This window comes from Plodia interpunctella, chromosome 8 (assembly GCF_027563975.2).
Source record: "Plodia interpunctella isolate USDA-ARS_2022_Savannah chromosome 8, ilPloInte3.2, whole genome shotgun sequence".
In the NCBI taxonomy this organism is placed as follows: domain Eukaryota; kingdom Metazoa; phylum Arthropoda; class Insecta; order Lepidoptera; family Pyralidae; genus Plodia; species Plodia interpunctella.
Genome location: NC_071301.1, coordinates 8,827,583 through 8,971,761, shown reverse-complemented (window position 1 = coordinate 8,971,761; position 144,179 = coordinate 8,827,583). Strand labels below are relative to the sequence as shown.

The 144,179-nt window shown below is 34.4% G+C and overlaps 7 protein-coding genes and 2 long non-coding RNA genes across 9 annotated transcripts; 3 read left to right on the top strand and 6 right to left on the bottom strand.

Moving 5' to 3' along the window:
* Nucleotides 1–44,404: 44,404 nt before the first annotated feature.
* Mms19 lies at nucleotides 44,405–52,147 on the bottom strand. The gene is made up of 7 exons (XM_053749046.1): nucleotides 51,671–52,147; nucleotides 50,837–51,220; nucleotides 50,234–50,583; nucleotides 47,738–49,192; nucleotides 47,221–47,484; nucleotides 46,331–46,498; nucleotides 44,405–45,506 (listed from the first exon to the last, which is right to left on the bottom strand). Exons 1-7 carry the CDS (start codon nucleotides 51,756–51,758, stop codon nucleotides 45,303–45,305), a joined length of 2,913 nt encoding a protein of 970 aa, XP_053605021.1. The 5' UTR covers nucleotides 51,759–52,147; the 3' UTR covers nucleotides 44,405–45,302.
* Nucleotides 52,148–52,256: 109 nt separating this feature from the next.
* LOC128672123 (DNL-type zinc finger protein-like) lies at nucleotides 52,257–53,387 on the top strand. The gene has a single exon (XM_053749051.2). It carries the CDS (start codon nucleotides 52,456–52,458, stop codon nucleotides 52,996–52,998), a length of 543 nt encoding a protein of 180 aa, XP_053605026.1. The 5' UTR covers nucleotides 52,257–52,455; the 3' UTR covers nucleotides 52,999–53,387.
* On the bottom strand, nucleotides 53,361–56,358 carry Dok (Downstream of kinase). The gene is made up of 2 exons (XM_053749049.1): nucleotides 56,047–56,358; nucleotides 53,361–55,781 (listed from the first exon to the last, which is right to left on the bottom strand). Exons 1-2 carry the CDS (start codon nucleotides 56,125–56,127, stop codon nucleotides 54,237–54,239), a joined length of 1,626 nt encoding a protein of 541 aa, XP_053605024.1. The 5' UTR covers nucleotides 56,128–56,358; the 3' UTR covers nucleotides 53,361–54,236.
* A 756-nt stretch (nucleotides 56,359–57,114) lies between these two features.
* On the top strand, nucleotides 57,115–58,670 carry LSm1 (Like Sm 1). Its single transcript, XM_053749052.2, has 3 exons — nucleotides 57,115–57,321; nucleotides 57,405–57,589; nucleotides 57,716–58,670. Exons 1-3 carry the CDS (start codon nucleotides 57,264–57,266, stop codon nucleotides 57,887–57,889), a joined length of 417 nt encoding a protein of 138 aa, XP_053605027.1. The 5' UTR covers nucleotides 57,115–57,263; the 3' UTR covers nucleotides 57,890–58,670.
* A 762-nt stretch (nucleotides 58,671–59,432) lies between these two features.
* Nucleotides 59,433–67,677, top strand: RhoGAP54D (Rho GTPase activating protein at 54D). The gene is made up of 10 exons (XM_053749047.2): nucleotides 59,433–59,785; nucleotides 59,871–60,055; nucleotides 60,552–60,761; nucleotides 61,359–61,567; nucleotides 62,065–62,255; nucleotides 62,931–63,103; nucleotides 63,715–63,860; nucleotides 64,597–65,226; nucleotides 65,792–65,976; nucleotides 66,358–67,677. Exons 1-10 carry the CDS (start codon nucleotides 59,673–59,675, stop codon nucleotides 66,908–66,910), a joined length of 2,595 nt encoding a protein of 864 aa, XP_053605022.1. The 5' UTR covers nucleotides 59,433–59,672; the 3' UTR covers nucleotides 66,911–67,677.
* A 354-nt stretch (nucleotides 67,678–68,031) lies between these two features.
* On the bottom strand, nucleotides 68,032–92,759 carry LOC128672122 (uncharacterized). The gene is made up of 4 exons (XM_053749050.2): nucleotides 92,686–92,759; nucleotides 81,351–81,381; nucleotides 69,505–70,107; nucleotides 68,032–68,531 (listed from the first exon to the last, which is right to left on the bottom strand). Exons 2-4 carry the CDS (start codon nucleotides 81,353–81,355, stop codon nucleotides 68,411–68,413), a joined length of 729 nt encoding a protein of 242 aa, XP_053605025.1. The 5' UTR covers nucleotides 81,356–81,381; nucleotides 92,686–92,759; the 3' UTR covers nucleotides 68,032–68,410.
* A 4,385-nt stretch (nucleotides 92,760–97,144) lies between these two features.
* On the bottom strand, nucleotides 97,145–98,834 carry LOC128671853 (uncharacterized). The gene is made up of 2 exons (XR_010369963.1): nucleotides 98,353–98,834; nucleotides 97,145–97,963 (listed from the first exon to the last, which is right to left on the bottom strand). It is a non-coding gene; the product is annotated as an uncharacterized LOC128671853 (long non-coding RNA).
* Nucleotides 98,835–118,878: 20,044 nt separating this feature from the next.
* Nucleotides 118,879–141,241, bottom strand: LOC128671696 (uncharacterized). The gene is made up of 3 exons (XR_010369959.1): nucleotides 141,122–141,241; nucleotides 124,817–124,998; nucleotides 118,879–119,177 (listed from the first exon to the last, which is right to left on the bottom strand). It is a non-coding gene; the product is annotated as an uncharacterized LOC128671696 (long non-coding RNA).
* A 231-nt stretch (nucleotides 141,242–141,472) lies between these two features.
* Nucleotides 141,473–141,856, bottom strand: LOC128671695 (microsomal glutathione S-transferase 1-like). The gene has a single exon (XM_053748395.2). The coding sequence runs from the start codon at nucleotides 141,854–141,856 to the stop codon at nucleotides 141,473–141,475; it is 384 nt and encodes a 127-aa protein (XP_053604370.1).
* Between the last annotated feature and the right edge of the window lie 2,323 nt (nucleotides 141,857–144,179).

The following is a 144,179-nucleotide window of genomic DNA, read 5'->3' as shown; positions in this document are numbered from 1 at the left end:
ACAAAGTGGACACCACAGGCTATTAAATTGACTGAGGCATAAGCTTAAACTTTAATGCTACTTAAAATATATATTTTTTGTGTGAACGAGTTTATGCATACAGCCAAATGTACCATTTAACATAACTTAAAGAAGAATTATCCCACACAAACCGCAAACAAACACTCGATTCGAATGCGCATGGTTGCGCGGCTTACTCGAATTATGATTCTCTATTCAGCGCGGGCAACATAGATCACGTTTTCATGGATTTTCTGTTCCAGATGTTCATTACACTCAAACAGCTTTTTCCGAAGTTTTAGGACGTAGATTGAGTGATGGCTTGATGTCGTTATAGTTATAAATGATATCCGTGCCAATGGGATGCCAAATATCATGCGAAGTGGAGAAGGAAAGAATATGAAAACTGCAAGAAAAATAGCAAGAAATCGCTCAGATGAGAAAGATAGATGAGATATAAGAAATGCTTAAACAAATCTCCCTATTCATTTCTATCCGAGAGATCAAAATAAATATGAGTTAGCGGTAAATAATAACTCTGCATTATTCCCTACAGCAAATCAATTCCGTCGTTCCCACGACACAGACGGATAAATAAGCGAAGGACAGAGACAGTAACCGATTAGATCAAGCCACTACAGGCACGTACTATATTGGATAAACGTCAAACTTGACGTATGGCTGCGTACAATACTCTGTCTTCCTATATACATCCCGTGTGGTACAAAACATAAGAGTTATCACAGCAGCTAACTTACTACTAATAGGTTGTTACTAATAGTGTGTGGTCTGAGGGTCATGTCTTGAAATTGTATGAACATAACACTAATGCAGCGACTCTAAGTGGATCTTGGCCTCAGACACTTTGAACGGTTATTCATTTCGACGGTTGGTTAATTTCTACCAGTTCTCACCACTAGTGGTATAAACGCTCCGTAAATATAAATAATTGAAGCAGATTCTACTTCTTCAAACTACTAAACAAACTTCTAAACAATAATGGTAAGCCGATTTGGCATGACACTGTTAAACTGAGTTTCTTTCGGCATTTCTTCTCAGCAGTGGTCGTTCCGAAATGACAGTAATTTCTAGCTTGTGAGAAATAACTATAAATATAAAAATTGACGAGAAAAAGTGTCTGTGAAGGTCTAATTTCTGAATAAATAATGATTTGAATTTGAATTTCGAATTTTGAATTTGAATTTGAATCTTCTACTCTATTACCATTTTATTGTGCACATACATTATTAGATTCTCGAATATCTAACAGTAGCAATATATAGTATAATTTTAGCAAATTTTTCAGCTTCTGCGTCTGTTGACTGGGCATTATTTTCGACTATGATGTTATCTTAATATCATCATAGTTAGCCTTAAATTACATAGTTATTGCAGAGATAAATCTAAGCTAATAATAATTTTCTATCAATATTTCCCTCGGAATTTTTTTTAGTACTGCTACTACTGCTGCTACTCGTTTCTCTTCATAGTCGTATTCTCCTTCCGGTCATTACGTGGAATGAAATACACAAACCAACTTTCTAGGCATTATTAATGGAGTGGTTTGCCATTGCCTTCTCCATTTTACACACAAGTTAATAATAATCAACCAGTGTGCAGGTTTCGTCACAATGTTTTCCTTCACCGGAAGCAAGTGGTGGTCGATGAAAATTATATGAGTCAGATTTGTATACAAACTCATGTGGCCCGAGTAGGATTCGAACCTGGGACCTTTCGATCCACAGGCGGGCGGGGTCTAAACCATTACACCAACGCCGCTTCTTGTTTACTGTCTATATATCAAAAACTATACAATTCTCACCGCGTATAACTTGTCCCATGAACTTTCCTATCTCCGCAGCACAATTTACGTGATACGGATTCCTATCGTGATCATATTACCTAACGTTAATTCAAACAACTCATTTGGCATTGTAGACTGTCTTAGGGTGAGTTTCACCGTCAACTTTGACGTTGACTTTAACCTGCGCGCCGCTGACGTTTAGACAAAATGGCGTGCTTTGCGTTTTTCTGCACATGTTAAAGTTAACGTCAATGTTGATGGTGCAACTCACCCTTAGTCTGCTTGATTGTTGCATTGTGGCTTGTTAAGATTTGTGGTTGGTTAAGATTTTATCATGTACTTTCTAAACACCAGCCAATTTTCTGACTTTCTTTCTCCAAGAATCTTGCAACTTGATTTTGAAGCAGATATCTTCAACCGATTGAGCTGAAATTTTGTGCACAGGTTTAGTTTAGATGATAATATTATTATGATATAATCATGACGTGATGGCGCACTTAGAGTCGGCTTCTACCGAGAGAACTCCTCAACGGTATACTGTTGTTTCTGTCCCGTGGATTCAATCCCACTCTATATAAAAACAAACATTTGTAACTGCAGTCTGAAAACGTTAATGTGAACCGCTACGAGTTGCAGCGGTTCCCAAACAGTCTGCGAAAACACATCTCATAGTTAAGTTTGAGCTCGACTTTTTGGGACGAAACTGGCCAAATACTAGACGCAAATCCATCTATGGCTGTGACCCAGTAACTAAAGTTTAGGCGTAATTAAATTCAGCACAGCATACCACCGAGAGGAAATTTTGTTCCTACTTTATTCGAATGTAGTTGCGAGTAACGCTTACGACCAAAATTATGCTGATGTTTATCTAACTGTGCCAATGGCTTCAATTCAGTATGATTTAAATATAAATATTAAAAGGTAGTCTAGATTTTATTTCACATCATATGGGCATTTAAAATTTAGAGATTTACAATTTGTACATAGATTTGTTATACATGCCGCACATGGTTTTTAACTTATTTTTGACAATATGTTAAAAAGGATAGGATATACATAGGTAGGATATACAAATTTTAAATCTCTTAACAATTTTTCGGTACTCGTTTTAAAATGGAACTTTGACATAAATTAACAAAAAGAAAATGTTTGCCAATGCAAATTTGTTAAAGTCTAAAATGTGATTATAAAGAACTAGATGTGGCCTAGGGCTTTGCTCCCGTGGGAATTTTGAGATAAAACATAGCCTATAGCAATCTTGGATAATGTATCTTTCTAATGGTGAAATAATTTTTGAAATCAGTTTGGTAGTTTCGGAGATAACCCGCCTCAAACATACAAACTCACAAACGCTTACCTCTTTATAATAATCGTATAGAAGTATATGGACATATATATACATTATATGGACATTTCTAAAAATGTTCTATAAATTACTTTCTAAAAAAAATATTTATGCAGAACTCATTGTAAGTATTGCAACAAATTCATACCTACGACATCAAACATTCTTCTAGGTCTTCATTGACTTGAATAAAACAGAAAGGTATGCTCATATTATGCTGCTAGGAAAATATCTAGGAATTCTGTATTATAAGCCACCGCGAGGAATATTTGCTAGGAAATAGCCAGGAAATAGGTTTTGGCGCGATAAAAATACCAACTACCCACTATATGCGTGCAGAGGATTTTTAATATCGGCACGTTAAGATTGAAAATACTGTGTCCCGTTCTAGAATATAACCACTACTGCCGTCAATGACGTACGAGGTGACTAAGAAACATATTGTCTTCGTATCTGATAGGCAACAACAGAAGGTTTTCGTAAAATAGGTACAGGAAAATGGCCTAATTTTCAAAATATTTAGATTTATTTATTAATGTTTATTGTATTACGCGAAATGAACCGGGAACACGACAGGATGAGAGACAGAGAAGATATAGGTAAGTATTCTTCTTCTTCATAGTCGTATTCCTCATGGCTGAGGGTCGTGATCATTACGTGGAATGAAACACACACAACAACTTCCTTGGCATTATTAATAGAGTGGTTTGCCCTTGCCTTCTCCATTTCACACACAAGTTAATAATCAACCAGTGTGCAGGTTTCCTTATGATGTTTTCCTTCACCGGAAGCAAGTGGTGGTCGATGAAAATTACTATACATGAGTCAGATTGGTATAGAAACTAAGATTTATCATAAAATCAACCTCCGTACCTTTTTAACAATTCAGATATTTCCGTGCGACATAACGATGAAATACTTTCCACACAAGCCTCACGAACGTGTGGGTTCGATTAGTTGATGGCTACTTTAGCACCCTTCCGGAACGAAGACGTATTATTACAACGCACTCAACGTCACATATAGGTTTCATAAATCTTATAACAGGCTATCGCCGATCCGCAAATATTTGTTAAGTATTGCCAGTCGATTTTCCAAGCTTCCCGGGCGTGGGTTTGACACGGGCCTATTTTATGGCGTTCTCAAAAGAGGGAACCGGTGTAAATCATCGACAGATTTTTCGGGGTACAGCAGTGTCGCGCGCACGTTTTTCGAGTTTTGACTTACGACCACAGAGTATAGAAAAAGATGTTTAGAAATGTCATGGTACATTATGTCCTGTCTCGCGTGTTACCATCTGCACACTAAAGACCTTTATGACGCTACAAATAGTGCTGTACTAGTTGCGTCCATATACAAAAGCAGAGTAGTTTTTTAAACTGTAGTGTAAGCCCACAGCGTTATTCACAAAGTGATAGTTATAATGGAGCTGCTAACTAGAACAACTTAATCGTATTCAATACAAATATAACAAAAAATTGTGTAATCATTATCAAAAAGCCTTCTACAAACTAGTACTTAATAACTAAACAAGAAACCAAACACAAAAAGAAAAAGAAAAAATCTACGTCGAATTTAACGTCTCTAATACTAAATTGACTAGGAAGAGGCAAATTTATTTATTTATTGGTGCACACAACAATTTACAACTTAAACAATATAATAGTATAGAACTACATGGTATGCAAGGTTAGTTATAACACCAAAAGTCACACACGCTTGTTTACCATTGGTCTGACAAGAAATCAAAACAAATGAAGTAAGTATAATGTAGACTAATAAAATTAACTAAATAAATATGCGTTGAAGAGAGTGTCAAAGTTGCAATGTCAGACAATATGGTAAAGGCCAATTAACCTTAAAAATCCTTAATATGATTTAATATAATATCAAGTAAATAATTAAAAAACAATATATGTTTGTAACTCACAGTTACAGAGTTAAGTATTTTTGTACAGGTATCTACAGATGCAGCAATAAAATTGAGTGTCTTTGACGTGTCTAAATTTTGTTTATATCTTTATTCGTAAGTCGAGGTGCGGCGGAGTGTTACGCACATTCATTTCGAGTTTTGAGTTACTGCTATGTCGATTGCAGTTTTATAGGTATGCAGGGTGTATTGTTCTAAATACAGGAAGAGCTTCGAGTAGGTACATTAGCTTGTAGTTCCTATTAAGGAATTAAGGGTTCCGTACCTCCTTTTTTATCTTTTTAGGTTCAAAACCCAAAAAAACATCAAAGTCAGCGAGAAATTCGCCAATATCTTGTTGTCTAAGTTCGTTAGTGTTGGTTTATTATGACAACCATTAATTTAATCTTGTAACAGACTTTTCCTTTAGTATATATATATAAAGTACGAGTTCTTATCCGTTCTTCTTATATATGTAACGTTCCAAAATGTAAAGTAAAAAAATGTGCGATTCAAATCTGGACCTTTCCATCATAGGCCCATGATAACAACTCTAACAAAACTGCTTGATCTGTTAATTTCATTAGTTCACCATTGATTGCACCTTTAATAAGTAAAATTAAAAATAATCCCTATTAAGTTTCATTTCCTTAACGTAAAACCTTTTGCACACAAAAGTACTCTTTATTGTGTTTAACAATACAACTTTATAATGCTATAAAGTTGTGTTGTGTTTAAAATTGCAAGAACAACAGCGTATAACCCAGCAGGTCTTAATAAAAACTAATTACAAGAAAACTTTAATTTTGCAGAATGTTCCTTATCTTGTTACGAGAGAATTAACATTCTTTCGCTAAATGAGCTGCAAGCGTTGGCGTTGCTTGCAAATCCACTTTCGAACTTGGAAAGTACTTGATTTTGATTTTGTGTAATATACGAAAGCAATTCACTTGTCTTTATTTTATAATATGTAAGGATTAGCGACAAGATATTGGAACTTCTCGCTGACTCCGAAGTTAGTTTGAAATAAATTATAATTCATTATGATGATATCATTTTTTAGGGTTCTGTATATCAAAAGATAGAAACGGAACCCTTATTATAGTGCCTGTTTCCTATACTTTAGTCCCACTGTTAAAGATGACAATATTATTAATTATTTGTGTATTTGTAATTGGTATCGTTTTGTTTTGTGTGATTTTGAAAGTTGCAAATTTATCCATACTTCCGTGCTAATAATAAATGCGAAAGTCTGTTTGTCTGTCATACTCTCTCGAGTAAACAACTGGGCCGATTTTAACAAAAAATGTGACTGCTTTCTTATCTTACAAAACAAAACTCATCAATTCACATAATAATTTCATTCTGAACCCTCAAACCCTCAAATTTTCCTTAAATCCCACACCTAGCGTGTGTATTTGATCAATAAAGCTTTATAAAAAATGTTGCTAGTAAAACGCCTTATTTTTGTAAGAGCCGATAGCGGCTCAGCGTGAGATTAGGTTTTGGGGAAGCTTTTAATATTTACATTTTTTATGCTGGCAACTCTGTATGCTTAGGAAACGGGGCATTCCGGGAATAAGATTTTGCGAATGCATTTTTATGGGAAAAGGAAGGGGCTTAGCCAAGCGAATACTGTATTTTTCATGAAGCTATTTTTGCACTCTGTTTTGTTAGCCGACTGATCTAGAAGATGGCATGTATTACGTACAGTGAACAGCACATTATGTTACCTTACATGAACCTCTATGGCGCGATAATAGCGGCGAGATTGCAATAAATTTTGGTATGTTGATGTGCTATTGACTGTACGTGTAAAACAGGTCATTATATTTATCTCCAATATTCTGCAATTTCAAAGGATTTAAACTTACTTTCGAAGAGTAAACTTCAGTAGATTTTAATGAAAAGTATTTATTCAAAAAGTGAGAATGGGAGAGAGATTGAGAGAATAACCACAGATAATTTGGTCAAAGCTTACATAACATTATCTTTTTTTTGCGTGTCGACATTAAATCTACAACGGTCTATTGGATACTAAATATTTTCTTGCTAGAACCGAGCTAACCGAGCTTCGATGGCTTCATCAGAAGCTGCCATCAAGTCAGCGCGAGTACATATACTATGACATTCGACTGTTGTACTTTTACAAATTGTATTTTTGTAGAATCAAGCCTAAATAAATTAAAAATAAAAACTATAAAAGGTTCGCTCCAAATTTAATTAAATAAAATTGTACTTCTACGAGAAAAAATGCGCAAAAGCAGAGAACAATTTCATAAAAACTCCACTTGAAAAATACTGTTAACAATAAGAACTGTTGAAAGGAAAATGTAATATAAAACCATCAATTACTCATTAGTTCGTCTGTTCCGCTGAAATTTCGTAAGTAATTAAGAGTGCAGTTCCATTGTTCATTTGCCGGCATTATGTTGTACAATACTATGCACAGAGTATAGAGGTATACAGAGTCTGTGGAATACAACATGTCGGCCTATATGCCCATGCTCAGCAGTAGCTTAACTATTAATCATCAGTTTACCTTTATTATTATGATGATCAATGTAAAAGGCTACCGGAATAGAATAAAACTAGTAGGAACCTTTAGACAATTACAGAATAATTAATGAAAGAATCAGTATCTGAAATAATTCATTTCAGATTTTAGGTCGACATTTAGGCTTATCAAAACGCCCCTTTCTTATCGACAGGATTGGCAAGGATTTTCGCATAAATTTCAGGGTCTCCAATAAATTAACTCGAAACTTAGGCTAAAAAGTGGCAAAATCTTATATTCTTAAGAGATTGAACCGCTTATATAATTCAGAAAAGATCCTTTAGGTGTTAAATACACAACTAATTCATAATATCCCTATGTATGGGGACATAAAGTAAACTTCTGATTAATTTATGTTTTTATATAATAAAGTCATAATAATAAATTGGCTTATGAAAAACAGCTAGTAAAATAACTCTGTCTACTCACAATACTCTGTGAAGATTATGTCTGGATCGATGGCTCGCGCACGTAGCCTGGCTGTCGATGCTTCATGGACAATTTACGTTGGTCGCTGCCCCCACAATACACCGCACGACACGTATGCTTTTCTATTCTGCAAATAATAACGTTGCCATGGAAACAGGTAGACGTCTGCAACCCGGTAGCCGATGATAAAATAGGGATTTTAGGTGCCGAGGTATTTTGCGGTGCAGTCGTGTGCAATATAGGTTAAAAGTTGTTTTATACTATGTACATGTATCTTTTGTTTAGATAACGTTTCGATTTCTATATTTTTGTTAATTATATTTTTATTTATAAGCACATAATGTACCATAAATATATATAAACTAAAGTATTCTGAGTTCTGATCAAAATCAAAATCAAATCATTTATTCAGAAATTAGGCCTTCACAGGCACTTTTTCACGTCATAATCTAAATTAAATGATGTTTACCAAAGCTACAAACTACTAGCATTTCGGAACGACCACTGCTGAGAAGAAATGCCGAAAGAAACTCATTCAAACAGTGTTGGTCCCTATTATGCCAGAAGGGCTTACCATTTTTTAAATATAAATAATATAAATATAAATATAAATTGTAAATATGTTTAGCTAAATATGCCTAAGAAATACCAAATAACAATCTCAATGTTTAATATATTAAACATTGAGGTTGTACACATTTAATATTTAATATATTAAACATTCTATACTAGACATAGGATAATATGATGCATACATTGTCAAAATTTTGACTCGATTCAATAAGGAAAATCTGTTTAAATCGTCTTTAAACTAGAAATTATAGATGAATGACCATATTCTAAGCACACACTCTCTCACCCTTATCTGAGGGTTTTTCCGGTTTCTTCCTCAGCCATTGAGCATAGGAGCCCAGGGTCTGCTTTCCTACTTTTTCGCCTCCACTTCGCACGGTCGTCGGCATCCCCAGTTGTCAAACCATTGGTACGCATATCATCCTTGACGACATCATAATCTCATGTTCACAATCTAAACACATCGAAAGGTATCTTCATAATTGTCTGTCTATATCTACTTTAAAAATCAATATCCCTAAGCATATGCTCCACAAACACGATAAACTTAACGCCTAACTTCAATAACAGAGGCTTCGGCGGTCAGCTGCTGCAAACTTGAATTTTAACCGTGCGAAGTTAGCGACGCGTGGTGTTGTTAAGATAACAGCGTTACAGAGGAGGTACAACAAAGCTAAAGCTACTTATTTTTGTCTCTCTCTCTCTCATCAGAGCTTTTTACATTTCGGATCCTAGGGTTCTCTTTCATACTTTCTCCTTCACATTTCACGGCTTTCGGCTTCTTTAGTGGTATATATCCTCCAAAATTTTTTTTTAAGAAAGTTTTTATTTATTTCACGTTTGCGCTACTGACTGGTTTCACTAGACAAAGTTTTCAGCTTTATTTTTATTACTTACTGTGACTTTGAACCTGTTAGATTTTGTGCTATTAAGCTACAAAAATGCTTAGAAGTCTTTCTGACGACCTCGGTGGCGCTGTGGTAAAGTGCTTGCCCCTGAAACGAGAGGTCCCGGGTTCGACCCCCGGTCGGGTCATCATGGAAAATGATCTTTTTCTGATTGGCCCGACTCTTGGATGTTTATCTATTTGTTATAAAATATGGTGTTATTATTTGTTATAATAATATCCCATAACACATGTTTCGAATTTACTTTGAGGCTAGCTCAATCTGTGTGATTTGTCCAAATATTTATTTATTTATTCTCATATAGTGTAGGTTGTCATCATACACAGAAATATTTTTTCAAACAATTTAATAGATTAACGCGTTCAAATCAAATCCATCAGATTTATTATATTAATTAGTGAAATCATCAACATTGTCAGCCTTCATTAACTCATTGCTGGGTTTAGGCCTCCTTTTTTCACGCAACCTCGTACAATCCTTTGCCAGTCTCATCAATCGCTTTCCCGTGACGTGATATAGGTTGTCTCCAGGTTAGTTTCCTCTGCTCTAGCGCCTTGTGGTCTATTAGACACCCTGGCACAGTTATGTGGCTTAAAGTTAACGGTCTCAGAAAGCCTAAGCTGTGTTTATGAGACACCAGACAGCAAGCTGGTTTAGCTAAAGATAGCTTCTTGAAGATGTGAGCAAAATTAAACTATCGGCTTTGGCTTTCTTAACGTTTGAAGTTTTAATATAAATTAATGGGATTTAACAAAAAACTTGTTGTTTAGCAGCAATAAGTTCTATATTTATCGGTCCATGTTACGTCAATATAATAATAAAATAATAAATATATTAGGACAAATCACACAGATTGAGCTAGCCCCAAAGTAAGTTCGAGACTTGTGTTATGGGATACTAACTCAACGATACTATATTTTATAATAAATACGTATATACATCCAAGACCCGGGCCAATCAGAAAAATATCATTTTCCATCATGACCCGACCGGGAATCGAACCCGGGACCTCTCGGTTCAGTGGCAAGAATCTTACCACTGCGCCACCGAGGTCGTCAATATACCTACGTGTATTGTGTACGTCATAAAATACCTGAGTGTGAAACGAAAAAGTTATCATTTCTCTTAAATCATTTTTCTATCATTGCATTATTTTTTTAAAATTGTTACGAGTAAGTATAGAGACACAAATATATTTGCAAGATACATAAATGTTAAATTTAACCTGCGCACCGCCATCGTTTGGACAAAATGGCGTACTTTCATTTTTCAGCGCAGATTAACGTTAACGTCAAAGTTGACTGGTGCGATCCAATCTTCGAACGTGGTTATAACACCCGCCTTTTGTGTCGCGAGTTAGAAATGGTAGACACACAAGTAGATCCCTACGAATAGAAGAGCGCTGTAATCCGGATTATCCGCGACCATACGCATTCTAAATGTTACGTGTTCGTTTGTGGCTTTTGTGGAGAAGTCGTTTTGCCTCGGTTCTATTTCGCTTTTTATATATTCTAATTGCCCTTTAATTAGTGTGGGTGGAGCTGATTTCTTTAAGAGTAATAAAACTGTAAAATCTACTATTAGTAGGTTTTAGATTGTAAATTAACATCTTTATATAATTAAAGGTATAGATTTTTTTATGTAGCTCTCAGGTCCCACTGTTGGGTAAAAGCCTCCCCTCTTTGTTTCCAACCACTTCTAGTCCTCGCCAGTTATTATCGAAGGCCGACAGTTCGTCGGACCATCGCACCTTCGGCTTGCCTTGCGATCTTTTCCCATCAGTCGGGACCCAGGTCACTCTTCTGGCCCATCTTTAGGGCGCCATGCGTCTTACATGACCCGCCCAATCCCACTTCAGTTTCGCAGAGATATATTCTCTAAGAAATTTTTGTAAGTGCCTATTTTTTCTTACTAAATACTTTAAAAGGATACATATTGTGTACCGTTGTATTTAGCTAAATAAATAAATAATAAATAAAGAAATAAATAAAATGGATGTCGAAAAATGAAAATCGGTTCTTGTTCTTCGGGGCGACTTTATGCTGCATTTAGTCCTACTTTAGCACACATCATGTGTGCATAGTTTTAAGAAATAAGCAATAAATTACATTTACTTTAGATTATTTTATTGTTTCCCTTGAAAATATGCAAAAAAAAAAGGAAGAGAAATCCTTTCCGTATTTTCTCAACGAAAGAGAAGGAAGCAAAAGTAGCTAACCGTACATAACTACTTTTAAATAGTGATGACGTCAGGTGGTTTAGGCAAAGGCTTTCAGTGCATGCGTGGTTATTTTGTAGGACTCGACGAGCTTCAACCGTACAGTACCCGCGGCGTTTTCACCGCTAAAAAAACTCATCTTGACATTTATCGAACTGGCCATTTTTCCACATTAAATAAAAAAAGTGATACTAATAAAACAGAAGATAAAGAGGCCAATTCCAAATTCAAAATCTGTTTAATAGTGAGGAAAGATTTCCCTTGGATCTAATTTATGTCCTCTCCGAGACAGATCGCGACCGGGAACTCATTTCGTCTGCTTTAAATTTCTAACACTCAAGCGTGGATTCCCGTTGTCACCCTATATATGTCCCACATTAGGAACAACTAAAGTAGTAATTATAATAATAAAAATGTCCGACTGTAAGCGCCGGCATTAATAGGTTTATCAATTGTCCGCCATTTAATGTTTCTAGATTATTCTTGTAATAAGAAATCCTTATTTATTGAATTGTCACAAATAGTCCTGGAACATAAGCTTGGGACATCGTTTTGCTGGTGAACAACGAATAAGTTAAATAATATTTATTTACAATTGTGTATATTTTTAGCATCAATATATTATTATATACATTTCTAAGTAGATTCTAAAGTACATTCTCCTAAAGTATCTACCTATACGATAAAATGCTAATGTAAAAAATTATGTGATAATGTGATAATTAAATTATGTACAACGTTAAAATTATTAACAATTTTGGCCTTATATATGTCCAGTGACATAAAAAATAGCAATAACAAAGATATATAACAGATAGAAGTAAGGTACATAATCATTGGAGGTAACAAGGGGACTAAACACGCTCCACGCAATCTCGTAATTAATGAGCTGGGGATAATTAAAGATTCGCGTATTCAAATGTTTCTTCTGGATTGATGCCGGTTCGTTCGCGTCTATTGAAAATTGGATGAGGTGGTGGATTCAAATTCAATGTGGAATTGAAAGGATTGTTTTATGGATTTAAATATAGAGCGATTGGATTTAACGTGAAAGCGTACCTGTCAAGTACCGCCGTAGATTAGGACAGACACATTAATGACAAAAAAACTGTAAAGGAGTTCCATAGTTGGAAGTCGATTCTAGATACACCATTAGGTCACGGGTATCGTGATGATGTAACTCAACAAAATGTTAACTCTGCAGGATGAGCAGAAGACCGACCGACAGACATGTGAGACAGGTGAATAAAAGCTTAATGAGTAAATATATAAAGTAACAGATATAAAGTAACTTTTATGATTCTTTAAAACAAGATCCACAGTAGGTATAATATCACCGAGGCGAAAGCTGTAATTGAAAGTCGCATGAGATAATTTTAACGAATTAAAACTAAAACTGGAACGGCCTAAGACTATAATAATAAATGTGCTGGACTGAATTAATAATTTTACACATATTTGTATGTACCCTATGCATTATTTCAGGTATATTCTACCCATGTACCAAATTTCGTAACAATCCATTTAGTAGATTTTACGTGAAAGAGTAACAAATATACACATCTTTCAAAATTTCGCATTTGCAATACTAGTTGCGCCCCAGGGCTTCGCTCCCCTGGGAATTTCCGGATAAAAAGCTTCAACTATGTAGGCCCCAAATTTCGAAATAAAATGCCTGTGACATACGCATAGACAGATATACCGTATATATTCGTTAAAATTCATTTTTTTGCTAATTATCTATAAATCCCTAAACATCGTATTTCCGGTCAATGTCAAATATTAATTATGAACTAAAATTTAGCTCTTCCTCTCTCCACTCCAGCTAACCGAAACTTTTATTTCATTTATGGCTGATCCAGCATATAACATTTAATAGACGTCACTAGATAAACAGGAAAAAGTGACCCATTTCCCGGACTAGACAAGGCTTTCCACTTAAATAAATTACTTTTGTTGTGAACTACCGGATAGTTTGTGAAGATACTACGCTGTAAAACTGTGTGTTCTTTTATATTTTAAAATGCCCAACTTCAATGCGAGAATTTCAGAAAACAAAGTACCACATTTACAAGGCTTACTTCTCTACCCGTACACCAAATTCGATCGACATTCGTCCAGTACATTTTACAATACAAACTTTCGCAATTTACGCGTACATATATTATTAGAATTAATTAAGAAAACTATATATAAGTACACACCTTAATCTATGTAAAAAAAATCATATCCGACGTCTTTGCGAAAATTGACAAAACAGTCGTTAATCCTCTGTACATAATCAAATACATACGAATACGAAATATATATACGAATAAAAATATCAAAGCTAACATAAAAAGTTTATAAAAAGTAAACACGTTTTAGGACACCAGTTTTCGCCAGCTAATACCTAAAACTAAAGCAAAAAAGTAACACAAGAAAACGTATCTCATACGAGACTAATGTAAAATCCCGAGAGCACACAAACTCTCGCCAACGCTAATCTCAAAATACGCCCAGCGATTGGCCACCGGACACCGGGACATTCCTGTATTTCGAAGTATTTTAGACAAGATTCTAAAACGAAATATATTTTTTAGTTCACTATTTTTCAGAAATGAAATTTAGAATGACTGTGAAATTTAGAAGCATAAATATGCTTCTAAATTAATAAATTCACAGTTCAAAACCAACATTCTTGTTGCAAAGTCAGTCAGTGAAAAATATCCTAAAATCTACAGCATTTAATTCATCATTATCACAGTCTATGTTTGAGAGTCGTGCAGTAGACATAAGTCTCATGACTAGCCTTGCAGGAAATGCTATTCTGTACCTATTGTAAAGCCAGATGAACGTTGTATCAACATGCAATCATTTTTGTCAGCAGATAAGTAAAATCCATACTAATATTATAAAATATGAAAATACTTTTGTTTATCCTTACAGAGCATGTATTGAAATGTGATTTTTTTGTGTGGAGATAGTTGGACGAGTAGAGAGTGGCACAGGCTAGTTTTCGCTTCAGATGGAGCCTCAAGCTACCACTACTATCTGTTAACCACAAATAAAATATTAAAGTAAGTATAGTAAGATCTTACATTTACTTTATTTTGAACATGTCTGTCAAAACTTCATTTGTGACTACACTGTGTCCCACATATCTTACACGAATTGTCATATCCAAAAACATCAATATAATTTACTTCGTTGTAAATAACTTTATTCTCCGCAATAGGAACACATATTCATACGTGCCCTGTGATAGAAACATCAACAATAAAGATGCCTGACGGTCGACCTATTGTCATTTTGTCCTACGGATCCCCCTCTCGGATATTATTAAAAATTCCGCTGAAACCCCTCAGGGCATTGATATTATGGATCAAAATTATGGTACTGGAAACCTTTTCATATATCTGATGTGAATTTAAAGCCGTTTTAAATTAATTTACCCAGAGAGAGACCCAAAATGTATCAAATGGATGCGACGTGACGAATATTGGAAAGAGGTAACTACAAAAAGCCCTATAGTGTTTATGAAGCGATTCCGTGGATTTGATTACTGTTTTCTTTCGAAAAAATTCTCGCGCTTATGAAAATTGTTAATAATTACGGTGTATATATATCATTTTTGTGAAAATGTCTTTTCGTCAAATTCAATTTTTCCGTTCTATTTGACCGGTCAAAATTGAATTTGACTTTTCGGATTGTTTCTGAAATATCCATAATTATAATTTCGAAATAGACACAGACTGCTAGTCAGCAGTCTGTGTCTATTTCGAAAACGGGGCAAATGACAAGATATTTTAAATATTGTTACTGCATCTGGAATAGAAGCATTTAAGACTGTGGTGAAACAGGCATTTAGTATAAAAATAACATATCTCCAATTAATAAAACATAAATAAAATATAAAGTAAAATATAAAAAACGTCCAAAAGTAATAATCTGTGAAATAAGAATTAAAAATGTCGACTTTCGATACTAAGTTAACTCAACTGTTCCCACATGCTCCAATTAGTAAGGGAGGCCAAATGTTTTATGTTATGACATAAAACATTTGGCCTCCATCATTTGAAAAAATAATATGTTTTCTTTTTTAAATCGTTTTCTTTGGATACCAATTCAGTTTCATCAAACGTGTCAGCACATGAAATTAATCACAATCAATAAATATTATTATTACAATCTTTGTGGACATGTAAATTTCCTCTCTAAAACAAAATGTTTATGTAACAATTTTGTTTTTCATAATTATTATTATTTGATGGAAATTATTTTCATTAGCGAAAAATGACGCAAAACGGGACAAAAGCCCAGAAAAGTAATCTTGAAGTTGTAAAGTCTTGTCAGTGGCAAAAAGTTGTGACAATCTGACGTCATCACACCGCTGTGACGGCGCTACCCGAAGATTTACCAAATCGAAAAAATATTGGTTTATGAGACAAATTACTTGCTGATGAAATTGTAAAAATCTTAAGAGCTAGGCGGCTAATGTCAAAAGCGAACAATAATGTCATTGTATACTAAAGCCCATCGGTAGAAAAGAAAATAATCCTATTTTTATTCCTGGTTCTTATAATATGTAATTCCGCCATATTTTTCCCGCAACGTTTATCATCAAAAATAGAATACCATATTTACGTTTATCCCCAAATTTAAACAGGATCTTATACAAAAATGATGCTAAACTGCAACAGTAAATATTCTTTTCTAATCGTATTCCTAAAACCAATACTAGAAATGCGAGAATAAGTTTGACTCTTTATAATTTTTCTACTGCCTAAAACCTAAATTCCTCTTTAAAATTTTGCATATTTATATTATAGATAGGAGTCTAATATAAAAATGTAAAAGCAAGTTCAATATAAGTGTGAAAACAAAGAAATAGAAGCGCAAATTCCACAGCCCCGACAAACTGTAGAAAAATAACCTCCAATATAACCATCGCAAATATTTCTCATACAAGAGTGGGGTGAGGGGAGAATACCTCTCAATATACAGGCACTGGGAAATATAAATAACGATCGTAACTGACCCTGCAGCTGGCCGCGTTTACACCGACCTGTAACATGTTACACGTACAGCCAACAAATAACTGTAAGCGTACGAATATAGATTTTCTTTTCACTCAAAAATATTTTGAATAAAAATCCCGTTTTTCTGGCTAATATATTGTTTATATACGTGCTAGGCGATGATGTTTAATGGAAGAAAGTCTCTTATTTATGTCATAAATATGTATCAACTTCTAATCAATCAATTTATATTTTACGATACGAACTTCAAACTGGTCAAAGTCGCTGAGAAATCAAAGATTGAAGGCAAGATACTTTATCTCCGAATATTATGTCCGAAAAAAACTATCTTGCCTATCTGGCATAAAATAAATTAAGAATTAAGACAATTCAATGTCATGTTATAACTATTTATTGTAAGTAAAGTCACCGCGGTGTAATTGTAAACCACATAGGTTATATTCAAACATGAAAACATCGTAAACGCAATGTGCTTGCCACAGACATTTCATAATTACATACTAACTTTATTACCATCGATATAAGGTTCAATATCCTATAATTGTCAGGACCTAAGTGAGTTGTACAAGTTTTATTGATGCATAAATGTTCACATACAGACTTATCTATTGAATGCAGCGCATTCAATTCTCTGAGTGTTTTTTTTTTCCTTTTTTTACTTCGGGGTTCGTTGACAATCACTAATAGGATCAGTTTCAAAAGCTTTCAATTTTCCATGTAGTCAATAAAATTGTCAAGCAAATAAGTCATCTATCGATCTAAACATAAGGACCAGATTTAAAGTGTGTCTCCCTAATGCAATAAATAGGAAGTTGTCGTTTGTTATAATAGGTTTTTGACTATTGTAAAACATTTTACTACGGTTGTCGAATGATGAATATGTGATGGTAAAAAGGAATTTCTTTCATGGAATTGTGAGGGCGATATATTTATAGGGAAAACTTTTTTGGTTATATTGTCATCATTGCTTTGAAAACTGCTACGTAAAAAATTATATTTTGGCCATTGTTTATAGTTGCCCTTTTTATTACATTAAGAAAATGCTATTTTAAAAAGAAATTTGATCAAAAACACGTGAAATGAGTTATTGTTTACCACCTTAATTTAAATGTTTATATTTTAATAAAAAATAATTGTTTCCTGATGATGAAAATGTTAGCTCACAAAACACACCAATGGATTGATCCGTGAGATGAGAGTTTACAAGTTTGTGTTATGACGTCACGCCATCTACTCGCATGGCCGCCGCCATGTTAGACTTCTTGTAAAACGCGCGTAAAATTTTACAAATCTATTTTATAATTTGTCTATTATATTTAAATGGAAAAAGTGAATTGTATATTTATTATTTACCTTAAAGCTACAATTTTCAATACTTTTCATAATTTATCTTTTTATCAGTCAAATAGCCAATTATGTGATTTCGAAAATCACAAAATTTCACTTGTTCATCGTCTCAATCAACAGAAATAAATATATTATTTTTTATGTTCTTTACAGAAATTGTATTATCATACAGCCAAATATACATTTTACCTCAGCCTTAGTTCTAAAGAGAGAGAACAACAAAAGGGATTAGGCGGAGGCACTCAGGGAAATTTTCATTAATTTTTTGTCCCTGTCATACATTTCATTACAACAAATAAGAGGCTTATGATGGCTTCTGTATTCTTTTTTGTTACGACTCTCTGGGGATTTTTAGGTAAAGTGTTTTGTTATGACTTCATATTTTCGTTAGTAGAAAGCATATTCTAATTGATGACAAAAATCTAGAATTCAAAATTATCACTAACTGTCACTTGGAATCTCTGACTTTCTCTCTGTGTCTCGTATTTGAGCGTTTTCCCGTTGTTAAGCCCTGCAGGTCTACCATCAACTTTTACAGAACGATTCCAATGCAACTCAGTTCAATTTAGGAACCTAAAATTAATGTAAGCCCCCTGGATCCCCTTTCCTACTTTTTTCACTGCGTCCTTCGTAGTTAAACTGTGACTGGTACGCTTGGAGTATGTCCAAAAATAAGCAGTCACGAGATCAGCAAATCCATTAAAGGCAAAATCGCTCTTGTTGCGTAAATTTTATAAATACATTTAAAAGTTTCCGATATTGATGACTGGGTCCTTGTCGTTTTTTATTTTTCACTATCGCTCCTAGAAAAATCTGTTATACCCAAAAATACAATAAACCTAACCAGTTTAAAAAGCTATATTTAGTTAAACGTATTTCCTTATTTTTCCTTATTTTCAAAGCCGTATTTAGGGTCCTTTAACTTCTATTTTTGCAATAATACTAAAAACAGATCGAAAAAATTGGTCAAGACTCTTTTCTGCAAACCTTTTCACGTCCAAACTTTATTGATTTTTATTTTTATTTATCCAACATTCCTCCATACCAGCAACAAAGACGAACACGAATAAACGCGTTCACTAGAAAATTAAAACCAAGTTATAAAATTTGATTGTTTTGTGCCCGTAAAGAAATTCCTTCGGAACTCGATCACGCAATTCGGCCATCAAAAAAGGACACATTTAGAAGCATTTTTTTTTCTACATTTTAACGTGTCAAAAACGTTTTAGCGAAGGTCCGAAATGTTTACATATTTTTATCCATTTCATCTCTGAATCCATTAAATGTTGCCAGCACACCTAAATATTTTAAAAGATTTTAAAACATATTTACAAATCGAATTTTGACAACAAAGTTTGTTCGATTTTTAATAAAATCGTCAAACAGTTTTTGGTACCATTTTCGGTAAAAATACGCAAAGAAAACAGATTTCATTTACTATTGTTTGATGTTATCAAATATACAAAACCAAACTTAACTTATATACAAAACTAAACTTTTTGAATTAAATTGACGTAAAATTGATCAAGATCTCACTTTCAGACACACAGCTACTTCTAAACAAATCACATTAAATTTTAGCTTGAGAGTTTAATTAAACCACAACAGAGCACACCATTTAAAAATGGATGTAGCCAAGTCATTTATTTGGGCAAATGGGCACACAACAAAGTAGCAACAAATATCTCTTGGAAAAAATACCCCGGACCGTGTAGGAGGAAATCCCTAAAGCTGCAGCGAGGGAGCTTAAGCCGCACAAGATGGCACACCCTTAGGAAACGCTAAAACTACCAACCCCTACTATTTGAGAGCAAACTGTGAGTTTGTAATTTACATCTCACTATCGACTCGATTCGCAGTGAGAAGCAGCTAACCACATTGCGGTGCGGTTGTCGTTGCGTCACAATGGCGCTCTGTGATTGGTTAGCTGCGTCTCACTGCGTATCTACTCGTGAGATTACAAACTCCCAAGTTACGTCAGTCGGTTTCGCGACAATAAAATGTCATCGAGATAGTCCTGGTATTTGTAGCATGGTTTCTTTGCGAGATCGTAATCGTATGGAAAACGTTATAATTTATATAGAAATTTAATAATTTCGACAACATAATTCGGATAGTCAATATGAAATTGTATCTTGGCTGTTATATTTATTGTTTGAGCAACACTTACGAGTACATTGGACTTTTTCATCAAGGTAAACACCTTAACTATTTTATTCTGTTATTTATGAATTATATTTTAGTTAATCATAATGTAGCGTCTCCACTTGAAGTTTTTTCCGTTTTCGTTACACCAAACTTAGGACCCACAATAAGAAGAGATAATATTATACCATTTTTTCAGTAGTAGGAGCCATGTCAAAACCAGAAAAGACCTAATTGCTCGGCTTAAAATGTGTACACACATACGCTCAGACAAACTGCAACTCTTTTGATCTATGACTGAAACTGAAGTCAGACGACCGCGCTCTTACAGTTTCCGTACAAAGAAGACATTGTGCTGTTCCCTGCCTTCGTCCTTTCATATTTTCTGATGTAAATAACAATAATCGTAACCCCTTCTGGCATGATAGGGAGCAACAACGTTTTTCTGAGCAGTAGTTCCGGAATGCCAGTAGTTTGTAGCGTTTGGAGAAAAACTATATACCTTAGTAATCATTAGTATCATTACTAAATATATGCTTCGACTATGCTAATTTTTTTGTCGCGAGTGAATTCAAACTTGAAAAGAATCATTCAGGGTTGGGATCGCACGTGTGACACCTCTGATCGTACTGGGCAGCGGTGACCACTTCCCATCTAGTAAGCCACATGCCTATGCGAAGTTCACTTGGAGAAAACTGATGAAGTGAACTTCGAGTGCGTAACTTGTACACTTACAGGCAGATATAAGATACAAATTTTAAACCGGTAGTGTTTCCTTCCCTTATCGCAAATATCGCCGCCCTGAAGGCTTTGGCTTAAGCTGCCTTAAGGAGATACACGAAGCCAATATAAATAGAACCTCCCCTAATATATTGCCTAATACTGTATCTATTCTTAGTTGCTTGCGTGATAAATCGCTTTGTATTTACTATTAAGACGTTTGCAGTTCAGGTGATGAAGAGTGGTTACTCCGACGCTGTGAACACCTTAATTATGTTTTTCATGGGATTAATTGAAGTAAAAAAAAAAGCTAAATAAACGCGGGCGAAGCCGCGGGCAATAGCTAATGGTCTAATAAATCCCAAAATATTTTTATATTCTTATTGAATAACTATAATAAATAAATATATTAGAACAAATCACGCAGATTGAGCTAGCCCCAAAGTAAGTTCGAGACTTGTTTTATGGGATACTAACTCAACGATACTATATTTTATAACATATACATATATAAATAAACATCCAAAATAAGATATACATATATAAATAAACAGCCAATCAGAAAAAGATCATTTTCCATCATGACCCGACCGGGGATCGAACCCAGTACCTCTAGGTTCAATGGCAAGAACTTTACCACTCTGCGCTACCGAGGTCGTCAATGTTCAGATATATATTTTTTTTACTGTTAATTTAGTGCTACATTACAAATTCAAATGTTATTTTTGCTCAAAAGTTACAGTACAAACATTGGTTTTCATTATAATTTTCAAACAAATGAGCCCTAGGTTATCAGTTCATTCAACTTTCTAGTCTAGGTGGTATAGGTACAGTTAATTCGAACCGAATAAAATTATTAATAAAAAAACTCTCTATAACATAAACTACGCAATATTCACATTTGGCATCTATTTGAGTTCGCCATTAGTGTGTTGCCGGCATAACATCTTATATTTATCAATAGTAATATTATAAAGAGAAAAGATTTATATTTATATATTTTTTGTTTCTAATGGATAAACTCAAAAACTCCTGGGTCGATTTTGATGAAATTCGGCACAGAAATAGATGAAACCTTCTGAAGTGACATAGACAACTTTTTTTATTATGGTTTTACCCGAACAAAGCCGGGACAGACCTCTAGTTTTTTTTATATATTGATTACGATTGCCAATTAGCACTGATAAGTAAAAATGATATATTGTGTTAAATTCGTTTAAAGGCGTGTTGTTTGATATTTCTGTCAACAACTCTTACACGAATATCTACAATCAAATTTAGTACTTTAGTTAAACTAATTGTAATATGTAGAATGGCTGTTTGTGTAATAAATAAATAAATAAAAATTTGCTCTTCTACTCTCTTCTTTGAATATAGCTTTGGGTTGTTTAGTTTTGTTTTATTTAGTTAGTCAGCACTCAAAGCTGAAATAAATTGATTCGTTTTGATTTTATTTGCTTTTTCTCCTATGCAGAGCAATTTATAAATGTATTTATCAAAGCTATCTCTTTCATCGAAAGTTTTAAATGTAAATAACGTGTAAATATATACATATATACATATATAATAAAACTATAAGTGAGATATTTGTGAAAAATAATTATAAATATCTTTATAGGACTAATAGAAGCCAAAACAATTTTATTTGAGAATTTTCGTCTTTCTGTCTGTCTGTATGTTTAATCGCGCATTAAGAAAAAACTACTGGATGGGATTAGATGCGGTTTTTACAGTTTCATAGCGGATGGTTTAACCTAAATCCTGATAATGGTATCATCGCATTACGTGGCTTTGAACTCGAGATATGATGTTAGTGATATTGATAAGTTATTAGCAGACGAAGCCGCAAAGTTACGCGGGCGAAGCCGAGGGCAAAAGTTAGTATATATATATATATATATAATAAAGTTAATATATATATATATATTGGTTGCGCCGGTTCAATGACGATATATGTAGGACTGTATATTTATGCTTTGCAAGTTGCTAATTAGAAAAATAAAGGACGAACTGCCTGGAGGCTATATGGACAAAAGGAGCAGGCAGCTCGTGGATAAGGAACCACCAACCTTTGCTGAGATGCCTTCACAAATAGGTCGGCCGGCAGCGTGCTATCGGGCTTGGTCCGCTGAAGATCCAATTTGCTCTCCAGGCCGATGCTGAAAGTAAACTACAACGCACAAAGTCCACGGTGGTTGTATGGAAGAGTTTATGCACATTCACGAGGTGGTACAAGTGTAATTTCACCAATTTTCGAACATTATTAGCGGGACCGCGCGCGCGACAAACCGAATTTTTTTGCACAACATTGAAGCGCACGACTAGCGGCGATGATTTCCGAATTGCTTGGTATTGTCTTCTCGCTCACACATGCGTTGGCGCGTTGGTGTGGGAAGGAGACAACTAATAGGAACAGGAAATGTGGGAGCCAATCAGCAACTTATAATTCAAACAAGACCGAGACGTATGGCGCCAAATTCAAAGTACCATATTGGCGCAACCATATATATTAGTATATAGACTAATATTTGTATCTCAAAATAAATGTAAATTACATAAATCATGCTGAACTTTCAGGTTTATTCGGGATATATTTTATAACAATCGTCACAATTGACATACCAATAACAATACCAAAGAATTAAGTACAATATTTAATAATCTGCCGCGTATGTCTGTATCTCTGTTCGCGATAAACTCAAAAACGACTGCAGGGATTTTCATGCGGTTTTCTTCAAGGAATGGTTGGGATGGTTTTTGTATAATCAGTATATTTTACCCGATCCAAGCCGGGACATAAATTAATAACTTAGATAAGTTAAAATGCCATTTACCTAATATACAGCCGCTGACACACCCTCATATTTTCCCGGTAATCGGTCAAAAGACTTCATACCTCTCTCCGCAAATAGGAAAACAAAAAGGTGGAGTATTTTGTTCCCCCGCTGAGTTTATCCGTAAGAGCTGCTTCACACTGGACGTAAAATATAAGTAATTGAAGATATCTGGAAACACGGGCTAAAATACATTATTACTGGATAGATACACGACCTCGGTGGCGCAGTGGTAAAGTTCTTGCCACTGAACCGAGAGGTCCCGGGTTCGACCCCGGTCGGCCATGATGGAGAATGACCTTTTTCTGATTGGCCCGGGTCTTGGATGTTTATCTATATATGTATATGTTATAAAATATAGTATCGTTGAGTTAGTATCCCATAACACAAGTCTCGAACTTACTTTGGGGCTAGCTCAATCTGTGTGATTTGTCCTAATATTATATTTGATAATTTAATACACCAGACAAATATTAATTTGTCAGTAAAGATATTTTGTTCACAGTCCTGTTGTGATAACAGTAAATAAAATATTATATTCGACACAATTTAAATACTTTTTAGATACAATGATGACATCTTTTTAATACTTTAAAATAATTTTAAACATATATATACATTTATAGTACGTACGTACGCCAAAAGATCTTGTATGAAGGTGAAAACATTTACCTAGAGACCTAATAGTAATAAAATATTTTATAAATGATAAAAAATCTCAAATCGGTAATATTACATGCATATGTTTTGTTTTTTATTATTTCAAGAATAGCATCTATTTATCAGTTTCGTGCATCAAATCAAATCAAAGTTATATATCCACCTTGTATGAGGTGACGATGTCATTAGGGACTTTTGGAGGGAAAATAGAAGCCAGGCGAGGAAAGCCGTGAAGGTCTTAGTCTTAGATCTGATAAAGGACAAGGCAAAAGCTGTGTCAGTGTCATACAAAGAGGTCCAAAGGATAACTGAGGACAGACGTGGAAGTCACTCCACCGACAAAAAAAATATGGGCTTGTTTTCGTGTTCAATCTTAAATAATAATTTCAATAATTCATTTAATGTCACTTTTACAATCGGTACTCGATAATAATTATACTGAACAAATTATAGCTGCGCCCCGCAGCTTCGCTCCCGTGAGAATTTCGGGAGAAAAAGTACCCTGTGTGTTATTCCAGATTATATTCTACCCGTGTACCAAATTTCATAACGATTCGTCCAGTAGATTTTGCGTTAAAGAGTAACAAACATTCTCATTTACGAGTATTATAGTATAGTAGGGTTAGTAATACAATAGAGTGTTTTTAAGACCCGTAATATATACGATATTAAAAAAATCAACCCAGATGTTGAATTGAGACCGTAAAACGCGATATATTTTATATACCGGCACAAAACACACCGTGTAAACACTCCCTCATACAAATATTATATACCTTTAATACTAATTGTTTGTCAGTGCTGTATTTGTATTCTCCGGATCAAAGAAATGTCAGTTGTTTTAGGAGGGGTGCGTTATTATATTCTGCCCTCTTTAGAATTTGAATTCACTCAGAAATTGCATTAGGATTTTATCAAAGTATTCCGGATGGAATTATTGGATTTTTTATGCAACAGTTTTATTTTGTGTTCAATTTGTTTAAAGCTATTAACTACCTTTTGTTTTAGTACTAAGTGCACACTTCAAAAGAAATGTCTTAAGCGCATTTTAAAAAGTAATCAAATAGGATTTTGTATTAATAACTTTTTAACTTACTGTACTGTTATAAAAAATCTATCTATTACTTCTGTTGAAACAAAATCCATTAGGGAAGAATTCTCTATTTAAAAAAAAAAAATCTTAAATCGAATTTGGTATTCAGTATCCTACCAATTACACACACTATCAATAATCCTACATAAAACATACATACAAATACAGTACATCCAAACATGTAGGCGTACTTCAGCGAAATATTCAGAATATTCAACACTTTCAAAAATTTTGTGAAGAACACTTTTTTTTTATCTTAGCATACTAAGCTGGCTGTAAATTTTCATGGATGAGCAATTAAATTACATATTAAATTTCCACTTACCTAAGTGTCCAAAGATATCTGTACGTCAAGTCTGTACTCAAGGTTGAGTTGCTCTTGACAACTTTCGTTTTTCTGCGCAGGTTAAAGCTTATGTCAAAGTTGACTGATGTAAGCCAATCTTACTCTAATTTGTCATAAAAACCTGCACTGAATAGCTAGTGTTTAAAAAGCCAGCTCTGTATATACAGAACGTTGCCCTAGCATTCAGACTTAAAGCAGCTTAGAATATTCTGGACGGAGTTGGGAACTCGCAAGTTGGTTCATAAATTAGATTGAGGCTGACCATCTTATAGGTATGTAATGTTTCAACAGTTACTATATAGAGATAAGAGAGAGATAGAGATAGATATCTTTCTCTTCTATCTGAGCGTTAACCCGTTACTTCCCAAGCCATGTAACATCGGGACCCAGGGACATATTTCCTACGTTTTCCTAATTTTTTTATATAACTTAGTTTGATTTGCTTACTGTGACTGGCTAGAATGAAGAGGTGTGCTCTAATAAATTATTAAATTAAATTAGGTATTTTATTCTTCATACTCGTACATACCAGTATAACGTAAGGCGAATATAAATATACACTTTATCAGTGTCCAATCGATCAATCGTATATTTTAATTTCATCTTACTCGTAAATCCATCCTATGACAACCTAAGCATATCTAAGAAGAGTAAATATATATATCTATGTAAATATAGGTATATGATTTAACAATCACTGCGAACAATTAAAACAAATGACGTAAGCATCAATGTATCCTGAATAATTACATATAGCATTAAATTTATATTCGCTTGTTCTCCCTTTCTATTCTTTCTCTCAAATTTAAATCATTTATTCAGAAATTTGACCTTTACAGGCTTTTTCACGTCATTTTTTATATTAAATAGTAATTTCTCACAAGCTAGACACTACTGGCATTTCGGAACGACCACTGCTGAGAAGAATCTCATCTGAGCGTTTGCTTCCCTACATTTTCGTCTCCATTTTTCACGGTTGTCACTTCTATTATCGTGTACAAAAACAACAATAACGTTGCAAACGTTCGGGTATTCCCCGGGATTACAAAGCCAAACTTGCAGTTCAACGTCACTTGATGCAACCCAAATGGCTTTTGTTTTCCGAATAAATTCCACCACACCTGCTTAGTTTTCACTCTGAGTGTGAATTTCAGCTGCAACGTCGGATTAAATATTTTTCAAGCTAACTTAGGGTTGCTATGTTGCTAGATGGAAATACTTCTGTTTAATAATGACTTTTCGAGTGCGAGTGCGCAGACCTGCGCAAGAGTGTGTTGTTTTATATATTGTTGTGCGGTGGTCCCGCATACGAGGCGTTAAAAATTAAAATCAAAGAGTAATAGATAAGAGGGAGATATATGTATATACATTCTTCTTCTTCTTTTTCTTGTTTCTAATAGCTCCATCATTCGCCGTAACGATGATTTGAAATGAGAAACATTGTGTTTGACACAACCACTGACTGTGTCTGTGACATAGCTGTATACCTAGGCAGTTAATTTGATCAGAAGTAACATGACTTTCACGTGTCTAAGTCGTTTAGGCAATATTCGTTACGAACAAAATCTTTTGCCATTTTTGATTTTATTTATGTATTATTACACAAAAACACAATTAAAAAGTACAATACGGTCTTAATGATACAAGCATTATCCAACCGTTAACCATTAGGCCATCTATTTCCGGAAAACAAACGGCCGACAGCCCTAATATTACTTTCCACTCCTAAATAGAGGTAAAAAAAGTTAGAATACTGATGTACGAGTACGTATACGTACTGCAGAGCTAGACATTTTTCAGTCTTATTGAAGGTATTTTAACTGTTTATTTCCATAAGGTTTGTTTACATTGTACATATTATTATATTGACGATTCATCCACCGATTTAATAGAACTGCTGAAGACCATCTTTCTGTTATATTTTTACGATTACACCGGGCAGTGGCAGACCGTAAAATAAATAAAGTTGAACTAGTGAATAGGGGTGAAAATTTATATGAAATGGAGCCGCATAAAGCAGCTCGTAAGTGATCAAAATAAATAAAATATGGAAGTACAAGAGATGGAATCAATGTGTAGAAATACGTCCAAAGGTCGAATCATGACATTGACAAGTTAAAACGAAGTGAGTGTGAAGTGAAAACAAGTACGTGAAAGTAAGAGAATACGCCGAAAACTGCTCCATCTCAGTTCTGATTGTCTCTAATACAAGCTTATATCCTTTAACTCCGATGCGATGGCACAAATAGAATGACTTTAGTAATTGCTATTACTATATAAATGTATTCCAGCTAGTTAAGTCGGATTATCTTGAACCTACAGAATGAACTATAAAAGTCATGCTCCGTTTAGTCAACTTGTAGTATTTGTATAATTTTGAACACAGCTTCTATTGGTGAAACGAAATCAGCGTGATGTTTTGAAGCTGAAATTGATGTTTATATTAACAACCTTTTAACCTTTATAAAATCTAAATTTTTGCATAAATAACGTTTTTACAAAATGAAATGCGAAAACTCGTTAAATATTTTAAGGCCTATTTTGTGCCACAATGAATTATTTAATAGTTAAATGAAAAGCATTATTAATTGACCTCCATGTTAAATAACATTGACAATGAAAAAAAAACTTGAATAGCAAAATTGTTTCCATTAAAATTTATTATAAAAATGTTGCAAAATATTGTAAGATAAAGTTAAAACTAGCACATTCATTTATACATGGTCGAAACCACGTCTAAACGGAGCATAATTTATGTAGGAACGTAGGCAATGAAATTACTAGAGATAATTAGTTTACAAGTTTTATCAGTAGTTATTGCGAGAAAAATTATTTTTCTACAAGATCAGACAAAGTTATATAGTTTAATTATTGTTATTACTAGAACGTTCAATCAAATTTGGAGGAGTTTGTTTAAAATTGTAGCTAATAAATTGTTATTAATAACTTTTATTTCTGTTTTGAATGAAATAAATAAAGTTGCGGGTAGAAACTGGTTTCGTAAGGAAAGACCGACAAGGATGACGTTCATTAACCTATTCTCCCAGCAGTGGGGAAAAGAAGACTGTCAATCATGATGATTAACTTTTTTTGTAATTTGGATAGCAAAGAAACACTTATCTATAAATAATTCTGAAAACCAATCACATTTCACATTACCGTTAGGTTTACAAAAATATCCTTGTTGAGAATTTTTGCTTTATAGTAAAAATACAGGTAGAGAATTAAGTTTAGTTTATTTTCCATCCTTTCAACCTGAATTCGCTCTAAAAATAAAGTCATACATTCTGCATGGGCTAATGAATACATCGGTATCTCTGTCGCAGCGTTTTTCAATGCGAATTCGGAGAATCGCGGAAAAAACATCGTTTTGTAAAAAAAAATGCCTCAATGACTCTCCTATATTTGTTCTCCTCTTTTGTTTATCCTAGCATTTGCTTTTACGATGTCTAGTTGGATTTTACTATTTCGTTTAGTCATTTTAATTCCAAAAATTATGGCGAAAATGTTCGTATGTGACCTCGTCTTTAATCTAAATTGATTTTTATTTTTTTTATTTTATGAATCTTTGTGTTTTTAGCATTATTTATCACAATAAAAAAATCTAAATAAAAAATATTTAAATTTTTATTTGGATATTTTTGATTTAGATTTTTGGTGGATAATGGTGGTCAATCGATACAATGTGACTTATTTTGTTTATAGAACAAGCATACACATAAATAAATACGATGTGTTAAACGTTTAACATAACAAAACAAAAGTTTAACAACAGATATTGTCTATTTGTTGTGGCATAGCTCTCAAATTAAACGGATTTAAGTGTAAAATACCAAATTTATTTCATTTCTTATCTTAGAAAATCTATTCAGCCGTTTGAATATAAATCAGACCTGGTATCTAATGCATAACCTACCAAAAACCTTCTGGCATAGAACTCTATGCCAGAAGATGTGTAGAATTGAAAATTAGTTTTTTTTATATGAAAAAAAAAACTACCTAATCACGAAAAGTCGTAGAATAAAAGTTGCTTGTCTTTAGAAGGTTTTGCGTTTGATACCAGTGTAACAATGTATAGGTATAATTATACATATCCTCACGAATATCAAAAACATATTTACGTGTGGGTTTTATGAACATATTAATATCAGAAGAAAACCGAGCCCTGCGAGTCGTTAGTAGAAAAACTAAGATAAATGCTCCAGACTCTGTCTGGACAAATGTCTAGACACTATAACTCCGTATTAGGAGAGAAATTACATAAAACTTAAGTTTTCTCTATTATCTTTAGGCCATCAGATTCATCATCAGATTGGCCCCAATCGTTATTACTTATATAATGTTATCAAAGCGAATATGTAAGCAAAATAAAGGAAAAATACTTCTGCTTTTACAGTCAACAACACAGCAGTCTATCTAAATCTAAATTCATTGCAAATTCGCCCAGCTATCAACGCGATATGTGTATGGGACTTCACATGCAGTCGACTGTAGCTACGTAATTTGAATATAACCGCCGAATCCTGTGCGTTTTATTGCTTTATCTTTTGTATTATGCATTGTGATGAACAATTGGTGCTGCCAGCAGCACACGTCAGCCAAATCTTCATTACTGCAGTTGAACAAAAGGATTTCTACGCCGTCGTTTCTCACTTGTGGGTGGTACTAACATAAAATTGAATAATTAACGTTGTGCAAACTAGAAAAGGCTATCGAGCAGCGTACAGTACATATGTTTCGATACACAGAAAATTGTTGTATAACAAGTTTTTTACGTAAATATCATTTTTACCACAGGCTTTTATTGTCGTCAGAGAGATCTTGTGGCATTTAACGCCAGGCAAAAAAAACCCTTGTCCGCGCTGTAAACCGTTGAGGAGTTCCCTCGTCGAGAGCAGCTCCTGGGTGCACCATCAGGTCATGCTTGTCATAAATTGTTATGATAACACACGTCGCTTCATGACAGTGCATTGGCATGACTACTATCTATCGTCTACTGACGGTATTCTTGACAGTCTATTTATATTATTAGTCTATATGGATATATAATATTAGAATATTAGTAGGATTAAGTGTTAATATTATAAATGCGAAAGTTTGTGAGGATGTTTGTTACTCTTTTACGCAAAATCTAATGGATCGATTGTTATTATGTTTCATACACGGGTAGAATATAACCTAGAATAACACGTAGAGTACTTTTTATCCCGAAATTCTCACGTGATCCGCAAGCCCCGAGGCGCATTTGATATACCCAACTGCTGAGATGAGATCTCAGAAAGAGATACCTTTTTTTAACAAAAATAAGATATAATTTAATATTCCAAATTACAATAAATGTAATTTGAAATACAAACGTGCACTCCTTACTCGAACTAAGAAAACACGAGCTTCACTCTACTTGCCCCCCTAATTAAATATCAACAAAGCATTAGAATACAATGGAGATACCGAACCGGAGTTATTGTGAGCTATTACTTATGGCGCCTGCGCCATATGTCGGGGGTCTAAGATGCTGCTAGGATTTTAGCTGAAATATTTCCGTATATCCAATTATCCTTACATATTATAAAACAAAGTCCTCTACCGCGTCTGTATATATGTCTGTTCGCGACAAAATTTAAAAACTACTGCACGGATTTTCATGAGGTTTTTACCAATAGATAGAGTGATTCCTGAGGAAGGTTTAGGGTATAATTTCTAGGCTATGTTTGACCCGAGCGAAGCCGAGACGGGCCGCTAGTATAATATAATAATTATATGCCATTTAATTCCTTATGTTTACAGTAAAAATATATATACATGTTACTGTAAAAGCACGAACTACGGTAAATCCTTAGATATTCCAGTAAAACCTAAGATTTACCAACTCTTAATGGTAAAAGTCCGAACAATTTTGCGATTCTAACTTTTACCACCATTGACTTGGTAAATCTTAAAATTTACATCAAAGGCACGGTAAATGTTGAGAAAATAATTTGACTTTTGTTTTTTTTACTATTTAAGAAGTATTTTAAAGGCAAGGTATAATTTTGTCTTTAAAATATAAAAACATTTATAAACAACAATACTTACCAAATGAAAATAATTGAAAACAGGTAAGGATTTGACTAATTACTTAGTTAATTAATTACTCTCATCTCAATCTCAACTATAATACCTACATAAAAATATGTAAGAGTTTGAAAAATAAATGATTAATAAGAATTACTCATTGTTTTATTCCCAAAACCAACATTTACCAGCTGTCAATAGCAAAACCTAGCATATACTAAATTCTAATGGCAAAAGCCTGAAAAAATTGTCAATTATTTATAACACCTTACATTTACCAACACATGCCGGTTTATTATTAGGTTTGTTGTTTTTAGACTGATACTGGCTTTCGCGGCAACACAGACCCGAATACAACCAGTAACAAGACAGAGATTTCAGTCACAGTTTTTTGGAGACTACCTGAAAAGCAGTGAACTCATCTATCTAGTTGTAAGGGCTATTTTGGTAAGCTGGCTCTCATTTATATAAATGAAACTCCAATTCTAAATCAATATTGCCTTTTTTAAAATTAAAAAAACATGTTTTTTTTTTGCTAAAACAAATCATAAAATAAAGCTTTATTAAATGTTGCCAACATACGGTTCGCAATTGCGAACCGTATGTCAGCAACATTTTATGTACACGCACCTTCACAAACATGTGTGCAGTCTTTATTAACGCAACAAATGGCCTGTTTGTTAGTCCGCACCATACAGTGCAGGAGGTTATAACCGCATGTTGTCTGCGATGACTGACGAAACAAATGGATAGTTAAATTACAACTTCATTTTATAAATAAGTTATTTTTTTTTGATACAAGCTTTCGTTGTTGTCTGAGAGATCTTATTCCATTCTAAGTGTATCAAAAAACCATATCCGAGCAGTAATTCGTTCCAAGGAGTTCTCTCGTCGGGAGCGATTCCTGGATGCACCATCAGTGCATTGTTATTCGAACTAAACGTGTGTAACTCCCAAACATACAAAGTTACATACATTGCAAGTTTAATAAAAGCTTATAAAATATTTTTTGGCTTACGTAAAACTACTATAACTAATACGAAACCTCTTTACAGGAACCCTTTTTAAAAGTGTTCATTTTAATTTGATACTTCTCCTAAAGGATGTGTCCAACGGCCAACGGAGTATTGTCATCTCCGTGACCCGCAACTCCCTTTTTTGTCGCACAACCACTACAGATAGTTGAAGTTGTTCAAGTCTTTATCTATGCCAAGGCAACTCGTGCGTGAACTTGTCCCAAGATAAACTGAAACTAAAGCTTTATAAATCAAAATTAACAGGCTCCGTGGTCACAAAATAATTAAGATATTACGCCTGAGCACCCTCAGCCGATAAATCCCAGGTCCATTGATAAGACTCGGCTGGGACCGGATATAACCGGATTGGTATTTCCGAATGCTCTGGTGGGGTTATGATTAATTTAGTTATCGTGAAGATTAAGATTGAGCCGATAGAAAAGCTAATAAACTGAAATGTTATAGATTTGATTTTTACGAAAGCATTCTTTCATTCAGTTCTAAAATCGAATACTGATAATATGAATACAAAATTGCCACATTGTAAGGGCAAAAAAAAATGTGATTTTAACTATTGCCACATGTATAATTGTTGTGATTCTATGCATAATAAACACCGCAAAATTAATACTATTTATAGCATATCAAAAGTAACGCTTTACAGAACTCAAATATCCTATTTTCAATCGATTAAAGTATTTAAATAATATATTACCGGGTTACTTGAAGTATATTCCAACCGCAGTCAATTGGAGCATTTAAAAATAGTACTGAATTCAGGTTGTTAGCTCGGTATTGTTGTTGAAAATGTTTATATTGTTTTTTTGTTATTCCGGGAAAGCTTTCGACAGAATTAAAATCCTGTCCTTGCAATACGATAAATTAAAAAGTTTGAGTGGATAAATGGATTTTAGTTTGTTCCCTTTTGGAACCAAATAATCCAACCAAATTGAGATTAAACAGGATTAAATATGTTGTTATATAATAGCTATTTATAAATATTTCCCTCGATTGACTTTTACATTCTGAAAGCCGGTACATTCTAAAATCTTGCGTTCCCAAACCAGAATGAATGGCAGCAAGTATGCTTTTTATAAGATTACCTGCATCTTGGAGCATCGGTACTCACGACATAGAAATATCGGGTAAGGTCACTCAGGAATAATGCAGCTTCTTATTAGTGAAAGACTCTTTCACTAGTCTTTTAGTTTCGGAAATCGGTTGAGTAGGTCCGAACATTACTAATAAACTGAACATTACTTAATATTAGTGTAGTGTAAAATCCTATTGTATGTCGAATTCTGTGTCTTTTATTTGTAAAATCTTGTAACACAAGCGTTTCGCTAAACTGGGGTGACGAACAGGCATCGTGCGTGAAGCGTTTATCATCAGTAAGTCGTCCAACGGCCATTTTGTTAACGCATTTCTCAAGGAGCTACCACAGGAAATAATTCACCAGAAATAGAGCATTAGAAAAAGGTCTGTCACTTTTTTTACCTTTATGGCAGCGCGTCAAAATAATATATTTTTATGGAACTAACAAGCCGCATATAAATACTTTTTACTACTATTTTCAAAGTCAATATCTAGGTATGTAGGTATGTAGATTTTGTTATCTAGGTATATTTATTTTGTTAGGTTGTAGATTATGTTTTGTTTTGTTAGGCATATTTTTGCATCGGGGTATTTTTACTGAATCCAAGGTCCATATGCCGCTTCCGTCGCCCGTCGCGAATGGGAAACGAAGCGGTAACCGAAAGCATTTTACCTCGAGAAAAAAGATACCTATAAACATGATACCGACGTCAACTCCGTATATCTTTGTAGTACCTATTAATTCCGTGATTTCTTTTCAGAATATCCGACGATCGCGCAGAATCGAAACTCAATATAAGTCCGTGCAATAGATAAACAATAAAAAATTGTTTGACGCGTCGTATTTGCACCGGTTCGGAAGGTAAGATGTTAGCAATGATAGGATTTCTAATGAGGCACAAAGTTAACACTCTGAGTAATATATACTACGACAAGGACCCGAGAAGGGGAAACAGAAGATAGGCCCCGCCTGGGAAATGGATGTAATTCGCGGCATCCGCGTTATGACAATTCACTTTGTTGTGTTGGAATGGAAATATTATAGTATATGACCTGTTTTGCGGCGCGCTGCGTGAATACTGATACGGGGAGATGGGTATTTTAAAGGGTAGGCAAGGGAGTTTTATCTATGGGAGGGAAGATCGCGCACAATTGCGTTTAATAAAGTAATTTCAACGTAATAAAAAAAAGCCATTTTAACAAGCGAAGATTTTCTGTTAAGAAAGTAAGGTTGAGTTGCAAATGACTGCGTCTTTCTGCACACATAGCTTTTTCCTATATAGCTTACTTTTGCCAGCGACTTCGCCCGCGTGAATTTCTCTGCGACAACGGAACAGAAACAATTTTCATACAAATTATAGACATTTGTGCGTTGATTTTGAAAAAAAAAATAGTAGCCTACGTTTGAAGGGGGATCTTTAAATCCATGCATATTAAATTTAATCAAAATCGGTCCAGCAGTTTAAACGTGAAAGTGTAACAGACAGAAAGAATTTCGCATTTATAAGATTAGTATGGAGTTTTATTAGTATAGAAATAGCAATATAGAATTGTTGTATCGTCCTGGAGAATATTATTGCAACAGAACTCATAATTCACTTTGCAATCTCATCTTGTAAGAGTTTCCAGTTGCATAAAGAAGAGGAGCCGAACTGCACGTAGTAAACCATTTTACATTGGTCGAGTGCGAACGAAAAAATAATAATTAAATAATTAAATGGACAAATCAACGGCCCACGCTGAGCACTAAGCTTGAATCGCTGGAACATAAACACGGAAACTGGCACAACACACACAGAACCAAAGAAAAAAACTTTTTATCAAAGTCGAGAATGATTTTTTTTTAATTTCTGATTCCCAATTTATTGAGAAGCACTGGTTTATTCGACACAATCTCTTTGCAATTATCAAATTTCGCTATATTAAGATTCAGATTTTTAATACCAAAATCGATTAAAATCATTGACAGAATTGATCCTACGCTACTTAGTTTTGACGACCTCAGTGGTGCAGTGGTAAAGTGCTTACCCCTGAACCGAGAGGTCCCGGGTTCGATCCCCGGTCGGGTCATTATGAAAAATGATATTTTTCTGATTGGCCCGGGTCTTGGATGTTTATCCTATAATATGTATTTGTTATAAAATATACCATTGGTATCCCATAGGCTAGCTAGCTCAATCTGTGTGATTTGTGCTTATATATTTATTTATGATTAGTTCTACATTCTTTTCAGAAACCTGTTTTTACAACAGCAGTATAAAAATAAATTTGTTTATGAAGTTTATTTAATCACTGAATTAAACACTTATCATTTGCGCACATTACTCGCCAAAAAACTAGGCCAATTAACTAACTAAAACTAAAACTAGACTAACACTAAGTAAAACGAAGACAAGGCTTTATCATTTAAAAACTGGCACTAGCTCAATGTGAGACTTTTCCAAGAACGACCCGCTACAGTGAGTAGGTCTGTATATTTTGTTTTGTTTCTTTATGCCTATTGTTGTTCGCCCACCTCGCTTCTTTTGTGCTCCGGAAATATTTCCTTGCCCGACTTTCAATTATTTTAAAATTGAGAGGTTAATATCTTATTATATGTACAAAGGTGACTTGTCTACTGAACTTACAGTGATGCACAAAAAAGACTGTCTGAATATTCGTTTAAAAAATGTTTTGAAAAATGAAATCCATACTTTCCATCATTGTTTCAGGGCTGGAAGGCGACGTAGGCCACTTTGTTCTGTAGGCGGAGTCGCGGGCAACAGCTGTTCATAAAACTATGTACAAATGGTGGAATGATGCCATATGGCATTCTCCAATCGATACATATCTGAAAAAATACTGGTGTGAATCAATGATAGATATGTAAATATTATCTACTAGATCTTGCCCGGGGCTTCGCTCCCATTGGAATTTTGAGATAAAATAAAGCATATAGCAATCTTGGATAACGTACCATTCTAATGGTGAAAGAATTTTTGAAATCAATTCTTTAGTTCCGGAGATCCTTCAACATATAAACTCACAAACGCTTACCTTTTTATAATAATAGTATAAATGTATGTAACAAAGAAAAAATATAATATCCACTGACTACCAAGAATAACCACAGACATCCAAACCGGAATGAATAATATTAAAAATTAAATAGAATGCTACCAGAGAGCAACGGATGCAACGAATTCTACAAATGCTACGCGAGTCCACGGATGGTACACAGCCGCTGCAAATGCCACGAAGTGCTTCGATTACTACAATAGTTCTACGAAGACGACTTGAGAATACAATTTATATTTTTTATTCAGATATAAATACCAAGAAAAGGAATAATAAATGTTTTATTCAATATTTGAGATTTGAGATAATTATAATTATTTAATATAATTATTTTAATCACTGTTGAATTTGTTCGTTGGTTGGTTAAATTTTTTTCTTTCTACGTTATACGTTTATTCAATTTAACAGATTACAAATAAATACAATAATAATAATTTAATGAAAAATACCACCCTGGACAGTACCAGGCTAAAAGTTTCCCATCATACACTTTGAGTGCCCACGGATATCCTTTTTAGCCAAGCATTCCTGTTTGGTTCTCCACTTTGTCCACCAATATCATAAATGATAAAGAGTTGATTTATCTGTCACACATATGTCTTAAAAATATTACACAGGATTTTCTTCAGAATAATTTAGCGATATTACTATACAGTGACATAGTAAATAACAATCAAACAACAAAACAAAAATAAATAAATATATAAGGACAAATTACACAGATTGGGCTAGCCCCAAAGTAAGTTCTAGACTGTTATGTTATGGGATACTAACTCAACGATACTATATTTTACATAGATAAACATCCAAGACCCGGGCCAATCAGAAAGAGATCATTTTCCATCATAACCCGATCGGGGATCGAACCCGGGTCCTCTCGGTTCAGAGGCGAGCACTTTACCACTGCGCCACCGAGGTCGTCTTTAGTAACAGTGAGTCGACAATCAATATAATGAAGCCACCCGGTATTGGCTCCCGGTCTAAACTTCAGATGAAGCGAGTGATAACAAAAGCCTGTTGGTTTAGGACAAGCCCCACTAATGACGTCATAAGATAGCTCCCTGTTTATACATCTACGTGCGTATTTAATCGAGTGTTCGGTTTCTATGACAATAGCTAAGCTAAGTAATCTTTTTACAGACAGTATACAAAACGTAAACTTTTAATTATCTAAGCATTTCACAGGTCTCCAGGAAAGCCAAGTTATTATTTTATTGTAAGTCCAAAACAGAAATGAACCCACAAGAACGTACAAACAGCCGCATTTGTCCAAATTAAACTCAATAAAAGCTACAAAGGCACGCAGTAACTGCAGTTTGCATTTTGGCAACACCCCGTATAACGCCGGCAATTCTTGGCAGCATCCTGTGACGCGACGTGTTACATCCATCTCTTATATTGCACCACATTGATATTGCACGTTTTACTGCAGCAGTGCATATCAAAATTCTAAGTTTGCAAGAATTAATTTTAATATTTTTTTAGACCGTTTTCCGTTAATGCGGCATGTCAAAGCGGTCTGATTAGAATTGAATCGAGCGCAGCGTTTTAAATTACTTTTTAAATATTCAAAAAAAAATATAATAACAATAAATTATTGAACATTTCTAACTGTGTGTTTTAAATGTGTTCTTTTATTATGTTAAGCTTTATTATATTAAATTAACGTAGAAATAATAGTGAAAATTATATACATTAGATATAATGTCATTAAAAACATTTTTTTTTCTACTAGACCTTTTTGGATTTGTAGTTGATAGCATGCTCCTCTTTATTTATTTATATTTGCATAACTATATTCGGTAAAACAATGATGTATCAATTTGTATATTTGTACTCATATTTTTGGCAAATAAATGTTTTCTTTCTTTCTTCTTTCGCTACAAATAACCTATAACATAAATGGAGAATGAGATGGAGAACAGCATAAAGAAGATCAAAAGATACATTTCAATTTCAATGCACTTTTCACAACTAGGCAACAGAAACCATTTTGCGAAATTAGTGTATTCAATAGAGTCCCCTGTGTGGTTCTCTAGCTTCAGCTTACCGGACCGGGGTCTTTGGGGCTCCTTCGGGCTTCATAGAGTCCCAAACATAGTGAGGGCGCTTTGGTCGCATCTCCTCCCGTATTCATCTTTATAAGTTTTATTGGAGATTAGCTTTTACCCACAGCTTCGCACGCGTTTATATCGCTCGCAACGTATCGCGATGAAACCTATAGCATATTTTAAGTTATTCCGCTATACAACTGTAAAAACCGCATCAAATTCCATCTAGTATTTTTTGCGTGATGCGCGAACAAACATACAGATAGACAAAAATAATAAAAAAAATGTTTTGTCTTCTATCTTTAGTTGTTTAAACTTTACTAGCGAGGTTATCCATAAAAACCTCGCTAGTAAACTAAAAGAAGCTAGCCCCGAAGTAAGTTGATTCATTTTGACTACTTTTTGAATGTAATATTAATTTCATCATATTTTGAACTACTTTTGGACGAAATGGAAATGGACGAATGATTTCAATGGATTTTCCAGCGCCATATTTTCAACATAATTTATTACCAGGATGAATTGCGAGTTCCATGCATCCACAACACTGACCGGACAATAGGATGAAAGATGTACTGCTACATGCCAAAATACTTTAACTTATACATTATTAAAAGATATAAATAACTAATTTTATGAATTTTGTTAAACAGTTTCTTTTATTTAACACTTTTGCTTTTAAATATTCAAGAACAGCGCGTATGACCGAAAACTGTGATTTCGAATCACACTTTTTTATATTTGGTTTATATTATTCGGTTTAGTTTTTAGTTCATTTGGTTTTATATTAGTATATGGTCATATATCAGGTTTTTATTTTTGTATTTCTTACACTCGGTACAATTTACCATATCCGGAATTAAGTACATATCTGTATGTATGTACCCTCGGAATTCAAACATTGGGCGTGTTCCGACACGCAGTTGGCCAATTATTATAATACATATTAGTGATGTTCTACTTTTCTACATCAACAGTGCTTATGGATTCTTATGGTATATTATTTCCTTTCAACAACTATATATAGCAAGTGAGCAAAATGTGAATATTAATGATGTTGCGTGCCGTGGAGAACAATGAAAAGGATTTTTTATTACAGACGCACTTCATCATTATCAGCCATTTTAATGTTCCACTGCTGGCGCACTGGCCATGGAAATATAGACTTATGGAAAGAAAAGACACATTGCCCCGGCCCCAAACGATGGGAAATGGTAAGGATAAAGGAATTAGGATACGTTAAAAGGATACGTTAGAATAAGAAAAGGATACGTTATTATCTTGACTACCACTGTTTCCCTATGACTGTTTACTGATGGATGGACGGGTAATTAACGAAACCGTGTACCCACTTTTAGTAGCCTCGCCTATGGCCCTCTACCAGGGAAGGGAGAAGGGCTCAGACGCTCAGTCAGATACTATGGTATCTATCTCTCTCATTTGAATATGAGAGAGAGAGAGAGATCATAGTATCTCATTACAGACAGCGAGTTACCGGTATTCTCGTAGTTGATTGAAATATACTTGTAATAAGAGTTCTTACACGTTATACGTAATATTCGCGTGTCGCGGAGTTCTAAATTGTCTCCCATTTTAATTACCTCCGGGGAAATCATATACAGTTCTGAAAGCCGAGGTAAGCACAGCTTGTGATAATCCAAGGCCTAGTTTTGCCGAGCCACTGAATAGCGGGGTTAACCCGGGTTACACAGGTAACGAAGACTGGGGTGAGCTTGTTTTTGTTCGTTGAATAGTGTGCTGAATCGTGTTGAGGAAAACTGAAGTTTTTAGTCGTGAAAAGAACGTTTATACTGTGGGTAAATATCGAAACGTATAAAAAAAATTGTACGTTAAGTACCTACGTACAATTTTTTTTATCGTGATAAACCGACTGATATTTACCCACTGAAGTATTTAGTCGTGAAAAGAACGTTTATATTGTGGGTAAATATCAGTCGGTTTATACTATAACGATAATAAAAATTGTACGTTAAGTACGTACAAATTATTTTTTGAGCTCCATACATCAAAAAGCACGCTAAGCAAGCGCGTTATTAGGTCCGCAACAAAGGATATTATAACCAAAGTAAATTCGCGAATTATATTATGGGATGCTAACTCAACGATACTATATGCTGGGGTATTATGTAATCTGTGCTATATGCTATAATATATACCTATTACCTATAGATAAACATCTATGGTTCAGTAGCGATGGAGTAATGGAGCCGGGCCCTATATAGAATGTTAAAAAAAAGATTCAAACGTTATAACTACCCAACAAGACGTACATATGTATATACATAGGTATCTAGTAAGCCATAGGTGCTTCATACGGGCTAAATGCTCCGACGGGAGACATCAAAATCTCATCATTTATCTATTACCGCTGTAATTAAGGACACACTAACCCGGCATTAATAAACATTGCACGTAATGAGAAATTAATTTCAATTCAAACTGTTTGTTAATTATGAAGTTTCTGTGTGGGCGTGTTTTTGAGTGGAAGGTGCCAAGTTATATTAACTATTAATCGACTCTCCTGTCTTATAGGCATGTAATTGTGGAATGCTATTTTTATCCCTATCATCTCTAAAAAGCTATCAGTGATGATCTAAAAAATGAAATTCGTAATGTGGATTCCACACTGAGGTACTGCTTATTTGTATCACTACGACACACGGTTACAATACACATGGGATAAATTCGTCTGTTTCTTTGATATAGTTATAGTTTTATCATTTCTTTTGTACTTTTTATTGTGAATGTGTGTCTTTTTGCTACAAATAAATGCATTTATCTATCTATCCCTTAGTCCACTCGTTCGGGGGTGTTGTAGAGTGGTCCTATTCCAGGGCGGGAACCCCACGCCTTTGCGCCGAAATACTAAAATACCTACCATCATCATCACCAGCCATTTAAACAGCTGCTGGGGCTGGAAATGTAAGTATGGGCCATAAGTTATGGCCCATGTGCCCGCGGGCGCATGCAGATTGGCGGCAACCCGGACCAACGTCCAAAGCACGGAGGAGCTCGAGATACATTTTGGTGGCCCATCCAATGACCGACCATTCTGACAGTAACTTAACCGCCACTATCGGAGGTCGAGCGCGCTTACCACTGCGCCATTCTGCTCCTTTAAAAGCCAGAACATTAAAATAAAATCGTGCCCTAAATTTCAAACATGCAATCCGGAAGAAATCCCGCGACTCGACGTAATCACGTAATCCAGCGCGAGACAGTTTAATTTTCTCCAGAATGTTCCAATGCCAACATGAGATTTGTTTAAGGACAGGTGTCTGAAGTACCTGAATTAAGTATAATATATTATGAATGGTATTGCAAGTTACATTGACAACAATATTATGAATGGTATTACAGTTAAACAAAATGAGCAAAAATTATAGGTCGCATTTTATGCACATTTCAAAGTGAAAACTAACATGTAGGTAGGTAACCAGTTTTTCAAGTTGGAATCGTTAGAAACCATTTCATCTTTAGATTCCTCTAAACGTAAAAAAAATTACAAGGATACATACAAAATATTTTCAATAAATAATCGAAGTTTTGAGGAGCAAACACAATGATTGTTTCGAATCTCACATAAAAAGAATATTTTTTTATTTCTTTAATATACTAGGCTAAGTATACTAACCTACTTATAAGAACATCCTTTGTAAACCCTTAATTCAGTAGGTACCTTTCGTAAATAGAACGTGTTATATTGAGAACAGTTCCCGCGTTGACCCGATGATGAGTCCCTCGGGGCCAGCAGGGAATCCTCTGGACCTCTCAGGGGAAGGCAGAGCGAACCCTGCTTGACGATGATTCAATTAAAATTTGCATATCTACTCGTATTTGGCGGGATATTTCGTATGGACATTTTTTTCAAAGTACTTTTTCGTTATATTAATTCAATCTATCGCGCGTAGTATGAGTTGAATTAATACTTATTTGTAATCTAAGTAGGTATGATAAGTATTACGAGTAACATGTACCTAGTTAACACTTAAACATTTCAACAACCACTCGAGAAGGTCTCCTAACAAAAAACATAGAAACATGAGAAAATGATATATACAGATAGGTAGGTACATACATAATACAAAGGAATCGACATCACGTGTCAGAATACATATACGTATAATCCTAATAAAAAGTTTGGATTTATGTGAAGAATGGAAAGATGTTTGTATTCAACCTCGAAAATCAAATGGCCTAGAATATAATCTAAATACACAGAATTACATAATGCTAATAGCACATAGGGTACTTTTATCATTTTATCCTTTATTTATAAATCTCTATAAAAGCGAAGCGAAGTAGTTTCTATAGTTACAAATAATCTGTGTACATTAAAGGGAGACTTGACAAGATCCTTTTTCACCCCCAACAAACGAAAATTCAACAAAGTCCGGTTAATCTCCACTTGCTAAAGCAAATTGTAAATTCCCTATCACTGCATCTCTAGACATAACATTAGCATTCGCAAACGAATCCAGAGAAGCATTTACTAAAAAACCTCTAATTAACATTTTAAGTGCGGCAAACGTTCCCATTGCGATAACAGATTATGCAAATCCAAATCAAATTGTTAGTGGCCAGGATTTGTCCATCCTAAGCCCGGCCCTGTCTCAGGAATTATTTTAGGGTCCAAATGGGTACAGAAGGTTTATCGGGGTCGCTGATTGTCCCCTTTATTTATGGATGATCTCTTTATTAGTGCCGTTTTATTATTATAGTCCTAAATTTGCACATGCTTTATATTCTGTGAAGTTATTTAATTCATAGATTGGGAAAAGTGTAAGATTTAATCACGGAGATTTTTGTCATTCATTCTGTCTCAAAAAATCAGCAACGCTTGTAAACATGACATTAAAATTGTATGGCGCCTTCGTCCCCTTCGGTAACCAATTATACAATAAACAATGTTTTTTTGCTGTTAGGTAACCTATGGGCTTTGGTTTATACGTATTAAATTCTTAAGATAAATAAATTTATCGAAATGTGCAGACAAGTTTAGTATGTACTCAAAATTTCAATTAATATTAGATAGATGAACTTAAAAATTAGCCATGAAGAGTTCCCTATTTGGGAGTCGACCCTGGGCTCATCATCAAGCTGGGTCATGCTTGTGTTAATTTATTCTATAGGACAAGCAAAATTCGAAAATTGACTTTGGTTACACACAGGACAGATGGTGAAAAGTGAAACTAATTATATGCTTGTAATAATATACGATTTATTTATAAAAACAAGTTATTGGTCATAACTTTAATATAATATTTTGTGCTTTACATACATTTTACATTATTGTGGATTTTCATAGATCAAGTTTTTATACATTTATTTACCGTCTGGCATTGGCATAAGTACTTACACCAGTATCTGCTGTTACAAAGCTTAATATTACATTGTGTATATATTTAAGTAGGTACAGTTTTTCAATTGTGTTAATGAAATTTCCATCATTTCATATTGTTTTATATATTCATTTGCTAATTACATTTACTTGGGAATCTGTTTGCATTGAATTCAGGTACAATTCGCGCCACGTAAGAGGAGAGCAATGTCCGTAGCGCGGCTTTGCTATTTGATGGAAATCCATCTCACCATCTAGTCCATTTGCAGTGAACCAATCACAGTGCGCCATTGTGACGTAACGACAACCACACCGCAATGTGATTAGTTCACTACGAATCTACTCGATGGTAAGATGTAAATAGGAAAGTATGTTCGCCTGCGCAGTGTGCAATTTGCAATAGAAAATTGATGTTATTGAGCTGGCGCATCATAGAAACTGGTCTCATGGTCCGTTATCCGTTACCTTATATAGATACTCCTCGTTTTTACGGAAGTCCTATATAGATTTATCAAGACAATTAAACTACGCAAAAACCATTTTAACAATAAAAAAAAAATAATTTAAATTATGTATGGAAATCTCCAAAAATCACTGCATTACTTATTCTAGTTTATAAAGATCTGATTTACTTCACAGAAAACTGAAAGTTTTTACACTGTAGCTAGAAATGGTGTGTACAAAGCTGTAACTAAAACATTTATTTTTTTTTCATTAAGTTGATGATACACTTTCAAAATTTTTATTCGCAGCAAATTTTAATTCTCTTTGGCTTCTCCCGGGGCGCCGATCAAAAACCACCTGGTTCTAGCTTTGACCGCCATATTGCGGACAAGTCGCTTCTTGTCGTCAAGAGATGGCGCTAGGTCGATAAGTATGTCTTGCTTGTGTGGCAGTAGTAGGATGGTTGGGTATGAATTCGCAAAATCGTATAGACATTGTAAACTTTTTATTCTCACGTCCTGAAACATAGAAAGTTATGTTGTAGTAAATCGGGACTAGAGCAGGATATTCTCGAATCTCTAAAATGTGATTTGACAAACAATGACATTTTTAGAATAACTTTTTCAAGTATTCTTTGTTACTCAAATGTGTTCATTTTGACTGATCAGATGACGACAAAGTGGACGTAAAGTTTAGTGTTGGTACCTTGTTTCATAGTAGTCATTAGTGTTGTAGGAAGCGGTGGTGGTGTAATGGTTAAGACGCCCGTCTGTGGATCGAAAGGTCCCAGGTTCGAATATTCGTGCCACATGAGTTTGTATACCAATCTGACTCATGTATAGTAGTTTTCATCGACCACCGCTTGCTTCCGGTGAAGGTAAACATCGTGAGGGAACCTGCACACTGGTTGTTAACTTGTGCGTGAAATGGAGAAGGCAATGGCAAACCACTCCATTAATAATGCCAAGAAAGTTGTTGTGTGCGTTTCATTCTACGTAATAACCACAACCTTCAGCCATGAGGAATACGACTATGTAGAAGTCATTAAAACACAAGAAACTTAACAACTAAAAAAATTACATTATCTTATCATTTATTAAGCATCTATCTCACTCTTTTGAGCGCATTACCGATTACATTCTTGACCGTGAAACTTCAAAGCTAGGATCCACATTAAAAAATAAACCTTTTTATTTCGAGATTTAACTGTGGTTTCACCACCGGCTGATGTCAACCCCATTTCAGAATTCTGTTATTACCTGTCAGCTGTACAGGCTTTTTATCTCTAAGACGATGATATGGATCGTTCCTATTCTAGGGCGGTAACCACACTCTCGCTTACCATAGATTGAGCGTATCTGGTCAAATTGATCAGCCTCGGGAGCACAGTTTGCATGCTGTCAGACACCAAAGCAAACTGCAACTGAACGAAATAGCTCAAAGTTTCCGTCATAACCACGAGCATTTCTTTATGGTCGTACGTCAAGGATTCTATGACTATGGGCGCGATCTGAAACAAAAAAATTACACGATGATTATAAGAAAGTGCGCCTCTTGTGTCAAACGGTGTAAAGGTGAATTTCACGCCGTGGGCGTTTAGTGTTTTAGTGTTTATTAAATTGTACCATACACAGTTGTCAATTTAAATATCATATTTTATAAATAAGTAAAGTACTGGGTACAATGTTGATTTTATAAATGTTTAATTTATAAAATATATAATTATTTATTTTAAAAAATGTGCGACACTAATAAACGCTACACGCCGCGTTCAAACAGTCGTGAAACGCGTGTATTGTATCGCACACTGTGTTACACATTTTTACCATAAAAAGTTAAAACAAACTTTAAACTCTCTCATCTGAGCGTTTCCCTGGTTTCTTCCGTTGAGCGTTGGAGCCAAGGGTACGGTACGGTAGATTGGCACGCATAACATTCTAAACTACATCACGTGAGAATTGTTAAACGTCCAAAAAAAATTGATTCGAGCAAATGTGTGAAATGAATGAATGAATGAATGAATGAATTTATTTATTTTCAAAGTAACAAAGACTCATTTTGTTGGTATAGCTTAAAAAATACGAATAAATGAAAATAAAACTGAAGTGGCCATTCCTGCACCACTCCCCCAGAGATGGCACAAGAATGGTTGATGTACAGGCAGTCCAGTCTGCCAGCGATCATATTCAGGATGTTAAAATAATATAAATAAAAAATATAAATAAATATTACCTTGGCCACTTCATTTTTAAGCAAACTCTTCGGTACCCCATTCAGTACGTAAGCCCAACACAATAAGTAGTCTTCCTTCGCGTCCTCACTCACACTAATTTTCTTGGTCAATGCCGAAAAGCTCTGGAACATTCTCTGCTTGTAGAGTAGACTGACCCGACAGTGTTGCTTGGTGCTGAGGTACTCTGTGAAGTCTGTCATGATCAGCTGCACGGCTTCGGATCCCTGGTGGCAGTACTCGGCCGATGATAGGGTTGACACTATCTGAAATTCCAAAAAAGAAAAAAAACTTACAATTTTATGTGATTTTATTTTTATAAAAAAATTACATACCTTTGAACTTGGTTTCCTATTTGTAAGTTAGTATAGAAAAATATAAATTAAATAAATAAATTGAAAAAAACTTACATTTGATTTAAAAAATCGAATCGAATAGGTAGACTTGTTTGCTCTATCTATTCGATTCGATTTTTAAAAATTATAATAATTAACTGTAAGTATACTAAATATTACTAACCTTTTTAAGCCAAAAAACAAACATGTCATGACCCCTCATTATTAAGGCTTTAGCTATCCAGCTGTACAATACAATGATACGTGGACACAACTCTTGTTTGTCTTTGCTGCATTTCGTCAAATACTCCTTCAACATCTCATACAATAGCTCAAACTTCTGTCCAGACTCTGCTTTGTTCAATAAATGAGCCACCAAAACACAAGCCTTCATTCTTATCACTTCTTTGTCACTATTTAAACATAAGTCCAAACTAACTAGCATAATGTCCTCAAATTTAGACTCATAGACGCTTTGATGCAATGAGAGATACATACTTTGTAACAAATGGTAATAAACTTCATCTTTTTTAAATTTCTCTAAAAGATTTCCAGTGTGTTTCGATAACATTTTCAATTGTTTCTCACACGACAAACTGCTTATTGTATTTGATATCAAATTAAATCCATGCGATAATGATTCGTGCGGCCTGTGTATTTCAGTCAAGAGCCATCTTAAAATTGAATCTATTAACCCGTGGTCACTTTCGATTTGAATCAATTTCTCGTCCGTATACAAATTCGTGTCGGACATAGTCTCGTTCAATGCTTCAACAACCTTCCCGGCGTCTTTGTCATTATTCGTTATTATCTTGAGCATTTCTTCCAAAATAACTTTAGTGAAATCATCGATACTCGCTAAGCTCGATAGCAGACTCAGCCTTTTCTCTAAACCGGTCGTATCTTCGGTCAAATTTTCCAAATCGCACTTGCCCAATACAAGCAAATTCATGATCAACTCTGGATATTTTCTAGCTATGCAGTGCACTGTTTCTACGCTGACTTTAAGTAAATCCCTTTCTTGACTGTGCTGTATATTGTGAGTGAGGACTTCGACGAATGGCAATACCAAATCGCTGTCTAAAACATTTATAACTTTGGCCAAAGTTCTGAAGCCAGCCATTTGAAATTCTTTGCTTGTTTCACTAACAGCAGTTAGGCACAAAGCTGGTATTTCTTTAACTTCATTGTCTATTTCAGTCAGGACTTCCCAATGTTTGCCTATTTCATACAAGTCCGATAGGAGGTCAAGACTGGCCGTTTGCAATTTGGCAGATGTTTTGAAGCCGTAATATGCTATCGTGGCTGGTATCATGGACTTTGTTATCATGACACACGATGGTTTTGAAGCATTCGCTGCGGTTAGTATTACTTTTGAATTTATAACAAATTGGGCTACAGTTTTTGAATCTGCTAAAGCAGTTTGCATGGATATTAGTATACCCTTGATGAAGTTTTCAAATGTCTGATCAGTGTTAGCTGAGGTTGACAAATTCTGGACAAGAGCAGACAATGCCTCGTGCGCAGCCATTCTCAATTCCTCGTCTGTTCTGTGTGTTATCTCTCTTTGTATATATGACCATAAAGTCTTAATAAAAGGCACATAACTTTCAGGTTTGAAAGTTTTACAGCTTTGAGCCTGAAAAAAAAAGATTATACAAAAAATCTAATCTTCACATGGAGATAATCTGCTGGAACATAATGTCAATCGACAAGACAGTCTGTAATAGTCTGATCATAAAAAAATTAAAGTACGAAGAGAAATAAATTATAAAATCCATCAAATCAAATAATTTATTCAGAATTTAGACTTTCACAAGCACTTTTTACTTAAAATTTTGTATTATAGTTTCTCAAAAATCTACAAACTACTGACATTTGAAACGACCACCGCTGAGAAAAATACCGAAAGAAACTCAATTAAACAGTATTGGTCCCTTTCATGCCAGAAGAGCCTACAATTTTTCTATGTATAGTATAACAAAGTACATAGGTTGTCAAAAAGTATACAAAAATGTAAACAAATAACATATTATTATTCTGATCGAGTGCTGATAAAATCAAAAGATTATATGTAACATCAAAATATTACTTATAATATTTTATTTGTCACTATATATATATACTACATAATATAATATTTTATTTGTCACTATAGTTTTTACATAACAATAGTGTTTACCCTACTACTCTGTATTGCAATCACTCACTAGTTATCTCTCTAGATGATTGTAAGTTTTTGTAGAATAATGTAGGTCACAAATAAATAAATATATAGATATATTAACACAAATCACACAGATTGAGCGAGCCCCAAAATAAGTTCGAGACTTATATTATGGGATACTAACTAAATGATACTATATTTTATAACAAATACAAATATAGATAAACATCCAAAACCCGGGCCAATTAGAAAAAGATCATTTTCCATCATGACCCGACTGGGGATCGAACCCGGGACCTCTCGGTTCAGAGGCAAGCACTTTACCACTGCGCCACCGAGGTTGTTAAATAAATTTTGATATAAATGAATGACATAAATGTGAATTTAATTCTCATTGCTAGTTGGTACAAGAAATGCTCATTCTATAATGCACAACAATAAGTCATAAATTATTGAACAAGGGCTGATCAATATACTATTATCCAGCATCCTGATACTACAACATATACTTACAAGAAGCCTTAATGAATCCACTTTCGCCAACCGCAAAGTAGAATCCAACTTTTCAATTAATAACACCAAACAGTTCTCTGCAAACTCTGGTATTGCGCACAAGCATGGACACAATGCCGAGGCCAAATCCTCCCGGGACACCATAGATGGGTCATCGGGGGAAGGTTGAAAGTCAATAGGAAAATAACAGGATATCACATCAAACATTTCCTCAGTTAAATGACCAATAGGAATATTTGTCAAGAAGTATGGTAGGAATTCGAAAACATAGAGCAGGTTCCGTGGATCTCTTTCTCCATCTATTGCTGCTATAACACCATAGACAAAATCTGGGCCTAGAGACTTCATATCTGCAGAATTAAAAATATAAAGATTTGTAATTATTTCCTTATTTATAATTTTTTATATATTGCTTTAATTATGTGATGATGAAATAATATTTTAAACTATTGAAAACAAATATTTCTTATCTTCTAAGGTCTGATAACATTTTGTACCTACTCTTATATTTCATACAGATACAGAAACTACCAAATAGTTATTGTTTACATTATGATAATAAAAGCTGAAAATGTATAAAAAGAAAATTATAAAGAAACTTACAATTAACATCTTTTTCAATCAGTTTCCTTAAAATAAGGTAAATATTATGTCTGTCTGTGCGTAACTGCGCCTGACACGATACCTCTCTAAAAAGATCAGTCAAGAACTCTCCGCTAATGTCCATTTTATAGTTCTTCATATTCATAATAATTAAATACCCTTCAAGAACTGGTGGTATCACTCTATGATTGTCCTTCAGCCTGTCTATGTAAAAACTAGCAATAAATTTTACTTCTATTTCTGTAAGATAATCTTTTGGCAGATCTTTGAGTAATGCAGTGAAAAATTTCATCCCTTTCTCTCTGTTCTCTGGCTCCTTATTTGTTAAGACTCCAGACATGTTTTCAACAATATGTGTTAAAGTAACATGACGTGAAATAATATCTGTAATTTAAAAATATATGTTTATGTACTTTAATTATATACTAATTTAACATTTTATATTTTAAGTCACATGTTATTATATGAAATATTTTGCTCCCTCAAATCCATTGCATACAGTCTATTCTTTTCAGACCACAGATTATGGTAGGATGATCAAATTTATTATGAACACACACATTATTAATTAATGTATATTGTATATCTTTGGCTCACTGCACGCCTTGGGCAACTGTTAGTGCAGTGAGTGACTTTATAAATAAATAAATAAATTATTGCACACAGGTTATGGTAGGTATAATCTGTTATTAAATTAATATTACGAAAACCGCAAGCCCAAATAGACTGTTGATTTATGATTCGTTGAACGATGAGAAAAGAAAATTTGGAAAAGTAGCTGTAGTAGCTGAAAATCATCAAAAAACTACAAAAGTACCTATTTATTTTACATACCTGCAACAACATTTTTCGTTTGGTCGAAAATATCCTTATTTTTTATTATTTCATCCGATAATCGGGAGTATAACAAAGAGGACGCCATTTCATCAGCCAGTTTTTAAATTAGTTGCAATATTTTATTATATTTTTTACAAAACAAAACAGACTTATTTTTAGCACAAAAATTTAACTTTTTCTGTATGTATAGGTGTTATGTACATTATTTTATTTGTCAATAATTTGATTTGATTTGAGGTTATATTTTTCTTGAAAACTGTCATTTCAGTGAAGGTAATGAAAGTAATATTATACAGCCATAATAAACTTAGCCGGTCCGTCTTCCAATAAAAAACCGGACAAGATATCCGGTCCATCTTTTCTGGACATATAAAAAAAGAAAACTTCGTCATATAAAAATAAATATCGTCCACGAAACGAAACTGATATGACAATGGTATATCTATATCATTGTCATATCAGTTTCGTTTGCTAGATGTGAAAGATAGCAGAAAAACGTGTAGTATTAAAAATTCATAAGAAATGGGTCTATACTAAAAAAAAGGTTTTTTGACATTGACATTTATCTTCTGACATTTCTTTTGTCAATTTCATATTAAGTTCAAGAGGGAGGCTGCAAGCGAGTAAAGCACGATTTTTTGTTTCATTTCAAAACGTTAAATTTCATCATCTTGAGTCAATCACATAGCACGCATGAATCAAACGTAGTGATCCTGGAGTCAGTCAGTAAATACTTGTGGCCAGTTAAGAATAGACAAATTAAAGTGCGAAGGTAGTGCAAAATGTCCCACCGAACGTTAATCGACTTCATAGTAAAATACCATACACCACGGTTATTGAATAACTTGGTGTTCTTTCCAAGCAATGGAAATTCATACTTCGGGAGGAGACTAGGATTCCCTATAATTCCATATGCCACTTCTACTCCAAAAGTACAATCTCCGAGGAATTTCAGTACATCAATGTCTACTCATAATGGTGTACCATTAACACCGCCACCAAAGCAGCATGAAGGAAAATTTCAGCTAATGTTCACCTGCAAAAAATGTAATACAAGAAATACAAAGTTTATTACAAAACTAGCATATTACAAGGGGGTAGTGATTGTTATTTGTGATGGTTGTGAAAATAAGCACTTAATAGCGGACAATCTCAATTGGTTCTCCGACATGAATGGGAAGAAAAATATAGAAGACATAGCTGCAGAAAAAGGGGAAACTGTGCAAAAAATTATGTCCCAAGACCTGGAATACATAGCTACAGAGATGCTAAAGAATTTAGATAAAGGTGAAACAAAAGCTGAGGTTCCATTGTTGGACAAGTAAAATTTAACTATTATGCTCCTATTTGTTATGAAGTTTTAATTTAATCTGCATTTCACAAACGGGAAAAGATATTTAGCAGTGTTAACAATAAAATATATAATAGGAAATTTATTGGAAAGTGTATGGACTTATTGGACCCTCATATGCAGGAATAACAGACATCAATAGTTAAACAATACATTCAATACATTCATGCAGATCTGCACAGCCACATGTGGACAAGTTTAATAAATATTTATTTATTATCTCAAAAAAAATTGATTTCATTTTTGAAATGTCAATTTTAACTCACATGTAAATAATTTATTGTAGTTATTATATAGTTTTATGTAGACCATAATTAGCCATTAAAAAAAGAATTCTATGATTAAATGATTTTATTCATAAAATATCATGTTTTAATACAAATTATATAATCACAAAAATATGGCCTGAATACTATTTACCACACTGTTACAGTAAACAATCATTCTAAGATATTCAAATGATAAATGAAAATATGGCTCATTTAATATTCAAGTTTAATAACACATTTAAAATTACTTAAAAGGATGGTGACTCAGAATATATTTTTGCAAATTTTGTAGGGAAACCTCAAGTACCTATCCTAAATGAGTCTATAATGATAGCCTGGAGCACCATTGCATATAATAACAATAAGTCAAAAGTAATACTTGATTATAACACCATTTAAGGCCAGTGCACACCAAAGCTCATGCAATTATTTTGTATTTGTATATTATACTATACTGCATACAGATTCATTGTGCAATGGCCTTTTTCCTAGATTCAGTAGATATTACACTTATTCACACATCTGTTTGTAAAGAGATACATAAAAGAGGCACATCCTAGTTCTTACAAGTTATAATTAAAATTTAAAAATAGGATTCATCAAATAGATTTTTAAACTTGGCACAAAGTTGGTAGATGATCAAATTACATGTATAAGGCACAATAATCACTACAATAATATTTTCCATAACATTATATGCATAAAACACTTGTGCATAGATAAAATATACATATGAATGTACACTTAAAGTTAACTTAACCTATTCAGAATGTAAAATAAGGAATGCAAAACAGTCTCACTTTGGAATAATCATTTTAACAATGTGATCCAATCATTCGCCATCTGTGCTGAACAAAATAGAAAACTGCCAATGAAATTGAAATACTGATACCACTTTCGGTAACTGGTAGCAAACATATCAGTCTTAATTTAATTGAGCCAATTACACCCTTTTTGGCCGACTTACTATAGCATAGTCTGTACCATTACAAATATTATGGTTGACTTCCTCTAAGCCGACTTGATTTTGCAAAGCCTGGACCTGAGCTGCAGTGGGCACCTGCGGCCCTGGTGGGTTTGGTTTCCGAATCATACCATATCCCAAGTGGGAATCATCAGCCAATCTTGCAGTCTGCATAACATTCTCAACCTCATCATAATCATTCCAAGTATCTTTAATTTTGGGCTCACCCAGAGCCAAAGTTGTTGGACGTGCTTCCATTTTTTTATATCTTGATGATTTATTAAGTTTACTTGTAGATCCAAAATACTGCAACCTGTCATAGTTCTCATCCTCAGGGTCCACTACAGGACTAGGTATTAAAATCAATCCTGGGGTATTCAAATTATCTTGAGACCGAGAAATAAGTTTGATGCAGTTAGGATTGTCTCCCAAATTGGGTGTATGTTCAACATGTTCAGGTTCATCAATCCCTAATGTTTTCCATGCTTCAGTTCTCACTTCAACTTTGTCATATGGCACAGATGATGGACTGGGCTCTCTTTTGACCTGATCAATGGGCTCATAGTTATCCAAACGACTATATCTGCTGAAATTACTATCTTCTGTAGTACTTGAAACATCTTTAGGGACATGTTTTGGCAGATTGATTATCTTGCGTGGTGGCTTCTGGGGCTTAGGTTTCAATGCTGGTTTGGGCATTAACAATGGTGCTGTGTCTCTTTCAGAGCAGCTACTCTGCTGACTGGATGACACTGAACTTGTTTTGAAAGATAAAGAACTCAAGTTTAAATCGTCAGGTCTAGCCGCAACAAGAGGAGTCCTAGACCCAGGAAATAAATTGGCACTGTGTTGAATATTAAACTCTGCATGCTCTGGACTGTTTAAATTATCACCACCAATCATTTGTTTCATAGTTTTCATCTTCAAAGAGAGACATTTAAAGATTTCAGACTGGTTTGGATGTTCCAAGTGAAATATTCCCTCTCCTGTGTCACATTTTCTTCCAGCTTCAAATGTAAATTTACCTTGGCGGTAACCATATCGCCTTATGTACCTGTATGGCCATGTGGCATATAGTTTGTTGTCATTTAAATCTCTTAATTCAATGGCAGTGGATGTTAAAAGTAGGAGATATTTAATGGGCTCAAATCCACACCTAGTTGAAGCTTCAGATGAGCACATTTTTACAGAGAACACTCCTTCTCCAGATGAGCAGTACAGATCATTGTCTTCATCACAGCTAATAGGACATGAGTCCCTTCCTTTGAATGCAACAGTTTGCAAAGCATGTACCCATTCTTTAGTCTCAGTTTCTGATTGTGCACTTATTTGTTGAGTGTGTGACTTAGTAAGTATAGTAATAGTGTTTGGACTAGAATGGGTTATTTTTATACAATTTTCAAGTGTAATGATCTTCGGGATGGCACCAGTGTTGACCTCGTCTTTATTGTCGTAGATCTCTAGTCGTTCAATTCCCTGTTTGCTTGCGTTTAATAGAATGCAATATTTTTGTTGCCAGTTTTTCTGAAAAGTTGCAAATATGTGTTGCACAATTAGTTAAAATAGAGTAGACAAGTATAAATTGTAAACATGTAACAAAAAAAAAACTTTAAAACGCGGCAATAATAATTATTTGGGTCTACCTGGTCAAGCTGTGACTCATTTTTTAAAAGTAGTAAGCCGTCATGTAATAATCATTCCTGAATGTGTTACGCGATAAATGGTAACGTAATCAGTATGTGTATTATAACTATTATAACGGCCGAATTCTTTCTAGTCATTAATTTACCTTTTTGGGAAATTTGCTGAACATATTCCCTCCGGCTGGAAATAACAAACAACCGGATTTAATTTCATCGTCTTGATCCATCTTGGGTATCTGGTTATGCAAAGTAAAGTAAATTTCTCTGGAATATCAGAGTGTACAAATTCATAGCACAAAATCAAATCTTTTATTTATGTAAAAGTTACAAACGCTAAAATATATCAGCACAGTCAGACGGTGCGGTTTGCATCCGCCATTTTTATATTTGTTTTCTTTTTATGTTTCTGTAGAGATGTGGTTGCACATTGGTAAAATATTAAATCAATAGTAAATAATGTTATGACTATTTTTATCATTTTAATAAATCTTCGAAAGTAGGGTAAGTTGTAATGGTACTACTACGGTAGGTACTAAGTTCAAAATTATATAAGATTTTGAATATAGTAAAATGTATGTGATGTGTGTTAAATATATGTAACATATAATATATTTAATGTACTCTGTGGTAAATGTGTATGTAAACTACGTACAACGGAATAAAAATCCACCCCGGAAAAACAAAAGACAATTTTAATTTAAAAAGTAGCTGCAACTGCATCTTATTTTCTATTTTTCTTCTATTTATTTCCAACCATAATTATTATTTTAGACATGAACTGAAATGTTATGCATAAGTAATGCATGACAGACTTTCGCATATAATAATATATATATGGTAGTGTTGTTCTTATTATTTGCGTGTCGATGGCAATGGTTCTTGCCAGAACCGAGCCACTTCTCATTTGCGAATGGCTTCATCGCAAGCTGCCATCAAGTCAGCCCGAGGTGTTTGAACATTCGGGACAGGTGAGAAGATGGGCCATCGATTGTGGGGAAAAGCACCGCACATGTTTTGAGACTGGTCAAGCATACCACGTCTTTGCGTTTGAGTGCGCAATCTGGTCTGTTTAGGCATTTTCAAGTGGGCTAGGCAGGGCTGATTGTGGCCAGGCGGAAATGGTAGTATAATAGTGTTGTTGTTTATTTTCTTTTGCTTTCCTATTGTTTTAATTCTAGATATTGACATGACGGTGACACTGACAGTAACATTTAATTTTAAAAACCATTCCAATTTCCATCCCAAGTTAAGTATGGTGGTTGAGCAAGTCGAGTTTCTCATTTTATATTGGTTTAGAGAAAATATAGTACATTTTTTGCTCTAAGTAAATTACCGTAAATATCATTTAGGTAACCATCTAGAAATGTCAGGAAACATAAATCCTTTGGCAGGAACTGCCCATTTGTTGGACGAACTAGACAGTATGTGTCCCTCTTCATTATTGATGTTTGTTTTCTTCTGTTCTTATAATACCTATTAATCTGATAACTATTGTTCCATGAAGAGAAACTTATGGTGTTGCTGCGAGACGGAAGAACTCTCATTGGTTACCTGCGCTGCGTTGATCAGTTTGCAAACCTAGTTTTACACAAAACAATAGAAAGGATTCACGTAGGTAAAGAGTATGGAGACATTCCTCGAGGAATATTCATTGTACGAGGAGAAAATGTAGTGCTTTTGGGTGAAATAGTAAGTGAACAATGTTTGCCATCTGTTTGAAAATTAATTAAGATCTGAAATAAAAAAATATTATTATTTTAATACTTGTAATGTCATATAGGTAATGACTTTTCATATAAATTTATATTTTTTCAGGACAGAGAAAAAGAGGAAAGCTTACCTCTGACTGAGGTATCTGTGGATGACATACTTGATGCTCAACGGCGCGAACAAGATGCTAAAATTGAACAGCAAAAGTTACTCTCCAAGGCACTGAAAGAAAGAGGGCTCAATTTACTGGCTGACTTAGGACATGATGACATGTTTTAGTATTATAATATAATTTAAAGAAGTTATTTAACCTGTTGTCTATGATGGTCCATAGACAACAGTTTAAATAACTTCTTTAAATAGCTGTTTAAGTAGCTGATTTTCAATTGTTTATGTACAATGTAAAGCCATGGATTTAGTAAGTACTTTGACGGAGTACCTAGTAATTCCTTGGGTAAAGCACATATAATTGAACCAAAATGGCTGTTGTCACTGCAGGTTTATTTAGAAACAAAAGTGTTATGAAGTACTTTTTGTGATTATTTATAAAAAAATAATCATAAAATAGCAGGTTGATCTGTAAATGACCCAGAGAAAATGTTTCACTGAAATAAATCTATTGGATTGTAAATTTGATTGAGTCAAAAGAATAAAATTATTATTCTACTGAATTATCCTAACTTTTGTTAAAATTTAACTATACTATAGTAAGGTTTGTAAAGAAAATTGTTAATTATATCACTCAGCAAAGAGCAAAATGATTATATTTGTAAAAGTCTAGAAACTAACAGTATAGAGCTCTGAAATCAAAGTATTAGGTTAATTAGGATCTATCGTAGCTTCATGCTCAATAAGTCTCAAGTTTGATACTGAATACAATGTAACAGCTGGGTATAAGATTTTCGATTATCCATTTGATTGACTGAACATACACATATATTTTCAGAGTTGGACTGTTGGACGCATGTAAAAAAACTATAATATTGTTTACTTTAAAGACTGTAATCTACGAAAAAGTAAGTTTTTATTGATTTAAAAATATAATATTGAATCAGAAAATTATCCGATTTTTATTTAATTTCTTTCTGGGATGGGAAATTATGGTATGATACGTCAAATCATTATTCGCTGTTTAGTGGTACTACCTACCTAAATATCAAATAAAAATAATTCCTAGAAATTCAGAACATTAAACTATTCTATTATCTCATATTGCATGCCGTGCCGGTTTTATTACTAGGTATGCTGGACCGCGCAATATTAGGCCCTTGTCTATATTTTTTTCGGTCTATAAATGGTCCAAAACTTTAGAAGAGCCACGCTGGTCTCCTTCCTAGTTCTCCCACTAGTGCCGTTGCTCGATAGTCAACTATCGATTGCGTTTCGATTGACTATCGATATTTTGAGGAAAACTAATAGTATCGTTATGCGGGTTAGGTGCAATACTATTGTTCTTTATCAATAGTATTGCACCTTTACATATCGATACTATGGTCTTTTTGATTGAAAATATCAATTGTAAAACTATTATTATCTCACACACAGAACACCATTACTAAACTTATATAAGTAGGATGTAGGTAATGATCTTAAAACTGTGATCTAGAGAACATTCTGAATTACACAGTTTGGCAGAAATTATAATATTTAAATAATAAACATTTTATGTACATATATTACAATTGATCGCAAATAATATGTTGTTAATAAATAAATAATAATATATTACATGATGGTATATACATAATAATGGTAATAGACAAAAAAGTCTTCCAGGAATTCTGTGACACATAGTTCGGAACGTCGTCAGTTTGGCCGTTCGACTTGACTTCGACTTCGACCAACCGTTGTGTCAAATGACGTTTGAAAACAAAACCACAAGCAAAATCTTTATGAATTTAAATGTTATTTTTGCATAAAATATGAAAATGCTTTGCGCAACATACTTTGTATAGTATAATTTATATTATAATTTATAGTGTTTATTATGCGGGCGCGGACTGTGCGGTGCGGTAACGTTTTTAGTGACAAAACCTAAGGTTCCAGTTTTTACATGTGAAAAATGAGTTCCTCGGATTTATCTCTCATAGAAAGATTACGGAAGGAAAATTTAGATCAATTTTTCACTTTGGTTCGCATGCATCTATCGTTTGTAGTAGATATAAACACTGACGAGTAAGTAAATAATTTCCAAAATGTGCCACAACCTTTAGATTAAAAAATAATAATTTTATGACTTAAAATTTAATATTATTTTCAGTGTTGATTGTTCAACAGATAAACCAAAGCAATTCCGATGGAATTTCCACAAGAAAACTAAACACACTGGTTCAAATTCTAGTCAAAATACTAATAATAATGCCAAGAATGTAGAAGCTAGTTCTATAACTGAAGATGGTATACTTAGGCTAAATGAATTGATAGATTTTCTATCTAAACAAGACAGTAAGTATTATTTTTTAATATTAATTTTGTGTAAAAGTAAGTCCAGAAACTTAAAATATTTAATAATCATTAAAATCCTAGTTCCTAAAAAGTCAATATTTATGTTATCATAAATCTTGAAAATATATTGCAAGATTGTTTACTTAATAACATTTTTAAGAAAAGACCGAGTTTACATTTTCATACACAACTACATATGTGTATCATAACATAGAGTTATAGGATTGTCCATGGTATGTAGGTATTTTGATTAAACTTGGTTTTTACACAATGTTTTGTCAACTGCATATTAGTTGTAAACTGAACTTGATTGTGTGAGAATCAGGTCCTAGTATTAATATATAGGTATTATTAGAGAATAAAGATAAATTGTATACAATTTTGTCAATTTGCCTGCTCTACAATTTCCTTAGGAATGCTGTTGTAGCTATCATTAGCCAAGGCTTGTGTCATACTTATTTCTATTATGATGTAATAAATCATTTTAAAATTTCAGATGTAACCCAAGAAGGTATATTTCGGCGCACGGGGTCTCTCAGCCGTCAGCAGGAATTGAGGCAGCTTCTCCTGACTGGCTCGAGTTTGGAGCTTGATGAGGGACGGTTCTCTGTCCACGACTGTGCGTCAGTACTCAAGGGGTTCCTCGCTGAGCTACCTCAACCGCTGTTGATGGATCAGTATTATCAGACTTATTGCACACTGGCCGGTAAGGAAATGTAAACGGTATTCATGAAAAATTACTTTAGTTTTTATTGGGTTACTAGTTGTAGTCTGAGGCAAAATGTAGCTCTAGTTCTTCAAATGTCTTCAAATAAAAAATTACCAATCATTATTAATATTTTCTGGTTGGGGACGCCAGCAGGGATTACACTTAGTAAACATTTTTTTTCCTTCTAAATGTTTGACAAGGCTTTGTGTGAATACATGAATTTCACTATTTTATTGTTTCGGTTACAAGTTTCTCTTAGAATCTTCAATCTCTTCCAAGAATCTTCAAGAGACTATTTTCGAGATATCTAAACAAAAAATATCTAGGCAACTGCAATCCAGCTGGAGTTAATAGGGCGATTGGTGATAAGGTTCACCTGCCCGAATTGCCCTAATAACTCCAGTATCTTCTCATTAATATATATATATACGAGTATATCTTAAATTTTTCATTTCAATTAAAGAATGCCTTTTCATAATTTTTGTGGTTACTTACTGGTCTAAACTAACAATCCATCTGCTATTAACTAATTTATCCATTATTTTGACATAAAAAGCATAAAGAAGTAACACTGTCTCTGGATTATATCAACAGCACAATATCCCCCAAACGCTGAATCATCCGAAGCAAAACTACTGACAGCATTACAACTGCTGTTACTCCTACTGGCTCCGTCGCACCGAAGTTTCCTGGAGAGGTTGCTTTCTTTGCTGCGGCTCGTTGCTGACAACGAGGCCTCTAACCGCATGTCGCCCGACACACTGGCTACCATGTTCACACCTCACTTACTGTGTCCGAGGAAGGTAAGAATTCTTCAGTCTTCTTTCTTATTGAGTTTGTTCACACTAGTATCAGATTTTATTTAAATCGCATTAACACATCTGACAATTACCAATGTTTAGTGGCAAGTAGTAGTAGGTTTCCTCACAATGTTTTCCTGAATCTTTATCATTATTAATTGTTATAGTCGTAGAGAAAAACATAAAGTTCATTTGAAAAACATTTACGTCAAAGGTCATATTATAAAACATAGTCCTCAACCGCGTCTTTCTGTCTGTTTGTGATAAACTTAAAAACTACTGCACAACTGCGGTTTTCACCAATAGATAGAGTAATTATTAATAATTAATTTCTTTTTTTGTTATTATGTGTGTGTCTGTAGTTTTTTTAATAAACTTATTTCTATTCTAATTCCTGAGGAAGGTTTAGTGGTATAATTTATTATGGTTTTGCCCGAGCGAAGTCGGGACGGGCTGCTTGTTTCTTAATAAATGCTTCGATATTGACAAACGAATTTTAGTTATCGCCTGAGACGTTCCACACGGAAGCGATAGCCCTGGCTCCGGTGATCAGCTTCATGATCCGGCACAGCGCGCGGCTGTTCCGTGCGCCGGCGCAGCTGGCGACGGACGCGGCCGCCTACTTCACTGTGCGAGAGAGACAGCGAGTGTTGTCGCCAGACGTCGATCTCGATGAGAGCATCACTGACAAGTAAGTGATCTAGTGTAGTGACTAAACATTTAGCTTTTCCGTGCTGTAGAAAGTAAATGAAAGGGTATATCTATATATTGTTTAAGGCGGCTATGGCTAGCCATGGGGTAGCCAGAGTGGGGACAGAATTAGTATTTGTTTGTTTCACCTTTAGAAGATCCCCTGCGCATGGGATTTGTATATTATATTATTAAAGCATGTCTATTCTTATCTGAGCATTTTCTCAGTTGGATTTCTACCCTTTTAGCGTCGAAACTTCAGGGTCTTTTTTCCTACTTTTTCTTTTCCATTTCTAACAATCTTCATCATATTTAGTTGTCAGACCATACGACACACGTTTTACACGTGAGATTTTAGTCGAACGAAACCAATTAGCTATCACTAGTGTCACTAGTCTTTGTAAGTACAAGTCAGTACTAATATTCTTCTTATTTAAGAGCTATGCTATTGTCGGTCGGTGTCCACGCCTCTCATCCTTGGCTTTGCTTTTATAGTCTCAATACGACACAACGCCTGCCTTCTCTTTCAGTTGGCTTGCATAACACTTCCAATAATATTATAAAGAGAAAATATTTGTATTATTGTTTGTTATATAAAATTTGGCACAGTGATAGACGAAACCTTGTAGAGTGACACAGGCAACATTATTTATTATAATATGAATGATCGTCGTAGAACGGCCGCCCGCACCGTGTACACGTTCGTGGACCGCGGCCGCTCGGAGCTGGAGCACGCGCACAACCCCACCGACACAGCGCTGGCGCAGCTCTACGCGCACATCCAGGCGCTGCCGGACTCGCAGCACAAGCGCCGGCTCGTCAAGCACTTCAACCGACAGAACGGATACGGTCAGTGTCTGTGTATAACATGTATGTTTACATACTAATGACTTATTTACTTGGTTATTAGGATTATTTGTGACCAACTGTTGCCCGCGGCTTCGTCCGCGCAAATTTTTCACGGGAACAGTTGTTTTTCCCGGGATAAAATGTATGTATGTCCTTCTCCATACTATAAACTACAACTATGCAAAATTTCAAGAAGATTGCTTGAGTAGATAAAACATGAAGAAGTAACAAACTTATTTTCGCATTATTTATTATATTAATTAGGATTAGTTAAACAAAAGAAAATATTTGCAGTGAAAAATATATATGACGCTTTAATGACAGAAGGAATAGGCGGGAATACGGAACAGTAACAATATTGTCGTTATACAAAAAATAGTGTTGCAAGTTATAATAAAATAAATTTGCGTTCACTATTTAACATGGTACCTACAGTCCAATTCTAATGCGTCTCCACGCAGAGCAGAGCAGCACACTGAGAAGTGCAAGTGTAAATGTTACTCCGTCATAAATTGACTAAAAGAGAGAACAAATAAATAATAAAGTACCACTACGTTGTTATCGCTTCTTGATCAGCATGGACGCATAGAATTGATATACAAATTTTTCAGGTACTCCGATTCAAATCCAGAGGACGGGCAAAGTCGCCGGGTCGCGAAGTTTCGGGGACTCCATCAAGCGCCACATCTTCAACAAGGGCCTTCTCAATAAGACCCCTAAAAAGGGATCCGGCTCCAACATCAACACTGTTGAAGAGGTCAGTGACCTTCGTAGATATATAATTGATATTTCATGATTAACCCTTTTACTAGACACTGTGTACCTGCGTACCTAATGGCAATCTCAGTTGCGACCGGCCTATTGCGGTCATGTATCAAAATGCATTATAAAATCATAGAATTTGTAAATAATAAAGGTTTTTAATGACAATTAATTTCTAGAGTCTAAATTATGGAAAACAAACTTATATAATTTTTTAAAACTCGTTTAGTGACCGCGAATCGGTAATTTTGTAAGTAGTTGCATATCAAGTTTTATTATTTGAAACTGAAGATTGAAAAATAATGTCGCCGTTTAAAGTTGAATATGAACAAATAATGTGGTATGCTGTTATTACATACAGATTGGAGTTTTATTATTTACCCTATAAATTCCCGCGTGGCCGGATCTGACGCGATCCTATTGTTGTTAAATTGTTTTTATTATCTCCAGTATAGAAGGGTTAATAGCTACTGTTTTTATAATACAGTATTTAATCACATAATATTATAAAATATATTCAAATGTGAATTTTTGTAGTATGTTTCTCACTTTTCTCTAATGTTTCTCATAAACTTCTTATTGAAAATTTAATTTTTGCTAATACGCAACTCTATTTGCTGCTTTGTTTTTGACTAACATCGCGCATTGTCGCCCTAATATCTGTCTCTTTCTCTCATAACGTGTGTGTCCTAACTTTCGCATCATTTGCTAAATGCATGCCGTCTTTCCAGAAATCGAGCAAAGGAAAATTACGTTTCCCGGACGACAGTAAAGTCGATGTTTCTCATAAAAATATCGTTTTGAAAAATCTAGCGAACAAAATAGCCAGTTCGGAATCCTTAGATGACAACGACAGTTATGAATCGGACGCGAGCAACGAAAGCACTCTTTCCGAAGGCGCTTTGAATAAATCTAAAAAATTAAGCCCCAAATTCGTGTCAGAGCCGAATTTGAGTGTGTTGGACGCGGAAGAAACGCCAAAGAACACAAAGAAACGAACAAGATTGTTTCGATCTAAAATACTGTCGGCGTCTCAGAATTTGAATAAGAAATATCAGAAACGAACCGCTATAAGAGGTACACCGACGTCTTGCGTTTCTTGCTTCGACGAGCAGGATACTGGTTCCGAAAATGACATTTCTCACCCAGAAAATAAAGAAGAAATTGCCACGCCGAAGAAAGCCACACAAGAGGATGCTAATGATATGGAATTAAAGTTACACTATCTAACAAGTACCCCCGGAATGTCAGAAGCGGTGGTTTTTGAAGAGGAATGCAGCACTCCTTTTACGGTGAATTTTAGAAGAGCCTCTATGTCACCCATCACTAAATCTACTCAAAAGTTGTCCAAGGCCATGCAGGTTTGTTTCACGTCACATGCATTTTCGTTTCATGCATTTTTGTCTGCTTGTTTGTCTATTCTTACTAAACTTCATTGTCTTCTTTAATGTCAGTTCATTTAATTATTTCGAGCAGTGTTTTTGTAAGATTCTCCATATTCTGAAAGTTTATTCGCGTATTTAACGAATTAACAAAAAAAAATATATGTTAAAGAAAAATTTGTTTATTATAAAATGTGTTGCCTTTAGTTCCATGAAGTAAATTTAATAATAATAAAAAACAACAAAAATTAAAGCAAAATTATGAATCTGAAATGACTTTTAAAGACTTTGATTAAATGAAATGACTTTGCAAACGTTTGTCAACATATATACCGATTAAATATTAATATATTCAGATGAAAATTCAATAATTCAAAAGTCGTTAATCGATATCTCATTCGCAGGAATCGATAATGACGAGCTCAAGATTAGATTTTCAAATTGGAAAGTCGATAATTGATATCTCATTCGCAGGAATCGATAATGACGAGCTCAAGATTGGATTTTCAAATTAGAAAGTCGATAATCGATATGTTATTCGCAGGAATCGATAATGACGCCGCGCTCCCGCAAGCCGCTGATCGTGACTTGTTCTCAGCGCGACAGTCTGCCGGAGACGGACAAACATAAACCGGAACCGGTCTATCAATCTATGTCCATTTCGCCAAACAATGATAGCGATTTCGTGTCGTCTGACGATGATATGTCCAGGTCCTCTTATTATGACAGGTTAGTAAAAGTTTTTTAGTATCTGTGATATTTCTAAAAGTATAAGTAATTTTCTTGTTATATAAAGTAGTTGTAGAAAAAAATATTGAGTTGTTTCTCAGATTCTGATGTGTATCTCGCTTTGATAATCCAAAATTAATAATGGGCCTGTTTATTTTGTATACTTCGTTATTAATATGTCTGAGAAACCTAAGTTCAGAATTGAGAAACCTGAGCATTTTGTAATTATAATGATACTAATGATAATTACGTTATACGATCATTATTGTCTCGTGAACATTTGTATTCTCTAATTTTACCAATTTGGTTGACTACGCAATGAAAGTTATGTGCGCGCGAAAGTTTAAAAATCACTAATGCTATTTTTGTCAAATCTTACAGATCAAATACATCTACGTCACGACAGAAAACATCTTTCGACGGCCGCTCCACATCGACCGGCGACGTCAGTCCGCTACGATCGCACACGACACGATTCGTGATCAGCCACGACCGGCCAACCATCGCCCAAGACCTCAACACAACTCTTTGCGGCACGGAAGAAGAACTGCCAAAGTTAAAGATCTCACATGAACAGAAAACTAAATCCCTAACTGAACCATTCAGGGAATATCTACTCAGTCGATCAGTGTTGACCGCCACACCGGTCGACTTATCGATTCTAAACAAATCGAGCGATACGGACGAAAAGATTTCCGAATCACTCATGTATTGCCTCGACGGCAATGTCCCATCAGATTTGACTTTATCGATTAGCAATTTGGCAGTCGATAAAGATACTCGATCTCCGCTGAAGAATCTTGTAAATATTAGTCCTAGTCGTAAAAGATGCGCTAGTAAGGACGACGCATCTACGGAAATTAAAAAGTCTATGGTCGAAAAGGAAAATTTAAAAGAATCACAAGTCTTTGAAATAAGAGAGACTGAGCTATAGTTATTATATTAGGTAATTCCGCTGCTTAATTTTAAAACCCAGTAAGACACTTATTTTCAAGTCGACTTGTTAAGCTGTCAGAAAACGCGTGAAAAAATGTTGGATTTTAAAATATAGCAACAGGCTTAGAATTAAATACTAATGTGATTTTACTGCCTTATTGAAATAATAATTGGTACATATAGTTGTAGTAATAATTTTTTTTAGATGATAAATAAAATGTCTTTAGAATTTATTTTAAATACATTTTCGTATATGGCTTTGGATATGTGATTTAGTTAATGTTGATATTACAGTGTTAACTGTTGAGCCTTAAATTGTTATGCAAACAATTACGCATCTCATTTTAAAAATATATAAATTACATTATTTGTTATTTGATAGTTTTTAGTTTCTAAGAATTATTACCAGTGACAATAAAACATAATAATTTTATCTAATATTCCGATTCCGAGAAAAATTTTGATGACGGCAGTCAAAATTTTTAGGGAAAATTTTCAAACATTTTTTTTTTAATAAAAATAATTTTAATCCATTTTCGATTCATGATCACTTAAAATCTTCCATTTCTTTTTGGACTTATCGGTACAACAAAATCAGCTCCACAATTTCTTTTTGTGTGGTCCAAATTATAGGCTTATTTTGCCGCTGTTTAAGCTTACAACTTTATTCGTAACATTATCTAATTAGAACCAAATATTATGTTAGCCGATGTGTACGGTGTGGTACCACGCAAATAATACGATTATTATAAATATTTGAAACTACCATTTGTTTCATTAGATTAAAATTACTTTTTAGCGTGATCAAATGATGACTGCAAAGTCGCACAAACATCACCTGTATTTCACTTCTCACTATCGAATCGATTCGAAGTGAGACGCAACGACTAATCACGTTCGGTGTGGTTGTCGTTGCGTCACAATGGCGCATTGTGATTGGTTAGCTGCGTCTCATTGCGAAGCGACTCGATGGTGAGATGTAAATAGCAAAGTCGCACTACGCACGCTAGCAAACTTGCATACCAGCTGTTCCGCTTTCACGGCTAAACCGCAGGATCGATTTTGATGAAATTTGGTATGTATAGTGTGAATCCTGAGGAAGGTTTAGTAGGCGTACAGTAATGGTTTTACCCGAGCCAAGCCGGGATATTTATTTAAATACATGAATTTTATTTTACAGTTTCAGCATTTCTAAAGGTCAGTAAGTACAGGGTTAAAAGTAAAAATAAAACAAATACATATCTGGTTTAGTCAGTGCATGTCAGAAACGCAGACTAGTGATTGACAGACATTTTATATTTCGCTGATAGGCCATATATTTGTAAAATGACCGTATATCAAAATGTCAGACTAAAAAAATGTAAATATACTATGAGTAAATACACATCTAATTTGAATTCCTGTTTACAACTAATAATTATTTTCTGTCATTATTTTGTTTCTGACATACGTCGACTAAACCGTATTTAATAGCACATTTAAAGGTAGTTCACAAGAACTAAATTACGTAAATAATAACAAATATCACGGTAAGAACGCACGTCAAATAACAGTAGAACTGACAGCAAACCCGGTAGAACCAGTGGGCGAAGCGGTCTTTCCAAGATTCGCGTTGATAGCTGAAAGGGGGAAGATATATTGAGTATCTAATAATTTTGCCAGTAAAGGAAAATAGTATTTGTACAAAATCCTTTTCATAAAGTCGTGAAGTTAAAGATTGAAAGTCTTCCGTATGGGTGTACATATAATCTCATATATTTCGCCGACACATAGAAGTCCTGGCGTTGTCGCATTGTTGTTCAGTTTTGAAGGGCGAGAGAGGCAGTGTAATTACATGGCATTGTGCCAAAAGACCCTTGGCCACGCCTGGTTTTACAAATGTCCATAGGCTGCGGTAACCACCCACCACGTGGGTACGTGGGCCACGTGGCTGTCCGCATTGCTACTTTTTCTCCTCCACACGTATTTTGGTATACTTAGATGTCATTATCACACATTGACCGCATATAAGTAAGTCTTGACGAAATCAAGCCAGACTTGATTATAATGTGTTACTACAGGTGATTTCTTATACATTGGCATTATTTTATCTCAGTCAGTCTCATTATTTTAGCTCAGTCGATGGAAATCAGCTGATCCATACTATTTCCACAACGTAGGTATTTAATTTTGTATAGAATAGCAGATTTTTTGTCGCGATTTTAGTTTAGGAGAGTTAGGTATTCCCATACTAAGCTGTTCAGAATCATGGACTGAGCATGTAGACAAAATATAGCCAATGTATAAAAAGTCAACCTGTATATGCGAATTGTGTTACACGGTGATTTTACTGTTTAATTGATATGATAATGAATTCTTATTAGTTTCATGTTGGATGCGAGACCCTGCCGATTGGTTTGGTGGGGCTACTACTAAAACTGCACTACTGTAAACAATAAAAGCCTAATATTAAGGACATCAAAATAGAGAGAGCTAGGCACATCAAAATAGAAAGCTCTCAAAACATCTGGGTTTTTACAAGGAAAATTGCAAACCGACTGTTCTGAGACCAAAAGTTGTAAAAACATTTTCTAACATTTGAAAAACACTCACTTATTAACATAGACGGTTTTTTCTCGGCCCGTTTTCTTTGCTTTTTTCTCTCTTTTTTCTTTAACCTTCTTTACTTTGACCTTCTTGCCTTTGACTAGGTTTTGTTCAATGTCATCATTATTGTTATAGTAAGTGTTGTCTGCCTCGACTCGCAATTGGTCTGTGTAAGATTTCAATAAATATTTTTCTTGTGCTTTCAAATGTTCTAATACTTCTTTTTCCCTTTCCTGCCTTAATCTCTCAAGTCGTTCAGATTTTGCACGTTCTAACGTTTCTAAAGTAAGTCTTCTCTGTTCCCACTCTTTTATTTTCTGTTCTTCTTCCTTTCTCTTCTGTTCTTCTTCCTTTCTTTTCTGTTCTTCAGCTATTTCTCTCTCGTACCTTTTCTGTGCCTTCTTTAGTTCCTCTAATTGTTTTTTGTAAGCTAATCGCTCTAGTTCTCTTTCCTCTTGTAACTTTAGTTCCCTAGATTCCCTACGATCATTGAACCATGTACTTTTTAAGCTTCTCAAACTTTCCTTTGTTTTAGTATTTCCTTTGTTGAAACCTACGACTTTGATAGGGTTAGATGTCGTTCGTGGTTGTATAACACTTATTCGAGGTCTGAAACAAGGAAGTCTGTATATCTTTCCTTTTATATCGCAAATGGAAAGAGGGCACCTCAGCCGCTGGGAAGTTTTAGTCATGTGCGCGTTGCCAATTCTAAAAAATGTATTATTGCTAAGCTGATTGGTAAGTGATTTTTTAATACAGATTAAAAATACAAATATCCTAAAGAATTATTGTAATACAAATTTAATCGTACGTAAAACTTCGAATGATAGGTTCGTATTGGGACTGTTGGCCTCTGTGCCTCTCTTGATGTCCCGGGTTCGAGCTCCGATGACTGGTCTGGGTCTGTATGATACTTTCTTTAATATTAGTTAGCTAATCTAATTACCTAGTGGTTGGTTGATCATTGGGATGTTTTACCTTTTATATTTGGGGACATTGTAAAAATACATCGGTTTGTTTTGGAAGAAAATAAATAAACGAAGAAAGAATTACTTTAGTTTCTTCTCATAACACGCGGAGCATTTTTTGTGGTCTGGACACGAACACGGCTGCTTTCCATTCGACGTATTAACAATTTTATTCATTGGTTATTGCATACATTTTTCAGAACTTTACCATTAGGGACACTTGTAATTTAGATCTGCAGGAAAGAATTGTGAATTATGTCACGTCTTGGACATAAGTATGACAAAGAGAATGTTATTTTTACAAATTGTCTTTGACTGTAATGTCTTGTGTGTACCATACCACATAATGGCCACGATCCCATGGAATTAGTACGTACTCCGGTTGTACGAAGAACTTACTAAATCCATGCACGATCCTTAGCCATGAGGAATAGAATAGACTACGTATAAGAAAAAGTGGAGTAAACGCACGTAATGCTATTGTTGCCGCTCAGCTGCCTAATTATATAATATTTAGTCGCCTCGTACGACATCTATAGAAAGATATTAATTATACGCCACAAGGGAAGAATTAGATTACTATAATTTTATCGTAATTTCTGAACGGCTTGTGACTTTGTACAAATGACCAAATAAACTTTAGATAGGTTTATTATGTAGAGCTACGGCGCCTACGGCAGCCTTGCTACTTTTCAAGAGTTGAAGACGGAAGGGTTTTGGCACAGATTTCTGACATATTATGCCTTAAAATTGATATCAATGGCACCCAGACTGGTTTACCAACGGCCCAAAAGTTCATAAGTTATAAATATGATATAAAAAAAAAAAACTAAGTAAGATTATATTTTGTAGTTATACACGTGATTTTTTAGTCTTAAATCTCATCACGGGGAGGTTGAAAATGGTAAAAAAATCATGTCATTAACGGAAGGACTGTTTATAGGTGGTACGGAAATCAAAACTAAGCAATGTGTTCGTCCAACTTGCGTGTAGGTATATAGGTACTAATATCAAATGTAAATTCAGTTTTACTTATAATATGGAGCTACAAGCCTCCAACTAAATAAAGAAGCATGTCTCCTTGGTGCCAAGTTAATGTATTCTGTAAAGTTAGCGGTCATGTGGACGCAAAATGTCTATCTGGAGCGCTGCATAATCCGCTAAATGGCCGGCTGCATTTTATAGCATCTTTAAAGCAAGCTATTTGCAGCCCAAGCAGCCAAGCTGTTTCAGCTTGAAATTTAGGTTTTACTAAAATTATTTCATGTCGAAATGTATACACTGGTCTATTAGGTATGTTTTGTTTGTATGTAATTGTTGTATGTAAAAGCCCAAATGTAGACCAAAAGTATGCAACACGAAAACTTTTTTTCTTTATTCCGAGGTACATACCTACCGAGCTTCTCACTAGTTTGAACAATTGAACTCAATAAATCATCATCTTCATAATCATATAGAGTGTGTTATTGCTAACACTGGTGTCAGATTTTATTCAAGCCGCCTAAAGGCATCTGACATGACTTTTACGACTACTTACCGCCATCTAGTGGCAGGTAGTCGCATACACACTAATGAACAAAGTATATAAACTGTCCACTAGTGTGCAGGTTTCCTCGCGATGTTTTCCTTCACCGGACTCAAGTGGTGGTCTATGAAAACTACTATATATAATAATAATAATAATAAATCATTTATTGCAGGCACTTGTAAAATACATGACCCATATCAAACTATAGACTAAAAAAAAAATAATAATAATAATAAAAAAAAAATAGAAACAGTACCTAATAAATTAATATTATTTACTATTACTGTCGCGATGCACGGAAAGCCAATATCTTAAGATAGGGCTGCTCAGACACTCAGATATGGTTCGGAGTATCTCGTTGTTTGAGTTTCGTATACGTGTCCAAAACGCTGCGACTCGCGATCTAATTATCGCGAAATAGTCAGGAACCCCGGCCGCGGCGAACATGCCTGACGCGCTGCAGCAGCGAGACAGCCCCATCAGGATGCGGTATGCGTTATTATACTGCACCCTGATGGCACTACGCGTTCACTTTGTGCAGTTGACCCACAGCTGACTTGTATAGAAGCATTGGCAATATGCTCTAAACAAGGTCAACTTGACCGGATTAGAACAGCGCGCGAATCGGCGCGCGATCTTGTTGCACCGCACAGCCAGAGCCCTGCACTCGCGCTCCACGTCGGAGTCATCACGGAGATCCTCCGACACCATATGACCCAAGTATCTGAACTGCCCTACTCTCTCCAATGAGGCGCCATTCAGAAACACTGGCGGTACCCTTTCCGGACCTCTTCCTTCTGCGAAAACCATGAATTGGGTTTTTGCCACGTTATACTTGAGACCATGTCTCAAAGCATAATGCTCACAAATCTCCAATAGCATTCTTAGACCACTGATGGAGGGGCTGAGAAGCACCATGTCATCAGCGTAACTGATATTGTTTACACATAAAGAGCCAATATGACAACCGATTTTGCTGCTCCTCAGCTCCTCAATCAAGCGATTCACGTACAGACTGAAGAGGTCCGGTGAGGTCAGCCCTCCCTGACGAACACCGCACTCTAACCTATAATCATTAGAGGCGCTGTCACCCCATTTCACGTAATTAGTTTGGTTCTCATACCAGTATCTCAACAGATTAACAATTACTTTTGGTACATTAGTCTCGCCAAGTTTTTGCCATAGTAAATCATAGTTCACCAGGTCAAAAGCACTATTGAGATCCAAGAAACATGCGTATACCGAAGTTTCTCTTTTAGTGTAGTAACTAATTGTACTTTTTAAGCTAAAGATCGCTGCATCCGTTGAGAGCCCTGGTCGGAACCCAAACTGCGCATCGTCAATATCTATACCTTGCCTCAGTGAGGAAGACAGAACATTTTCCAGTATTTTACCGACAATCGTTCCCAAAGAAATTGGTCTATAACTTTTGATAATGGACAAATCGGCTGTCCTATTTTTTGGCACTGGAACCACCACAGTTCTCATCAAGCTTGAAGGTAGGTATGCAGAATTAATACAAAAGTTAAAAAAATCCGCTAATATACTGAAAATATTATCACCGGCGTAAGCAACATGCTCTACACTTAGCCCGTCAAATCCAACCGCCTTGCCTCGTTTCATGGCCTTTACTATTTTCTTAATGTCATCTGGCGAAACCAAATAAACCTCGCTGTCACTAAGTTGAAAACTTAGCGTGGGCTCACCGCTCACGCCGGTCACAGGCAATGGTTTAAATTTGAAATTTGCAGCGAATCGTTCAGCTATCTGTATGGGATCATGTATCCCTTCAACACTGGCAGCTAAATTATTTTTATAGTTTAATTCTTTCGTAGCTTTCCAAAAACTTGCAAAATTTTTACTTGCTTGTTGGGCCGCCAGAATGTCCATTCGTATCTGTTCTTCATTTTGAATACACCACTTCAACCTATTTTTAAATATTTTCCGAGTTTCAACCATCTTTACATATATTTGCCCTTCCTGAGGTTTACCATTATATAGCCAGTTAATGTAGTGTTTTCTGGCCTCCTGGTGACTGTCACTAACGTGGTGGTTCCAGCCAGTTACCTGTTTTGGTCGTTTCCGTGCAACACGACAGACACTAGATTTTGCAGCTGATTGTAAAGTTAAAACAAATTTATTGTAAAATTCGTCTAATAAACTACAATGTTCTATACAAATATAAAAACGTAAAATATCACATTTAGCACATTGACTAGAAAGTTTTAGGGCTAATAAATTATTTGTACATTGCAACGAATATTTCTGAATTTCATCTACGTTTATTTTACCCCACAGCACATTCCGTAGCTTTAAATCGTCACTATTCACTGACACTTTTTTGCTTAAAGCACTTATTTTGCACTTCAACACTAAAGGGTAGTGATCTGACCAGAACACATCCAGGTCCACAGTGGCTGAGATCACAGAATCTCGCGCCGCCTCCGACACAAGGCAGTGGTCCAACCAGCGTCTTGTACCATTTCCATCGTTTATATGTGTGTAGGTATCATCAGGCAACAAAATTCGATCGATACATATGAATGCGTGTTCCGTACAGAAAGATAGCAACTCGGTCCCGAATCTTGTCCCCGGATGTGCGTTGTAATCGCCCAGCACGTACACTGCTTCGATATCCATATCATTTATTATTGCACCAATATCGCCTAAACAGCTTGTGAAATTGATCAGCGACTCGTCACTTTTATCGTCATAGGGTAAATAAGCATTAATAATTAAGACAGACCTTCCGTCTAAGTCAATACGTATGGCTGCTAATCTATCACTCGCACAGTCAATTATTGACACCTTGGGAAAAATAGACTTACGCCACATTATAGCTAAGCCACCGTATGGTCGGCCTTTTATCATTCCAACCGAGGTATCAATGGCAGATTTCGCGAAACATCCAAAATTATCGTCAATGACATTTACATATCCCAAATCGTGTGGAAATAACCATGTTTCTTGAAATACTAAAATATCCATGTGCTTACACATATCTCGTATTTGTTCCGTCAAACGCTTAATGGACTTACAATTGAATGTGCCCATAGTTATTATGTCATTCACCACTTTATCCATATTATTTATTATTGTGTGCGGGGCGAGTCAGTCGTTCACGGTACCGTCTGTATACCAAGCCAGCGGGCCAGAAAGCAGCATTCAAGAAGGTGGACAACTTGCTACACGGTATCTTTATGCGGAAGGAATTAAACGCAGTCTCGTGGTTTTGTTTTAACATCTCAACACTGAGACATTCCTCTCCCATGTCTTTGATATGTTTCAAAATAGTAGCTTCCTTTACATCCCTTGTTGTCCGCGAGACATATATGAAGCATTGAGATTCGGCTACTTTTATTTTGCAACCTGTGCTCAGAGTCCCGCGCATATTAGTAATTTTAGATTTACGTTTTTTATTTCGAACAGTAGTAAATGAATCATCCTCGTCACAATTGCCAGTGTTAGAAGGTAGCATTGAAGATTCACTTACACAGGTGTCAATATCGTATTGCGCGCACGGTCGGTTTTCGTAAGGAGCGGTCGTTGTTTACCTGAGATTATGTCCCGGTAGGTCGGGGTATGCGCCGAGTCCGCGACTACAATAGGTGCCTGCGTTTGCGTCTGCGTTTGCGTTTGTGATGGTCTAATCATAGGCGATTTTGGCGGAACTAACTTTTTGGGTCTCTTTGGTGTTGTTGATGCATTTAATAATAATTTATAATAATAATAAATATATTAGGACAAATCACACAAATTGAGCTAGCCCCAAAGTAAGTTCGAGACTTGTGTTATGGGATACTAACTCAACGATACTATATTTTATAAATAGATACATATATAAATCGACATCCAAGACCCGGGCCAATCAGAAAAAGATCATTTTCCATCATGACCCGACCGGGGATCGAACCCGGGACCTCTCGGTTCAGTGGCAAGAACTTTACCGCTGCGCCACCGAGGTCGTCATTATCGACACTAACTGCTTCGTGACGTTGTTGGACGGCCGAATGTAGTATAGATAATTCTGACGTAACTTTTGACTCAAAATCTACCATATGGCTTTTCATAAAGGACATGTCTTTTAGAAGGCGGGTGACGTCCACATGGTCGAAAGTTACTGGCGGCAAACGGTTCAAATCTTGAGCCACGAATTGTGGCTGGCTTTTTGGATCTACTTCTTTTAGGATTTTAATATCGTCTTTTATATTCTTCTTTCTCTTGTCTTCTCCTTTTCTTTGTATACTCCTGGTTCCGTCTCCACATTCTCTAAACAATATGATTTTTCCTTCTTCTATCTCTTCATCAGAGTAATGAGATGCACAAATCTGCACTATACTCAGTTCGTCAATATATTTTATTTTGTTTTGGACAAACGTCAAAAACTCGTTCACAATTAAGTTCGCCATTGTCTTTTCACTAGGACCACACGTCAATGCGAAGATACATTTATGCACTTTTATTTAACTGACGACACGACCGCCCGCCACCACGACCTCGCATCGAGTCTATATGTAGAGAATATATATGAGTCAGATTGGTATGCAAAATCACGAGTAGGATACGAACTTGAGACCTTTCGATCCACAGGCGGGCGTCTTAACCATTACACCACCACTACTTCAAACCTAAACACAAATAATGTCTGTCTATAAATAAATGTGTGTTCTTACATATCCCGTTCTGAAAAAATAAGTAAGTAGAGAACAAGTCACACTGATTGATTGAGTCGTTGCTATGAGATATATTACAGGCGCTATTTCATTGTCGATAACGAAAATATAAATAAATAAATAAATAAATATATTAGGACTAATCATACAGATTGAGCTAGCCCCAAAGTAAGTTCGAGACTTGTGTTATGGGATACTAACTCAACGATACTATATTTTATAACAAATACTTATATAGATAAACATCCAAGACCCGGGCCAATCAGAAAAAGATCATTTTCCATCATGACCCGACCGGGGATCGAACCCGGGACCTCTCGGTTCAGTGGCAAGAACTTGACCACTGCGCCACCGAGGTCGTCAAATATCTAGATATTTACTGCGAAATGCCCTGTGGGCGAGATCTTTTTTCACATCTCCCAACTTGTATAAAAAAAGTTAGGCTCTCGCAAACTTTTCGAATAATACAACAATTTGTTCATTTTCACTTTGACACTGAACTAGGTGTTATTTTGGAAATAACTCAGCGTGTAAACGTGCTGTGTTTTAGCAAGTTTTTCAATTTGCCTCCTGTACTGTTGATAACAGTTTGTAATGAAAAAAGTTTTATTTTTTATTAACTAAGTAGTAAATAAGTGTATGTCAAGAGAAAGTCGTTGTGTGTATTTCATTCCACGTAATGACCACGACCTTAAGACATACCTATCTGAAGAGAGGTCTTTTCAGGTATTGTCATAGATTTAAAAATATGTTTACGAGTATATGTAAAAAAAAATATCATACGCGCTTGATGATTATTGTAATAGTCTCGAAATTATGTGGTCTTTACTAAGTATACATACATACATACTCAAGACTATGATAGTCGGAGATGATAAAAAAAAAATTGAAATTATAATAATATTGCCTTATATTATTTTGTTCGCATATATATATAAATATTTGAAAACCAATAAATTAGAAAAATCTATTGCCCGCCGTTTTATTTAATTTTACGATATTTTATAACAATAATAGATACAAATTTGAATGTATTCTTTAAAATAGAATTTTAATTTTTGAAATCACATATTTAGTAGAATTTTAGTCACGTGCTATGAAAATGGAAACACCTGAACAAAAAAAAATGTTATGTTATTTCACAACGGTCGGCAAAAGTTTGTCGAAATTCAGGCCACATTTGGAATGCCGCCAAATCGTCGCTGGTAGGGAAATATGATTTTTTTTTACCAAAAAAAACCTGCTGTGAAACGAGCAAACACAAATATTGAATTTAAATATACCTAAAGGGAATTGAAGTTAAAAATAAAATATTTTTAAGTTTAATTGAACTTAAAAATAAAATATTTTTAAGTTTAATTGAACTTAAAAATAATATTTTAAGTTCTTTAAAATAAAATATTTTTAAGTTCAATTAAAATCTTTATTTGTACGTAATTATGTTACTGTGAAACATGGGCTACCATGAAATATAAAACACGTTTTCTTACAAATTCAAATTCAAATTCAAATTCAAAATTCTTTATTCAATATAGGATATACTTCATTTATTACCTACGACAGTAGACTTACTACTGCCAACTTCTAACGCAGGTGGAGAAGAAGCGGCGCAACAAACTTCACCGCGGCCTTTTCTCCAAAGACGTCAAATCAAATGTAGGTCTGATACAGTGAAACAATTAGTGGACACTTATATATAGGTACGGGCGCAACAATCAAAAAGGGCTGACTTGTCCGAATGTTATGTCGACTTGTTTACTTTTAAATTTTAAACTACTTAAATGCATATGGATTGACTTAATGGCTATTAAAACAAAACTATTTTTCACAAAAGCTAGTATTAAAAAATTGAAATTACTGGACACGGGACAACACGCAAAATTCCGGAACAATCCCGGATTTCCTCCGTCCATCTGGCAACTCTAGCCACGATGCGGGGCGATAACGTTGATATTCTGGTTCACGCAAGACACACGGACACTGAATTAATGTCCTGACTACAGGATTTCTTAAATACTTGTTATTTTTAATTTGATTTAGTTATGTATTTTTTCTTTTAGTTGTAGTTTAATGTAAAGAAATTATTATGTTAAGATTGGTAAATCAAATTTTAAAAGGTTACAGGTTTCAATATCTGATAAATTCATAATTTTGAATATTTTCGGAGTTTTTGCACGAAAAGTGCAAACAAAACAGCGCTGCACGCCGCATATCTGTTTGAAATACATAGCAAAATGTTTAGAATACAAACAGAAACCATACGAAAAACTTTGCCTTTTTCGAACAGGTAAGCAATTTGTCAAAGTGACGAAATGAAATTCTTTATTTTCTCAACACTAGTGGAGAATTTATTGTGATACTAGCTTTTGCTCGCGGCTTCGTCCGCGTTTATTATGTGCATTCGCTCGTAAATTATTTATGTCAATATCTTGGGTTATGAAATCGCGATGAAACCTACACCAGATTTTAAGTAAGACCATCTGTTATACAACTGTGAAAACCACATCAAATTCCATCTAGTAGTTTTTGCATGATGTGCGAACGAACACACAGACAAAAATAAAAAAAAACTTACTAAAAATACTAAAGCACCAATTAAAATAAATAAATTAAAGAAAAAAAAAACCTAATTACCTAAGAATAACTTTGTGTGTAGGATCTAGTAAATAGCAGTAACTACTCATATTTACTGAATGCATAAAACAACCGTGAAAAGATTTTCATCAAATGTTGGAAAGTATAAAAAAAATCTCTCAATCGATTACATTTTTTTTATTTTGTACAGATTTGGTATATCATAACACGGTAACGGGTTTAGTACTTATTTCAAAACGATTTCCGATGGAAATGTTGGTGATTAAGTAGTCTTTAAAACAAACACATTATTTAGCATTGCTATATTAGTAAAATTACTTGCATTTCCGATAAAACGAAAGTACCATCGGAAATCATTTAGTCGAATGCTAACTAAGCCGTTACCGCTTTATGAAATTCCAAAATTGAATTTTGGTTTTTGGTCGCTATCGGTAATAGCAATAATCGGATTTGTCGGTAATATTATAATTAGGGGTATACAGTACCACTCACCATTTTGTCCACAGACTTATATATTAGCGATTAACTGATGCCCGAGACTTCGTTCGCGTGGCCGAACTATTTTTGGTAAGAAGTAAAAAATATTCTTGGTTCTCCATTTGGTGTTCCAGTTTTCAAAATATTTTATACCCAAATTACCCAATATGTTGCCCAGGCTTATTAAGAACAAAGATTCATTCGAATCCGTCCAGTACTTTCGGAGATAAGAGTGATCATACATACAGACAAAAAAATAAATAAAAATGTTTTTGCGTTCTATTATTTTAGTCAAAAATACTATATGAACAGACAAAATATTTTTACTGTTTCATTATATGTATAGAAGATAGATTAGATGTATAGAAGCTGTGCCCCGGTGATTCGCTCCCGTGGGAATTTCGGGATAAAAAGTGTACCAATTTTCATAAAAATCGGTCCAGTAGATTTTGCGTGAAAGAGTAACAATACATATACTCACAAACTTTCGCATTTATAGGTAATATTAGTAGGATTTTGCCTAATTCGTCATTTTCGAACCCTAGCGCCATACGTATACTAGGTGAAAATGGCCGATTTCTTGGCCCATTCATTGACGCGCGCTAAGTAATTGCTTCTAATAAATAAAATAATTAAAAAGTGTATCATGAAAAATAAGGTTTTGTGTTATATAAATAAGTACAAAAAATTAAAAATTTATTCATAAATGTACTTACTTACTCGTATAAACTTAACCTTTAAGAAAATTGAATTTCTTTTATTTATTAGCGAAAATTAAAATACAATCTTGCGAATATAATTATCTACTGTATTTGACCGATAAACATACCGGTTAAATTGAAGGATTACTTCTATTGCTGGAAGTCTTGTGTAATCTTCGCTTCTGTGCATTGTACCTGTACCGATTAATTCGTCATACTTATTTCCGATTGTTATATAAAATTATTGTATGTCCCTTTGGGCGGGCCTTGGCTGTACTAACTATATTGTAAGATCTACCTATGTTTTTACCTGTGACCCTCAATAAAGATGATTTGATTTATGATGCATTAAAGCTTCCTAGACATTTTGTGCAATTTATATATTTTTATTATTTTAAGTAAGTGCCTTTAAGTATTTTAAGCACGGAGAAAAAGTATAGTTACAATGAGGCCGGCAAATAGTACTAAAGTTCCTAATAAATAGGTAAATAAAACTAGATTTATTGTTTTAAATGTGTGGTGTTGTCTATCAGGATAAGTTTCATGTAGCTCATTTAGATCTGTTGCTTACTCTCTCGTTTTCACAGCAAGCGAAAGAGACAGCTAATATTCTGCGTAGCCCGAAGTCTTGGCCAGACGCGTTACGCGACAATACGTAAGTGTAGGCGCAGCATTATGCCGGCTATACACTATCGCCGAACTCGGACAGATGCCGACGTGAATGCATGAACATTGCGTAGTTTGTATGTGAAACTGGCAATGTATGCCGAATCCGCCAATATCGGCAGTTCGCGATAGTGTGCAGCAAGCATTTTAATTATCGTCCTATATTTAGTACCTATTCAACTGATGACCTGCGCATGAGTTTATCAACGTAGCGAAATAATGGTCTGCTTGTAAATATACTCACGTCATCGGCCCCCTGTAAGTGATCCTCGGATCTAGAAACAATTAATAATAACTTAATTACTTAAATGTTTTTTTTGATACAAATTTAGTATTTACTTAAATTTAATTTTTGACACAAATTTCAAGATCTGTTGCATTCATAAGCGGAGCTCCTCCGGGGCTCCGACGCTCAAAGGCTGAGGAAGAAACCGGGAAAAATTTCAAAATTTACTTAAATCTAAGTCTACCGACATATCCAAAGCGCAAGCGAAGTAGTTGCGCATACTATGGCTTCATATGCCTTCTGAAGCAGAGAAGAGCTCAAGATATTACAATAAAAGTATATTAGTACTTTCAAATACTTGGTTGACTTGAAGAAATCCCTTTCTGGGATAAGTCCGCCTTTGTACGCGTTCTTTCTTTATTTCCCTGCTTTCTTTGTATGTGTTTTCTTCGTGCAATAAAGAGTTTACAAAGAAACAAACAAACAAAAGTTTTGGTCACACGCCTAATGACGGATCATTGTGAGAGTGACTTAATCGACACTATCACAAGCCGTGCGCGCTAACCACTGCGCCATAGATCTCCTCAATAAAGTACCTACATAGCAATGTGACCATTTTATTGTCATAACACAAGAGATAAAAAAAGGTAAAAATATTATGAGCAGCGAAACGCGGACACGTAATAAGGAAAAGCACGGTCAGATCACATTAATATATTAAAATGACCAAAACCGTCTCTACTGCAAACATTGTATGTTCCACTACATTAGTTCTTATTTCAATACGACAAAGAAAATCGAATACAGTTGTATACATCATTGGACGTGACTGTACGCGAAAGTGTTGCATACGAAACATATTGGTTTAGAAAGTCTAATGAGGTTGTCAGATTGATATTTAACAAAAGCACAATAAAAGCCGAGAAATCTAAGCCTATTTTTATATATTCAATACTTACACCAGAAATTTTCTCTGTCTACCGAATCCGTGAAGAGCTTCGGGATTCATGGTGTCACAGCCCCGGATTAACTAGTGAACACGCGAATATGGAGGACAGAGATGATGTGTTGACTAAGAGTAATTAGTACCTACCTAGGTACTTTCTTTTACTCGAAATATGTATTTATTTTCAAGTTTATTTTTGTTTTTGTAAACAAAAATAAACTTGAATTGATGGACCTAGTGGTTCGTGTTTGACAACGATTTAGATCACTAAAGACAACATAAAAAAAATGTAAAAGAAAATTTTGATTTGCGACAACCTGTGCAATAAATGTAGGTATTTAATTTTAAGAGTCAGTTTTACCAGAGGTAGAACTTGTTACAAAGGTCATCTGCATCCTCCATCTGCACCTCATTGTTATCTATTCCTAGCGCAGTGCTTACATTGTGTTCCTATTCGAAGGGCGAGAGAGGCAGTGTAATGTAAATTATAGTGTACTGTCAATTGTAGCAGAGGATCCTAGGCCACAAAGTTGGCGTGTGACATCCCCAGGGATGCAACACTAGTGTTGCAGCCGTCGATTTGATAGGCTGTATTGACCACTTACCATAAGCTCCACCTAATAAAGACTTAAGATGCTAACCATATTAGATATATACAGTGCACCAATGTTAATAAAATACCTAAGTATTAATTTTATCCACCCACATAAAGTATTCATTCAATATTATTTGGGTTAGCCGCATGCCTGTTTGTCTGTTTGGTAGTATTAAAAAAAAGATTGACTTCTGTTTTCAAGCTTTGTGAATTTTCTAATATTTTACTTTTTATTGTAAGAAGAAGAAGAAAAGAAGTTATTGAAGTAATAAGTGGTAAAATTCTAATGGTAAAATCCACTAATATAGAGAAAATGTGAGATACTCTAGTTATGTGGCTGGAAAAAAGTTTGAAATACTTCTATTTAGGGCATATACATTTATGTTTCGGTTATGTGAACTTTATAATATAATCTCCAAAAATATTTAATTACCGTGTGATTAATTTGTAAAATAAATATTTTTATTAAAATAAATGGGTCGTTGTATTTAATTTTGTTTTGAGTACATACACTTAGTCGGCAAATGAATGTATATGAATATGAATAAATTGGCAGAATAATGAAAATAGTTTGTATTTGATAAATATCCGTTTACTGTATCATGTGAAACCTTAATAATAATATAAATACTCCTCGTCTACAGCGACTGCCACACAACACGATCACAGCCACAATTAAATAGTTCAAATTATAAACTAAGTTATGATATCACAGACTCCGAATGATTTTCTTCTGTTTTGTTCACAGGTACCGCTCCCGCACCGCCGCGAACATGTCTGCTGGGTCTACTTTGTTGGAACCCTCATTCTTTCCAAAAAAGGTAATTCTTGAGGTCTTCCAAAGGCCCTTGCCTTCTTCGGCTGGCTTCCTCCAGTAAACAGTTTGAACTGCATTTCTGCCAGCGAGGTAGCGGGTGGCTGAACCAATGAGTTGTCTCTTGTCCATTTTAGTTTTTTTTTTTTAATAAAAAAAAAAGATAAACAAAATCGAACTAGACTGCCGAGCGCAAAACTCCGATTTGAAATATGTTCGCACAGTCACACAGTTGTTTGAATGAGTCGAAGCCGGTTGATTGTTGATTTATATAGCCAGAGCCACGTGCGACGTAAATGTATGATAAAGGATCACACGCGATTGTATGACGTTAGCTATGTTTGTATGTGTTATTGTGTGTAAACTTTGCACTTTGCAAGCGCGTGCTGAGAGATACGACTTTATTGGCATCCGTCGGTGTTGTGTACGTATGTAAATATTTGATGTGGAAATTTTATGTTTAATTATAAGATACCTTTGTTATCGTTTTAATAAAAAATACCCGGATTTTATTATGGGTAGTTTAACAAATAGGTACAATTACTTAATACCAGTTTAAGTATTGGTCAGCGGATTCGCATGACGTCTCACTTGTCTATATTCTCTGTACTTTAGAAGTTATTTTCTTTCTTTGGCTTCTATTCGAAATAAATAGATACAAATACTAAAAGTAATGGTTTTCAGGTAAAATTTCTTGGTCGTCGGCCTTATTTCACAATAGAAAATAGACTTTGTGTATCGTTTACGCCTACCTATTTGTTGATCGCTATAAGTCAAGCTGTTTCATTCATCTTAGGATAAGTATTATCTTCTTTAACCCTTATGGCGAAATAATACCCAATTGGTAGGAAAATAGGGATTCCGAAACTCAGAATAAAGGCAGATACGATATATACACGCTTAAGTAGGTATACATTAATATTAAAATATTATATTTGGGAATACAAAATATTGGCCAACAATTAATTATATTATAACTAGCGGTCGGACTTCACTCGGGTAAAACCATAGTAAAACATACAGCAAAACCTTCCTCAGGAATCACTCTATCTATTAAAAAAGCTCGCATTAAAATCATTGCGTAATTTTAAACATACATGTCTATATTTGTCTATGCATACATGGGTTTAGACAGACAGCGGGAAGCGACTTTATTTTATACTATCTAATGTAGTGTTATTAAATAATAATCAACCCAAAAAATACTTTCCTTTATTATTGTATACACACCTTATCTTTAGGTACTTTATATCTTATTTGTACATTACAAAGTAATAAATATTTTTATATGTCAAATTTCATACGACGCCATGTTTACTCAGATCGGTACACATCGTCCTTGTTATAGTTAAATATATGTAAGTTACATAATCTCAGCTCTTAATCTCATGAACGAACTATCTAACCTCTAACATACTATGCAATGAGGTTATTAGTAGTAGTATCAATACTTCATTAAGTAGTACCATACCAGTAAGTATTAATACCAGCTGGGGGTGGCATTATGCATTTGAGTAAGTATAATTTAAGATCTTTTTAAAACTAAAAATAGATTCACTAAAGGAATCACTTATCGAGCTTAACAGACTGTTACGGATTGTAAGAGTGGGTAGCACATTCAAATTTCGACATTAACGTGCGCAGAAAAACGTAAAGTACGCCATTTCGTCTAAACGTCAGCGGCGGCGAGCCGGTTAGAATCAACGTCAAATTTGACAGTGCAATTCCCCCCAAGTCATTTAATTTGGACATTGAATTTATGCCAAAATGGGTATTCCTAAACAAAAGAAATTTGTTTATTACATTTAGCTACAAGCACTTGTGAATTTCCCACAGCAGTATTTTTCCAGGATGAAATTGTCCTTTTCTGTTACTCTGTATGCCAAATTTCAAGAACATTGATTGAATAGATAATATATGTATAGGTAACAAACAAATATGTTACTTACTTATATATACATATGTTTTACAAAAAATTTCATTGAAGCACATATTTAGTCTCTGGGGGTAGAAATTAGAAAAACGTTGCCTGCGTTTGAATTCGAGACTTTAAATAAATGCATATGAAATATGATCAAAATTGTGCCAGTGGTTTAGCGGTGAAAGTGTGACACGACAGAAAGACTTGAGACAGACTTTCGTAAATATTAGTGTGGATGGATAAGAGAGTATTGCTACAATGTATTATGCAAGGTTTATCCATATGGATAACATTTTATTATACGAAGCCGCGAACGAACTAGTCTAGTTCTACTTAGTAATAAACAAAGAAGTATTATGCTAAATATACGGAATAAACAGTTCCAATAATAGCGAGAATTGGTAAGTATAAGTATATACAAAAGTGACGTGACTACGGACAAAATTATGGAAAGGATAGAAATTATGCTTTTTATGGTGATGGCGTCACCGCTCCGGATGTAACGTAGGACACACAAAGATGATAAAAGATAAAAATATATTTTATTTGCAAAAACACAATGAGAGAGAGAGAGAGAGAGAGAGAGAGAAGAGAATTATCCTTTGCATGTTATGCCGCAGTGAGTTGTAGGATACTAACTCGACGATATTATATTCTATAACATATACATGTGTGTTTTTTATAAATAATTAGGACAGATAAACATCCAAGAGGAATCCAAGAGGAATCATCCAATGGAAAATGATATTTTTCAGATTGACCCAGGTCAATCTGAAAAATATTTTCCATTTTCCATTTTGACATTGCTGGGGATCCAACCCGGGACCTCCAGTGTAGCATTCCGGCATGATGACCATTAGGCCACGGAGTTTATTATTTAGTTAGTTATTTTAGTTATACATTATTTAATAGCATGTACAGAATGATGCTAAATAAATAGGGCTTGCGAAGGTACGATTTCGTCACTTTACATTAACCTAACATTAACATTAAAATTTATGAATCATCAAAACAAAGCCTAATGTTCTTAGAAATCTGAAATTTTACGAAATTCTTAATCAACATGATCTATTTCATAAAAGGATCAAAATATGTTACAAAACGCCAACGTTTACAAAACCAAGGATGGTAAAGCTTCTAAAACAAACTGTATCAGCAAATCTTCTACGAGTACTGGAATAAATGAGAGTTATCTATCTTTAACCTCATTAATTTGGCTACTGGGTGATATATTAAATATCATTCATAAACTGCATGGTACATTATGTCGCGTGTAGATTCCCTGTCCCACTCATGAAAATTTCCATTGCTGTATTTAGTAAACTGATACCTCATTAGGTACATAACTAAATGCTTGCAAGTACTTCTAATCATATTCATATTTGTATATCCATATGGTATATAGTTTTTTTATACAAAAAAATGCTTAGTCGACGTTTCGCAAGAAGGCGGCTGGTTGTAAAATCACATACGAATACAAATCTACATTTTTAGTTTGTTTCACACTGACCCAGGCCATACAGCATCATAGCCAGCTAACGCTGCCGGGAACATGCGGAGATTAAAGGAGCATATGATTAAACAAGCAGAGATCTAATAGAGGTTTGACGCCAGGGAAGCAGTTCATAAAATCGGAGCTAAATCTTCAATGTTTTTTTTTTAAGCAGACCTAACCTAACATAGGAGGATGAGAGAGAATAGTAAGCTAAATACGGGTTGCCTAGTGGTAATCCTGGGGAGTGGTTTCTGTAGACTGGTCTAATGCCAACTCCACACTGTTGCCAAACAGTTTGCTAAACTTTGGCGGATTTGGTATACATTGCTATAAATAAAAACACTAATACTAACTACGCAATGATCACGCATTTGCGTCGGTATGTGTCCGAGTTCGGTGACAGTGTGAAGCTGGCATAATCACAAAGTGAGATTTGTGTACATTCATCATAATAAGGACGATGACTAACAAAAATATGTGTAGGTAATGATTACAATGTTGCATTAATTGTGTAGTTCACACAAGATAACTGATATTATGTCTGTGGAATGACCTCGCGGACTAGACAGGCGACGCGTCGCTGTGGTCTGATTGTATGAGGAAGTTTAATGACTTAAGCGTCTACGTGTGGCAATCTGTTGGTGGTGTGTGGTTCCGCCCTACAATAGGACCGCTCTACATCCAATTCTAAATAGTTTGGTGCTGAACCACTTATGTGTAAAATACGTCAGCAGGCAAACAGGCATACGGCCAACCTGATGGGAAGTGGACAACACAGCTTTTGGACGCTGCAACACAGTACCCTGTATGGTTTTTGCCACAGTACCCTGTATGCATGCATTGTGGAGAAAAAAAATGCTAAAATTTTTAATAAAAAAAACAATATATTTAAATTTAAAAAAGAAACAATATTTTTCTTGGTCACGTTTGACATATGTATGGTATTCATTGGTCAAAGAGAGGGGGTGAGGGGAAGGGGGAAAGGAGCCAGTGCATTTGAAAAGGAATAAAACATTTTTATTCCTTTTCAAATGCTCTGGCTTGCGTGTTTTTGGCCAAATTTCTAAAAATGTCTTTTGTATGGTCAAATAAATTAAATCACCCGAAAGAGTCGGCGAACAAACCAAAAAATAGTCTTTGTCATCTTCTTACCGACTACGGATTAAATTCTATATTGAAGTCATAAATAACTGTAGACAACGCGTCTGCCAATGAAATGGCTTTAATTGCTATAATCTGTGTTAGAAAATCTGAGTTAAACAAACAAACTGTAAAACGATTAAGTAACACAATTGTGTAAACATGATAATTCTTGGAATTTAAAGCCATTCTCACATAAAGCTACTTAATAATGTTAAATAAGCAATACATATAGGTTTTTTACAGGCGTGGCGACAAGCTGAAAAGCAACATCAGTATTCCCGAAGAGAGTTGACATCAGGCAGGCGGCCGGTCATAAAATCAGATAAATGTTCAAAAAGATTTATTTTTAAGCGAACCCTGGGCGTCGGCGATTGCGGTCGGAATGCAACCGGTAACATGGTGAGAAAGAGAATAGTTATTTACAGAATTATGTTAACTGTCTTTAGTTTCCATTCGAAAAAAAAAAAGTTGATACTTTGCTTTATATATTCTAAGAAGATATTTTAATGTACCCTAGCGGTCCGTCCTGACTTCGCTCGGGTAAAAACATAATAAATTATACACCTGGACCTTCCTCAGGAATTACACTATTTATTGGCGAAAACAGCTCAAAAATCCGTGAAGTCGTTTATGAGTTATTCGTGAACAGACAGACAGACGCGGCAGAGGACTTTTGTTTTGTAATAAGTGTGTAAGGAAGTATTTTTCTGTAGATAGCCTATTCTTCACAGTTTTGATATCCTCCAGAATCAGAAGAAAGATTGGTCAGTTTATTATAAATGTTAATAAAACAATATATATATACAGTTGGTCCATAAAGTTATACTATTAAGATAAAGCATTATAAAATACGTGACATCCGTCGTATCATACTTATTATTTGTTTAACTATTAAGATATAATTTTGCACATTTATCTTCTCCACATATATTTGCACAATATTTTGTTATTTGTATTGTTATATCATCATAGTGTATTAAAAATGCGGATTTTCATAACATTTCACGTAGGAATGTAGAAACAGGTCGATAGCCTAGAGTTTGATTGTTTTGAAAACAATTTGCAAGATGAAGGAATTGTGTGGCATATCCTCTTGTGGATTTGTCTTACTAGGCGACTAAGAGATAGCCTTGGTAGCTGATAGACAACAGTAGTATTACTAAAAAAGGTTGACGTCAGGCAGACAGCTGTCTGGTTCAAAATCTATATACATATGAGAGCAAGCGTATTTTACTAATCAACGCCCAGCCTATAAACCATAGAAGCTATAAACGCGTAGTGCTCAGATAAGAAAGGAGTTTTCAAAATTCGACTCCTAAAGGGGTAATAATTGGGGGTAAAGTTTGTATGAAAACGAAACGAAACTCTTTACTGATATACTTGAAATTTGGCCCAAATGCTATGCAACAAAAATAATAAAACCCGTGTTTCAGGATTTTTTAAAATATGACCTTTAGGGTAATTAAATGAGGGTGAAAAGAAATTACGAATAATCCCATTAAAATTTTTGTCAACTAAAGATATGAATAGACAGCTCAGCGCTAAACACCATTGAATTCACGTTGTTAGTGTTGATGGTTCGAAACCGATCGATAGGATCGATATGATTTGGTGAAAGTTTTATTATGGTTTTACCCGAGCGAAGCTGGGACGGGTTTCTAGTTGTATATATACGCTTTTAACGCTACGCGTGCTTCTCTGCTTCACAGACGGGAACATGTGAAGATTAGAGAGACAGTGAAGCTGTATATATACATTTTTTCCTTAGTTCCCAGACCAGCATGGAAAGAAGTAGGGTATTTAGGTAACATAATATCTCACCAATATATACTAGAGGCAGATCTGGGTACAAAGGTCGTCTGCATGGGTACCTCACTCTCATCAATTTCAGCTTCCAAACAGCAGTGCAGTGCTTACATTGTTGTGTGCTGGTTTGAAGATCAAGAGAGGTAATGTAATTACAGGGTACTGTGGCACGATAATATGCACCCTATGGTCTAACAACTAAGAATGCCAAAGTGCAAGAGAAAATGTAGAAAAGCGGACCTTAGGCTCCGGCGGAGGAAGAAACCAAGAAAATGTAAACGCGTGTATCACACCTGGTTTTGCAGGCGTTAATAGGCTGTGAAGATCACCTTGCATCCCAAACCCACCTGGTAATTTATACTAATAAATAATGTTAATAAAATTATCCTAAGAATCAATGCACGCTTCAAACACATGGCTATCAAAACACTAGGTTAAAGGACTCTTATCGAAGGTTAGACTTAAAAGGCAACAAGCCACATTACTTTATTATGATATGCGCAAAGGTACAGATAACGAAACAATAATAAATAAAAACACACATTCAAATAAATGTCATCTACTCAATGAAATGTAGAACACGGTTGGAGTGAAATTTAGAAAAACATACTTAACCTTCTAATCCGAAATTTCACGCGGAAATTGCATTTTGTTTTCTATCTTCCGAGCATATATATTTTTGGCTGTGACGCCTTACACCCCAGGGTCTGTTTGAAATTAAACCTCAAAACTTTTGAGAAGGTTTCACGACCGGCCGCTTGACTGATGTGAAGGAAGAAAGGATTATATCTACGTGAGGTTATGGTCCTATTCTAGGTCGGGAACCACACTTCGAGGGAGGTGCGAGTCATTTAACTAAATTGAAGTCTTTTATCTCTTATTTTTTGTGGATGTGATGAAACAGTTTAAAAGTCACAAAATATAAACAACAAAGTTATCATATGGCAAAAAAAAAAATAGATAAAAATACTGATAGATTCGTCGAGTCGAAAATTTTCCATTGCCTCCTGTTCCGCTAATATTATGAACACGGAAACTTGATTATACGTATACTAGATGTTTACTCGCGACTTCATCAGCGTAGAATAGTTACTTCTGACAGCATAATTATATTTTTGTGATATGTGTATATTTTTGTGTTGGGTACACACTTATCATCAGATATTAATTTCCAGGTATCAGATTATTATATTCCAGGACCAATGTTTTTGTGTGATAGTCAATTAAGTCGCCTTTGGTCGTCTTTTCAATATGATTTTCATTGCGCGAGTGATCCTATTAGGGTTCCCCCTTTTGATTTATTGTACGGAACCGTAAAAAAAGTAGCCTATGTTATGTTTGAATGGGGTTTTATAACTACGTGCATATTCGTTTTCGCGGTTTAGCCATGACAGTGAAACAGACAGAGAGACAGAAATTGCATTTTAATATTAGTTTGGAAGTTATATAGTACATACACATGACAGTTTTAATGCTTTATCTGTGTAAAGGTGTTTATTTCCAACGATTAATCGTCGAGATAAATTTAATAAAGTTCTGTGTAAACATTTCTTTTAGATAACATTATATGGAAAGTAAAATGGACGAACGTGAATTAGGTACCATTCTACTAGAAATTTCCAGTCTGACTGTTTATATATATATATTTTATTTTATTTATTTACAAGTTCATTGAAATGTTATGTGACACAGGATATACATATATGGAGTACTAGATGCGCCCCGGGTCGCCTAGTGGCAAATAATCGCATACACACTTAGTGATCGTAAACTGTCAACCGGTGTGCAGTATTCCTCACGACATTTTCCTTCACCGAAAGCAAGTGGTAGTCTACGAAAACTACTATACGAGTCAGATTGGTACACAAACTCATGTGGCACGAGTAGGATTCGAACCTGGACCTTTCGATCACAAGTGGACAGACTTAACTCAGTGACACGTATCTAGCTAATTCTCAGTTCAACAGAGGTGATGACTAAGAAGACAATGATGATAATGTTGAGTTACTGCATCGGCATGAAGAAACTGCCGGATTACGTCATAAAAAACTGCAATATTTTTATATCAGTCTGTAACAAGAAACAATAGCGTGTGCTTCCGCCTTAGAATAGGACTACTCTATTCCCCTCTGTAAGGGACGCAGTCTAGTCTAGCATTATAGCAATTAGCATAACTAACAAATAGCATTGCAAAGAAATTCTGGCTTGATGTCATCAAGGATGATTGCGTGCCAATGGTCTGACAATCAGGGATGCCGACGACCGTGTGTAGTGGAGACGGAAAAGTAGGAGAGCGGACCCTGGATTCCGACGCTCAACGGCTCAGGAAGAAATCGGGAATTCGCTCAGATGAAAGAGAGCATTGCCAAGAAGGCCATTGTCGTTAGTCAGGAGGCCGGTAGTAGAATCACAGCGAATGTTTAATTTTTCTAGGATGAGGGTGACAAAAACAAAATTGTAATACCACTGGAAGTATTGTATAATCTGTGCTAATAACCCCGTCTCCTTTAGTCGTGGGACAAGTTATCACTTATTACGTTAACCGTCAACAACGAAAAACGCGCATGTACCTACGCCATTTTGTCCAAACGTCAGCGGTAAAAATCAACGTCAAATTTGATGGTGCAACTCACCCTTAAAAGTGCAGTGAGTAGTAGTTTGTGTGCATTTGTTAGACTTTTTTTTACAGATATTTCCGCAATCTCCCAGCCTAATTGCTGACAAACTTTTGTCAGCAATTAGGCTGGGAGATTGCGTTCATCTGTTAAAAATACAGACATGTTCGGTGATAGTGTGGGCTGGCATCAGCCCACACTATCACCGAACTCAGACACGTGCCGACACAAATGCGTGAACATTGCGCAGTTAGTATGAGTGCTTTTATTTTGCCAAGGTTCGGCAAACTGTTCGACGACAGTGTGGAGCCAGCATTGTATTTGTATTTTTATCGATAATGGTTTACAGTAATCTATCGCTAACATTTGGTCTCTCAGTTATCAAAGTTATCAGTACAACCTGATTATTAATTTAATAATACCGGATTCACGATTTATGATTAGTGTATCACTAATCAATTTACAAAGTACTTATTAATAACTGGAAAAATATTACAAATAATGATAAAAGTCTACCAATTTATGTATAATCTGATCGAAGAGAAAACATTACCAGGAGAGACTTCCTTGTCTGTTTCTTTAGTCGACTAGCAATCGCCTATATTAGATTTCGGTCTATAAAATTTTTATTATAAACTAGATGTTGCCCGAGGCTTCGCTCCCGTGGGAATTTTGAGATAAAATATAGCCTATAGCAATCTTGGATAATGTACCTTTCTAATGGTGAAATAATTTTTGAAATAGGCTCGATAGTTTCGGAGATCACCCGCCTCAAACACACAAACGCTTCGTAGTTTTGTAAACTTCCATAATTTTACTTTCTTCTGCAGACCACTCCAAATCCCGTGGATGTCGTATGTGAATCCTTCTATTTTAGGGCGGGACCACACGCCCCTTTATTTAGCAGTTTTTATCAGCATGCAAATATTATGACGTTACAATTTTTAATTTAGATCAGATTGAACATTTTATTACATTAAGAATTGTTTTAGACCGAGCAATATAAATTAAAATGTTGTTATTATTCTAGGAACTGCATTATGAAATGCCGGGTAAATTGAGAGAGGATAATCGTGCAAATTGTATATTAAAATATTATTTGTTGTTGGAATCTACTAGTAACATGTAAATAATTGGCGCCGCGGCCGTACGTATACGTAATCGTTGTATTGTAAATATTTTGAAAATAATCGCTCTCTCGTTCGAGCGTGTTGCCGGTTTTCTGACTGTGATGCCCAGGGCCCCTATAAGACAAACCTTTAATAAAGATTTGGCTGCGATTTTACGACCGCCCGCCTGCTTGACGGCATCCCTCTGAGCGTGCTGTTTTTGCCAAGGCTTCTTATCCCTTGGTCGTGTCTTATGATATCCACGGGAGGATATTTATTTATTTTATTGGTGCACACAACAGTTTACACCTTGAACAATATGATAGTCGTATACGATTAAAATTCCCTCGCCTCTTCTTTCGGCATTTCTTCTCTGCAATGGTCGTTACAAAATGCACTAGCACTTCAGAAATTCATAATTTGTTGTTTTGAAAAATGTAAATTTTAAATTATTTAGTGTACCCAGTATCGGCTCCGCAGCGGTTTGCTGCACGGACATTATTTATCACGCAAAAATGACACGTAAAGAACTTGTTTGTGTGAGCCTAGCACAACAGTTGCAAAGGGCACGAGTCGATTAGTGCACCGTTCTGTATCAGGTTGCCCGTAATATTCCACTTATGGTACAGTTGATTGAGTCATATCCACATATCAGTGGGAACACGCGTTGCTTTGTTTTGCGGCACGTTGTGGGCCACGGTGCGTCGCACGTGGAGCGATGAGTACTTGATACAGGACTCTTGTACTGTTGTCCGAATGAGGTGGAATACTAAATTTTCCGATACTATGGGTACAACATTTTTTTTTATATTATGTTGTAGTTATATGAAAAAATATTACGATTATTACGTTATATTTACGATAGTATTATGTGTATAATTTTTTTTAATGATGTAGTTGTATGAAAAAAATTACTTTTTTTTCGTAGCGAAACGGCGTTGAAGTCTTTTAAAGATATAAAGTGATTCCCTAAAATTGTTTAAGGAATTTATTTATGACTTCGCACCGGTGCAATATTATGCATGTATACTTTAATCAAAGCAAGAAGAGGAAAAGGAAAGCCAAGAAGGGCATTGCTAGATGAAATAAAAGAGAAGGCAGAGCTCGTGTCGTGTAGGGAGGTGAAACCGATGGCTGAGGACAGAATTAGACGGAAAACGCTCCACCGACAAGAACAAAGTTCTTAAATTAATTGATGATGATATACTTCCTCTTGAATCACTCCATCTATTTTAAAAACCTATATCAAAACTCGTTGCATAGTTTAAAAGATTTAAGCATAGGGACAGACAGGGTAAGCGACTTTGTTTCATACTATGTAATGATAAAGATTATGATCTATTATTTAAAAATTACTAGGATGAGACCATTTCATATCCTCTCGTGGATGTCGTACACAGCGATTAAGGGACACAACCTCGTCAGCTGATAGGAATAGCATTGCCAAGAAGTGCTATCGTTGTAAAATCACAGTAAAGACTTTAAATTGAAAATTTTAAGGTTTATTTTTTACGTTGACTTGGCTTCGCGACGTCAAAGCCCCGAATGAAAGCTGGATCAAGTGAATATCAAACAAGAAAAGCATCCATTTGTACATAGTAGTGAAGACCTGTAATATAAAATGTTTATTTTGTAAATTAAGTTCATTGTTTATTAAGCCGTTGGTCATCCAAAATAAAAAATACATAAATACAATACCAAGAGTTTATCACGTTACCTTAGTTCTAAACTACAGTAACACGGCCTTACGAGGTCAATAAACGCCACGGTACAAGTCAAGTGCACGATATCAGTGCTCCATTGTAGGTCAAGTGCGAGTGCGCTATGATATTATCAATATTTACCAGTAGTTCGATGTTGTGTACATGTATATTCTATACACAAATTTGGCTAAATATCTCAATGAAGCAGTGGTCTAGTGGTTCGTACCGAGATAGATCATGCTGACTCACTACCAAGTACCAAGTTTGTATATAAAATTATTTAAATAAACGGACAACATCTTGGTAGATGTTGTACGTGAAGTGATATTTTCCAGTCAAGCAGCGGTAGTTTGGGATGATATAATGGTTTATATCATCTCAAACTACCTCTGCTAAAATATCTCTTCATGGGATAAGTCTGCCATTGTATATTTATCTTCCTAATAGCTTTAGGCCGCGCCGCTTCGCCCGCTGAAATTTCCCACGCGAATAATTATTTTTCCGGGATGAAAGGTACCCTATGTCCTTCTTCATACTTGAAACTGCATGTATGCAAAATTTCAAGAAGATTGGTCCAGTAAATATTGCGCGAAGAAGTACCTAACAAACTTACTTTCGCATTTCGCACTAATATTAAATTAATATAGTTGGTATTGGTAAGTATTATGTATCCATGTACAGTAAAATAATTGCAAACAAACAATAAACGTAGAACGAGACATTTTAATTCCAGTCTGATATAATTTAGGTCGCGTCCAAAGTGGAGCTGAACGCTCAGGACAAGCTCATAACAATTCTGAGCTAACTCGAGCGCTGCAGATGTCTTAATGTCGTTATCCCTCGCGACATCCTTGATGCCCCGGTCACACGTGGCTAGTAAACTGGACAGCGTTCTCGGCCGACTGTGCGGAAAAAGAGTATTTTTTACTAGATGTAAACTAAACGAAACGGTCCTGAGTTCGATCCCGGTCAGATCAAAATGGAGAATGATATGTTTTCAGAATGATGGGTTTCAGATTGACCTGCGTCTTTGATTATCTATATTCGTTGAGTTAGTTTCCCATAATTTCGGGACTCTCTAATCCGTGTGATTTGTTACTTTAACTAGAATTTCTCCTGCGACATTGTCCGCCGCGTTTCTTTCGCAATAAGACGTAGTTATTTCGGAGGTCCTGGTCTATGTCTTAGGTAATATTTGTTACAATTATGATAACAAGAAAGTGGAAGTATTAATGTATTATTACAGAATACTCGGCCGAGTTTGCTTTTTCGCCCGTTCACTCGGCAAGTGTGAATAAGACGTGACTTTTTTCTTAACTTGACACTTAACCTCGCATTACTGTAATGCCGCAATAATGCTGGTTAAGCAACTTATGCAATGGTCATCCCGGGATGGGTGACTGAATATTGCTTCAGCTGTTGTCCAGGCTGTAGGTGTTCGATGTCGTTAATAACTTACCATTTGGAAATGGTGGGTTCCGTCCATTTGGGATATTAAAATAGTTGACTATGAGGCTGTGATCTTCCTATTCATATTTTTACATTTTTATTAACTACATTTTCAAAAGTTTTCTTGAAAAAATGTACTGTTAATATAAAAATACCTTGAACTGTCAACATAAAAAATAGCTTATTACAAAAACAGAAATAAAAACAAACTAAGGATGAAATTTATGATCACGTTTTTAATTCGAAACAAGTACACCCATACTGTTATTTATATGTGATTAAAAGTCTCACACTAATATGTATATATAAAACGCTTGCATTACCGAGTGACTGACTGACAGACAACGCACAGTCGAAACTACTGGGCGTAGAAAGCTGAAATTTGGTGTGTAGATTCCTAGGACAGTAGAGGAGCACTAAGATGGGATTTTCTGAAATTCCCACGGGGATTTTTACTCACATACGAAGTTGTGGGCAAAAACTAGTTATATAATGTATATGTTAAGTATTATATATATACATGTAGACATCAGAATTTTCTATACAAAGATCAGCTATCATAATAATAATAATTGTATGGAATTTTAAAATAATATGCGGGCATATAAGGTTTTCTTATTTTTCTCCTATGCTTATGCAGTCTTTTCAACATCCGTGATTTGTTTTCATCAATCGTTTGCTGTAATTGATTCACCTTCTTATCCGTTTCAGTTTTTTTCATTACAAAAGTAGTCAGATCTAGGTCTTCGAGCGACGATGTGTAAAGAATTTGCAATGGTGCATCTTCTGGTATCCCATATGATCTTTCTACGATGTAATGGTTCTGGTTTTCTTGTGACGGGCTCCAACAGGGTCCAAAGTGAGATTGTGTCAAGTATGGGTTAGTTAACCGGGCAATGAGTAGATGCCAGTCGTCTATGTAAGTGTTGCCATCACTCCCGCATACACACATGTCGCATTTGTTCCATTTTATCGGGTCAGGGAACTTGTAACTGTGAATCATTTGGTGCAGCCATAGTGTGATGATACTCGTATCTGGAGAATAATAAAAAGAACTACGTTATTTAAATGGACGATTCCATTGTGACGATTATATAATACGCTAATATTATATAAAATGCTACATGGTCATCTTTTTACGGGCGTGTGGTTCCCGCTTTATTACCTTCTAAATCTCCGTAGAATAGAGATTAAATAATGATAGGTTGTTAATTGCTATCCTAAATAGGAGAATCTTAATCTTATAGTATTTTCCCTTGATCGACTTTTACAATCTGCGCGGGAACCGAAACAGCCGTCACATGTACTTGTACTCTTTCATGTTGATCTGGGAACGAAAGAAAAACAGAGTTGTCTGCGCCCGCGCAGATTGATAAAGTTACTTTTAATTTGTAAACTAAAAACACTGAAAAAGTAATACATACGTCGCCAAAACATGACCGCTTGAAAACAAACTGATTAGGTTGGTGTCACTTAGTATGGCGCAAATTATAATGTTTTTAATTGGCAATAATTCAATGATTGGTCATCATGTTTCCGTTAATTACTTATTTTGATAGAACGAATGAATCTTTGTCGAACTAATGAGTACATTTAAGCAATTATTGAGCCCTCTAAAATATATTATCAACAACAAAGCGAATTAATACGTCCCATCGCCTCAGAAATTTTACCTATTTGATAGCTTGTCTGTCATAGGATCCGACATCGTCTGAAACCATTATCAATTAAGCAGTGGCAACCCGGTGGTTAATAAGCTCGCATTTAATCGACAAGTCTCGGATTTGTATCCACATAAGTTTTCATATCGATTTTACTCATATACCTATGTATAACTGACTCACGTATTTACAGCACGGTTAGGAATTTTCGTCACGCGTTAAATAACAAGTTGTCAATAAAATATTGTCTCAGAAATATATTTTTTTTGTAAAAATAACCTTATTTATTCTATTTTGATTGTATTCTTTGCAATCAAATATAAACAACTGTACATTATATAACATTGACCTTCCTTCGACATATAGGTTGGTAGTACAAATCGGTTTTGGTTCGGCCAACAAGACTGTCTCTGTTGCTTTGTATGATTTTCGCTAACAATTCCAAATCACGCGATAGTAAGTTCTTTATGAGACAAGACAACTTTCTGTCTTCGTTGGTATAAAAGTAGTAGAAACAAGTTCTTATTGGAATATACAATAAATATTTTCTTTTTTAGGGTTATGCCTCAAATGATAGAAACTGTTTGTCCGTGTGTGTGTTTGTTAAGACCCTTTTTCACGACGGCGGCACGTAGAGTTATCAAGTTAAAGTTATATATTATACAGTATACATTTTTTTTTCACTGCACAAATTGATGCTGATGAGTCGTTCAAAGAAACCGATGTCAAAAAATGATAAAAATGTTTTGGTCTCCTTTATGAGTTTTAGTTTTCTAAGATCACTCTGTATGCTCTATATACGTATATCATACAAGGTGACTATTAATTGAATGAAACCGGGAACACGTGAGAGTGAGAGAGAGAGGACAGAAAAGAGTTTGTTGAGTTTGCTATTTTGCTTTACGATAAAATGTTAATTAAAATCATGTAAATATTTTTTACATTACAAAAAATCTGCGGAAATTAAAACGAATAAAAAGTTCGGCAAATACCATTTGCCTGGCCATTGTGTTTATTTTTTCGTTATGTAGACGACGTGGCGTGTGACGTGTCGACCTGTAATATATTTTTTTATATAATAAATCATCTTACGGGTCACAGATAAATAAGGTGGAGTTATGTTGATTGCACGATGAAGAATTTATCGAACACAATTGATGAGCTGTCATAAAACTAAATTGAATTCCCCCAGTTTCTCGAAGGTGTCTCTCTTTGGACCACAAGTATTTTATACGCGTGTCATTTCCAGCTGCAAGGAAAGTGGTCGTTTTGAAATAATTGCGCACAGGCAAGATTATGCCGCTATTTAAACGCGAAACGATCTATTTAGTTCATTTTATAAATGCTTCAAACGCCATTGGTAATATAAGATTGTAAATATAGGATTTTCATCAGTTGCCTGTTAGGATACCTGAGGTTTCTGTACTTTACTATATTGTCTCATATTCGAATATAAATACAAAATATATACCTATTTGCTTTGCAGATATAATTAATAAAATTCTGCCTAGCCCTGTACGGAGCTCAAATAAATTTTGTATAGGTATATTTTGTGATGCTCCGAAGTCGAGGGCTCGATTAAAAAAAGGAACTTATAAGTTATTGCCCGGAAAAGAAACATATATTTCGCTGTCTAACGCCTCGTCTATTCCATTACGACACTCCAAGAAGAACATTACTTCGGTCGGTACAAGGATCAAAATCCTTGTACCGACCGAAGTAATGTTCTTCCCGTTCACATTCACACGTTCTTTCGTTCATTCCGTTCACTCGACATCTAACAGTGGTTTGCACTACCGGTATCGGTGTTGAAAAATGGCGACTGTTAGCGTTATGAAATTGGAAAAATGTGTTAAGCGCGAGTTGTATTAGAGTAACTGAGATTCCGTTTGTGTTTGCAGCAACCATCGAGATAAGTATTGCATTATTTCAGATATTGAGAGATATAATAACACATAATTTTTCCGGGATGAAAAATACCCTATGTCCTTCATCTCCACACTTCAAACTACATGAATGCAAAATTACAAGAAGATTGGTTGAGTTCTCGTATCAAACAAACAAACTTACTTTCGCCTTTATAATATTAGTTAGAATTAAATTATTCCACATTCATTGCAAATGCATATTTAACTTGTGAACTTTCTACAGTTGTATGATGATGATGACGTCCGACGAATTAGGTCATGGCGACAACTTCAACGATTTTGAACTCGCTCGTGTGCTGAGGTACCCTAAAAATCCATCAAACAGAATTCACATCTCACACACATGTCACCGTAATTGGTTCAGAGTGCCGCGTCGCGTTCGAGCGACATCTGCATAGGAATGCCACAAAGGTACTGCGGTAAAAGCCGACTGACCCCTCTGAACCGATTACTACAGTTTTTACATGACTGCTTCGGAATGAAGCGTCACGTTTTTGAGTTTATTCATTTTCAACGCATGCGACAAGTACAATAGAACCACTTCATATCCACCCGTGGATGGAGTACGAGGCGAATAAAAGACATAATCCTTACATATTATAAAACAAAGTCCCCTGGCACGTCTGTCTGTCTGTTCGCGATAAATGCGGTTTTTTTTGCGGTTTTCACTAATAGATAGTGTAATTCATGAGGAATGTTTAGATGTATAATTTATTATATTTTCACCCGAACAAAGTCGGGACGAGAGCTAGTATAGTAGACTAGACATTGATTGGGTATAATAGTATTGCTATTATACCTATTACCTGCTATTATAGCAGGCGGCCGGTTGTATAATCACAGAATCTTCAAATTTTAAGGTCATTTTTAGCGCTGACCCCAGACTTGGCAGCCTCATATACAAGAACAGAACTGTGGACATGCGTAGATAAGAGTGAGATAATAACAATACAAGAACATATAATAAACATCCTGTTCTGCTAATATTATAAATACGAAAATTTGTGAGGATGACATGTGTGTATTTATGTATGTATATTGTATCTATTTGTAGGTATGTATGTGTGATGTATGCTGACGCAAAATCTACTGGACCGATTGTTATGAATAGAATATAACCTGGAATAACACATAGGGTACTTTTTATCCCGAAATTCCCATTCCCATTCCCATTCCCAGCTAGTATTATTATAAAACTAAACTATTTCAATGTCTTTGCTTCACAATAATGAACAAAAAATAATACCTAATTATACTATCGTTTTCCATATGAAATGTGAGGGATAGAATGGATATCCTATATGCCGAGCCCAAACACAGTCTCCATTACTCGATCAAACACAATTAAACTGTAAAGTGTAGGATGAACTCATTGCCACAAGTAAATAATGGAACAGACAACATTTGACATTTTTATTTTTTTAAAAACAAAAATTATAAAAACGTGCCTCCCGATGTTAAGGAGTCCGTCTATTAGCTTGCTATTAGTAGTTCGGTTGTTATTCCGGTTGACCGGACTAGGGCTACTTTTGGGCAGCAGTAGTTCGGCGGATAAAAATCACCGAACTTTTGAAACTCTAAAGTTGCAGTTCATAATGGAATTCGTAGGTACTCAGAACTTATTAAATCCATTGTGGTCACTACAGCTTAAAAACGCCTGTAGCACATTTGTAGACTGCGCTCTTGCACATTGCCTTGTAATTAGGTACACTGCCTCACCCAAATCGGAAGACAACAATACAAGCACTGCAGTCACAGAATAATGCTACTACTTAATATTATAAATGCGAAAGTTTGTTAGGATGTATGTTTGTTACTCTTTCACGCGAAATCTACTGGACGGATTGTTATAAAATTTGGTACACAGATAGAATATAACCTGGAATAACACATAGAATATTTTTTATCCCGAAATTCCCACGAAGGCCCGGGGCGCAGCTAAGTAATATATGTACATATAAGTTAAGTCCAGTTTAATCCGGTTCCAAGTTTTTTAGCAGCCCCTGTGCCTGCACTTGCTCACCTTAACCTGGAATAACACATAGGATAGGTACTTTTTATCCCGAAATTCCCATGGGAGCGAAGCCCAGGCTAGTAGCGGCGCAGCTAGTTCATAAACAAATTATACTATATAAATAATGTAAGCGGACAGTAGTTCGTAGCTTTGGTAAAAATCATATAATTTAGAATATGACGTGAAAAAGTGCCTGTGAAGGCCTAATTGAATAATGATTTGATTTTGGTTATATAAGTACCTACCTACGGTTTTGTGGATTACATTCAAGCTCAGACCTACCATCAACTTTTACAGAACGATTCCAATGCAACTCAGTTCAATTTAGGCACCTAAAATGAATCGCATTCATACAAAAATTACGTCGATGGTACGAATTTGCGATGCAGTTCAGTTTTGGTCGTAAAGTGGATCGCATTAAGAGATCATAGTAAGCCCCCAGGTATCGAGAAAGTGTCGCCGTAGATGGGCACGTCACGGAGGACATCATTTGGTAGGTACCTACTATATTCTCTTTTTCTATTTATATTATGTTCTTCTTCCTTTCCTCCATCATCCTTGGTAATGCTATTATTGTCTATCAGCTGCTGCCAAGGCTACATAGTCTGTGAATATTGTACGAGATGATTAGGACACATGCATAATTTAGTGGCGATCATCCATCCATTAATGTTTCTGAGAGTGAATCCTTTGTTAGCAAAAATATGTTATATAGGCACAGCCCCTTTTCATGTTTACTATCCAACTACCAATTTCGTAACATCTATTTCCGAAAAGAACTGTATAATGCGAATTTTTATGAATGTAAACTGTATTTTTATAGTATTTATTGATACTATATACTGGTTACTGCAGACAAAATCGCTACATTATGCGACGTACGTATAGGTGTCCTTATGTCGTCTCGTACGACATTCACGGGGGGATACGGAGTGGATTCTAGGGCGGAACCACACGTCAAATAATTTCTATATATGCTCAGTCTATTGATAAAAATGTCTGTGCAATTTATATGTAAGCGATGAAAGTGAAATGCGTAAGAAATTGAACAATTAAACATACGTGGTATAGCATATTTACAAAGGATTATGGCAAAACTCCTGTCTTTTAAGCACAAAAGCTGTTTGAAATTTTGATAACCGACTTCAAAAAGGGTGATTTCTGCTATTAAAGTTTAGATTAATTTCTAAAGAAAGAAAGAAAACATTTATTTGCCACAAACATGAGTACAAATATACAAATTGATGTCAAAATGAATTAAACCTACAAGTTTTATCGAATATAGGTATGCAAATATAAATAAATAAAGAGGAGCATGCTATCCACTACAAATAACAAAACAAAAAAATAATTATAATGTATACTAGCACTAAATTCTATCCGAGTCTATCATTAAAGAAATAATTTAAAGTATAATAACATTTATCAGTTAATAAAGACTTGAGGTGCTTTTTAAATAGATTTAAATTTAAGTTTTTATATTGATTTGGAATGTTGTTGTAAACTTTCGGTGCCATACATACTATGCTATTATATAAAATAATATATATAATACTAGATGTTGCCCAGGGCTTCAGTGCCGTGGAATTTTGAGATAAAATATGGCCTATTGCAATCTTGGATAATGTACCTTTCTAATGGTGAAAGAATTTTTGAAATCGGTTCGGTAGTTTCAAAGATTACCCGCCTCAAACATACAAACTCACAAACGCTTACCTATATAATAATAGTATAGATTATTAGATAGATGTTTGCTTTATTTATGTAATATTAGCGGCCCGGTTTCCCTCGGGTAAAACCAAAATAAATTATACTCCTAAACATTTCAGGAATCACATTATTAATTAAAAAAACTAACATCAAAATCAGATTCAAAATCAGACAGACAACGGAAAGCGACTTTGTTTCATACTATGATTGGTGATACCAAACTTTTTTTAAACAGAACTGAGTAATTTATCGTAGAATCGATTAGTTTTTCGTTCAATGCCGGCTCCACACTGTCGTCGAACAGTTTGCCAAACTTTGTCGGATTCGGTATACATGGCTGGTTTTTCATTGCGATAAGTAAAAACATTCGTACTAACTACGCAATATTCACGCATTCGCATCGGCATGTGTTCGGCGACATTGTGGAGCATAATATGTTAACGCCAAGAACACGTGTCACCCAATTATTCTTAAAAAGTTATGTTTTACTTTAGGAAGGTATAATTTATTATGGTTCTACCCGAGCGAAGCCGAGACGGGCCGCTAGTTAATTATATTAGAAGAAGTATTATAGTTTCGCTTTTTCTAAGCATCGATAGGTGAAAGGTAAAGGTATCCATTAAGGACACATAGCCAGTGTCTGTAACGTTATTTCGTGGAAATTCCGAACGTCTGGCACCAGTCTGTGTTTCTGCAAGCAGAAATTGTTTTTCGATAAACGAATCACCTGTGAAAAACGACTAGGAATCACTCGATAGAAAAATGCCAGACACAAAATAAACACTATTTCATTTCGTTACGTTCTTCTATATATTTCTGAGGTGAAATTCAAATATTAATCTCATAGGTATATTGTTTTAACTAGCGGCTCGTCCCGGCTTCGCTCGGATAAAACCATAATATGTTAAAAACCTAAACCTTCCTATGGAATAGAATAGAATCATTTATTTGCAAGATATTCATAGATCTTAAGTCAACTGTAACCTGCAAATATTAATAATAAATAATACATTAATTTAAAATAATACTATAGCAATAAAATATTTATATAAGGTCAATGTTCATATACTCTTTAATACTATAAAATCTTTTTCCATTCAACCATTCCGTCAATGTTTTTTTTTTAATTCTTTCTATCAGTCAATTGAATGCTATTTGGTAGCTGATTAAATATTTGTATGCACATGTGGTATGCATTTTTCTTATAAATATATTAACATCCACGTGGCTGATATAATTTACATATATAATTTGATCTTAACTGTTTATTTGATGCTTAAGTCAAAAATTTGAAGTAATGCAGATGCTCTTTTACAAAGCAACATAAATGTCTAATATATATACATGGTAAAGTTAATATTTGAAGGTTCTTAAACAAGGGTTTACAACTATTTAAATACCACGCATTAGATATAACCACCAAAACCTTTGAATCACTTTTATATATTTTTTTGAAAAAAATAATAATGAAATGAAAAAATAAGATGCGTAAACGTAAGACGTCGCGATGAATTAATTCAGCCGTCTCGATAGCTCAGCCGGTGACCCGGATAGTCAGGGGCGCGGGTTCAATTCCCGAATTTCGGAATTCCAGAATTTTTTCATCTCATTATTATTTTCAAAAATAAGTTAAAAAGCATGTGTGAAATGTATAACAAATCCACTTTTACATATTTTTTTAAAGCAATTGATAAGAGACAAAACAATAAAATAATTCTATTAAACTTCGGTACTGGAGATAATAAAAACAATTGAACAAGATTGCGATCCTCAAATCCGTTCGGTCCCCGCGGGAACTGAACTGAAGTAATTTTGATTAATAAAAAGTAATTTTGTTTGCTGCCTCTTCACGCTCTATCTACTCAACCCGTCTTATTGAAATTTTGCATATATATGTAGTTTGAAGTGTGGAGAAGAACATAGGGCACCTTTCCCGGAAAAATAGTTATTTTTCCGGGATTAACACGGTAACAGTAGTTACCGTGAGAATAATTTCTTAATGAAATTTATAAATGCGAAAGTTTGTGGGGATGCATGTGTGTGTGTATGTTTGTTACTCTTTCACGCAAAATCTACTGGACTGATTGTTATGAAATTTGGTACACGGGTAGAATATAACCTGGTATAACACTTACAGTACATTTTATCCCGAAAATCCCACGGGAGCAAAGCCCCGGGGCGCAGCTAGTAATATATAAGTTATTTATCAGTTCAGTCCGGTTTAATTCGGTTCCAAGTTTTTTAGCAGCCCTTACGCCTGCACTTGCTTAGTTTTATTAGGGAATTAGGCTGATTCACAGTGACGCGGAGTCAAAAAGATGCCGTTCGTGAGAAAATTACGTGAACAAATCACGTCAACTTTAGTTTGCGTAGAAACTCACTTGGAATGAATATACAAAAATTGAGTCACGACGACGCGTAGTCTTATGTTGTGTCTTGCAAAATTATGGGAAAAAAATAAAATAACTACTACAAATGAGATCCTATCGTGACTTTCCTATTCAAAATTTTCAGGTTCGATTTAGAACATGTGAAGGTACAGAATCTCTGAGAGTATTTATCAAATATAGCCTTCTCATAGACAACAATAGCAATTCCAAGTAGGGATGACGTTAGACTAACCGGTTGTAAAATCACAGTCGAATCTTTAAATGCTATAGATAAATTACGCTGACTCCGGGTTTCGTGGCGTCACAGCACAGCCGTATGAAACAGGGAACATGCGAGCATGAGGAGAAATAGGTTATTCAAATGTGAATGAAACCTAATTGTGTAGATAATTCAATTTAAACCTTGCCCGGAACATGCCCTTGAGGTAAGTTCGTGTACACGAACTTTCTGTAATCTTCAAAGGCCGCAATTTGTGAAAATATGATCCTTTTGTTTGGTGTTCCCCTTTTTCTTAATTAGAGCGTAAGAATGCTCCCTTGTTTATTATGTAAGGTAAATTTTTAATTATTAGGAGATAATTTTTTTCAATAGTATCTTTTATTTTATTTTTGGAAATCCTTTTGAACGCTACTTTGTTCGCGTTTTTAAATCTCCACCATTTTTGATTGAGACCTTTATTTCGAGGTGGAAAGCTGATTCTTCCGCGGAATCACGGTGCTTATTTTATTTTCTTTTGTTTCTATGGTAACAGTATGTATTTCGTACATACATATTTACCAGATGTGTGTAAAAACCATGGAATTATTAGTTACTTTGTACGGAGTACCTGATAATTCCAGGTACAATGTATCTAGCTGCCGTTGTACAATGTATCTTTCTTGTATTAATTTTGATTAATGTACTTATTTTCGTGCAATAAAGTTATTACAGACAAACAAATGAACGAACGAACAAACGAACGAGCGAGCAAGCGAACGAACGAACGAACGTACAAACAAATTCGGTGTTATTTCATAACATTTAATTTTTCTTGGTATTGTTGTATAAATAAAAAATAAATAAATCTGAACTAATCTTTGAATTGGAAAGTAGTAAATGACATACGAAACCCTATCAAACTGAAAGTGGGTTGCACCAGTCAACTTTGATGTTAACTTTAACCTGCGCAGAAAAACGCAAAATACGCCATTTTGTCTAAAATCCAGTGACGCGCCGGTTAAAATCAACGTTAAATTTGACGGTGCGACTCACTCTTATTCAAACGAAAAATTGATTAGATCATGTGACTCAGTCCAATATAGAACTTTTAGAATTATATGAAGAACTGGCGCTTCCTAAACAAACAGCGGAATCAAATTAATTCAGAATAATTCGGTACGAGAGATAATTAGTTTTATAATCCTCTTGTGGAAGTCTCTTTGGGCCCATTTTAGATATTATCCGCGAAAATTCTATTTAAATAATACCGCCAGTTTTTGTAACAACTTTTCTTACATTCCAAATTATGTGCCTCTTTATTTTTTATCAGTTTTTTTTTTTATAATGTTAAGTATAAACGAAGGAAATATGTGTTCAGATATAGATACAGCCAGATTACTAGGTACATATAGTAATCAGTAATCACAACTTCAAATTACATAAATTTATCGTAAGATATTAAACATTTTGATTACTAACTAAAGTAAAGGTAGAAGGCCACTTTATAGATATTCATATCCATTAAAGTTTAGTTTTAAATATGTTTATGTCATTAAAGAACTTTCTGACGAATAAAAAGCATGTATCAAAAATAACTTTTTTTTTATATTAAAACTTATTTTAAAGATATCAAAACTCAATGAATTTGGTGCAGATTATCGCATGGATTTAGTAATCCAAAAATTATAAATTATATTTTTTTTAAATAGAGCAATAATTAATAATAAAAAAGGCGCATTGAACATAAAATACCCTAAAAAGACCCTATATTTCATTGAAATGCTTAGGTACTAAATGCTTTAATCTATATATTTATGAAATCACGAGTTATAGGTATAGTAGTGGGTTAGGAGACAGTTGTATGACATAAGCCTTACTTATGTAAATGTGTAGTTTTTGATATGTACAAAAAAATATTTGATTTGACTAATATGAAATGGCATTTATTATAATTGGGTTTTCCTATTGCAAAACTATTTACAAGCGTTGAAGCTAAAATAATGTCATCAGGCGTTGAGTACCGATTGATATTTAAAAAAATAAATTATTAAAACTAATTCGCAGACTGCTAGGGCCGTAACACAAATGGGACTACATCAATGGCAGCGAGAGTTATTAATTTTAATTATTTAACGAAGAAAGCTTACATGTCAAGTTACTTAATTAGACGTAGTGACAAGTGTCAGATTTTCTTTGGACGTTTCCTATCAAAGGTTTGGTTACGCTGGTTGTTTGTTAGATCTGTGTGAAAGTTGAGAATTTTATTTTTGTTGTGAAACTCATATTATTATGCACAATACCCCGTACAGACTAGTAGATAATATCTCTTTTCAGCGTTTTCTCATGTCCACGTCAGAGCCCAAGGTCGTCTTTGCTACTTTGTCGCCATCACTGCGCACGGTTGTCAGCATCCCTAGTTGGCAAGATCATTGGCACGCATATCTTTGACGACATCAAGCCAACACATCTTGCGTCTGCCCTTTCTACCAGGACCATAGATACAAGAAAAATAATATATTTTATCTATGACCAGGACATAGTGGAAGCAGCTACAGTACATTTTATTAATACAATCGCCTACAACAAAGAAAATTATTAAAAAATAGTTAATCGAATCAAGTTTAACCACACTTGAAGCTTTCATTATTAATTAACTCTCCTAATTGCATGTTAATGACTTGATACTTTGTGTGATACTGGCTGTGTTATTGGCAGGTGAAAGTGATTAATCAATATTGTTTTACAGACATAAGATAAACTGATTAAGGGAAAATTCGGACATGCTATGGATAACCAAAAGAACTCTTTGTGATGCAGGCAATAAGGTTTGTTTTTGCAAATACGCATTAGGGGACTGATGAGAAACCAACATAAACAAAAGTAAGTAGTACAAACAGATTTTTTCTTTTTTTTTTCAGATTTTTGGGTTTTTGAGAAACTTCACGTTTCATCTGTGTCCTGAACATTCGTTTTATTTTTTTTAATTGATTGGCGATGTTTCACATGTCATTATGCGTTAGGATCATCATCTACTTATTTTTCGAGTATATTAATAGCATGTAACACAGAACACAGTGTTCCGATTGGCTGAAGTCGATTTAAGTATTAAAATTATAAAAATAAACTCAACCACCCACAAAAACCTAAAATAATGGTAGATGCTTTCTATCCCTTTCTTACAATATTACCAATACTAAAAGACTCTAAAATTCTTTTGAAGATACGCGTACATCTTCATATGAGGCCAAATATTAGATGGTAGAATCTATAAACTCTATACATTGATATATATGAAACGGATCGAAGGGCCTCATTGAATCTAAAACCAATTTCTTTGAGGCAAACGTGAATAGCGAGCTTTAATTTTCTCTTTCACAACTTCGCCGTACTTTATGTTGATGATGAAAAATACACATATATATTTTTTAAGATTTTTTACTTTTCCATGTCTGAAAGGAATAAAAAGGATCCTTTTTAGGATTTGCGTTCGTGTAAATGAAACGTTCATTAGGAAACCCGGAAAGTACTTAACTGATTTGTGAAGTAAAATGAAGAAACTAATCTTCCCATTTTTAGAATTATTAGCTGTCGCCCGTGGCTCTACCTGCGCCAGAAAATAGCCTAGGTATATCACTCTGGTATGAGATATAGATTCCAAATTCGTTTTTAATACATATCTTTTGTTTAGGTGATTTTTGTTATATGTTACACATGCTTTTACGTCGGCGTAAGACGTAGAGATGAATTAATTCGACCAAACTGGCATGGTATCGACAGTTCAGTGGTTAAGAGCACGGTCCTAGATAGATAGAGGCGTGGGTTCAATTCCTGTTCGAATTCAGAATTTTTTTATCAGTCTCTGTTACGTTGGAATAAGGCCTCAAGGGATTCTCACACGTAAAAGCACAATTACCCCAGCATATTCAATTAGGCCCTCCTTAAGGGAGACAATTAACGTTTTCCTTTACTAATGATACGGGTGTTAGGTTCAAACCACATACATTCATAAATATATTAGGCGAGATATCTTGTAAGGCAGCGGACACAGTAATTAGGCCTATATCATTAATTATTATTATGTATGAATTACAAAACTTTTAGGAAAAGTGAATAAAGGAATCTGTTTTAACAGATTTCATAAAAGAGTGAGCGTCCCAATTCGTCTTGCAATATTTTTCAACAATAAGAAAAAACTAAAATTTTAAAACAACTTTTATTAAAAAGTCATCACAATAAACGTAATATTTCATGTAGCTGTCGAACAAACATTCGCGAAAATTTTACCAAATTGTGACATTGTTCGTCTCATTTAGTATGGAGCGTTTGGATGAGTCCGAAAATGTATGATTTTACTTTTGTCATATTTTTGCAAAAAAAAAAAAAATAAAGCATTGTCATTATCACAGTAAAAGTTTACGGGTGTTTCTATTATTATAAGGGCCTTCCAATAGTCATTAAAACAAAAATTTGTCAGCGTACCTTGAAGAGATCGGTTGATATTCAACGAATGCCATTAGAGTTCATAATAAATATCCCGAGCAATATATCCTAATGCCGTTGGTGCACTGATAGCTATAACACTCGCATACAATATCACGTATTTATCACTTAGATATGTGGTAGATAGAACCACGATTTGTGAAACTCGAAGGCGACATTTAGAAATTTCTTAATATCTAATCAAAATATATGAACGCTTTTAGTCTTCTTTGTTTCTTATGTATCTGCAAATTGTAATAAGACAGGGACCGGACAAGCCGTTCGTTTGCTTAATCCTTTGATAAGCTTTCCCATATTCTTGTGTAACCTGTTCAATGGCTAACCCTATCCAATGACTATCCCATATGGTGATGCTAACCCTTTCAAAGGATTTCCTATATGATATGGCTAACTCTTTAGAAGGGGTAACCCGTTCGTTATAGCGCTTACCCTGTTTGGCTTTCCCCTTAAATGCCTGCGGGGGGAGAGGGGTGTAGTTTTCATCGCACCCCACTCCTGCGCAAATTTGCGTAGCTCCATGTATGAAGAGCTTAAAAGACACGAAACGACACATTGGATCGTGTAAATAATAACGCACCGCTTCGCCGCACGCGCTTAGTAGGTATTTGTTGTCCACTGCAATTTATTCAAATGAAGACCGTATGGCCTGAGCTTAAAGCATAATTTAGCCTGCTATCTGAACGGGTAAACCCTTCGTATGACTTACCTCAAAGAAAGGGTTTTGTAGTCGTTGATATAGCGTTTACCAAAGCAAATTGAACGGGTTACAGCATCGAACGGCTTTCGAAAGCAAACCCATTCCAAAAACCCCATCAAAACCCGAGAAAGGGATAGCGGTCCGGTCCCTTATTAAGAAGCGACACAGAACGTTCAGTTCTGAAGTACAAAGTATCGAATAAGTCGCATGTTTTATGCAAATCTCCAAATAAAATATGAAATCCGAAAATATGGTCATATAAAATAGAAAACTGACTTGAAAATCAAAACATTGTTTAACTTGATTCTTTGTTTACACCCAGAAATATCCAATAAGTTATTATTATATTATCGCGTTTCTCTCGAAGTGTGATTGCCTTATTTACATTCCATGGAGAGAAATGCTGCGGCCAAATTTCGCCTACCACATTTCGAATTTCATAAACTTTTTCAATAACCGCGCTTTTGAGTGGTTCTCAAATGTTGTTTTCTCGATTCGTTGGTTCCGCATGTTATACGTAGGCTTAATTGATTATGTTTACATTGATACAGAGTGTTACATGTTGATACGGGGTGTGATATGTTACATTGATGCGAATTTTTGGCCTCCCATAAAAAAGAATCACATGAATAAGATGATAACTATTTTTGTACATAAACAAAGTTTCGTTACGTAATACTTGTGTTTAAAACTAATTGTCTCGTGCATTGGACTGAGAAAATGAAAAGCTTCAGTTCAATAGCCTTCTCTCAATATCTCTGATCCGAGCGTTTTCTCGATTTTTCCTCAGCCTCTGAGTGTCGGGGCTCAGACTCCGCTTTCCTACATTTTCGACTCCACTTTGCACGGTAATTGGCATGCATATAATCCTTGACTACATCGAGCCAGCACTTCTCAGGTCAGGCCCTTCTGTCAGACCCAGGCGGGAGCGGCATATCCAAAAATTTGTTCTCTACGTAGTTCCCTTCATCTTCAGTTCAATATACTCATTGGTCCCTAAAGGATTTAGAAAATCTCGACATTAAGGTTCATTCAAATTTTGGCTCTGAGTAAAAAGTTATTAACATCCATTTAAAGTATTTACGGCTGCAAAACTCAATTAGCCTCAGCTTTAGATGATAATCGTGATTGAGTTTCAAAAAGTACTTAACTGAAGAATAAGTTTGCAACTGCCAACTAATTTATTTACCCCGTGTAGCCAGAGACGAACTTTTTTTTATGGCTATTAACACCGCTCAAGTTCTTTAAAAACAAGATTTGAATATTAAAAGTCTTGAATGCTGGTCATTATGCACTTAAATCACTTGAATCTGATTTAATTAGATCTTTTACACCAAATTCAAATTCAAAATTCTTTACTCAATTTAGGATGATAACATCACTTACTGACGTCTACCGAAGACTAACCGGCTCAACACACAAAAATAATTAAGACATGGTTTGCTTTATATTGCTATTTAAACTATTATTAACCCATTTTAGGAATCCATAAAGATTATTACGGGCACACAAGTTATCAAATTAAACGTTGTTTTTTATTGCATACTAACGCCCGTCTCGACTCGTACTAGGCTCGGGTAAACACATAATAAATTACACACCTAAATCCTCTGGAATCACAAATATTTATTATAGTTTTTGAGTTAATGTAATAAAAATATTTTTGATACAAAAATTGACGACATAATATTATTTGGTCCGAATTAGGCATTGATAAAAATTGGAAGTAATATTCGTTAAATAATTAACTAAAAAAAATCAAAAAAAAAACTACGGCCCTGTTTAATCGAGATAGTGTCATAGCAAAATCATTAGATAAAATTCGTGCCTGGGACAAGTTTCAAGTGGTACAAGAAGTTCCCTGACTCAAACTTACGACACGACCTACAAAGCAAGCAAATACTCGTCTTTAGAAGAGCTGGATGCTCGATACCACTTCAATATTGGGAACACAGCACTATTGAGTCCACTATTGAGTCGAAAGCTTTAGATGACACTTACTTCATTGTTGGTTTTGATGACCTCGGTGGCGCAGTGGTAAAGTGCTTGCCTCTGAACCGAGAGGTCCCGAGTTCGATCCCCGGTCGGGTCATGATGGAAAATGATCTTTTTTTGATTGGCCTGGGTCTTGGATGTTTATCTATATATGTTTTTGTTATAAAATATAGTATCGTTGAGCTAGTATCCCATAACACAAGTCTCGAACTTACTTTGGGGCTAGCTCAATCTGTGTGATTTGTCCTAATATATTTATTTAATCCATACATATGCTCCTTACATATAATAAAACAAAGTCCTCTACCGTGTCTGTCTGTTAGTCTATCTATTCGCGATGAACTTAAAAAACATTGTACGGATTTTCATGCGGTTTTCACAAATAGCGTGATTTCTGGTTTAGTTGTATAATTTATTATGTTAACCCTAGCGAAGCCAGGACGGCCCGCTAGTATTCCACATGAAACTTTGATTACTTTTTATTCGTGGAGATTAATCATTAATCATTACGCATATCTTTTACAAATTTGAACAAACATTTGATCAAAATTGGCCATCAGCAGTCGCACATTATCTCAACTTCCGAATCATAACACAACGCTGACATCGCAACCCTGGAAAGGTATTCACGATTTTCGTTCATTGTTACAGAAACATCACAGTTTATTAATACATAGAGACTGCAAACGTTAACAAATTCAGTTTAACTTCCGTCTTCTTCTTTTCCAACCCTTATCCCATCTTATTCGAAGCATAAACACTTTATTGCATCAAAAACAATATATACAACATTATTTAAATAATGGGACCTACTAGAATTATGTACGTAGATGGCCTATGTAATACTACAAACTATTTATTTAATTTTACTTCAGTTAAATAATTGTTATAATATAATTAATAACTTTTAAAACCGATATCTTAGTTTTTTAAATATTTTTCAATTTATAATTCAGTGCACGTAGAATTCACCTAGCTCTAAGATAAATTTATTTGTATTGAATAGCAAAACTAGCATCAATATTCCTCTCCTCGTTACTTTTTGTTGCTTGGACTTCAATTTGCTCTGCGGAAACCATTTGCGACGAATTATGATCTCGCTCAACGGTTTTGCGTACCATTCGGGATTTATTTTAGTGCTTGATTAAAAATATGAAAGACACGATGATTTATATGATGAATTATAAAAATATTTTTTCTAGGGATTTATATCGATCACAAATGTTGGGTTGAACATGAATTTTAAAATAATAACTAGACAAACCAATTATACTTAATGCAATTAGCTTAAAATTATTTCTTTTGTAAAAAAAAGTAAATACGCCAGTCTTCCTTGAGAAATTTGTTTATAGTTCATAGTTCTTTATTGCTTTCATTTGGTGTACATTAGGTCTTATTATAACATTTAAAGTTGCAATTTAATTGTGATTATATAATTTTGAAGCATTAATATAACATTAATTGTATTGTAATTGTACTAGCATCCCCTCAATGCTATTATAGGCTTTTCGAGCGAATGATAAATGTAAAATTAAACTTAAATACTTTATAGTCTTTATGTTAGTTTAATTTAGTTATCTAAACAATGATATTTCCTTTTATAAAATCCAGTCATCATCCCTCACACATTAAATCCCTTTTATTTACATGTAAGCGATTTTGTATCGTCCGATTGGGTGCTCTAATGACATTCAGGTCCAAGGAACCTTTTCGATCCCAAGGGTCCATAAATAAAAGGTGAAAGAGATTTTTTCGCCCTTCTTACTCACGTTACAAATTAAGTTTCCAAAAGCTAGCAAGCTTTAGGGACGCGAAAGGGGATTTGAAATGAGATTGTTTTAGATGCTCGTTTAATTTATTGCTTCTAAAGATTGCGATGGTCAGATTTTTTTTGTCTCTGTCGCGTCTGAACGTTTTCCCAGTTTCTTCCACGCCATAGAACGCTGGAGCCTAGGGTTCATTGGCATGCATATCGTCCTTGACGACATAAAAGTTACTTTGGATGATTGCTTATGTTGTATATATTATTTAAAAGCAACAAAATGTAGTACAGAGCAGTAGTGTCAAGACGTGCCAGTGAGCGATCCCATTTTCGTATCCTAAGCGTTCGTGACTTTGTGAGCTTGTATGTTTGAGGCGGGTAATCTCCGCAACTATCATTCTTTCACCATTGTAAACATACATTATCCAAGATTGCTATAGGCTGATATATTTTATCTCAAAATTCCCACGGGAGCGAAGCCCCGGGCAACATCTAGTGTATTATATTTTTCATAGACTGTCGTTTCTTTTTACCGCATCCGTTCGATCCATGACGATTAATTATTATGATAATTAAAGATGTGTGCAGCATATACATGATTATTTTGTCGTACGTTATTGTCGTGTTAATATATCATCAACGATAATAAAAGCTTGTATAAAAAATTATAAGGGATCAGCGTGTTTAATGGTAATTTTGCCTATTATCCCCAATTGAACGAATGACAAATGAAAAAGAGAATTTTAAGAAATATATTTTTTATTTGCCCTTTTCGCGTTGCCAGTTTTCTTTTTGTGCAGTGTCTATTTTATTGTCGTTGTAATAACATTGCAGGGACATACTTTATCGCTAAGACATTTTCGGACAATAAAGACTTGTTCCGCGTAATATATTAAAAATTCATTTCAACAGTAACCGGAATAAATTCGCAAGAACCGGGCTCCACGCCAAAATTGGTAAAGCTAAACATATTTTTTTTTACTTGTAAAGAACATTATCTAGATGTTGTTTTATCCATACAAATATGGCGCCAACGATAATAAAATTTCATGTAGGCAAATTTTAAAAACTTTTACATCTCTCATATTCGATAAATAGGTCCTTATTACCCCCAAATGGGGCTTGTAGGCGACCTGATAGTACATTCAGGATCTGCTCCCGACGTGTGAACTACGGTCGTGAAATTTTACACGAGGCTTTAGTTTCGAAAGCAATGAACATCCTAAATAGATAGTTGTAGAAGTAAAAAATTCGAGTTCTGAATTGATTTCAATAAATTAACGTGGCATAACTAGTTCTTCTTTTCATTTAAGAGCTATGCTCTTGTCGGTGGAGCATACGTCACGCCTCTCTATCCTCAGCTTGCAAGGTCTCGATACGACACAACGCTTGCCTTCTCTTTCAGTTGACTTGCATAACTCTTCCTCGGTCTCCCTGGACCTCTTCTTCCTTTCATCTTTCCTTCAAAAATAGTTTTAAATAAGGCGTCGGGTCGTTCGTCGGGGCGTCCCTTCTATTTTCTATTTCTTTCAGCAGTATTCTACTATCTACATAACTAGTACATACCTAAAAATATTTTCGTTTACACATGCGAAGTTGAAAGTAGTTTTTCATGAACTTTGTACGGCAACGGTAAGTGCTTTTGAGTATAAATTCAAATTTAGACATTAATTACTAACTAGCTATATACTAAACTGTTTCTCTAATATGAGATGTTGTCTGGGTGTCTGCTATTTTAGTTAGCTTTTATAATATTTTTGCAGATTAAAATATAGATTGAAATATCAGCATTTCCAAAAAAAATAAAATATTAATAACATTAATATAAAGAAAAATCAGATGACGTCGAAATTTCTAAAACAAATTAAAAAATCTGTGTGTTCTTTTAATAACAATTAACATATTATCCATAGAACTCACATAATCTCTTAAAATATCATTTAAATATTTGTCAAGTATGTATTTTATTCATCCCGATCATCATATGATGTATATAGACATGTACCCCAACTTCCTAACTAATATATATATATGTTATATGTCATTTATAAATGCGAAAGTAACTTTATTTGTTTGTTACCTCTTCACGCTCTATGTACTCAACCAATCTTCTTGAAAATTTGCATACAAATAGTTTGAAGTATGGAGAAGCACATACATACCTTTCTTCCCTGAAAATTAACGCGAGCGAAGCCGCGGGCAAAACTAGTATTGTATAGCTACTCGTACTAGTATTATATACCTGAAGATAAACAGCACCGGTATAGCCACCACCTGCCACCGCTGCACCTAGGTTTTTCTAGGTTTAACCGTAACATATATATACTTTCCGTATGCAAGAAGTAAACCTAATTATAATTATAATTTTAAATTTTATTTATTAAAATAATTATTAGTTATGAAAATTATTTACTCTCAGTCCATGCCAGAGGCTAAACTTAGCCGAAACCAACTCAAGTGCCTTAATCAAGTTAAAAATACTTTTAACGCAAATGTACGACCAGTCATAAAAGCTCTGCTTCGAAATTTTACATTGGCGCATCAAGAAAGTACTTAGTGCCATAATTTTTCAACGTATTGTGGTCGTTATGTCTTATAAATTTTAGTGTGGAAATGTGGAACAAGAAAACTGCATTTTCAAGATCGACCTTTTTAGGTTTCAGGCTAGCTAATTTTTTTCTGACTTTCTGGCAGAGGCAAAGGGTAACTTTTTCATATATAGAGAAAGTTTGTCATTTTCCTCACAACTCATAAAAGTGGTTAATTTAGGTAACTATGCGTTGACTACGAGATTCTTATGGCTTTGGTATTTTCATATACGTCAAGTCGAGTATATTACATATAAGACCGTCTCGGGGTATATATGTTGCTGTACAAGTTCATATTTCAGTAAATCTCGGGTATTCGATAGCAGATCTTCGATTTACCATCATTGTAATGGTAAATTAATGAATTTTAAAAGAAAAATAAATATTTTTTTTTACTTCCCATGTATTTTGTTGCAATATTTACCCTGTATTTTAGGTAAAATATAAGATTTACCAAGAGTACGAGTATAACGGTAACGGTTCGAAATGAATTATGATATCAAATTTATACCATTCAATGTTGGTAAATGTCAAAATATACTGGAAATTCTTAAGACGTTCCGTAGTTCGGGCTTTTACAGTAACATATACGTCAAAGGTAAAGGAATAACTAAGTTAATTAAGGCCACGATTACAGTTTTATTACACAAACATTTGGCGCTAAAGTGCGCGTATGTATCCTCTGAACAAAATAAATAGAAATATACTAAATCCATTTGGTGGAGCGTTGGTCTGATGATAGTTCAAAGAAGTTGGTTGAAGCTTGCTCTGCGATGGACTGGATTAGAAGTTGATAAGGATGACCCTGGAAGAAGAAGAAAAAAAGAGTTTAAAAATAACGTGTGTACTCTTTACAAGCTTGAGATCGGATTGCGTCAAGTTTTCTTCTTTGTTTTCAGAAACGTGCAACCGTATTTAACTTATACGGATATACTGTACGATTCTCAAACATTTTAGATCTTTTTGAGCCAGAACTGTTCTAGTTTTTGTTTTCTTAATTTGTTCCGTTGCAAGTAATAAGGCGAGCGATAAACAATGTGGTGTTTGGCTCGTCGCCGCCGGTTGAGATTGTGTTATACATAGTATATAATCTGTGGATTGGAACAGCTCCAAACTGTCCGCAGTTAGGTACATTGTGTAAATCGGAATGTGTATTTATTTGGCAATACTTTTAACAGTTGTTTCATACTGGCATGTTTTATGGAAGAACTGAATAAGTTTTTAGTGTAACAATTAAACTGTAATTATCTTTTTAATAACATGGTAAAAGATAAAACACAAATAAAAATGAATTATATTTTACTCAACACTGTATTACTTAAGCACTTACTATAGATATGTACACTTCCGTAAACTTTTATTAATTGGATCAACCAATTTTCCAGTAAAAAAATCATCCAGTAAAAATAATAAGGAAAGTAAATTATTCTTACTTTATAGGTACTTACGCATTATTTTCTATCGACAAAATATACTGTTGACGGATTATGCTTCCGCTTACTCGATATAGCTTCAAATTCCATTTCAACATAAGCATTGCAGTATCCAGTTTTCACAGCGTGTAACGAAATGTCGTCGGTACTAGATGCGAAAGTAGGTATTTACATCGCTCTGCTCCGGAAAATCAACGTACTTTTCAGTATTGTGTACTCGACGAAGTGTACAATTTAGGCAAAGCCTCCGATTCCGAATTCAAAATTTAACGGTGGCGAAAGACGATAAGAACTTTGCAAAGGGGAAAAATGGAAAAACAAATTGGAACATTCTTTTTGAAATTCAAATTTTATCTGATTTTATTTCTATGGATTCTGCATAAATAGGTCGCTCAAGACTTGACAGCGATGACAGGACCATCGTTATTTATTAGGTTTGGCGGGAAATGCATTTTGTTGACGTGGTTTCATGTAGGTAGGTAATTTATTTACGTATATTTAGAAGCGTGTGATTTTTGTTTTTATACCTACTCAAGTTATAAAAAGTTTTTTTGTGAAGGAGAATCGATTGAAATGTTCATATTTAACTAAAGAAAACGATTCCTGTAATGTAACCATTCTAAAAACTTGTAATAAACTGATTGAGACATTTAAACCTAACTGTAAACACGAGTTCGACTAAAATCCTGTTAACATGATTGGAGTCTAATCGGATTTAGTATTTACATCGTGATTGGTAAAATGAACAAAGCGAGGAGGCTTTATATGGGAAATCATTGAAATACTGGATGGAACAATACGCAATGGTAACAAGAGTAAACTTCCAATAATTTTGGTTAGCATGTTATACTGTTACCTGTACGAAAAGAAAACGGTTTTAATATTGAACTTGAATAGTTAAATGAGAACTTTGTATAGATATGTTAACAATGCGTCAATCTGTTTAAATTGATTGGTAAATTTATAATGCGGTAAAACATGTTTGTTTTATCACACTACCTCAGCGAAGCAGAGACGGAGCGCTAGTTTACTATATAGTATACCCACAGGGTATAGTATTACCCACAGCATTTGTAACTTGAGGGTGTACCGAGCGCACACCTATCACTCATTAGGTGGGATCTTTTATCGATTTCTTTTAAATAAAAGAAAATTTTTAAAATCTAAATCAAATCAAAATCAAATCATTTATTCAGAAATTAGGCCTACACGGGCACTTTTTCACGTCATATTCTAAATTAAATGATGTTTATAAAAAGTACAAACTACTAGCATTTCGGAACGACCACTGCTGAGAAGAAATGCCGAAAGAAACTCATTCAAATAGTGTATTATGCCAGAAGGGCTTACCATTTTTTAAATATAAATTTATGTTTATTTTTTATATATATACATATATATATATATATATCGTATCGTATTTATTTATATATATATATATATATATATATATATATCTAGCACGGACAAATTATGCTATGCTGTTTAAAGGAGTTAATTAAAGTAATATGGTTCTCTATTGTACAATATGTAGTCACAATTTTACTAAACAGACTATAGTGGCCACCGTATTCCGTTTAGTACATTGAGGCAACTGTGTCCTATATAAAACTACAATACTTCTTCTTTCTTAATGCAGTTCTTTATCTGGGGAAGTATAATTATTCCGAGACAGATTTTTAAAATTTGCCTCTGTTTTAAAGAAATTGATAAAAATATGATGATGGCGCTTGTGTGCGCTCGGTATACTCATATGGATTAGCTGGTAAATCTGACTTAGCTTTCAGTTCGAGATCAATAGTTTCCACAGCAATATTAGTTTATGAGGAACAAATAAGAAGGTAAGTAAACAACGGGTTTTTTTTAAATGTCTCCCTCGGGATAATATAAATCGAGGATTGTTATAGAAATATCTGACTTGTGAATATTTTCGATAAGTTTTACTCAAATATATCTATTCTCAATTTCGAAGGTTCACGCTGCACGAGATGCATTAATAGCTGTGACGCCGCGAAGCTCGGAGTCAGCGGAAAAACAAAATTTCTACTAAAATTTGTTCCGAAAATTTGCATGCAATTTATTTCAAAGTTGAAAATATCCAGGTCAAAAAACAAGGTTTTTTTTAGGATAACCATCGGACCCGATGAAGACTTTTTAACAGTAGTCTAAAATATGTTTGTATTATATATTTAAAGATATCACATCACAAGTTCATCAGTTGTTGAAGTTTTTATAAAAAGTAATCTAGCATAATCTTCTCAACCTATCGGGGACTTGTCCCAAAGTAAAGGTCACCGAAACCGTCCGCGTAATACCTCCATCTTTTGTAACATTATTCAGACAGGTAACCTCTGCGTGACCCCAGTCCTCGGGAGACATATTCCCGCCATTACGAGTTTCCTCGTTTTCCGTTGTCACACGTGCAGATATTTCTCCGGAATTACTCCATATGTAATGGTAATGCCCATTTAGAGGTAAAAAAAAATAATAATTTGCACGGTTTATATGTTCTGGCTGTAAATGTTCTATGAAAAGTCTTTATATAGCTACTGATTTAGCGATGATACAAATACAGAGCCTAGAGTTGTGAAACTCGAACTTAAAGGTAAAATTGAGATGAAATACGGGTCACATTGTTAGCACATCGCCTATGGGTAGAATCTCCTATTTATAGCCCAATAACATGTTGCAGTAACACTGTTTATCCTGCTTTCTATTAATAGATATCATGCGAAAGTTTATGATGATGTATGTGTATATGAGTGTATGTATGTTTGCCATTATTTCACGCATAATCTACTAGACGGATTGTTATGAAATTTGGCACATGGGTAGAACCTGGAATAACCACATTTTATACCGAAATTCTCACGGGAGCGAAGCTCCGGGACGCAGCAAAAATTATTATAATGTGGACTGAGAGTAGAATTTTGATGTAACAACATTAGAAGAAAATAAAAGAATTGTCATCCAAATTGTAGACCTGGGGGCTTACCATTATCTCTTAATTATTTACTTAACTTTACTTCCACTTTACGACCTAAACTGAACTGCATCGCAAATTCGTACCATCGACTTAATTTTTAGTATGAATACGATTTATTTTAGGTGCCTAAATTGAACTGAGTGACGTAGGAATCGTTCTGTAAAAGTTGATGGTAGGCCTGCTGTTCATATAAGTAAAATATTATCCCAAAATGTTCACTATTATATTACGTGGAATTGATTGTGCAAAACGCTCGAGAGAAATAGATTGGTGGTAAATTTCTCAATGGAAGGAACTCGTATTGTAACATCTGCAACAAACATATTTCATTGGAAATTGAAAGTCTTTGTGATTATGTTTCGCACAATTAATAGTTTTCATCATTTAATAAGGACGTCTAGACAAATTATACTCAATTTCACTTCAAATTATATAGATACCTAAATTAATTTCATATTTGAATATTTCAGTAATTAATTACGTGTTTCAGTAATATAAATTAAAAGTATGTACAAATGTTGCAATCTGTAGTTGTAATCTAGGTATGTTATATTAAGTTTTAATATAACATACATTACATCAGTTTGCACTAGCTCAAAGCAACATCCATTTACCATTTTCGAGTAAATTAATGAACTAATTACATCGATGGCATGATATCGGTTGATGCGGCAGAAAATATGGAATTTCCGTTTGCATACTCTATGCTCAATCGCATAGATCCACTAAATTAAATCGATGACTGAATTCCATCGAAAATGCGGTCATTATTGAATGTGGTACTTCATATACAATTATCGGATTTAATTACCGTGAATTCCTATGTTTCAATTAAAATTCGCTATTGCATGTCTGAAATTCCTGTCAATTTTCTGGTGAATGTGGTGTGCTGTATAATGCGCGATTTTGATCGCAATGGATTAACAGTACATTAAGAATTTTACTTACGCATTTATAATATTAGGATTATATTTTTGATATTTAGATGGGAATACCATGGATTGAATAAGTACTGCTGTACTTACTAATTTCATGGGAAATACTCATCAAGTTTGACTTGAAGTGACATTGAAGTAGCATATTACCTATACAAAAGAAAAAATGTAACCACGCAATTTTTACGTCTAATAGTCAACACAAAACAGTTTTGTAAGTCAAAGCCACAACACAAGCTACGAACGATGTAATTCCTTTGGGCCACAAACCAGAGATCAAGAAAGGGTTCACATAAAAATGAAACACTTTTTCCAGCGCATATAAACAATTTTCTTAAGGGTTTATGAGGGTTAATCCGAATTCTCCGTCTGTATCTATGTATATATATATATATATATATATACATGTTCAAGTAAATCAATGCTTCTAGCCACATTTTGTCTATTTTACGTTTCAGTACTTTTCAATTTTGGTGCAATAAAGAGTATTAATAATAAACATTTATTTCAGACACCATCAGTCCATAATTACATTAAAATCATAAAATTAAAATATTATTAAATTAAATCAAATTACAATATACAATAAAATTAAATCGTATGAAAATAAATGTATGTCCGAACTAAACTCAAAAAGCACTGCATGGATTTTTACATGAATATCACTAACAAGTCGTGTCAACATACAGCCCACACACCATGACCACCACTAATCAATTTAAATTTAAATGTCAGTCTGAAGAAAAACACGGAGCATTCCGTCTATGTCTCCAGACTAACATTGTTGGATACATGACACTTGAACCAATGACTTTCTTGCTTATTGGCAATAATGTTCATGATGCTATTGGGGCTACTCCGGACCCTACGCATCAGGGAAGCCGTCCTTTTGCGAACGATTGCGTAATAGTCATCTACATTAGCATTTGCAAACATCCCCGATGTGCTGCAGAATCGAGGCAGCCCCATCAGCACCCTGAATGCATTATCATACCTACTAAACTCGCAGGGCCCCAACGGCCCGCGCTGTATAGACAGTCCACAGGCTGCAAGTATAAAAGATTTGACAATAAGCACGGAACAAGGTTACCTTGACGTCAGCGGTACATTTAGCAAAACTGCGGGCCACCATGTTGCATCGGACCGCTTTGAAAGAGAGCCCTACGCTCTCTTTCAATATCCATATGGTCACTCAGATCTTCCGTGACAATATGACCCAGGTAATTAAACTGCGAGACGCGTTGCAATGGAACCCCCTCGAAGAGTCGCTATCTGAAATGGACAGTGAGTGGATTTACGCCCAACACTAAAAACCATAACCTCACTCTTCTTGGTTTTATAAGAGAGTTCATGGGATTCCGCCTACGTCTCGCACACCCTTAACAAACCCCGCAGGGCATTGTATTGTTTCGTCAAATAGCTTTTAAGTTATAGTTTACATCTTCATAAGTCAGAGTCCGAAACATACATATTTAGTAGATTTTTTCCCTATTTACGAAAAGCATTCTTGAATGCTCTTGGACCAAATCGATATCTATTAGTAAATCAATTATGGTTAAGTGTTGCGCCCGTTCGCATGGCAGCTTGCTGATTAGAGCAACATCGAACTGAGCTGAAGCATATTTTCTTTTATCTACGGCTGTAGCCTGTTTGAAAGTGGTACATTGTAAATGATTATATTGCTAAGTAGTGTGTACAAGTAAGTGAACAAATATTTGTAATAAAAAGATCAATCTTTTTCGTGAAAATAAGTACTAAGGCTTAGGAATTCACAAATTCGTCGTAGTGAAATATGTCCAAGAGTGTATTTTGGGTATACCTTTTATGCGTAAAGTCTAAATGAATAAATAACCAAGCTTTTAAACAGCATTTATTTGCATAAGCCATTAAATTAAACGTAAATATAGTATGGGTATAATTCTTCCTCAGAGACCATAAACAATGAAGGTATGTATGTAAATATATAGAGTTACTATTTCTTTTCATCCATACTACAACATCAAAATCACGGCTATGAGTGTTTTAGTGTACTTGTACCTTACTTACTTCATTGGTTAAGCGATCCAAAGAAAATCACTTCCGTACGTGTAGAATTTTCCACTATTTTCTATTCTATGGAAAGAGTAAGCTATACTGTAATAAAGATGAACGATTTGTATTTATCTTAGCAAGAAAGAAACTCAAATAATACTGTGTCAAATTCATAATTACTGAGCAATTTCATCAACAAACTACTGATGAAATTTGCTCACCGATTCAGATAGGCTACATTTATTAGCAAAAAAAGATCCAGACGTCTACGTTGTAGATTAAATATCTATATTAAATAAAAAATACTCCCATAAATATCCCTAACAAACTAGAACGGAAGAATTAATAGCCATGAAATAAAATCTTATAGTATTATCGCAATTTGAATTTTTCCCTCGACGCGCTCCGAGCCGACCCTTCGGCCCTGTTCATAGAAATTCCGTCACGACCCACGACCAAGGTAACGCAGTAACAATAAATACTTGCACGTCTTCTCCATTACGGGATAGACAACTATTCCTCATTGTCAACTCTTGGGGTCTAGGAATGTCTACGGAGCGATGATCAGAGTTGATAACGCTTAATTCAATTAGAAGCAAAGCAAAATGTACCTATTTGCAAGTAGGTAACACAAGTACATAAAAAATTGGAAAAAGTGAAGACCCTACTATTACAGGCTATTTTAAGCTGTAGCTGATGACTGAATGTTGTACAAAGCTATGCGTGTGTTTCATGAATGACTAGCCTCTGTACGCGGTTTCACTCGCAAGAATTTTTATGCGCATTTAGTTCAGCTAGGACACCGGTTAAACCGGTTTCATCTTTGCCCAGCAGTGGGACACGTCGTCAGGCTAGATAAAAATATATCGATCAGTAAGGAAATTCGTTTTAATATTATTTGTTGTTTGTATGTCCTTTTTTCACGTTTTACGTTAAGACGCAATTAATCATTTTTTCGTGTGGAGATAGTTGGAAGGGAAGTGACTTTTTACCGTAAATAACACATGGATTAAACTTTATCAACCATACATTGCATATTCTGCTAGTGCATTAAATTCAATTATAATTCATCAACTTCTTTTTGTAAAAGTGTGGCAAAAATTACGGGGCAAAAATGCAATCTTCTGGTAAAGGTTTCTTTTTTCAAATATTTACGTTCAACGATTTTTGATCACATTTTGTGATATGTAGTTTTCTTTAACATAAATATTGAGGTAAAAAAATACTAGCAAAAACTGTAAACAAGCTTTCAGGTTCTTGTTATCATAATATGATCGAGGTATATCTAAAATATCCGATAAATTCCTATGTTTATCTCAGCTTTAGACTCTCTTCAATGTTGAGCATATTTATTTTTTGCTAGTAACCGGTTTCTTGTTTATTCATTTACTTAGAAAACTTGTTCGTTTTGTTTTCCTTCATTCCGTGTCTAAGTTTTTTTATTTAAATATCGTGATATTTTTTAATCCGGCGTTATTTCACTCCTTTATATGAAGTATATGTGTGCATATTTAAAGTTTTTAGCCATATGCCTTATTATTAAGATATTCCTCAATAGGAGGCAAGTATTTAGAGAAGGTATCGGCAACATAGGTATATGTTGGTATTATTAGGTTTAGTCTATTTATTTTTTGGTTTTTATAAAACATATCAATGAATAAAAAATATGTCTCAGTCTACTTTCCCGTTCAGTCGATTTTGAAACTTATGTCTGTTTTCTCAAACTATAAATTTTATTTTTATAATATACTTCACTTTCAAGAAATTGAAAGAAAACATTTAGTTCTTTTTTATATATATATATAAAAATGAGCAAGTCATATGGTACCTCATTAATTTAAATCTGTAGAGTGAGTCGGAAAGCTTTTATTCAATTAGGAAACGTTATACCAACTCTTTGCGGCACGACAAGGATATGTATAGGTACTTCCGTATTTTATTAAAATGAGGTGTGTTTTCAATTTGCAAAATTATGTACCTATCTCACTGAATTTACTTTTTGCCATATTAAAACATTTTTGTTCCTGGCAACAAATAAAAATATATATTATATATATATATATATATATATATATATATATATATATATATATATATATATATATAATAAATAACTATAAAATCAACAATATCCGTATCTACTAAAAGTCATGAAGTGTCCCATGATTGTGTCTCCTGTTTGACTGTTTCTCCAAAACTAGTAGACTTTTATACAAGGTTTGAAATGTATCAATCGAAATTTCAATTACAATGAGGTGATTAAGCAACATTTTTATGATCAAACTCATAAAGACGGAAGAAAGTTAATTATTTTAATATGTCTCGTTAAAGTTGTTTTATCCCGAGAAGGATAATGTAAAAATTTATAAAAGTCCCATAAAATATTGTTAGTATCTTTTTTCAAAGCCGAGACAGAAAAATGGAGGACTATAAATAAAAAGTGAAAAATGATGCCCTCACGCAAAGTTCATTTAATGGTGTGACATTGAATGGAATAGTAGATTGTTAGATATAGTTCAAAAGGAATTAATTCCCACACGACGTATTTCTGGGTTGGAATTAATTACTTTCAAACGTGTCAATCGCAACAATATTCCACTATTCCGTCGTATTATTTCAAAATTTAACCAAAGGAATAACTTTTTTTACAATTCAAACTGGCATAAAACCTTATTCAATTTTTTATTTTTTCTTTACATTCAGATTTTATTTTCTCGGTGTACGATGTGTTATTAAAAAAAAATGGAACACACAGCTACACAAACCTGCTCGTTTTTTTTAATGACACTGGCTGTATTATATTATATGTACACTATGAAAAACTATAGGTGTAATAACTTCTGCAAAAAAGTATATTTGTGTTTTGCCGAAAGCAGTCTAATCATTTATGTGATTTAATATATGTGATTATATATTATATTTATGTGATTTAGGTAGGAAGAATTCAATGGGTGCTCATCAGTTGAAGAAAATGTAATTTTCTGATCACCTCGTTTCTCTGACAGAGAAATTCAGTTCAGTTAATGAATAAGCACAAAAGCCTTCCCCTCACGCTTCAAAAATAAAAAAAATGTTAAAAGTGGGAAAATGTACTTTTAAATCGTAAATGAATGGTCAGCATTTGATTGTCAGTTGTTCTTTGTTCGTCAGCACTTTTGTTACGTTTATTCTGATTACAAAGTCAAATTTATTTATTTCCTAATATTATTTAGGCCGATATAAAAGAACGCAAGAATGTAATTCATACAATTTTATATATAGAAAGTTGTAATATTGAAATAAACGCAGTTGTCTGTGGTAATAATAAACATGTACCGGAAATCAAATCCAAGACTTTCATATAGAAAAATCAACGTGCTAACTAAGCAAAGGATCGTCGTCATGTTAAATCACAACATAGTATAAAACATAGTCACTTTCTCTGTCCCTATATCCCTTTGTATGCTTAAATCTTTAAAAATATCGCTAGTAAAATATAATTTAGTAGAAAGGGTTCAGCTTAGGAATTAAGAAAGACCTATTTGCGGAGATTGGAGATTCTCACTAAATTTTGAGAAGGTTAAAGGTAACATTAAATTAATTATGTCCGTATTAGGGGTAAATTTCATGGAAGATTCCAGAAATTCTTAACGGGCATTATGATAAATAACTGAGCACTTTTTAAATCCTTTTGCCCGTGTCATTTCTTCGTAGAAATTTGAATAAATGAGAGCATTAGACGAGTTTTATTTTACACCAAAAATTCTAGGAGCCCTCGCTGGTTCTGTTAGATAATTCAAAAGTCTTGTAAAGGGTTACTTTTTGAATAATAATGGCAAAAAGGATTTTTGGTAAATTTAGATTGTGACACTTCATATCGTTCAAGCATTATATTGATAGCGCTAATGTGAATGTTTAGTGATTTAGTATATATCTTAGTAAATGTTATTTGTTATCGGTAAAATTCATTTATATAGATAAAGACTATATTTTAAAACTAAAACTAAAACTTGATACTGACAACATTTCGAACCTACTAAAAACTTTGAATGCTGGAAGCAATGCTAAAATTATACAAAATAGGTGTAGTAGATGGACTTGTGAACATTTTCTTCATTGCCATTGTTATAACCTTAAAAAGCATGTGACACATTAAAGACAAATAATCATTAGTGGAATGTAATAAGGAATTTTGGGACATTCAAATTTTTGGATCAAACAGAAAATATAAGATATTTTGGGCCTAACTTTCCCACGCTTTGGTTTCATTAGATAAGTTTCGACGTATCTCAGCGAATGAGGAGGGTCTCTAATTACATATGTAGTGCTAATGTTGGGTGCTAAGACTACCTACTAGTTTTAAATATATCCGAATGTCCTTATTATTATGCAAATCTGAATTCAAATATATTTGAATGTTTGCTGACTTGGAGAGTAAGAAAGCCTAACTGCCTAAGTATTTAGGGCCGCCTGATGTTACCCCGAAATAGCTTAAAACTGTCATATCTTTTCTAACTTGGGTACTAAAACCGACATTGGAGTTTCGAAGACAAATTAGTCAGATAACCAATCAGAATGGCTAAAAATTAAAATGTATATATTATCTTATTATACATTAATTATTGACGTCAAAAAATATTTAAAAACAACTGCACACTTACAAAGTGTTGTTAAAAAAGAAGCGGCGTAACAAATTTCACCGCAGCCTTTTCTTCAAAGACTTTAATTACAAAGGCGGCGGGTCTTGATATGTTTATGTGGCGTTCTACGAGTAAAAATACATTATGGATGGTTTTTTTATATGTGTTTTTGCGTAACTAAAAATCGACCTAAAGTGTACCTCTACGAGTACTTTTAACCCGTGGAAGGGAAGAGTTACAACGTTACATTTGCGTTGGTGTTAAAAATATTCAATAATTACCTCTTTTTTAAATATTATTAAAACGAGGGTTTCCAACTAGCAGATTTCCCCAGCGGTACGAGTGTAAATTAAAGTTGGTTTAAGTATTTCTATTTTCTCGCTGGAAGAAACGATAATGGTTTACCAGATGTAATGTTTAAAATATCACAAAATAGGTAGGTATTTAAGGATTTATTTCATTTTCATTTAAATCCTGAATCGAGCCTCCTGTATACAGGAGCCTCGATTCAGGATTTAAATACAAGAGAAATAAATCCGTAAATACTCTTTGAAACTAACATCAATGGTATTTTTTGCCCATAAAGTGTTAAAAAGTTTGGAAAAAATTAAAAAATAATCTTTATCATATTCATAAAGTGTTAGAAAATAAATAAATAAATCTATTACCCAAATGGCAACGATCTGAGTTCAAACCATAAGACGATTTCAATTTAAGTCATTATGTTCAGACCGTGATTATTACGGCTTAATAAATCAAATTCAGCAATTTTGAACATTTAGGTAATTCATAATTTTCATTTTCAGGACAAGAACGAATTTATTTTCATTGCCTACCCCGGAATCATGACATTTAGTCATTCATCCTTATCATTAAAATATTTAAACTTTGTTTAAATTCCGACGCCATTGCTTCACAAAGAAATACTATTATAATAATATAAAAAAAATTAAATAGAATATTAATAAGTCCAATAAATATAGTATATATTTTCCAAATTATTGAAAAAAATATTTTAAAATATACCTAAATAAAAAAGTAAGTATTCAACCATAAATATTATCATCGCGGAGACTTTCTAAATCACATTGATTTAAAAAGTTTCTCCGAATTTAAAATAGTAAACCTAAGTAGTAATAGACATGTAAATCTTATTGTAATTTCACTAACAAAACACAATTGTATTCCAACAGATTAATAAAACAGATTTAAATATACGAATGACAAAGAGGATTGTGGACAAATAATCTAATTTGTTTCCCGTATCGGAATTCCGTTGCCCTTATCAAATTACGGGTTTGATACATAAATCATAAAATTTATGATTCTTTTTTATCGTACTGGCAATGGCGATTTTGATTACGAGTTAGCTAACCGTGGCTTTGTTCGCGAAAATTTTGATTATCGTGCATTTTTACTATGAGAGTACTGAGACCGCACACGGGGCCTACCACATGTGTGGTAAATTCGTTTTGCTTTAGCTAACTGTGCGAGATACTAGATAAGTTTTATTGCTATAGCAGTTTTATGCCTAATATTAAAAGCTTGATTTTTCTGCATACAATCATTGTTTTTTTTAGTACAGTCGAGTATCAATAATTTATCTCATAAAAACAATTTACATTTGTATTGAAACAAACATTTAAATTATTAAAAAATGTTATTAATTTATTTTATTTTTTTAACTTTACGACATTATCACGAAAACATTTTCCATAAATAAAGAGACAAAAGGTTTTGCGAATATAGCTCGAGGGCGCGGTGAGCTTTATATAGTCAGCTTTGTCCAGATTATTATTGTATCAATAGGAAAATATTTTCAGGTAACGTTCAATTATTTTTAAATTAGTAATCCCACTGAATTAGATTTTATTTTATTAACAGTATCAGTTATTTACTTCTTTTGAGGACTATATTTTCCGCAGTTAGGCCTTTTGTCTGGGCTCCTTCTAAGGAAACTAGGCAGGATTTGCCAGAACCAGATAGTACTATAGGCGACGACCGGAGGCTTTCCGCCGTAAGCTGACTGGATGCGAAGATCTTTCTTCATTCTCTCCATATGACATTTGTGTATGTGAAGTGATAAATAAATTTGGTGATAAGACATGACCTGAAAGAATTGTGGAAACTGATCTGCGTGAAGGGAAGCTACGTCTAACTATGCTTTAGACAAAAAAATATCTGGTCAAGTAAATACAAGACAACGTTATGTAATAGAAGTAATGATTGTTCCTTCCTTCTCTTCTCTCTTTACTTCTTATTATAATTTTCAGGTAACATATTGAATTGGAAATATCGAAAAATTGCTATAGGAACTGATCAGAAATAATAAACTAATTAATAATAAAAAGATTTTAAAAACAAGCTTTTATTCAAAACTCAAAGGAAAACAATAATTATATATGAAAAGGGATTACAAAAGTTTGTATCGCAAAAGAAATATTTCTTGTTAATAGTTGTTGTATATTAATTTTGATTTTAATTTTATTTTCAATTTCCTCTTAGTTAATTTATATTATAGATTTCTTTCGTCCAATTAAGTAGCAAGATTTGATTCACAGCATTTCACAGCTAACTCTGGCTTCTGGACTTAAATAAATGCTTGTAAAATGGAGTAATTATATTAATGTCATTGGTGAATAAAATAAATAAAATTAAAATGAATGCGAAAGCCTACTTTCACCATCTTTCACGACTAAATCACGGGAGCCGATGAATTTTTGAAGAGATTATAGTCAATGACCGGAGATCGAACATGGATAAACGCGGGCGAAGCTTCGGGGAACAACTAGTCAAACATGTTTGAAATAACTAAGGTGAATTGCACCGTCAAATTTGATGTTAAGTTTAATTTGCGCAGAAAAACGCAAAGCCTGTAATTTTGTCAAAACGTCAGCGGCGTGTTGGTTGAAATCAACATCAATTTGATCGTGCAACTCACTTTAAGTAAATAGGTTCGTCTAGACTATCTAGACCTTAAAATTAATAGGTACTTACTCCGTGCAAGTACTTACTAATTCCATGATCTAGACCGAAAGTATTGCGATCATACACGTCCAGAATTTAAATTTGAATTCTGACGCATGTTTTCATATGTAATGTTATTATGTCAGCTTTAGATCAAAGAAGGTTATTTGCTGTTTCAGGAGTCAGATGGTCTTGACTTGAATACCTAAATAAATAGTCTTGGTAATATTTTAATGGCTAAACCGAAAATATTTTTAATGCTTTTATCAATGATATAAATTTTCTCATTTACATTTAGATGTTATTTTCAGAATAAAACGAATTCTATACCTATTTAAACCGTGTTCTTAACCGTGTTATATACCAACTAAATTGTGTCAGGGCTATAAACTGTGATGTGCTAGCCACCTGTTGCTATTTTACAAGCTTTCATTTAACTTGTAATTTATTTAATTCTGGCACTGAAGGTAAGGTTGTAGGTTCATTAAGATTCCACCTGAGACGTACGGACAAGGGTCATACATTGCAAGCTAATAAAACCCGTAAAATATGAGTACTTTAACAAATGTATGTATATCTATATCAGTTTAGATTAAATTATTCGTGGTGATAGTATACCACCAGTACTCTATAGCCTCTAGTGGATGTCTTACAAGGCGACTAAATATGATAGATAATCATTATACTAATCCCAAAGTAGATTGACGAAGATTATGCGTGTTGTACCAGTTGTAAAATCACAGGCCAATGTAGAATTATAAGGAATATTTTTAACACTCGCGCTTCACGGCTTTGCAACTTAGAATTAGGGCAATTTCCTTGCAGGAGAAAGAGAGAGAGAGAGAGAGATGATATGGGACCCCGCAGGAGAAACAGAGAGAGAGAGATGATATGGGATATTGTTGGATGAATTGAACGCAACCTGTTTAGTCTTTTTTATTGTCTATGACACATTAATATCTATTGCCATCTGTCAATCAGTTTTAACGTTTGTTTTGCCGCAAAAACAAATATCTACAAGCTGTCCGAAAATAGCTTTGTTTATTTTATCCATGGAATTAGACTCAGCGGAGTACCTACCTACTAATGATTTTATCTCAAAACAACTTATAATATTCCATAAGATATTTCAGCGTTCGTTTCAGCAACATATAGATACCATTGATAATCTTCCTCGCATACCGTAAACTTTAACCACTCCAGATAAATCTGTGTTCAAACCACTAATATATTACAGCTGTTTAGGCCCAAAAGGGTAGTATGCACCCTTGTCGGGGCAAAAGTTCATTTCGAGAAACTAATTACATGTTCACAAGACGTATTATGTACTTACATTTATACTATATACTCCAGTTTACATTGTAGAGGAAATAAATTATATAAACCTACGTTTGTTAATTGGAGTCCTTGAAGAAAAGGCTGCGGTGAAGTTTGTTGCGCCGCATGTTGCATATCATTATAAATAATTTATCTAAACAATTATATAAAAATAGTACCTGTGTAAAATAAGGTGATCTGTTCGATCTCCACATAATCAATAGCCATAAAGAAAATATTTTCCCGCCAATCCAGGTAAGAAACTATGCGCATGAACTGCGGGAAATGTACTCTTACCTATTTGTAAATTCCAAAATGTCATCTATATAAATTTATCTTACTTAATTTAATTTGTTTATCCTTTTTTTTAATTTAATAAGAAAATAGAAAAATAACACTTTCATAATATGAAATAAATATTATTTATTTATTATTATTTGTATTGAACATAATAGCAGCTTATAAAACTGATGCGTATACATCCGCATGTTGTTTGGTGATTTCGTTCAGTCTGTCCATTCTAGAAGCTCAACTAACTAACTCTTCACTGAAGGTGCAGAAAGAACATTTTCCGGAAGCTTGTTCCATTCTGTGATCACACGATTAGGTAGAAAATTGTGTAGTGGAAGTCTATTTGCGAATTGGCGGCACAGTTTCAAGGAATGTTGTCTCAAGTGAAGTTGAAAGAGTTCTTGTAGGCCTGACACGTCACAGTACCTTGATAATATTTTGTAGGTCTCAATTAAGCTACCTCTTCTCTTGCGTCATTCTAGTGTTGTGAGATCAAGTTCTTCCAATCTCTCATCATACTCAGTGACTTCACCTAAGTTCTCCACCTGGGTGCAGCACGGTTACTTCTAAGGTCCAGTGCTCCAACTGATGACGTTATTGTACATTGAATCAGTAAATAGTTTTCTTTATTGATTGACGACCTCGGTGGCGCAGTGGTAAGGTTCTAGCCACTGAACCGAGAGGTCCCGGGTTCGATCCCCGGTCGGGTCATAATGGAAAATGATCCTTTTCTGATTGGCCCGGGTCTTGGATGTTTATCTATATATGTATTTGTTATAAAATATAGTATCGTTGAGTTAGTATCCCGTAGATTCATAAAAGATTAATTAAGATGTAAAAATTGGTCAAAAGCTTACTTAAATCGAGAATGTATAAAAAGGTAGCTTACAACAAACTCATGAATATTCTTTTAAAAATTTGTATAGTAATTGATGCATAGTAGATTGTAGATGTGTATTATAATAATATGGGTTATTTATGTCCAGTCCTGTGGGAACATGAGATTGATGGATGACCCACAACCGACGACTGAATTGTTTAACTTCTCATCCATCAAACCATATACGGTTTGGTACTGTCAGCAATTGAATTAGCTTTTGCAAATGAATGAATAAAAATAGGTGCAAAAAATAAAGTAATTTGACAGGAATACTATTAGAATATACTTAGGTATTTCTTAATTGTTGAATATGTTAATAAAGAAAATGAACAAATGAGAACCTGGAACGAGAAAACAGCGTTGAAGAAATGAAAATAATGTATTTCTACTTTGTATTACGTTTATGATTTTCAATTTATCTTATGCATAACCATGCCAATAGTAATACAAACGTGATGTAATTAACTAAAAATATTGTCATTCGGTATAAAATCACAGAGACAGAGAATTACAACAAAATCAAATTATAAATAGTAATAAAATGACAGTACAAGTGCTTACGAATTAAATTGTGAGACAATCTCGTTTTATTCGATTTTTTCTTCCCCTAAAATATGTCCTTATATCATCTCTTGAAGTTTTTTTGCAAAGTAAAAATAATGCCTGGGGTATCAACCTAAATACAATGACAAAGTACCCAAGGTCAGAAATCCAATTATCAAAAAAAAGCATGACGAAGTAAAAAAATGTCCCAGAGTCACAAATAATGCCTACTCCAATCAAAGAAATAGCATGTGTAGTACTTTTATTTCTATTGATGCAAGTGTCGTCACTATTCATAACTTTAATAATGATATTGACGAACAGAGTCAAATTCACCATTGCTATAATGCCAAACATGTACATTCTTGGATATATGTAAACAAAATCTTGAAGCCCCAAAAATTTTGTAACAAATATTTTTTCGATGACGATGTCCATGAAAAACATACCCAAAGTAAAAGCTGTCACTTTACGTTTCTCCGCTGTGATTCTTCCCATGTGTACGATGACTAGCTTCACATACGCGACCAAGGAAGCGGTGAGGGAGCAACACAGATTCATTTGCAAGAGTATACCATTGAGAAATACAAAAATGTCAAAAAACTCATAGGGTACAAGGATCGATAGGCACATGAAGCACAGGTGTAAAGTTCCTACAATAATTTGGCCCATACTGAGGTAGTGTTGCAATGTCCGCCATTTTAAAATTGAGCACCAGATCCAGATCAAAATATTAGACAAAATTAAGGATACCGAAGTCGCTATGTACAAAAAGTGATAATTTTCCATCGGAAAGACTATCTGTGATTTATTTTTAAACTGTATATTAAAATTTAGACCAAATCACAGCTTTGTGTAATTGGCGACTGTTCATTTTAAACTACATTAGACATATAAGTACTTTATTTTCCGACCATTTATCTACAAAAACATTAGTATGGTTCAATTTATTTGATAACGAAACATTTAATTAGCGCAAGCGGGTAAACGATACGATTTACATGTACTTACCAATGGATTTTTAGTCGTAAGTTGTTATTATTACTATCACTTCACTACATAGTATAAAACAGAGTAGCTTTCTCTGTCCCTTTTTCCCTATGTATGCTTTAATCTTTAAAACACGCAACGGATTTTGATGTGCTTTTTTTAATAGAGTGATTAAAGAGGAAGGTTTATATGTATTATAACATCCATTAAATAGTGGAGAAATACTGTTATTGTTGAGGTTTCTATTTGATGTCGTAAATAATTACATATTTTCCGCTTACATTGCAAACGCAGGTTGAACCCTACGAGATTTATCAAAATAATGTATTAAGTATTGTACACATTGAAAAGGTCAACAGAAAACTCCGCGAAGGTATAAGTCTATCTCTTATGGATATCCCACAATGACATCTTTGTTATTTACTTTTTACGACAAATAATGGCTAATTTTCGAAGCGATTTTAACCAATACAGCATTAATCCCTATCCAATTAAATACCTTAAATACATTGTTGATTTAATAAGATAAAAAGGGCCATATAGCCTTTACAGCATACGATTTAAATGATTAGCAGCGATCGGACGCGTTTATTATCGGAGCTATTATATTAGCTAGACTAAACTTTTTTAAATATAAGTTCTAAAAGTAGTATATATGTTCCATATTCACAAATATCGCCATATATATATGTAACGTATATTTAAAAATTCGTCTCAGTAGTTAGGATACCAAGGCGCTGTGGTCAAAATTGGTCTAGATATATTCGAATCCAGACCGATTTCGGCCACAGCGACTTGGTATCTGGCTACTGAGACGAACGTTCGTGAGCTCTCAGGTGACTGACATAGTGAAACATTCCTACTACATATAACTCCTATGACAATGCTAATGAAAATAATGAAAAAAAAAATATTGAAATAAAACCGATAATAAAACATCTTGTAGTAAATCCATATTATTATAGTCTCAATCTGCAGTTATTCTTACAATGTGTACAATTATTTACTTCACATAGGCAACCCTTATACCGTTGATAAACAAAATTGTTTACTCTGCTTCAGACGGTAAATAGCATCCATAGGGAAGTCGAACATAAGTGTATTGTTCCCGTCACAGCTTGGATCATACTGATGTAATGCTGTAAAGTCCTCCATTTTGTGATAAAACACCAAGTACACAGCACAATATACATTATTAAGGGTATCCTTAATATATAATATATATATATATATATATATAATATATTGGTATCCTTAATATATATATAATATATTGGATAGTATTATCCAAGCTATAAATATATATGGACGTGTTTTGTCCATTATGAAAATTGTTTGCCATAGAGTGATGTATGCAGACAAACACTGTTTTGCAATTTGTTATAGAATATAAACTGAGTTATCAAAAATTTAATTTGTATTTATTATGATATAATTCATTGAATACAGGCTATTGCGCCTATTAAATACGATAATGTTTAGCCATATATATGTATATTAACTTGTTGCTGGTATGATTTGAGTGTAACTGTATTTTTTTAAAATAACCGATTGAGGGGTATGACGGCAACGCGTAATGAACACCAATTCCTAAAAGAACAATCATATGAACACAAAAAATAAAAACAAAAATAGTAACATATATTAGATTTATTTACATAATATTGTTATCTTAGATGTATATCAATGATTATAGTGCCCTCCTGTAGTAAAAGACGACCCAAATACACATATAGCAATTTATCATATATGACGCAACCAGAGCAAAGTCAGCAAGGACTGCCGGAGCCGGCCTCGTCATGTAGCCCAGCACCACGGTCACTCTTGACATTGTGTACAATCTGAATAAACTAATACCTAGCTGCAACGGAGGATTTGTGGTGATATACAACGCTCCCACTATCCAGAAAGGTGCCAAGTTCTTCAGCTCGGAAAAATAGGCTCGTCTCACAATGTCAGGGTTTGCGAAGAAGCCTTTCCTTACCCAGGTCATAGCAGCCATAGGGCTGAGTGCCAGGAGCTTGATAGCCAGCAATGCAGCGTGAACCATATATGTTTTAACCAACGGATAATCCAGGGAAATCACAACAGGGTCGGAACTCGTCACACCAAACATTCCAAGTTTAACTGCTTGTAAAAATCATAATGATAACTTGATTTATTTCTTTTTCTGGCCAATATAATAATAAAAATCAGAGCTTAGATGTAAAATTCAATCATAAACATGACCTGACATTGTCACTTGACGAGTATAATTACTACACGACTTGACAGACGTGTCTGAAATGTGTAAAAGACAAACGATTACGTGTGCCGAGAAACGCGTTTCGACTTTAATTTTTTGTAATTTAATAAGGGAAAATATAAGTATAAAAATATATTTTTATTCATCATGTTCATGGAATTAGTAGGTACTCCGTACTTACTAAATCCATGATCATGTTGGACTGGACATACATGTTATGTGGTCAAAACTCGGTCTTTAATAAATTACTTATCAACTTTTCAAAACAACAAAAGATTTGAATTGTAACTTGTGGACTATTAATAGTCTTCAATGTATTTTTTTAATTTCATAACTATATTTATAAGACCATGTAAAAAATTTGTTGAATGTTCACTTTTGCTATTAATGTACAGTATCATAGACACCTATATATGGCAGACGTTTCAAAGCTTAAAAATAAAATAAAATAATAAAGGGAGATTTTGTACCTAATATTGTAGTGTATAACACTCTTTATTTCTATTACAATAGTAATCACTATGGAGGGCTCTAGAATAAGAGAAACTATATAACTGGTTAATCTTTGAATTTGGTTTCTTTGAAAGAGTAGGTAAGTATTTTTGGACATACCATAACTTCAAACATAAACTAAGACGAAATCCGATTAAGTCGTCTGGTAAAGTAGATAAATTTACGTTATTATTTAAAGACTACCTGATGCCCGCGACTTCGTTCGCATGGTCGAACAGTTTTTGGTAAGGAGTCAAAATGATTAAAGATATTAAATTGTACAGACAAATCGAATACCTATACATACAGAAGGTGCCTATCAGACTGATAAACTATATTTCCTATAATTTAGCTCGATCATTATGACTCTTCTTCAGATTTTCCAGATCTTCGATTGTTATGCATCAACAGGAAATGCTCATCAGGCTGAACCACTTTTGTTAAGGCGTCATTTCTATATTTCCAATATGTTATCTGGACCATAATGGGTATGCATCAGGATGTTCTAGATCTTTGATTTTTATACCTCGACAGAAAATGCTCATCACCCTGAACAATTTCTATTTATTCATTTATATTTCCTTTAGTTTAGCTGTACCATCATTGTTTTCCATCTGGTGTTCCAAATCCAATTTTTCAAAATAATTTATACCCTATATATGTTGCCCAGGCTCAATAGCTCTATAACAAAAAAAGTTTTATTCAAATCCATCCAGTAGATACGGAGATTAGCGTGTACAAACAGACATGCAGACAAACCGACAAACAGACAGTTTTTTTTCTACTACTGTTCTACTACTGTTTCTACATCGCCCTAAATTATTTTTCTGGAATCATGTATTGATGATTGTTTCAAAATTCAACTAATATACTTCATAATCCTTTACTCTGGGAAGAAACTTTCGACGAGGTGACCTTTTCCAGTCAACGAGCTTCTAAAGGAAATGTCAACAACTCTGTGACTTCAAAGAACACTCGTACTTACATAAAATTAAATATGAAGTTTGAATTAACTCTTACCTTTTTCCTGTGTTCTTTTTACGGCGCTTTTATTATAACTGATCATGACTATAACTTTTACTCCAATATTTTGATTTTTACGACAACTTTGATGATATTATAGTTGATAAGATTACCATTTACAAAGTATTTAATAAACCAATCATGTGAACAATGGGAAATAAAAAAGGCTATAATTTATGCAAAGTCAATGTTATAATTTCATTAAAACTGTAAACCTATTTACCTTTCGATGAAATACTGATGGAATGATATGGATAACTTTATCATATAAGCATAATACACAAAAACAACACTCTTTGCGGCAAACTGAGTTTAAAACATGTTTTTTACAGACACCCGTTGGCTCACTCAAATAGCTTGTCGGTATGTGTACACAACAGTAAATCCCATGAAGCAAGTAATTGCAAACGATACGAAAAACGCAGACTCAGTCGCTATCCTCGGCAATTTGCTAACGTAACTGAGGGCTGACACAAATCTTGCTAAAACATAAACTCTGATCAACATTAACGCAGTCGTCTTGTCGGGATGTGTGGTGACGTACAGCCCTGCCACGAGCCAGAAAGGAGTGAGATTCTTCAGATTACTAATGTTCGCGCGCTGCAGCTTCATAGGATTGCAGACAATATTAGACAAGGGCAGAAGAATCAGCAGTTTAAGAGCTAGTATGGCGGAGTACAGAAAGTAACTGTGTATCAAAGATAGTGGTCCCTCGAAAGTCTCGAAGCCCATCGTGATTGTTTAAAATTTTGAAAAAAATATTTTTGATTCAATTTAATTTTATAAGGTTACAATTGGCATGTTGTTCTTGTCTTGATTGATGTATGACATTGACAAGAATTCGCAGAGATGACATTGCCAATGACATGAAACATGAGGTTTCGAAACAAAGGTGTATCCCCATACCTAAGGCCGATGTAACAGTAAATTCTTAGTATTCGCTTGGGATGTAGGTACATGGAATATACCTACGTTCATGGACCAAACCGTGCATCAGTGCATTTTATTATTGTATATGTTTGACATATAGATTAACATAAAAAGGAAAATGAAAAAATTACCCAGGTACATATTGATACATAGTCCATTCTTGGAAATCGTATGTGGTTTTGTTAAAGATGATTTAATACTTAAGCCGCCTCATATCGTTTACGATGTTCACTTTTAGAAATACCTAAGTATATCGGATTGGAATATTTACAAAAGTAAAATATCGGCCGAATAAACCCTTCTTACATACATACACATATGGATAAAAACTGGCTCTTATGTGAAATAATTTATTTCTATGTCCAATGATTAGAAAAAGGGTCCAGTCGAAGGTATTTGTTGGTACGATACGGTTATGACGTCACTGCTAAAATACGTAAAAAGATTTCATCTCCAAAAGGAACGAATTCCCTTGATACTCGACTGAGCAGAAAAAGATACTGAAATTAAATTTGATAAAGAGGAAAAACTTATATTGGAATATAGGTACTGATTTTTAGAAATATTTTTAATTTTGTTCGCCGAGTCAATTATCTTTGTTATTATACTATCTATTATAAATGGGATAGTTTGGATGGGTGAGGAATGTGAGGATGGTTTTTATCCAATCACATAAAAGTTACTGCACATTGTTATATAAACATACAAAATATTTTAAATAAAAAATATGGTAAGCATTGTAACTGCGGCCACTGTAAATGCTACACAATTTTCGGTAAACTATGTCTCAAAGGCAAATTAAAATTTAGAAAACGTGATAAAGAATTAAAATTAATTAAATGAGAAGACAAAATAGCAGTGCAAACTTTAACAAAAATCAGATCACGACAAGTCTCCAAAATTACTGGAACTTGGTCTTAGAACTTATAAAATCCTTTTCATTTTTAACAGACAATCAATGGAATTAAACTTATCAGTTTAATTAAAAACTTTTAAAATGATATTCTCCAAGTTTGTAGGAATATTTCGCGTCTTTTTATTAACTTTGTCTTTATCAGAGTTTCGACTTATGACCTAATTCGGGTTTACGTTGATATGCCCAGTAACCCGTACTTATTTTTTCGTGAAAATTTCGATATTAAGGAAATCCTTCATTTATATAGTATCATCATACATAATAAATTTTCGAAATCCCACTGCAGTCGCAAGTATTAATTATCGTATCAATCAAACACACACTTCCACTTTAAACAAATTATTCATTTAAATTAATTTACAATAAAATTCATATGTTTAAGTATGTTTCTTAATATATACTTCAAATTACATCTATAAGTACATATTCTGCTTTATAGAAATTATCATGAAAAAAATTATAACTAAATACAGTATACATGACACCTATAATTAAATACACTTCTCGATTTGCAGAATTTTTATGCTTAGAAAAGGCCACTTAACCTTGAAATTTTATCAAAATCCATCCTATAATAAGGTTTGCGTAAAAGGGTAAAAAATATTCTTTCGTCTTCTCATATTTATAAATATGTATGGAGTATGAATGTGAGTGATATCACAAAATTTCACACAAGTAAGTACTGAACGAAAATTGCTATCGCCACAGCAGCGGACAGCGAATCATGTGGGAATCGATCCCAATAAAACACCCTTGTTATAAAACTGCCAACACTGAAAAGGTGTGGACGATGGAACAACCATTAATCTTTGCAACACCTCACCAAATAGCAATGACCTTACAAGCTCGTTCAATATTTCATTGAGTTTTTTTAGTTTACCACTTTATAAAAAAAGTCATATTGAACTTAATATTATAGACAAAATGATATTGGAGTGGGCCGTGCCTTCACTCGGGTAAAATCTGATAGAAAAGTACCTGTTGTTACCTCTGGAGATTTCGTCGATCTCTTTGGCAAATTTCATCAAAGTGGTTTTTGAGTTTATTTTTTTCAAACAAAAATACAATACAAATCTTTTCTCTTTATAATATATTAGAATGGATAAATCTGAAGTGATTTACCAGTTAGCCCTATTCAACCCTTGTGAATCACAATTATAACGCTATCTAAACGATATGTAACATAAAGACTATCAGATACTTTATCAG

Excerpts from the sequence above, each read along its gene's own strand:
- LOC128672122 (XM_053749050.2), bottom strand. Across the intron at positions 68,532-69,504 it reads AAAACCGTCTATGTTAATAA|CTATCAACGCGAATCTTGGA; the intron begins GTGAGTGTTTTT and ends TCCCCCTTTCAG.
- LOC128672123 (XM_053749051.2), top strand. The coding sequence starts at position 52,456 with ATGTCCCACCGAACGTTAATCGACTTCATAGTAAAATACCATACACCA.
- RhoGAP54D (XM_053749047.2), top strand. The coding sequence starts at position 59,673 with ATGAGTTCCTCGGATTTATCTCTCATAGAAAGATTACGGAAGGAAAAT. Across the intron at positions 61,568-62,064 it reads ACTTACTGTGTCCGAGGAAG|TTATCGCCTGAGACGTTCCA; the intron begins GTAAGAATTCTT and ends AACGAATTTTAG. Across the intron at positions 65,977-66,357 it reads AGGTCCTCTTATTATGACAG|ATCAAATACATCTACGTCAC; the intron begins GTTAGTAAAAGT and ends CAAATCTTACAG.
- Mms19 (XM_053749046.1), bottom strand. The coding sequence starts at position 51,758 with ATGGCGTCCTCTTTGTTATACTCCCGATTATCGGATGAAATAATAAAA. Across the intron at positions 49,193-50,233 it reads TGGATTCATTAAGGCTTCTT|GCTCAAAGCTGTAAAACTTT; the intron begins GTAAGTATATGT and ends TTTTTTTTTCAG. Across the intron at positions 46,499-47,220 it reads TTAAAAATGAAGTGGCCAAG|ATCGCGCCCATAGTCATAGA; the intron begins GTAATATTTATT and ends TTTTTGTTTCAG.
- LSm1 (XM_053749052.2), top strand. The coding sequence starts at position 57,264 with ATGTCAGGAAACATAAATCCTTTGGCAGGAACTGCCCATTTGTTGGAC. Across the intron at positions 57,322-57,404 it reads TTTGTTGGACGAACTAGACA|AGAAACTTATGGTGTTGCTG; the intron begins GTATGTGTCCCT and ends TGTTCCATGAAG. Across the intron at positions 57,590-57,715 it reads TAGTGCTTTTGGGTGAAATA|GACAGAGAAAAAGAGGAAAG; the intron begins GTAAGTGAACAA and ends ATATTTTTTCAG.
- LOC128671695 (XM_053748395.2), bottom strand. The coding sequence starts at position 141,856 with ATGGGCTTCGAGACTTTCGAGGGACCACTATCTTTGATACACAGTTAC.
- Dok (XM_053749049.1), bottom strand. The coding sequence starts at position 56,127 with ATGGATCAAGACGATGAAATTAAATCCGGTTGTTTGTTATTTCCAGCC. Across the intron at positions 55,782-56,046 it reads TCAGCAAATTTCCCAAAAAG|AAAAACTGGCAACAAAAATA; the intron begins GTAAATTAATGA and ends GCAACTTTTCAG.